General features: G+C 29.6%; 8 protein-coding genes and 1 long non-coding RNA gene across 35 annotated transcripts; 5 read left to right on the forward strand and 4 right to left on the reverse strand.

Moving 5' to 3' along the window:
- Window positions 1-360: 360 nt before the first annotated feature.
- Window positions 361-38,310, reverse strand: chb (CLIP-associating protein). Of its 13 annotated transcripts, none has more exons than XM_015316927.2 (28): window positions 38,001-38,310; window positions 27,651-27,756; window positions 25,732-25,903; window positions 25,205-25,381; window positions 24,471-24,547; window positions 14,660-14,691; window positions 14,277-14,361; window positions 13,597-13,668; window positions 12,997-13,154; window positions 12,683-12,919; window positions 12,172-12,425; window positions 11,925-12,109; window positions 11,650-11,775; window positions 11,300-11,410; window positions 11,136-11,165; window positions 10,925-11,020; window positions 10,598-10,778; window positions 9,669-9,906; window positions 8,747-8,812; window positions 7,981-8,312; window positions 7,570-7,873; window positions 7,205-7,362; window positions 6,972-7,125; window positions 6,162-6,294; window positions 5,916-6,075; window positions 5,603-5,819; window positions 5,311-5,523; window positions 361-4,997 (listed from the first exon to the last, which is right to left on the reverse strand). In XM_015316927.2, exons 1-28 carry the CDS (start codon window positions 38,187-38,189, stop codon window positions 4,794-4,796), a joined length of 4,467 nt encoding a protein of 1,488 aa, XP_015172413.1. In that variant the 5' UTR covers window positions 38,190-38,310; the 3' UTR covers window positions 361-4,793. The 13 variants fall into 13 exon arrangements, with proteins under 13 accessions (XP_015172413.1, XP_015172410.1, XP_015172412.1 ...); XM_015316924.2 differs by having other exon boundaries at window positions 5,588-5,819; XM_015316926.2 differs by having other exon boundaries at window positions 5,588-5,819; window positions 6,972-7,110; window positions 38,001-38,309.
- A 354-nt stretch (window positions 38,311-38,664) lies between these two features.
- LOC107064365 (uncharacterized) lies at window positions 38,665-45,416 on the reverse strand. Of its 4 annotated transcripts, XM_015317008.2 has the most exons (12): window positions 45,256-45,273; window positions 44,690-44,752; window positions 44,412-44,602; window positions 44,129-44,257; window positions 43,912-44,046; window positions 43,650-43,807; window positions 43,254-43,319; window positions 42,771-42,921; window positions 42,493-42,693; window positions 41,649-42,282; window positions 41,294-41,561; window positions 38,665-41,199 (listed from the first exon to the last, which is right to left on the reverse strand). In XM_015317008.2, exons 3-12 carry the CDS (start codon window positions 44,436-44,438, stop codon window positions 41,064-41,066), a joined length of 1,905 nt encoding a protein of 634 aa, XP_015172494.1. In that variant the 5' UTR covers window positions 44,439-44,602; window positions 44,690-44,752; window positions 45,256-45,273; the 3' UTR covers window positions 38,665-41,063. The 4 variants fall into 4 exon arrangements, with proteins under 4 accessions (XP_015172494.1, XP_015172492.1, XP_015172495.1 ...); XM_015317006.2 differs by lacking the exon at window positions 44,412-44,602 and having other exon boundaries at window positions 45,256-45,416; XM_015317009.2 differs by lacking the exon at window positions 45,256-45,273 and having other exon boundaries at window positions 44,412-44,564.
- An 805-nt stretch (window positions 45,417-46,221) lies between these two features.
- Window positions 46,222-70,816, forward strand: LOC107064272 (PTB domain-containing engulfment adapter protein 1). Of its 2 annotated transcripts, none has more exons than XM_015316722.2 (9): window positions 46,222-46,378; window positions 65,161-65,277; window positions 65,403-65,470; window positions 66,853-67,035; window positions 67,126-67,452; window positions 68,334-68,551; window positions 68,644-68,858; window positions 69,169-69,395; window positions 69,668-70,816. In XM_015316722.2, the coding sequence occupies exons 2-9, from the start codon at window positions 65,205-65,207 to the stop codon at window positions 69,740-69,742; spliced, it is 1,386 nt and encodes a 461-aa protein (XP_015172208.1). In that variant the 5' UTR covers window positions 46,222-46,378; window positions 65,161-65,204; the 3' UTR covers window positions 69,743-70,816. The 2 variants fall into 2 exon arrangements, with proteins under 2 accessions (XP_015172208.1, XP_015172207.1); XM_015316721.2 differs by lacking the exon at window positions 46,222-46,378 and adding an exon at window positions 56,776-57,000.
- A 1,530-nt stretch (window positions 70,817-72,346) lies between these two features.
- Window positions 72,347-92,425, forward strand: Clic (chloride intracellular channel protein 5). 2 transcript variants are annotated; one of them, XM_015316719.2, is made up of 4 exons: window positions 72,347-72,587; window positions 89,051-89,356; window positions 89,985-90,311; window positions 90,775-92,425. In XM_015316719.2, the coding sequence occupies exons 1-4, from the start codon at window positions 72,519-72,521 to the stop codon at window positions 90,853-90,855; spliced, it is 783 nt and encodes a 260-aa protein (XP_015172205.1). In that variant the 5' UTR covers window positions 72,347-72,518; the 3' UTR covers window positions 90,856-92,425. The 2 variants fall into 2 exon arrangements, with proteins under 2 accessions (XP_015172205.1, XP_089034316.1); XM_089178190.1 differs by lacking the exon at window positions 72,347-72,587 and adding an exon at window positions 72,810-73,457.
- Window positions 92,426-92,756: 331 nt separating this feature from the next.
- On the forward strand, window positions 92,757-103,010 carry Tab2 (TAK1-associated binding protein 2). Of its 7 annotated transcripts, XM_015316718.2 has the most exons (10): window positions 92,764-93,722; window positions 97,820-97,958; window positions 98,598-99,111; window positions 99,853-100,236; window positions 100,317-100,529; window positions 101,035-101,186; window positions 101,261-101,354; window positions 101,667-101,933; window positions 102,706-102,762; window positions 102,857-103,010. In XM_015316718.2, the coding sequence occupies exons 2-10, from the start codon at window positions 97,851-97,853 to the stop codon at window positions 102,880-102,882; spliced, it is 1,815 nt and encodes a 604-aa protein (XP_015172204.1). In that variant the 5' UTR covers window positions 92,764-93,722; window positions 97,820-97,850; the 3' UTR covers window positions 102,883-103,010. The 7 variants fall into 7 exon arrangements, with proteins under 7 accessions (XP_015172203.1, XP_015172204.1, XP_089034311.1 ...); XM_015316717.2 differs by lacking the exons at window positions 102,706-102,762; window positions 102,857-103,010 and having other exon boundaries at window positions 92,757-93,722; window positions 101,667-102,483; XM_089178185.1 differs by lacking the exons at window positions 92,764-93,722; window positions 102,706-102,762; window positions 102,857-103,010 and adding an exon at window positions 93,834-94,141 and having other exon boundaries at window positions 101,667-102,483.
- Window positions 103,011-103,811: 801 nt separating this feature from the next.
- LOC107064267 (pre-mRNA-splicing factor Syf2) lies at window positions 103,812-105,323 on the reverse strand. The gene is given in 4 exon segments (XM_015316712.2): window positions 103,812-104,338; window positions 104,425-104,642; window positions 104,644-104,859; window positions 104,983-105,323. Coding segments are annotated over 4 exon segments (717 nt in total). The 5' UTR covers window positions 105,100-105,323; the 3' UTR covers window positions 103,812-104,172.
- Window positions 105,324-107,020: 1,697 nt separating this feature from the next.
- Window positions 107,021-111,397, forward strand: LOC107064266 (uncharacterized). Its single transcript, XM_015316710.2, is given in 3 exon segments — window positions 107,021-107,158; window positions 108,336-108,488; window positions 108,490-111,397. Coding segments are annotated over 3 exon segments (1,221 nt in total). The 5' UTR covers window positions 107,021-107,035; the 3' UTR covers window positions 109,435-111,397.
- On the reverse strand, window positions 109,495-113,336 carry LOC107064268 (uncharacterized). 4 transcript variants are annotated; one of them, XR_016178478.1, is made up of 4 exons: window positions 113,179-113,336; window positions 112,672-112,849; window positions 110,163-112,588; window positions 109,495-109,613 (listed from the first exon to the last, which is right to left on the reverse strand). It is a non-coding gene; the product is annotated as an uncharacterized LOC107064268 (long non-coding RNA). The 4 variants fall into 4 exon arrangements; XR_016178477.1 differs by lacking the exon at window positions 109,495-109,613 and having other exon boundaries at window positions 109,822-110,711; window positions 111,006-112,588; XR_016178476.1 differs by lacking the exon at window positions 109,495-109,613 and having other exon boundaries at window positions 109,822-110,366; window positions 110,519-112,588.
- Window positions 113,337-113,368: 32 nt separating this feature from the next.
- On the forward strand, window positions 113,369-119,714 carry LOC107064265 (uncharacterized). The gene is made up of 6 exons (XM_015316708.2): window positions 113,369-113,524; window positions 113,806-114,078; window positions 114,162-114,261; window positions 114,359-117,933; window positions 118,234-118,395; window positions 118,457-119,714. The coding sequence occupies exons 1-6, from the start codon at window positions 113,486-113,488 to the stop codon at window positions 118,679-118,681; spliced, it is 4,374 nt and encodes a 1,457-aa protein (XP_015172194.1). The 5' UTR covers window positions 113,369-113,485; the 3' UTR covers window positions 118,682-119,714.
- Window positions 119,715-121,277: the final 1,563 nt, after the last annotated feature.

A 121,277-nucleotide genomic window follows, 5' to 3' on the forward strand; every position in this document is an offset into this window, starting at 1 on the left:
CACTTGTAGATAAGATGCACTCGAGAGCCTGACATTTTCAAATCGCAATAAATACTTTGTATATACTTTGTTTATATCCGTATAGTCCCTTCTCCGTCGTAGTAGAGAAAAACCCGAAAAGCGAGGCCTAATAACGCCCAAACGCGTAAGAAATCCTCAGTTGCATAGATGTCCTTGAAGCATTGACCAAACTAAAACCGATATCGCATAATTTAAATGTTCAGTCTCACAAGTATGCAAAGACGGACACACGCGCCGCGATAGAAGAACGAAAAGTCTGCCGTCGGTCCCTAGGGACCGACGTGGCCTGAACGGAAAGTCTAGCGTCGGTCCCTAGGGACCGACGTGGCGCTTAACGTGTTAATCTGATTTTCTTCCCCAGTATGGCGTACAGATATTGTTTTAAAATAACTATTTGATAATTAATAAGAACAATTTTTATAACGATTACCACAACCTAAGCTTGAAATATTGGAATGAATTTTAGTATGTTTGAAAATGATACATTTATTATTTCGTATTTAACATTATAATTAATAAGATTTGATTTCAAGTGATATAAATTTGTTTATTTATAATCGTGAAATAAATTTGGACTATAGAGGGTTAATGTAGAATAGAATAAAGTATACAAAGAAATATTATGTCTTCGATAAATATTTTCAAGCAACAAACAGCATGTAGAGCTTTACGATACGATAATAATCTAGCACTTATACCGGTCACTGATTTGTATTATAGAAGCGTGTAAATATTTAACATTCATTTATTACAATACAAATAAGTTACTTTTTTTTGTCGGATAAGGTAAGAATAATGTAAGCATTAGAATCGTTAGAACAGAATCGTTAGCCACACCACCATCAGGAATTAACATAAATATCAGTTGTTAATTTAACGTTAATCCTTATTTAAAAACCTCCAGCAAAATCGCACTTAATAATTATTACATTATCATTACGGATTTATTGAACATTTTCAACGTCTCGTTTTGTGATTCGCGCTAGGTTTCACTCTTGTTTAATTATAATGCTTGATTAAATTAATCTAATAAACTATTCGAAACATAACATTTAAAGACGCATGTGTGATTTCTTTATTAATTTCGTAAAACTTATTAAGATTGTTCTATGTAAAAGAAACAAAAAAAAACTATGTATGTATATATATATATATATATATATATTTATGTGTATGTATATATATATATATATGTATGTATATATATATATGTATTTATATAATATATATACATACATATATCAAAGTAACAGGAGTAAATCAAATCAGTGCTTGTCTTTCCTTTCTTTTATATATATATAAATAATTCATAAACACAAATAATTTACTTATTGTTTTATAACTGATAGTAAAAAAAACATTTTATATCATATTTATAAAAAAAAAAAAAAGGAAAAAGATGAAAAATATGAAAAATTATTTCTTGAAACTCTCGATATTTGTTCTTTGTTTCTTGAATTTGTATCGTTTCTTTTGAAAAAAAAAAAAAAACATTAAAGCAAGTTAGAGAACTTATTAAGAAAAACGCAAAATCACGGTCGGCGCGACCAAACGCTGGAGGCAGTGACGATGTATACTCTCTTAATTGCTCTCACTTAAATACTAGATAATGTGTAGGTTGTACATTATGTTTAATACTATATGTATACATATATACATGACCGATACAGACCGTACCGTCGTCGCGTCTATTTAAATGTGATGCTTTTTATTTAATTCGAATGATGGATGAACGAATGAATGAATGAATGAATGATTCGACAAATGAATGAATGAGCGAGTAAGTGAATATGGACATCAACGATATGAGAATTAAAAAATTTTAAGAAACAAAAATCTTTTTGAGAGGATGAATTCGAAAAACTACAATTTCTATTATAATTGATCTCTTAACGAATTAATTTTCGAGATCTTTATTGCGATATTATTCATTGAAATAACGGTAATGCCTTTGCGTCTAATGTTTAAAAAGAAAAGAAAAAAAATAATCAAAATCAAGAAAAAAGAATGAAAACATAACATTAAACTTGGGCTAATTGGCTCGAATTGAAGAATAAGAAAATAATAATAAAAAAGAAAAAAACATTCTATGTCATTATATGATCTATCGTATGATTCTTGATGAATTTATTTTCAGCATCAATAAAACATACGCTCGTATGTATACGTATGTACTTATTTATATATATATGATTGAACGTTATCGTAATGAACCGCAAATCTCTCTAAATAAAAAAAAAACCTCAAGCGATATCGAAAGGCAACTATAACATATCAACCAAGCGTATCTTTTATGTTATGTTTCCAAAAGCAGAAACTAACTGATATTAGAAAATAAAATGCTATTATTCGTAGTACACATGAAACGTTTACGCGTATTTTTTTCTTCTCTTGATTAATTTTTATACCGTTTTTCATCTGGATATGTTTGGCACGATTTGGCTCTGTTAACTGCCTTGTGAAACGTGTTATTAATCATAATTATTAAAACGCCAGAAAGAAAGAACCTATTCTTTTATAGACGCTGATATTATCATTACTATTACAATAACGTTTCTGTACGCTCGAATTATTTCATTTATGTTTATTTATTTATTTATTTGTTTTTTTCTTTTTATTTCTTATTTACGCTCTTTTTTCTTTTATATTTTTTCTTACATACGAGAAGCAAAGGCGCAATGATGATTTTATTATAAATAAGAAGAAAATTAAAAAGAGAAAATAATAATAGAAACAGAAACACAGTGCTAGGTGAAAAGAAAAAGACAAAACATTATTTTTAACAATTACCATCTCGACGACTTTCGACGATACTCTTTGCTATCTCTTTGCTAATGATGATAAAATTAATAAGAAAAAAATAAAGATCGACCTACGTCGCAAGAGACGCACGCATTGTCAATGCATACGCATAATATCTATGCATGTGTATTTGTTTATATGTACATGCGCATTAAAACATATATCATTATTCACGCCGTGTATATTATCATTTTATTTTCATACAATAAAAAAAAAAAAAATAAACAACAATGGCACGAAACTTTACTAAACTTGTTAAATGTTAGCTTTGATTTAGCGTTCATTCAAATATTGGCAACGCGATGGATAATTAATAATAATAGTAATAATAATAAAAATAAAAATAAAAATAAAAATAATAATAATAATAATAATAATAAGTAACATTATACTAGAGCACATTGGATTATCGAAAAAACCTCTATAGTCTTATTCTCAGTATTTTTTTTTTGTTTTCTGTTATTGTTACACGTAATTCGTTCATTCACTCTTTCTCTCTCATTCTTTTCCTTCAACAACATATCTCTCACATGCAATTTTATACGTATCATCATTTTCTGTTACTCAGAAACTTCGTTTGTGTTCTTTTGCATCATTGTGCGTCCTTGGAAATCTGACTAGCACATTGATTTCAGACAAATAAACTATTTACTTTCCTTTCGACATTAACAATGTCGTAACTGTTGTGTTGTATATGGTGCAAACAGTATTGCTAACGATAGTTATTTACGATCCTCAAGCATATTAAAATTTCTACTTTATTCTCTCTCTCTCTCTCTCTCTCTCTCTCTCTCTCTCTCTCTCTCTCTCTCTCTCTCTCTCTTTCAAACATTTTTTCCTTGATACCTGCATTGCCTTTATGCGTTATCTAGAAAGGAAGTCGAGTAATTTATATATCTCCCCTCTTGACAGTCATGTCACACTCCAGACCCCTACTATCGCGATCTTTTGCATATAATTAATATTTGATTCTATGATCATCAAATTAAACAAACGTAGTACGATTTTTAATATCAGTCTGTCGTATAATCAATATGTATTTTATATACAACTAAATATGATCTGCATTTAGGTTTTATGGAAGATTCGGATAAAAGACAGATATATGCAATACCGCTGTTTAATGAAAAATAATAAGATATCTATATTAACATTTACGAAAACACAAAGATTACTTAAAACTAAATAATTTTACAAAGATGATAGAAACTAATCATTAGTATCTCTCGAAAATGAGGAGTATACAAACCGTGATTTTCAGAAATTCTTCGTAAATCATATAACAAAATGTACAGATCATACGATGTGTCTGTAATATATACTATTAAATTTAAGGAATAAAGCGTGTTATATAATAAAAGGTCTGCCCTAAATAAAAAATTACTGTATACACGCGTAAACGATATATACCATTGAAATCGGTTCTCTGTCAGATCTCATTCAAGTAAATATCGTGTTTGTAAATAAACACAAAAATAAACATAATAATAATAAAGAAAAAAGAAGAGGTCATACTGTCTGCCCACTTAATTTATGTTGCGTAGGTTCATTCCTACCTCAAAACCAACATACATAATATGCTTGTATATTCGCGATTGGATTCGCTACACTTATGTAATATTAATATTCGAAGTGAAATGTAAAGACGTGTTATATCATATTAGAAAAAGAAATAAGTTAATTATTAACGGTTTGCCTAATGTCTGATCGAATAAATTCATTTATATGGGTGTGACATATAATAAAATGTCATCTTTTTCACTTTTCAAAAAATTTGTTTTAAATTCGCCTTCGTGTAACATCACTGTCAGGAGGCACAACTGTACTCGTATTACCGACGACTGATTCTTTCTCAACAATCACGGACTCGATTTGCTAAGAAAGCTAACCAACATTCGTTCATGTCTTGCACTTAGGCGCGCGAATCTCCTTAATATTGCGATCCTTAATGTCGCAGAATTAGTTGTTAGTTAATTTTTGCTGTTGCTTCGTGGACTTGCCGGTTGACTGTTCGTTTGCTGTGCACGTTGTATGTAAATATACAAAAGCTTTAATTTACTTGCATAAAGAGAACTCAAATGGGGTTTTAAAACTTCTTCCCCAACCGCTGCATGTATTGCTACCATACAAAAAACTGCACTTTTACGAACCGTACTTTCAGCATCGTCGTATGCCTAAAAAATAATTAGTATAACATTTTATTGAAAACAAATATACAGAGTGTCTCAAATAATTTGTTTTTTATTGAGGCATATAATGTGAAGATTTACATTTGCAACTATAAATTTCAAGCAAATGTACTGCGGACTCGGTTCAATGTTATCAAAGTAAACGAATATTGAAAAATAAGTGAAGTTCAATCAATCATAATAAATCTTGTGTCCTGGCTACATACATGATATTTTACATATCATAAAAAAAAGATTATTTAAGATACTCTCTATATATTACTAGAATGTTACACGATATTTTCAATAAAAAATTTACCTTAATAAGTCCTGGCATAATTTTTGAAAGATGAGGCTCTATAGCTTCACGTCCCCAGTGTTCAACTATCTTGTGAAGCATTTTAATCGCTCCCATATTTAAGGGATATGGTTCTGTTGTTATTATAGTTGATACAACAAGAATAATTTGTTCTGGTCTTAGAACAGTAGCAATTGTCGCTGCACACTTCTCCGCTGTCCGAAGAACCTGTGCCTTTTTTTCTTATTATAAATTATATAACATGCATATTTAATAATTATTACAAACGAACAAATACCTCTGACATTCTTACCGGAGCTCTAACACTCTCTCCGCTAGAAGTACCATCAGCTTTCTGATCATCAAACTTATGGGCAGTGATTACTTTCAATACCAACAATTCAGGAAAAACAGAGAAACATTCCAAAAGTTCTGGACATTTGAGCATTTCGATTAACGTTTGAAGTACTTCTATTTGTAACTGTTGACTATCGCTATTTACCCTATCTAATAATGTTTTGAGAAGTTTTCTAATAAAACGAGAAAAGAAAAAAGAAATTGTTAATCCAAAGATAATTCAAGAATATCAAAAAAATATAATATAAATATAATAAAAATAAGTATACTTGAAATTTTGTTTGACATATGTAGAGTCTCCTTCTCGAACATATGCCTGAAAATTCTGCAAAGCTGTTATTTTTTCGGAAGTTTGCGTACATTTAGATTGTATAGTTTTAATCATATTATCTAATATTTCTGGTCTTTTGGCGGAATCTGGGGATGATCCTAAAACAAAATGATTTAAAATATATTTCAAATTATTTAATCTTTATACATATTCATTTATTCAATTATATATCCTCTGTTTTTACCATGATTTTTATAACCATTGTTTTCTTGAGGTAATATAAGATCTCCAGCAATTGTATCACTCGAACCATTTACTGTTATATTTGTAACAGATCGTCCTCTTTGTGTTGGTGATGATACTGATGAAGACCTTCCCTAATAATAATAACAATAATAATGATAACTATAATAATAATAATAATAATAAAATATTAATAAATAATAAATAATAAAAAGTAAATCAGGACAAACTAAAAATAATACTTAGTATACTATCAACCACAGGAAAATACTACAGAACATTCATTAACACATCCACCCATTACCACTACATCCAGACACATACATATAGTTAGAAACATTTGTAATTATTGACATATATTCAATACATTATAAAATTACAATTATAAAAGCTTAACCATGATCTACGTGATTTCCTATTTAGCATAAATCAAAAGATCGTCTGAGAGGAAAAAAAGAAAAAATATAATAATATTTATAAAAAAGTTGTACTAAACAATAAATAAAAATTTTAATTAATACATTGCATGTTAAGAGATTCGTAAATATTTCTCTTGAGGCAAAAAAAAAATATTTGTTAAAAATAGCTTATTTTCATACAAAAATTAAAACAGTATGGCAAATATATTATAAAACTATTATTTTTTAATACATTAATAATAAATGTAATTATTAGGAGTATTATTAATTAATGCAAAATATAAGAATGAAAAGTATATGAATAACATATCACAACAGGAAAAATTAATGTCACGCAATGTATTAAATAAAGAAATAACTTATATCTTTATGAAAGAGATAATAGTTTTTACCGAATTAGATAACGTTAGACCTTCTATTCTTTCTTCTAAATCAGCCATATTACTAATACCACTATCTTTGCTTGTTGTAGCTCTTTCTAAACGCTCGAATCCATAATTTTGAATTTCCGCTGTTGTACGTCGCAACGATCTGTAGGAAGAGATTCTAGATTAAAATGTTTGAAATATATGAATGGAATATGCTATTTTTAAATGTAATTATTTAACATTTATTACTATCTTACTTATAAACTTCTTCCAAATTTTCATCCGCCGTATCAACATCATTCTTCTTATTACGAGCAGGAGAATGTTGAGCTCTTGGAGGTGGTGTGCCAGGAGAAGCTGGATTACTCGATCCTGATGACTTCAAATAATTTTGAACCAAGGGCAATGCAGCTTCCTATATAAAAAAAGACATGAATAAAGTATATAATTTTAACCAAATGAACACATTCTATGTCAGATAGTTTTTCAACGACTTTTCGCGTTTAACCCTTATGGGTCTTATGCTGCTCATATGTAAATGCCGAAAACTTCAAAATTTTTGAATGATGCGAATGGAACAATTGAAAAAATTAACTTGCTAAAAGAACTTTTAATAACTTACTTGATAGTATTTCGGTAATTCCGCTAAAATCATTGTAACTTGTGGAGGATTTAAATTGTAGAGTGCTATAAACGCTTCCTGTGCGTGCCTTCTAACATCTTGACTTTTTACATCGCTCGTCCAGTCAAGTAATCTAGCTAGAGCAGTTCCTGCAGAATTGTTTAGTGCAGAAGGTTCTGCCGTTTCCGCTATTTGTGTAACAAATGTAAGGGAAGCAACTTTTACACGAGAATTTGGCGTTTGTGTCGGATCGGTTAAATATCTCATTACAGCTGGTAATAATTGTTCACCAGGGAAAGATTCTCTATTCAGACAAAAATTTGATACAATTATAATAATAATAATAATAACAATATTAATAAAGTTATCATGTAAATCTTATACAAATTGTCCATTTGAAATAAATTTTACCTTACAACATCCAATGTTCGATGAATTTTAGCTTGAATAGATCCTAATAAATCTGTACCCAATTTGTTTAAAAGTCTCGCACATAAAACGTACAGCCAATCACTAAGATCTTCATTATGTGTCGTAATTAGTTCATTTAAAGTATCCAGAAATAAGCTGAACACTTTGGTATGCGAATCCATAAACATTTTAGTAAAAATATCCGTAACTTTACGCAATTCACTTGCACTCAATGTACGTCCATTGGCAAGGAAATGTTGTAACCCCAGCAAACCCTCCTTTCTGTCACCCCAATGTTTATGAGCACAATTTTCTATTATTTCTTTAATATCCTAAAAAAGAAGAACTTTTACAGTAATACGGAATTTAATTTTATTATGTCACATGTAGAGTTTTATGAAATATTCTTTCTTATGTTCATATTGAATATTTAAATTAATTAATTCAGAAATAACTTTATATATTTGATTGCTATAATTTATCGACTGATTGAAGAAAATGATCTAAAACCTAAATGAATGATACGAAATAAAACGTAAAATTGAATAAAATCAAAGAAAAATAAATTAATCGATAATTAACTAATGATCTTATATTTGATTTAACTATATGTAGGATTAAAAAAATCTGTGTCAAATAGATCGTGTAGATATGTATAATGCAAGAAATATGTCTAATGTCAGCAATGATTATAATACAAATGTTATAAATATCCAAGAAAAAGGCAAGTTGTGAGAAAATTCAAGAAAAACTAAATTTCACAAACCTTTGGGATAGACTGATCCCAGTTATCACGGTACAGTCTTTGTTGGGAGCCACTCCATGAGAACGACTAATGGGTAGATGGACGATGGACAGATACGAAGTATACAATGGCACATTGCGTTAGTCCAAACCAAACAAACACGCCGCAACAAAAAGGAAAATGAAAAATCAGACATGCGTTAGCTACATTGTGGAGAATGCCCAACTCTGCATTAAAAATTTCCCTTTTTTCATTTATCAAATTATTATTCCTCTTGATTTAAAACGTTTTATCAAAATTATTTATAAAATGTTAATAAAAATTAATTTCACTTCTATACAAAATAACGTTTCAGAAACGTATCTATATACCAATAGAATCAGAATATGCCACTATTAATACTAGAATAATAAACTTTTTGTACCCACAACTATTAATACGTATAATGTTAGTATGACAAATACCTCAGATGATAATGATTAAAAAATGATATATACAATATAGATAAGAACTGCATCATAAGCATTTTACAGCAATATATATATATATATGTATAAAATGAAAATATGAAATATTATTCAAATAACAATCAATAAATTACTTAAATTCGTACTATTACATTTTTACATATACTAATACAATTATAAATTACAGCATATTCATTATCTGTATTACTTTTATATTTACAGCTCAAAAATTTACCCGCAATATTGTATTTAATAAATAAATAAAAAATGCGAACTTAAAGGAAATAGTAAGCATACTTAAAACATGTAACATGCAGTAAGCATTAAGTGCTTCACTACTAGAAGTTTTGATAAGGAAAAGCTAGGTCTAACAATGAATATGCTTTGTCGAATGTTATCATTGATTTTTGTTTAACTTCAAATTATTTTGAAATGAGAAACATAATAGGACTGATTTTCAAACTTCAAAAACTCACATCACTAGGTCGTCTGAAACTGTCCATACTGCGTTCTGAGCATATACTGCTAGTTTCGCTGTCATCGCTATGTTCGCTTTTGACTCTTGTAGCTCTATTATAACAACTGTCAATGCTATCAAAGGTAAATGCATCTGCTAAAGCAGACTCCGCTTCACGAGATTGCTGTAACATCTTTTGTGCCAAAACTGGTCTAGACTGAGGCCTATCTGTTGGTGACATATGTAAACTCCTTCCTCTAATTAATTATAATTATATAATATTATTATCACATGGTTTCAATTTATTACAATATATGTATTTATTACAATAAATATATAGAGCCATTCTACACCAACCGGATCGCTTTTTAAGATGATCCTTTTCGATTCGGCAATAAATTTTATATCTATATGTTATTGATCCAGACAAAAGATATATATTCATAATTTTTTTTTAAATTTAAGTTGTCACCTTCAATATTTTTTAGGTGATAAACAATATAAAATATAATATTTGCAAATGAATTGAAAAGGGTTCATCTAAAAAATGGCCGACTTGGTCGAAGTACCCCATACGTATGTATATATGTATACATCTAAGACTCTTGTTACACGGTTTTGTTAACATATGTTATTAACTTTTACACAATTTACAAGATACATTTCTAGTTATTATTATGCTATTTTGTAATTTAATTTATTCAAATTTTTAGTTTCTTTTTTGAAAAAAAAAATATTTGCAAAATTTTTTTAAAACTTCACCTTTTCTTTAATTTATTACGAATTTTATATTTTATTGCAAATTAATTGTTTCACATCTTTTATAACATGATACTACTTTACCGTGTGAAAAGAGTCCCGAGTAAATGTGTTTTTTTTTTTAAAGAATTACAGATACTTAAATACTTAAATATTACTCTAAATAAAATATTATTATATTAGACATACCGCATTTTAGAACCAAAACTTCGATCCATTCCAAATCTTTGTGGGCTAGGTTCACGACTATTGCCTGTACTCCGAATACCATGTCCAGATAATTTCCTTGGTCTTGCTATTAATGATTCTCCTTCACGATTATAAGTTGTATAACTCAACCTCGACGATGGTGAGCCTGACCTACTGCTGGCTATCATTAAAAATAGAAAAAAAAACGTATAAAATTCTTATAAAATTATATGCAGATTTGTGTAAGTAAGTACATATGTGTATACGATTAAATAATTAAAAATAATTGAAAAATGATGAAAATCTTGATCATTTGAAAACACTTACGTTGCGATTGTGAAACTCCTGCTACCCTCGTTCTTGTCCTAGGTGTCCGCTCAGGACTAGCAACAGCAGCGGTATCAGGAGATTTACTGTGTCTTGCTATACAACAAACATAATAGAGTTAACAAAAATAAATGAACAATCTATATATCAATATAAATGTCTACAAAAAGAATATGCAAATGTTACACTAGAAGGTAACAAATAATAATACCTTGTTTACCCTGATGACTATGATCATTATCTTCACACACAGGCAGCATAATAATAATAATTCAATAAAAAGAAAATACAAAACTAACTAATTAGCTAAATAACTAATTTTAACTATCTATCGCATCTTCTAAAATAACATAAAATAAATATTAAAATACTTACGAAGAGTAGCTTTGTATCTACTCATATTTCCATATGTCAATCTTGCTTTAGCTCTTTGGGCAGCTTGTAAATCTATCGCACTAGTAGATCTAACACCCGGCGTGACTCGATCTGTAAAAAGATGAATAACGTAATTTTTGCATCTAAAAGAATGTTAACAATCAATAACATTACAATGAACATTATAATAAACATATATAAATATTTCACGTGGGTCCAAGTACAAAGTGTCTATAAATTAACAATAATACTAATGATCGTAAAAGTAATTGCAATTCTATATTTTAAGCAGAAACATGTAACGTAGAAAAATTGCATAAAACATAAAATAATTACAATGATGCAATTACAATGATTATCTGTGGGTCTTTGTAGAATTGGGATACCAGACTGGCGATATGAACGAGGTAATGACGGAGTACGTCTGAGAGGGCCATGAGGTTGGCCTGGTGTCTGATGTAAATTTTCCGTACTACCTTTGTATATTTAATGCAAAGAAGAGACATAAAGCAGCATGAAAAAAAGAATAATATAGATTTTATTTGAATCATTGAACCTCCGATAATTAATTTTACTTTTTTTTAATTTTTTTCAACATGTTTGTATTATTAATTAAAATATCTACCTGTGGCACTTAACGCAGGTCTTGACGCTCTTGGACTAACGCTCGTTGATCGTGTTACTACATTTAAACTGTTGATGCTTCCGCTGTTACTAAGAGACATTAGTGAACGTTTGTATGTTGCATCAAGACTGTTGAGAAGTATCTCTGCTTGTTCAGGAAAATGTTCTTTAAAAGCCCAATAGGATCTAAACAGATACGACTAAGAATTATAATCTGTTTGAGAGAAATATAAATCATCGATACTTACTTTCGGGCGAATACTCTTGCCTCAGAATCAGAATCAGCGATTCCTTTCTTAATAGCCTCTTGCAACACCATTACATGTTTTTGCAACATTTGAGTAGGCCACGTTTGTAAAATTGAATTTAAATATTCACATGAAGCCCGACGAATGTCTTTACTCTTGCTATTTAACGAAGATGTAATGATTGGGATGAATCGACTGCAATGGGTATTTTGAAGGATAAATCTAACTGCTACAGCCCCTGCTGTTGCCACGACCTGATGATGTAACAAATATAATAATGATATATATTAATTTAGTTCTTTCATGTTATTAATTGTCAACTAAATAACTTAACAGGATTGAATTTTCTATTTGGAAAGCAAAATTTACAAACGCGTTAATGGATTTGTTTATTTTTTTATCTATTTTTAAATTATAAAATATAAATATTATTTTTAAATTATATATATATTATCTATACATATATTTACTAATTATATATTATTCACAAATACAGTATCAACATCATTACCTTGGCACTATTCTGTATGAGGTTCATTAGAGTCAAAAGAACTGCTTCTCCGAAACTGGCAAACTTGGTCTTTAAATGCTGACTCAGAAATGCCAAAGTAATACAAGCTTCTCTAACAACCTGTGACCTAAGATCTGTACATGCAGTTTCAAATGGTCGCTGTATACTTTTAAGACAATCCAAAAAATTCTCATAGTTCATACCACCAGCAAGTACAATTGCTCGAAGTTTTTTCATCTGTAAGGATACAATTTATATATAACTTGTATAATGGCATAAAATTGCGCAATAGCATAAATTTAAAAGATGCATACACTCTCTGTTCTTTGTTTCCAGTCTTTCTTATCATCTCCAACAATATCTTTAATATTTTTCATTTGTTCTTCCAAATCCTTTGCAGAGAATAAATTAACCGTTGGTACATCCTCAAACGATGTTAAAAATGTTTCTTCATCTACAGCACCAGCTTGACCTAAGTATTTTATAAAGTTAAAATAAAAATTAATAGGTATGTATTTTAAAACAGATCATTAAAATTATCAATAACAAAATCGTCATTTAGATTTAAAGTAGAGCTATTAGACAAAATTACTCTCTATTAAAATTTAAAAATAAAACAATAGAATTAAAATATAATTATAAAAAAAGCATCTTACTATACATTTATGTGCTTATATGCAATAGTGGAGACAATCACACAACATATAAATAAAAGCCATAAAGACAAAATGCACATAGTTAAAAGACTAACATAACTTATTCAATTCAAATAAGTTTTTGCATATAATGATTATTAAGTTATTACTTTAATAATTTATCAATATTTACTACTCTAGCAGTTATGTGTATATATTTTAATTTAAAGATAACAATATAATACTAGAGTAGTAATTGCCAATAAAAATTGTAGATACCTGATGTTGATCTATGTGACATAGACCTACTGACGGTTGTTGCTCGTAGAACCGTTGCATGTATGGACGTAGCTGTCATGCAAGCAAATTATTAGCAATCTTGTTAGCAAAACATCAATACTTTATTGATGTTTGAATAACAAAACTTTAAAAAATAATATATCATGATTAATAGCAATGCAATAATAAATAAGCATAAGGATCATATTATATTCCAGCGCACAAATGTGCAGCAAATGCATGAAATTGTGCTACTTTTATAATGTTAACAGACAAATTACGACACATATGAAATAATCGAAATTTATCAATATAAATGTGTGTATGAAAATATGTTTAGTAAAAATATCAATTAAAGCCAGTGAAAAAAAAAAAGATACATGATAGATGTTCTAGAAGTAATTATCAATAAATGTCAAGATGTATTGTTAATAACATTACAATAAGTGTAAAATTTACATGGAAATAATATATTAAATATGCTAAAAAAAATTATATTATATAGAATATGCAAATGCATTGTAAATAAAGAATGATACAAGCTTAAATACAAACTATAAAAAAAAGTATTACTTTTTTTGAATGCATTGATTTTGTTATACCAACACATTATCTATTTATGATAATAATTATATGCAATTATTGCAGGTCAATAAACATATTAAAAACCTTGTATATACCTAGTGCAGAACTTGGTGTCTTCGCTGGGCCAAATTGGCCTCTTTTGAGAGGTGCAGCCGTTCTTTTCAAAGGTGCTGACTTAATCTGCAATATAGAAAAATCCTTAGATTCGTAGAAAAGATCTTTCTATTTCTATTATAAGTGTACCCTTTCGATACGACTATGAAATATTAGAATGGAATTCATTTTAAGATGTTCAAATTTTAATAATTTTAAATCAAAGCAAAATATTAGAGGGTTACTATAATCACCAGTAGAATACTGCAAAGTTTACAACATTAGGTGACTATAGTCACTGGTAGTATACAATAAGCATCAAATATCAAGTAATTGTATTTATGGTAGTATAAAAAGGGTTTAAATATATATAATTATTATTTACCGCTCTGTCAGGCTCATCTGTGTCTTTACCAACTGCAACAAAAAAAGAAATATATATATGTATTTTATAATTTGATAGAATTAAAACAGCTAGAAAGAATATAGTTAGTGATAGTTATCGAGAAACATTATGGATAATAATGAATGTACCTAATTCAGGATATAACCATGGCGGTTTATGTATATCGCAATGACATCCTCTAGCTCTTGCACCAGGATGTTTAACAATATTATCCCATTGAAGAATCCATTTACTACTAGCATCCCATATCTTTTTATCGATACTAGGATACTTCTTCAATCCACGATGTGGACAACGATGTCCACTCGGAACCAATATTTCATTACCATTCATTTCGAATACACTTAAAAGGATATATATATGTATATATATATTTTAAATCAATCAACTTTTTCTTTTATACTTTTTAATTTATGTCTATAAAAGTAACATAACTCACGCAATATTTTCATGATAACACTTTTTATACATTGTGTGTGTATAGATTTTATATAATATACAGTTATTTGTATATTTCACAAATATTGTTCCAAATAAAAATCTTAAAAGTTCCTGAAAGTTTCCTTTTATTTATATACTCGCAATACACAAAAAATAATCAAGTTTTCTCTCTTTTTTAGATTACACCGACGCGATTAGGATCATCACGATACTTTACATCACATTGGATAAAAAAAAATGGAAGAAAGTGTAACGTATTTCTCACTTCTAAAGAGAAATTCTTAATTCATTGCGTGTACATGTGCAGTGAAAGTACCCCTTCATTTTATTTCGAAGATTATTTTCTATCCACGCTCTCTTAACGACAACTCTAATTTAATTGTCAATATTAACTGTGGATTATTTAAGACTAACTAAATTCTAGAAACAATATTATATTTATGAGATATGTGAAATAAACACGAGGCGACGCCGCAACCTTCAAAAAGCATGTAACTGAAGTTTACATTATCACGAAACGTTCTATTCAACATTTATTTTCTTCTCTATATCAAAAAGAAAATATTTATTCGTAAAATATTGAAATAAGCACACAGATTTATTAATGAATTAATCAAATTTAAATCAAGAAATCGAGATTTTGTTGACAATCATCATACATGAAAGGCGAGATAATTAAACGAACGATATAATTTAGGATAAACACAGAAGATAATTGGCATTGAATCGAAATTCAGTTTACATTAGACTGTTATCAATTTGCGATTCAATGAAATGTTATTGCAACAAAATAAGGATTAGTAATTTTACTTAAAAAAAGTATAATTTGTTTACTTCAAAATTGAAATTAAGAAATTCAAATAACATTGGGTCCTATTTTCAATTTGCGAAATAGATGAAATATAAATAAAATATTTAAAGAAAGATTAAGTATTTTTACTAGATAATATAATAACAATAAAGATTATTATTATTTTTCTTATAACATTCAAAGGAAGAAAGTATAATGGATGGTCAGGGAGATATTTAATTGTAATACAGCCCTGGGACCCTCGATTGATGCGACACAACAAAGAGAAAGGACTAAAGACGCAACGTGACTGCGAGGGGAATTGAAGCACGTGTTTATACCAGTCTTGAATAATAAAAAATAAACACAAAAGATATATTTTTAATGTACACTTGCGGTTTTACTCCGATCGATATTTATTCTTATAAGGTATATATATGTTAAAACCACGAGTCAATATTTTTACCATCGCTTTATCACTTTTAACGTCCATATCTACGTTACCGATATTCTATTGTTTCTATTTTTTTTTCCATTATTTGAGCATATACGTGGTGCTTTAGCATTTTACTCACGGCCACATATATTTATTACGTTCAATCATTACACGATTCTAATTTTTTATTACAAGAGCTTCGAATAATCTATGTATATCAGAACGGACAAGAAGAATGGAAAACAAAAACATAAAAATATGTATCATGTAACTAATAGTAAATGAATTTTTTTTTACGGCCATCATCGATCAGCTAAAATCATTGAATGTGTATGAATACGAAGATGAAGTTAAATATTTCCTAGAACCGTATATACATAAGTAGAAATAGTTATTGCTAATGTGACGTAAAACATTTTAGAGAAGAGAAGAGAAGAGAAAAGAAAATAAAAACGCGAAAGAGTAAATAATTACGTCAAATGTAATAAACGCGCAATTGAGTCCCCATCCCTGCCTCTCTACCAAAAAAAAATCACTTAAAGTACAACAAACGAAGATTTGTTTAGTAAGTGTAAATCAACGCGTGTTTTCCACCAGTACACATATATTTGCATATAATTATGTGTAGCAAATAATTCGGTACCTTGATATTACATTCATTTTACTCAAATCGCCATTTTATTTTTGCCAAGGAATTCGACAATGGCTTAAACAATCGACAAAAGTCGTCGAAAATAATGGATACTATTTCAAAGAATAAAAGATGAATGAATACTTCATAAATAAATACTAGATTTGTTTAGAAAGGCACCAAATATAATCGCTACACTTAATAAATAAAGATTTACATATAATCATTATACAAATACACCAAGGTTTCGTGAATTTCTAGATATATGATAATAAATTACACGTAGTTCGACACTTCTACGAACGATTCGCAAGTTGTTCGCGACTCGACTCGCAAAGCAAACTAAACTGCGGCGTCTCTCGTCGAAAGACTCCCCAGGTTCGGCCAAGAGAAAAAGAGGTGGGGGAAGGGGCAACACACAAAGCTCTCTTCCTCCATCGTTGCCCCAAATGCTTCGATCACGAGGGTCCAGATAACACATAGGGAGGGAACATGCGATGCGAATCTCTATCGGAAATTCCTTTTCATCTTTCCGTTTCCCACTTCCTATTACTATAAGTTTCATTTCTTAATTGCATGGCATGATATCGAGGTTACCTAATTAAAGATCGTGGAATAAAATAAAAGGGAAAATTTACACACGGATAGTATCAAACAAAAATATTGATATATACTATTATCGATTTTTGTAAAATATTATCCTTGATAAATCTTTAAATACGATTTTATATTAAATTTGATTGTAAAATATATCTTTTTCAGATATATTTTCAAAGAATTATATAAATATTTTTAATTAGTATATAATAAAATAGAATGAATATAAATAACGAACAACGTATAAAACAAATAAATAAATAATAACAACGTATAACGCTTTTAGTTACAAGACTATTTTTAATTAATGTACGATAAAAGCAAATAAATAAAAAATAATGAAAAATGTATAAAGGCTCGTTTTTAATTAAAAATAATTATTAATTGTTAAAAGCTAGTTTGTTTATACAGATAATATTACAGGAAAATTTAATTTTTATGAAAGTACTTTTGTTCAACACTGCAGAAGAAATTTATAAACTACAAGGATATTTTTTTATATATATAAATAATAATTATTTAAATTTGATTAATTTACAGATTTTATTAACTCCATTTTCATCATTTTTCAAGTTTTTGGTATAAGAGCATTTGATTAAAGCTAAATTTTTTATATTTAAAATAAATTTTTACGATTAAATGTTTAACGCTAAAAAGTAACAAAACTTTTTATGGTCTTTGAATAATAAATGATATAACATTATAAATATAACTTTATTTTCTTTTGTAGAGTTAATCGATTTGGCAAATGACCGGCTCATTTGTGTGTCTAGACTTGGGAGTAATATTTTTGGCTGAGGCGCCAGCCAGGATTTAAAAAGGACGAACAGAACAATTTCTGAGATATAAAGAATTTTTTTTTGTAATCTATGTAATAAATTCAGTAAAAATAAAAAATTACAATTTCATATGTTGTAATCAGAAATTTAACCAGTAACAAAGATTGTTTTTTAACAGTGAAAAAGTTAAAAAAAAGCATAGACTATTTTTCGTATAGATCGAATATAAAAAAGATTTGATGATTTATATGTGTCGTTTCTATTTTACAAAATGGCGTGACTCGATTTTAATTTCAAGCCTGTGATCTTCTTGGAATTAACGATGCGAAAGGTAAACGGAAAAGAATTAGAAAATGTTTTCTACTCGGAATATATTTTTACATTGATGTCAACGGAGTTCTCAGGAGAAAGCAAAAGAGGCGACGTGAACGTTATTAACGGGCATTCAATCGACAATGCCGATAGCCAGGAATTTCCTCCACACGACGATCTTCGGCGAATTGTAAGTTGTTAATGTCGCGACTTATGTATATTGTACATACTCTCGCTAGATTCTATGATTTTTTTGCGTAACACGAAATACGAATAAAGAAAAAGATGTGTTAAGATACAAATAAATTCCATAGCGTGTGTTTACGATGGATCTCTCTCAAAACTTGTTGTGACCTTCGTCAAAATAACAAAATGACGAAAATAGATAAGGTGAAAGAGAAAAAAAAGAAGAAACCTCACAGAAAAAGAATTCGGTGCAAAATGAATAAAATTTATACAAATCGTAGATCGATCATTCAAGATAATTTCGATATTTGTTGAAATTTTGTATGGTATAATGGCTTCATACCATACATATATAGTAATAGTATATATAATATGCTATTATACTATTATATATACTATTACTATATATGTACTATATATGTATGTGTGTAATAATATGTACTGATAGGATACAATAATAAAAACTGTTATAATATTGTATATATATATATATATAATAGATATATATATATATATATCTAGTAATTACAATATTTTGTTTTTTATTTCAAGCTATGAATCTTCAGCTATAGTATTGCAATATGGGTCTACTATGCCGTAACTCCAAATACTTGCCAAACAAAATATATAATTTTTCAGTTTGGTAAAGCGACTTTTGGGACACTCTTATGTATGTACTATATATATATATAGTATTTTTATTATTTATAGTATAGGATATATTTTATCATATATTTATTTCTTAATATTTATATAAAAAAAAAACTAATACATATTATATCATGGTACTATCGCTACAATACAAATTTACCAATTTCGTGGAGATTATATGTTTAGCATAGATGGGAAGAGAGGATTAGAATAAAATAAACGATTCAACGTATTTCTCACGCATGACAATGACACCGACTATTGAATTACATATTAGTTCAAGAAGAGGAACATCGAACCCACAAATCGTTCATTTATACATGAAACGTTGCTAAGGAAAATCGACTACACCTACGCTAACGTACGTGTTCGTATTTGCTAAAATACATAAGGAAGGTGATAATGGCACAGCCGACAACATTACATAATATCGCATATACGTTGCATATTATCGTACGTAAACATACGTTTATACCGTATATCGTCAGCCATCACAAACTTAAAACTAATTTTCAAAGATAATTCTGATCTTTAATAATTTGCATTCCCATCTTCGTTCATAATTCTTTTTTATTTTTCTTTATAATCGGAAGTTTCTGATCGGTGAATAACAACGATCGTCTATTCTTTTATTTTTTCTCTTAATTTATTTATTTTTATAATCTAACGTTTTTGAGCAGGAAAAGTTTAAGGATAGAAACTTCAATGATACGTACCGTTGTTTTTAACTTGAGATAATATGCTACATTGATTATGTTAATTATAAAATCTCATATCTAAACTGTTTAGCGTCGTTTAGTTTTATTTAAATTGAAACAACGTTTGTCTCGTTGCGTCTTATTGATCGTAAAAGTAGATATTGAGTGAGAGAGAGATACAATTTTCTTTGATAATTCTTTGACCGCGATTATGGTCGCGATTACATTCGTTGTTTATAACGTTATAAACGTGAGTTCTCAAGTTACACCACGTACCAAAGTAAAGTCAATCGAGTGACCTGAAAGTTAACAGGGCACCAGTTAAAGAACGTCCGGTCAATGATAAAAAGGGCACCAGCAATATTCTGTATTTCATATCTGATTGAACGTATCGTGCTACGTAAAACTGTGCATACTACAGATAAATCTACGTTATATACCACCTTAGCCGGCACTACCTTTCACTTTTTGTGCACGTGTTCACGTGTCTACAATTTATACCGTAGAGACAACAAAGTCGCGTGATTAAGATGGATTTACTATCTAACTTTCAATTAATTTCGATTGTCAATTAAATCTTTTCAACGTCTCTAAAGTCATGGATCAATACAAAGGAAGTAATAAGGGAGGTTATTTCCAACAAAGAAAGCGCCATGTATATCGATTTCTCATTGTTTTTAAGTTACACGTGTTTATTTCTTTGTAATAATCGCTCCAATGCGAATCAAACATAATTTTCTTTGTCAGTGTATATTATGTATTAAAAATGGAATTTCTTTAGATGAAAAAAATGCCACTTTTCTTACTGTAAATAAATTTAATCGAAACTTTTACTTTATATTATTGTTCTTAAGTCTGAAATCTAAGGTAACTTTTGTTAAATATGATTTTCACATTAGAATATTTTTGGCTATATTACTTAAAAAAAAAAAAAAAAAAAAAAATAGTTTATCTCTAATAAAATGGAATAAATTCTTTTTTTATTTTTTAATACAAATACAGTCATTTTAATTTTTTTAAACTTAAAAATGGCGAGGAATTAAATGACTATACATAAAACTTTTTTTATTGAAAATGATTTTTTCTATCACCTCTTTTCATTTGATTTCAACTTTTAGGACACATTGGATTAAAATGAGGTGGGATGAGAAGACGAAAGAAAAATTTTAAAATCAAATAAGGCCATGAAAATTCGGTTCATGAAGAATCTTGAAAGAAAATAGAGCTTAAGTTAGAAGTTATTTAAGATTACAAACGGAAATGACAATTGTTTGAACGATCGAAAAAGATGTTAGACAATTATCTTTTCACGGTTATTTTGAGTTCTATTAATAACTTTGAGATCAGTCGAACCATCGTGACTTCTGCCGAGCCCATGTATGACCTAATCGTGATCGATGCGTATTCACGAGGTGTAACAGCATGAAGGAAAGAACAGACATGCTGGTTAGCTGACAGAGAGAATAACGAAGAAAGCTGACTAGGTTCTCCTAGTCACGCTCCTTCAGCTTGTCCGTTCGAATGTAAACGACGAACGACGAATTACGAAGCGAGTTAAAAAGCAGAGGAATCAAGAACCATCGTGACAAATTTGACGAATATTGATAGGTAAATATGTATGAAGGATTTTAACTATTCATGTCTCGTATCAAAATACGACACTCCTACATAATTACCGAGAGTTATCGATCAATACCAATAAAATGTATATTAACTCTTTGAATTTTTACTACCAGTATTGCTGCTAAATATTGCTTTTCTTTAGTTATGCTAAATATTTTCTTATAAATATTTTAACAAAAATAAAAGATAAAATATATTTTTCTATTATAAAAATGCTAAATGTTCTCTATTAAGTCTAATGATTCGGTATACAGCAAAAAATAAACGAAATATAAATAGGTTAATGCATCGTCAGTTATTATATACAAAGATATAATGCATATCATACTATATTAATAATTACAGAAAAATATTAAAAATTCTGGAAAACTGACAATATCAAAATTTAAAGTAAACACTATTACATACAACAAATAATATAATAACTTACACTCTATTATACTCGTGATTGATCAATAATACCGACCCTTTATAATGTCTTGTATGCAACTTTATTTACAAACTTGCATATATACTTTTTATATGTTTTGTTTTATTTTATCGTTCACGAAATAAATTATTACTTTATATATGAAATGGGTAATGTTTTTAAAATGTAAGTAACAATTATTATGATATAATTAATTGAATTAGTATAGATAATGTTATTATACCGTATAAACTTACTAAATTAAATTAAACTAGTAATAATACTAAACATCTACACATTGACCGTAACATATATAATATAATACTTAAAAATATATGTTGAATATACATTTATAATCCAGCACTAATTTTTCGGGCAATTCAATTTTTTTGTAGATAATAAAAAGAAAAATTAATTTATAGAGGATTAAATTAATCATCAATATGAATTTGATGTGAAACTTGAGAAATTAAAAGACCTCGATTAAACAAAATCCTTTGATCGTCGTATTGTATTTTCCACGAAGCTATAACATTACGTAGGAGGAAGTTATAACATGAGGATTCCTTTCCATTTTTTTTTCTCTCTCTCTTCTTCATTTCATTCTCATTGTCATTAGAAGAAACAGAAGATCGATTACGTGATCATTAGCAGAATCCACGCGTGACGTGAATCATTGGGTCGCGTCTTCTCTTTCTTATTTCCTTTTTTTTTCATACATCAGAATGATCAAAAGCCTCATATTTACACTAGAAGACTTTACTGTTTTAAAATGCGTCAAGTATTCGATTGCCGGTGCGACACGTAATATTTGCGACCGAAATTTGAATACTCCAGATGGGAAGGGGACAGTAGTCGTACAACGTTACAAGGCCGGCGATTTCGAGCGAGACATGTTCTATAACTTGGTATAGATTACAGGCGACGTTTGAAAGAATATACCGCCAATATTGCGTGCTACCGTATATCTATCGATACATATGCATTTGTATATATGTGTATATATAGTATGTATTTACGATACTAAAATACTTTACGAACGTAATATTATGTAAGCGATACAGATAAGAAGAATTAGGAAATCCATTATATTTTCAAACAAAAAATGACGTTTGTAAATGTTATCATTTTTGTAATGTTTTGAAGTGTGTCTCGTATGAACTTTGAACGCACGATCACATCAAGAATCATCTACGAATGTTGATGACAAAAGAATTTCAGGTCACTTGGTTCACTTAAAAAAAAAAAAAAAAAGAATGAATGAGTGAAAAAGAAAGATAGATCATAGGTTTTTAAAGAGCGCATAAGTACTCTCTCGTAAGCCATCGCGTTTCCTTGCTCATCGTCGATGCAACACGCTCGGTCTCGCTTGTCGGGAAAGAAGAAAGAGTCTGATGAAGAAGAGGTTGCATTACAGTGCAATTAAATTAAAATTAGCTAATGTCAGGTAGTACTGTGTACGCGAAGAAGTATTCTTATCGTATTGACGAAGAAGCGGTATTCGCTGAATATTCATGAAGTAATGTGTATGCAAGAAGTTAGAAAAGGTGAGAGAGAGCTAGAGAGATAGCTAGATAGATAAATAGATAGATAGATAGATAGAGAAAAAAAGAGAAAGAGAGTTTGAACGGAAGATGAATTTGCGAATGCAAAGGTGTATGGTACGTGCTAACCTTCGTCTCTCCTGGATGGCAGCACGATGCAAACTCATACGTTGAATACTGTTTAATAACGCGACTACCGGATTTGTTTTTTAATAAATTTTCATAGTGTCTTATTTCTAAATTAGGATATGAAATTTTAAAGAGAGAGAGAGAGAATATTATAATCTGTATTCTTAAATTATTAAAAAATAATTCGTAAATTATTTAAAAAGTAGTGGAATAATCAATTATCAAGTTTTTAAAGAAATCAATTGGGCCAAGTCGTGCGGAAAATTACTAATCTTTAATGATCTGATATTCTGTAAAATTAAATTGAAGATTTTAAGCTTAGTACAAAAATTAATATTACTTTACATTTTCATTATTTTATGAGCATAAAATTAAACTATAGCTTGATAGTTTTAATGATTGAATAATGTAAAGTGTTCTATAGTTTAATAATTTTTTGCTAAATAAAAATTACGAATTAATTTTTTGTCATTTTAAAGATTGAGATAGTTTTACATAATTTGGATCAATTATTTCGTATTTGTGCAAAAAGAAAAGAAAAAGTGTATAAAATAACTAACTCACCATCGGATGACATTGCGAGAGGTAACAAATCGCCGGATGCTTTCAATTGATCGAACTTTTTGATCAACAAGAGAAGTCTGTAACACGAATACAAATATAAATATAAATATTACTAATTCATGAAGGAATATACTATACACAAATAGATTTGCAACACGTTTTTACCTAACTTTACCTAACTTCTACTTATAATACGGAAAAAAAGATCAAATAATTTATGTTTCTACATCAGTTATAACTTTCCACCAAGTTTTTTCTTCTACGCGTTTTATAAAAAATTTATCATTACTTGTTTCTCTTGAATATATCACCTACATACAAATCGATCTTGTTAAAAATAAAGAAGTATTTTAGAGTTTTCATCCTTTACTCTTATTTCATTTTTAACAACTTAACTATACTTTTACGAAGAAACTAAATGACTTTGCGTATATAAACAACAATAATAATAATAATAATAACAACAACAATAACAATAATTATAATAACGAACCTAATTACTACGGATACAAATGCGGTGTCACATTTATGTGAAAATATTAATATTATACATATATAACACATGAATATTTTTTACAGACCAATTGATCGTGTAAAATGAACGGATATCGGTACTTCCACATTAGAAATTAGATATGACACCGCAAGTTCTCATGTTGAAAGGAACGAACGTAGCCGTTCATCGAATTAATGCAGGCAAAGGGCCAAAGATCGATTTCTCTCATTTCGCTCACTTGGCTTGCGGCACATTGTGTTTCCTCTGCAAGTCGACGCGCAACCTCTCGCCAATGTGTCTGTACATGTCCGTTAACGTGTTTAATGCAGTTTCTCGAACTTTTTCGGACGGGTCCGAGAGTAATTTGACGATACTGGGAATCACACCAGAGAGAGCCATCTCGTCTGCGCCATGCCTGAAAAGAAATGGATATGAAAAATATCTGAACAACACATAAATAATAAATCTTAATAATATAAAATATAAAAACAAGTTTTGCGTGAGCCACTCAAGAGCCAAATCAATTAACTCCAAAAAAACAAATAATAGAGAAGATTAATAAAGTAATGTGCATTATCATATCATTTATTATTAAAAGACTATAAAAATTATTCTTATTTAATGTTGTTAAGCTTTACTATTAAGGACATTTAAATATTGGACAAGTTAAATATTGGTCAAGCGCATTGGTAATAAAATTTTAAAAAATTCAGAAAGTGGAGTTAATCATTTTGACCTGTGAACAGTATAATATTCTTTACTTACTCGTTCAAGGTTGTCGTTAATAAAACCAATGCTTCTTCTCTTAATTTGGCATTTTTATGAGTGAAGGCAGGACGAAATCTATCCAACAATTGTTGAGGTGTTAAGCAACCCTTCTCCAGAATTTTAAGAAGAACTAAATGAGCCTTCTCCCTAGTCGCATCTTTGCTGTCACCTGTTAAACAACAAGAATTTAATTAAAAAACAATATATTCATCACGATATATAACGTAGTTTTAGATCATTTGAAAATCTTTAGGTGAATACCGAATAGCCGGTAGGATACTCCTCTAAGTCATTTGAACGCTATTAAGTAGGTGAAATTGTAAACAATAACAATATAATAAAGCAATATTTATTATATTTACAGGCATTTAATCAGTTAGCTGGTAGACAGCCTTTTTGAAAATTGTATACCTAAATTAAATCGATGGCTTATTTCGCTTTTCTTATCAAATCGTATAAACTTCGTAATTTTAATAAATGAATTATGTGAAATTCCATAAATATGAGATATCTACATTTTTTATTTCATTTAACGTTAAAATTAAACGAGAAGTAAATACTGAAAAATACACTGTATACATATTTTTTAAAAAAGTAAAATTTAATAGCAATGTGATAGCATTTAAATATGTAAAAGTTGTACAAAAGTTTAAAAATAGTTTATTTGACTGGTAGTGGTAGAAATAACATAGAAGGCGTTTTAGAGAAGTATTCAGAGATTTATAGATACATATGTATGTGTGTTTCTACGACAACAACGTGTTTGATGTGAATGACTTCCACGCGTGTTTTTTCTCCGTCTAAATTCGAGAAGGAAGAATTTTCTCACAGTCCTTCTCTCTTCCGTACTAATTAACATGAAAATTCTTCTTGAATCACGACGTCCTTTTTTTTATTCTCTTAAAAGTTAAAACGAACGAGAACATAATGAAGATAATAGCCGTGTGTTTAATTCATTAAGAAAACGGTGATTCAATAGACTAAGTATCTTTTAAAAAAATTTGCAGGATTTTCTTGTTATTTGTCCTACGATATATATAGATGTACATAAATGTGTTTTAAAGCCGAGCAAATACAAAAACGTTATATAAAATAAAACAACAAATGAGAAAAATGTATCCCACTCTTCTTTGTGGTCGTATTATAGAAAACTAAAGGTTAATCCTTTCGAAAATGAGCGATTAACAGAGAAAGAAATATGTAAAAGGAATAGAAAATTCTTATCTAATTACGTAGAAACTAGAAATCCTTATTTACAAATTATGCCGGTTAACCTCAACCAAGTTACGTTCAATCCACTTTAAACCTTGACTCACTAACATACATCTACATGAGACTTAGGCGAGCCTTTTAAAAATTTCATCAACCATCTAATATATTAAACGTTTCACCCTTGATATAATCAAAGGAAATATTATAAAATATAGAGACTTGTATGCGAAATTAAAATTAAAAATAAAGAAGAACAACAAAATAAAAAATAAAAACAGAAATAATATAGAAATGTAATGTCGAGTAAAACTGAAATTTTGTTCGCACCAAATTCCTTAAACATCGTTAACACCGGCAAGTTAGAAAGACAAAGAAATAGTAAAGGAGAGGCCGAGAGTATGTGAACAAATAAGGTTGACATCTGTCATAGTCTTCAACCTCGTTAAAGGCCTTTAAAACATTGATCGAGTTTGTTCTATCTGGAACTCATCTCGTCATTAACTATGATTCAACGTATAGTTTGTTGGTGGGGCTAATTAGAAAATCCTTGACTGTTCTTGCACCAAGTTTTCCCCGTAAACGACCACCTTGACGCCAAAATCCCGATTTGACGTATTTTGTCGATTTTTCATTAGACTACCTGACACGTTTCTATTGGAAAAGTGTAATAAAATTGAATTAAAAGATGGCTTATCATTACTCACCTAGCCTATCTATCATTGGCTGTATTACTGTAGAAATATAAGGCTTAAAATCATGACCCATCCGATCGGCAAGATACGTTAGGATCTCCAACCCATTTTGAACGACCTGCAAGAAGAGTAAGAATACAGCAACTTACAATACACGTATAAGCACTCGACAATTGATTAAATCTGACGTGAAGTTAATGTGATCAATTAAACCCGATTGTCAGGATATTTCAAGACTTCTATTTTATCTGGTATGATTCATAAAAACTGACTACAAGTCAAGCATATATTAGGTTGCTTGGAAAGTTCGTACCGATCTATAAATATATATTTTAAGTAAAATATGACGGAACTTTTCAAGCGACCTAATATATAATACTCGTATGCATTTTGTGTAGTTTAATTTGGAAATGGTAATATTTTATATAATATTTTATATAATCGCATTATAAATATTATTTTCCAATTCCTAAAAAGAGAGATGTTATCAAAAATACTTCTTTTTTTAAATGTCTTCATTCTAATTAAATTTTAGGATTCAAATGTTATTTACCGCATTTTGTTTCATACACCTAATACCATTTATAATAAAAATAACAATAATAATAAATAATGAATCATTTTATTTCTTATTCGAAGCCAACGTATGAAAATTTGTTAATCTTTTTAAAAGGGGGTGGAATCAATTTCAAAGCGGATAGGGATGGTTCGAAAGGGTAGCAATGTCACGGTGAAACATTAAGGAGAGGGGGTTGTCTATCGGTACAACGTAATTGAATTGGTATCGATAAATGTTAGATTTCAGTCGTGGTAATGGTAGTAGTGACTGCGACGGCGATAGAGGGCGAGACCGTATTGATCCGGACAAGGAAGCAACCCTCGTATAAAGTTCCCTTAAAGTTGAAAAATCGCGGCAACCCTCTTGCTGCACTTTCCCTCTTTCTCGTAATTATGTTGTGTCTGGGAGCTTCACTCGCCGAAAAGCCGATACTCGTCGCGTTTCCTCATCTAGGAAGCGAATGCAACGTGTTCTCACTCCCCTTTCACCCTAACCACCCCCTACCTCCCCGTCTACCCTTCCCAGTCGCCCCTTTATAAACTCTTTCCAGGAGTTTCGTTTAATCCGGAAATCGTATCATTAAAACGAAAACAGTATAGCGGGTGTCATTATTATTGTGCAGAAATATCAGGAAAACACCCCTAGGATGATGATAGACGGACAAGAGAAGATCTTCATTTGCACACCACCTATTCTTATCTCTAACGATTTCGAAATTCAACGAGTAAGATCTTTGTTTACATAAACACATAGAATTTCTAGATTTACAGTTTGCACACTTTCATTTCTAAGTTGATTATAAATGAAAATCAGTTTTGAAGTCTCCATTCTGTTTCTCTGTTAAATGCTTCAGGGATTAGTTAACGTGACTCTTTCTGCTGATAAGGAAAATACGGGTAATATGAAGTCACTTCAAAAGTGGATAGTTTCAGTCAAATTAGACCCGCATTTCTTCTAAGGATGTTTCCATAATTTTTACTCAACATATAGATAAGACTTACTATTTCGTCTTTAAGATGTAAAATTTTCATAAACTTTAATAATAAATGCGCTTCCGTTTCCGGGTTTCGACTCACTTAATTTCAATTCGTGTTCCAAGCAAATCATTTTTGTATTGATAACATAAATGGTGATATTTGAATACTTGATCCCTTTATCCAATCAACCCATTATCATCAATTGATAATTTTCCAATAAACCAGCTAACAAAAACAAAACAATCTATTCGTTATTCACTTTGAAATAAGTGAGAGATAATTCTCGTCTTGTTTCTATTATTTATGTGACATAGTTAATCATGAATATAGAATTTTTCAAGCGTATTGAGATCAAATAGCAGGGAAGATAAGCATATTCACGAGAATTTCGAATCAAACAATTATTTCAACGTAATCTACTATTCTTTAATAGTCTTTGTTCGTTTGATATAAATATATAATAAAGTATCAATAATTAGAATCAATTTCTTGGAATTTCTGGGAGTAATTAAAAAAGATTCAGACAAATTCGGTAATATTCAAACTAACATAAAGATTAAAAAAGAATTCATAGATTATGAACGAATCCTTATCGAATTCAAAAAATAGTATTAAAACTGCATTAAATATATAAATTTAATACAATGTTTATACACGCTTTAATAGCAATCAACAATAGATTACGCTAATTCTATCGGTTAATACTGTGAATCAAGCGATACTTCCTCAATCCAACATTTAAACCATTCAACGGAAATTATATGGACTGACATAGTTTTTAATGACACGTTCCGGACAACGAAGCAAAACGAATACCAACGACAATCGTAGGTAGGGACTAATCAGGCGATAATGTGGTCCTATCAACAGTAATAATCACTTCGTAAAAAATGTGAACAATTCTTAGAAAATGAGTCCTCAGGAATGAGTAACTCAGATAAGTATCAGATAAAACATACGAGAGTATGTTATAATTATTTATATGCCAATCATTCGATCACACAATATTAATCATATGGTTGTTGGACGTGTGACAGAAGGTATAATAACATGCCTTCTAACAACTCCTACGCATTATTGTGAGGCCAATAAGAATCAAAAGACTCCTGTATTAGGGCAAGAATTGCAGTCAACAGTATCACTTCAATCAGCAGTTTCATTTATATCGAATCGATACTGCACAGAGTATGCCCTAATTACGCAACCCGTTAATTATGATATAAATATAGTTATTAGTAGATTCCAATGCTCGGACAGCAAATCTGAACAAGATAGTATAAAGATTTATTTTAGAGAGCTAAGGATTAGAACCAAGTGGCGTGCCATGGGCCAACAAGGGATTTTAAGGTGAATAACCTGATCCTCATCAAGGAGGATAAAGCGTCGATACGTTGGATGCTTGGTGAGTGACGGAAATACAACTGAACGTGGACAAACAGTGGGAAGTGTTATTAGTCAAAACAACCAACGGGATGTACAAAGAGATCCGTAAACGGAATATACAAAGAGACCTCCCCCCATAAATAGGCTGCACTCTCTTCAAATAAACGAAAATTAAAAACAATGAAGATGAAGCTATTAATGTTTTTAGTTTAAGACAATGATGGAGACTATATTATTTTATATATACGATTTTTGAACTATTATTATTAAATTTCAACGTTAATTACTTTATAATTAATTCGTAATTGACGATTTATGGTAGCTTAATATGTGAGACTAATTTTCTCTTTGATGCATATAGGATTCATTTTTAGTAGATTTTAATTTCTAACGATTAATTCTGATAGATCATAAATACTACTTCGTTCATAACTTCGGTATTACATATAAAATTTTCTCTCGACTTAAAAGATCAGAATCAAAAAGATCAGACAACTTAAAGAAAAAGAAAAAAAATGAAAAAGAAAATCGTAATTTACATAAAAAGTAGAAAAAAAAGATAAGCATGCTTGATTGAATATAATCCGGTTTACTAGTATCGAGTATATTAAAATATTTTCCTAATTTGCGACTAAAAAAAACATAATAAAACAATCGTTTATCAAACACCATTGTAATTTGCATCTAACTTTATTTCCACGATACATATATACTTAAAAACATCCATTGTGAACGTTAAACGTGTTTGTTGCGTTTAATCTTCTATACCTAAACACTTCTAATAAAATTAGGTAACTAAATCGTTTTAAAGGCAAACCACTTAAAGACTGTTTTACTTTGCAGATTACTTGTTTTACAAAATTATTTAAGCAAGCAAATAGCGATAAATGCTTACCGTCTTAAGGGCAGTACATTTATGGTTATTATTAATTTAAGGCACGAAATTTACTCTATTACTTACAGAAATTTTATAACTTAAAAGGCAAGTCTTTTTTTTTGTCAAACTGTCGAAACTATATACCGATGTTTCTAAAACTTTCAATATTTGTGTACTCCTTTTAATACTTAACTTTACTACTTAAGTAAAGTCTTCCTTAAGTAAAAGTTAGTTAGTTAGCTGAAGTTGCTTATAAAAGTTATCAATATTTAAATATTTCTACATACGTTACAAATGTGTAAGTTAATTTTGTTTATTTTTTTCTTAATTATAATTTCAATTTACACAAATTAATTGCATTCTATATATTTTGTTATTTACTTCACAAAATCTTATCCAATATCTCTAGTTAAAAAAAAATATTAATGTAAATTGTAAATAATCACTCACAGAAAAGAGCTTATTGATTAAAACAAAACGAGAACACGTTGAACGATATGTACCAGTAATTACGACAATAGACGAAGTCAAATAATGGAAAAAATTAATTAAATGATTTTTTAAAATGATCAATAATTTAAAATTAATCGTAAAATAAATTAAGCACATACATATATATGATTAAATTTTAAACATACGCAACAAAGATACACGTATGCTAGTAAAATCAAGAGAAAAACAATGAAAGAAAAATGACCACAGACAAGGAAGATAATAAATCGAAGATAAAAGTTACATGGAAACTTCAATCGATGTTTACATATACCTAAGAAAGTCTAATCCGTATGTAGTTGAACCTTTGAATGCGTTTTAACGAAGCGCTATACATAGGCATATAAACCTATTTTAAAGTCACGGGGTAAACGTTCTCTGAGAGCTTTCTCTCTCTCTCATCTGGCTGTGACATCACTACCCAGTACTGAAGCTTTTTATTACTCTTCCCTTCCCCACATCCCTCTCGCTACCAAACATAAATTCCGTATTATTAGACTTGCCATCACACCTTACTTTTCAGCACTAATGTCATTTCTAAAAATTTTGATCATACCTCGAAGATTTGCGATTATACGAAATACAAGAAACATTAGATTTTTCTACAACTAATTCAAACATTTGAATGTCACTGTTTTACGCGCCCATTTATTCTAACATTTGCTTTACTTAAATTGTCAAACTCGAGACAGTCATCACGGCAGTGTCACGCGTGTGAGGTATTTACATTCGTATAATTTTCTTAGATCGCCAAATTCTTATAAATATAATACATCTATATATGATGTTAAAAACGACAAAAGCAAAGTTTTACATCTATAACAGGTACAAGTATTGTCTGTATGAATATGTTACCGTTAAAGTTTGGAATCCGTTAAGTCATGAAATAGCCAGTAAAACCATGAAATAACCATAATCATCTGTTAAACTATGAAAGAAAGCAGAATTTCATACTTTAATAAATAAGATTTTACGAGAGACGAATAGTTATATATACATAAAGTATGAAATTGAAATTTAATCGTAGATTAGATTCGATAAAACAGCACACTAACAGAACATTGATTTCATAGAACCAATTTTTAAATTTTTTTACTTACTTTACTATTATAATTACTGGCACAATTGTTTATAATGGTATCGCAGTATAAATTTCTAAATATAACATAAAATTGTTAAGAATTTACTAAACTGAACTCATAAGAACACATTCTAAAAAAACTTCTGGAAATCTCTTATACGTGAATTATTTTCCTGATTTCGGCATAATAGAGGAGTTATTATTTTACAGCTTTAATTAAAAATTAAACATATTTCGTAAGTTGAGGAATATTGTTTTACAAAATAAACTTTTATAAAAGTATCGGTTGTTACTTTCTTTCGATAGAGAAAAAAGTCAACAATTGTACAGTTAGATAGTACTGTCACGTAAACGGAGAAACAGTGACATTATTAGGAAACATAGACTAAAGCTTTATAAATTTCTAAAAAGGAAGAATGAGGAAGCCATACGTGCGATCGAAAAGATATCAGATTTTTATTTCCCTTGAGAAGACACGAACGAACTTCCAGACAATGTTCGTTCAGCTGTCGTAAAGATCGTACAAGGCGGTAGGCTGTTTGCCAAAAAATGTCAGTAACAATGGCCTGTTCGCCGAAAGATTAAGGGCGAGTCGCAATCTTCGTTAGGTAGGTAGTATACGTTAGTTAAGAAGTACTGCTATCCAAAAGTGTGCCTCTTTTAAAAATACAACTTATACATATTTATTTTCTTGGTACATAGATTTTGTGTACATGTATGTGCGAAAAGAACTATCTGCAAAACGATAAGAAGAAAGCCAAGTCCGATACAGCATTGCTATTTCAATGTTCCATTTATCGAGCGAAAAATAAGAGGAAAGTAAAAAGGAAGATATTCAAAAGGAAAGCTCCCGTATGTTGTATGTACAAGGCGATATTTGTAGGTTAATGACAAACCGAAAAAGCAACAAGTAGATAGCTTTCCGCGCTAGTAATTAGAACGTATATACTTTTTTCTTTCCGATTAGTCGTACGAATGTAAATGGAATGTTACATATGTACTTTATATACTAAGTTTTCTAGACCCTGATTTTTTGTATTCGTATGTTTTTACATTTATTCAAGAGAAAATAATTTGAGGATAAAAAAGAAATCATCATCATTATTTGTATAGTATATTATTCTCTGAAGGAAAAAAATAGCATCATCATTTTTTTTTCTTTCTCAAGGAGAGACATCGAAGAAAAAAAAACTAGGAATGACCACTCGTCTTATTATGTTGAAGGTAATATATAATAAGTAAGACAGAGTGAGGAGAGGGGCGAGAGAATTTGAAACTAATGGCGCCACAGTCGCGACTGCGACTACAAGAAAAAATTCAAGGCGGGAAAATAAATCCAGCCGATGGAAATATGTAATGTTGGAATTGGAGAAGGTGTCAAGCGTGAAACAATAAAAAAACTATGCTAAATATAGCAGTGAACGGTCCAGATTACGTGTCACCGAGTTGATCATTAGTGTGCGTGTATATATGCGTAGATAGAATTGTAGATAAGGTGGCGCATGCGATGGAGCTATAATCCAATACATATACAAATCAAACTCATCCGCGTGTGTATTAGTCTCATACATAATACATTTGCCATAAATACATAATAAGAATGTACGATCGAAGGAGAACTGAATTTTTATTGATGCCCGACGCACAGACAGGCAGACGTATCTTTAAGAAACAATAACAATTTGTTTTTTCTTTCTCTTTTCAGCAACTCTTTCCTACCCTTTCTTCGTATTTATCGTTACCATCAATAGAATGACGTAGATCGCATCATCACGATGCAAACTGACGCGTTTGACGCGTGATTTTTCGAACAACGTCAATTTCTTATCCTTTTTTGCAAGTAATTTCTACTGCAGTATTAGACGAATCAAAGTATGAAATAAAATTTTTAACATAATGACAATCTAGACGATAACATTTAAAAAATTATTTCTTATCTTTCTTCTTATTTTATTTTAATTATACTTATTCGAAAGAAATTTATTTAATACAAACTTACGCAAGTTTTAATTATTCAACATTAATTAATTATTTTCTTTACTTCTTTCTTTCTATTTTATTAAATCGTCACAAGTTTCTCGTTCTTATTTTTCTTACAATTAATAAGTTTTATAAGCATAATATTTCTTATTTTATTATTTTAATAACATATAGCATCCATTCTGTTCTATTATTTTTTTCTATAGAAAACAAAATAACAAGAAAATAGCATAAAATAAAACATATTATTCATGTAAGGAACTTACTAAAAAAAGGAAGAAACTTTTAACATATCTTAATATTTCAAAGTTGATTTCTATAAATGTGTTGCATAAATAAGTTATTCTCTCTCTCTTATCTTTTTTTTATTTCAAATCGTTCTTTATAAATGCGTTGTGTCCAATACTCGGATGCCAAAGGAAATCTTAGCACGAGCGACAACAGCAAGCAAAGGACACCTCTCCTCCACATATATACATACATGGCGTGAAAGTTTTTTTCCTTATGCGACATGCATCTCGAACGAGTCGAGGTTCTCTATAACGTCGTCATCGTTGTAGTTGCCGTTGTTGTTGTCGTCGTCGAGATAAACTCAACTCTGTGACAGATTTAACTAAGAAAGAAACCAATTTCAAAACAGCGGGAGTCTAAATCGCTGAGAAAAAACGACTGAGATCGTGTGTACAACAGATCCGTCATGTTTAAGCCGTAATCCAGTAAAATATCTTGCGATCATCTTAAAAAGTAATCTGGTAAATTCAAGGAGTATCGCCATTTTTGGACATCCCGTGCAGCTTGAGAAAACAGTATATATATTCGCGCCGCAATATACACTCGGCTTTGCTTTATCGATTCTACGGAATATGACTCATCTGAACACATCTTAGATCGTTGACATAAGATTTTTCTCTTTTTCGTTTTCTTTTCCTTTTGATCAAAAAGTTTATAACGCGTAGGAACTCGTCATAAAGTTATTTTTTTAATACATACACATCATATCATTGTAGAGAATTCAATTTTTTTTTCAAACATTCAATTAACATACTTTATTCACATTTACCTGAGATAATAATTACAATAATTTTCCTCGGTATCATGATTTTATTATGCAAGGTACAAGAATAAGAGGAAAACTCGTATGATTTTACAAAACAAAATATGATATATGGTCCAATTATCTTTAATGCGACAAGTACATTTTCTTCTTATATTCGTTTATTTATTTATTTTTAACGAATTACATAATACGACACAATAGACAATTACAATTGCCGCTTGACTGCAAATGAATGACAATGAGCGAGGATAATATAATAACGAGATTTCTTTTGACGAGTATATTAAAACGTGACTCAATTAAAGAAAGTTATTATTAGAAAAGACTTATTAATATTTTGTTTGCAAACGTTAAGCTACTTTAATTCTTGCATTATATAAAAGTTAATTGCATCTTACTTAGCAAGTTTTACATGTGTACAATATTTTATATGGATCATATATAACTCGCAATCAGTAAAATAACACAAAATAAAAAATATTAAAATAAATGCAATCAATTTGAAGAATACAAATCGAATTTGAAATAGCAGAAAATAGATATTTTATACTAATTTTAAAAGTGATGAATCGTCTTTATGCACTTGAATGAACTTGTTCCGAAGAATTAATCTATCATCGAGGGGTCTCGAATTTGCTCTAACGTTTACTAAATCCTATAACACCCCTTCACAAGAACACGATACACTACTCTTGTAAATTCCGTCAACTATATCGGTTTGCACCTTCCGACGAGCATTTAAAGCTTGAATTGCTTCTTGGTGATCCTCGAACTTTTGAACTTTTGAACTTCAAAAGAGTTAATGCATGAATGCATGTATATATGCGTATATAATACATGATATACAAAATGTAACATTTTACCCACGTCATAATAAACTAACTAATTTTTATTATGTATATATATATGTATCTCCTACCAATAATTTTGTTCCTTAAATTTTTAATACAAATGAGAGAGAAAAAAAAGGAGAGACAGAGGAAGGAAGGAAGGGAGAGAGGAAGGGAAGGAAAGAAGGGGAATACTAAGAACTAGTATTTAATGAAGGAAATTTAGGGAAAGGGAAAGAATAGCATGATATTTGGTTCCTATAATTTCGGTGAATGAGCACCTCTGTACGCACGCAACGAAAGAGTTTATATAGAGGAAAGTGAAGAGGGAAAAAGAAGAGGAAAAGAGAAAGAGAAACAGAGAGAGAGAGAGAGAGTTATTGTGCAGGAGAGGGGTTGTCACTCGGCACACCCCACTCCCACTACATGGTCATCTAACGAAAGCGTACTCGAAGAAAGGATATTCGTCAACTTTGTTTCTTTCTAGTTGTTTTTTCTTTTCCTTCACGACTACAATTCGAGCGACGATCTCTCGTGTCTAGACTGCTTAGCGACTAGACTACACTCCAAAGAAAGAGAGAGACAGAGAGTGAGAGAGAAAGAGAGAGAGATAGGAGCGCGCATTCGCACGTGCTTTATCCGCGCGTAACCGCAGCATCAAAGATATAACACATATAATACACATATATGTGTATTATTGTTGTTAATTTGTGACAACACAAATTAACAACAATAATGAAAATTCTTGCATTCTTTTTTTGAGTTGTTTAAATTGTTTATTATCCTTGAAAATTTATGTTTTCTCTTGATTCCATAATAATAGGTTTTTAATAGGAAGTACCAAACAAATCGAAATTGGTCACGTAAGACATCTGAACATTATGATCGATGACGGCTCTCTTTTGCCATTTACGGAGCGTTTACAGGGTGTTCGCCTTTCCTCCGTACTATCCGCACGATTCCTACGGAGTCGTAAAGGAAAGGCAGACCGACAGAGGGAGGAGACAAGAAGAGATGGGGAGGGGGGAAGAGATGAAGATCGTCATTAACGTCCGACACGGCCCAGACGCACCCACACCCATTTAACTTTTAAAGAGTACGGTTTACGAAAAGCTCGTTTTCTTACCTTTGGATTGCCGTTGCTTAACCATGGTATCACATTGTCGATAAAAAGTCCGATGTCTTGGCATTCGATGCTCTTATCCGGGTCACCCAGGTAGTTTAGTACTAAATCACCGATTGAAAGTTTTTTCTTTATATCCGTCGTGGACAGCAACGGCATAAAACCGTCCATGTCCCGCGGATTTCCCGACATGGCGCCCGATAATACGTCTAACTTTGGTGTAATCTCTATTAACGTACGAGCACTGCGATCATCCGCACCATACACGCGACGCCATCTTGATTTCACTGTCCTACCGTTCTCTATCTTTCTTTCTCTTTCTCTCGCTCGGGCGACACTAGCGCCACACTTAACTCTTAAGGCGACTAACGGAACTATTATTTCATAGTTGTTCGAGGATATTCGGAATTGGCGCCTTTTATGATGCGCGATGTTCTTAATAAGTGAAAGGCTATCGTGTTTTTAAACTAAAACGATAACTCTTCGGTTGATAGTGGAAACACACGTGGATATGATTTAATCGATCGCTACTACAAATATTTCTTTTACACAATTTGGTTCATTCAGATTATTATATTAACATAAGATATTTTATCACGATGAAAAAGATAAGTAACTTTTTTTTTAAATAATATTTTGGTAATACTATATAATATAATATAAAATATTACTCGGTTTACATTTGTGATGATTTAATGAATATGTTTTTATATACATAGTTACATTTACATATACATTAGTATATATTTACAATTATTATTATTAATAATTATGCTCTTGCGATATTTTTAATGCTATAGCGTATTAGTGAAGAAAATATTTTTAGAAATCTATGATTCATAATTTACATTGAGAACAACAATATGATTATTTCTAATCTTTCTATCTAAAGTCGAAAAGTTTTTACATTAAATTTTTCAGTGGAAGAATCGTGCAAAAAAACTTCCCTCATAGATAATGAATTTCGCGAAAAAACTATTATAGTTTATACAATATCGCTAAGCATAATTTTCAGAAAAAGGAATAATTTATTTTATTATATATCTTTTCTATAATACTCTCACTTTTTAAAAGTAAAAATTACATTTGTGTAAAAAGCTAGCTTTTACAAGACTTCTGCATTTATGTAACATTTCTTGTTTAAGAAATTTCCAAATATTTAGAGTACAATATCACAAAAAATATATTATTTCATAATTTTACATCAATTTAACTAGTTCGTTTTATAAATGAAAATATGATAAGAAAATGTATAGTTAATTATCATGATAGTTCTTATAAAAATGTAACTGCTTCTCTTATAAAAACTGCTTTTTGTCTGCATGTTAAAATTTCAACTAATTATGTTTTCTCAATAATTATATATCAATAATAAATAATATTTATTAGTATGCTATACGTATGTTTGTGTGTATCTGCACTCACGCGTACATATATACATACATACATACATACATGTCGGTATGTATACATTACATATATATTACTCTTTATAAATAGTATATTGCATGCACATTTTGCAGTATTTATTACAATACATATATGTTCCATCTTGATATTTAAAAATGCTAATAACTATATCACATATTGCTGCGATAAAACTGGTAAAATCTGTGTAGTTAAGTATATATTATTTTTTAGGTAATGTCTTTGCTATATTTTCTTTTTGAACTGATCATTTGGAATTTCTTATAATAAATTTTAAGATTACATAAGCCATAATACGTAAAATTAAAACATTTTTTTTTAAATCTTAACGCTCTGTATTGTAGCTCTATATGTAAATAAATGTGCTTGTTAAAATCTCGACTATTTTTATCACTTAATTCACTACCTGAGTATACAGGCTATTTCCATAATGGTGTTACAAACTTTGTAGGTATATACCATACCTCAAAACTAAAAATCTTAATAAATATAAGTCTTTCTTACATATAATTTTAAATAATTATATGTATATTGCATATATTATACATATACTATATATATATAATGCTCATATATATACATATATGAGCAGCTCCTCACATACACACGTATGTAAAGAATTCTTTTAGGGAGACTATATAACATCATTGACTAATACTAATTACTTTTATAATTAATAGAGATAATGTTATAATTAATAGAGATCTGTTCTATATATGTATATATATTTAAATGATAAAATATATATAAATATTTTTTCCAAGCACTATATGATGATGAAGAAGAGAGATTTCATTGATTAAATTATAATTTAATATCTATGATAATTTTCTTCTTCGTCTCTGTGCTATAGAAAAGGAGGCATCAAAATTTTATAATCTTGATGTAATTAATTTTAAGTTAAATTATAATTGCAAAGTTTCCTACTTTGATTATTAAAGTTTAATATATTTGCTAATAGCTCTAAATTTGCGATCGTACAGCATTTATTACTAATGTAACTAAAAATAGAAGAGCATTTTGAATATCAGAACTGTGTACGATTAGCAAGAGCAATTTATTTCATTAATTAGGTATTTAATTATTATTAATATTTACTATATATTGCTTGCTTTAACGAACCTTTTCCCTATGGCCTATTATACTTTAAATGAATACAAGATTGATGGAATGATTCTTAATGATTCACCGTTCAATGTACTTTAATTGATTTATATATATGTACTTGCATAAAATCTCTTAGGCTTTTTAGAATTATAATAATGTACTAAAGTACATTGAGATTTAAAAATAGTAATTACTAGCACTAGCAAGAAAAAAGCAAGTTCATAAGTGCATATATAAATATTTTAAAAGACAATGCAATATCACATTCTACCTTACAGACATGTATTATATATGAAATAGTATTTACAAAATAATGTTCTAATAGTTCTATATGCGCTTAATTTTAATTAGTTCCTAGTAATAAATTAAAAAAAAGAACATAAACAAGTGGATTCACGTGTACAAATGAATTTCTAACAAAGGATGCTGCTTCGATATTTCATCACGTCATTTAAATTTTGAACACTTTCCTTTCTTTTTGCTATGCCTAATTTACTAAAATGAGGTCAATATTAATAAAAAAAAAGAACATTACTGTTGTTGCTGAAGCTGTTGCAATAAAGGACAGACTTCTACCAATGGTGTACCTAGAATCTCTTGGCAAACTTGATTCATATCAGGTTCCATCATTAGAGATGATATTTGATCTTCTGTTAACATCTCCACACTAGATAAAAAAGATATGTAGGATTATTTATTAACAAACTATCACAAAAACATATAAATATATCTTTCTTAAGTTGCATAATTAACAAATTTACCTGGCTAAACTTTCACTATCTGAAGTTTCTTCATCTGGGTTGAGATAGGTCATAGTTTTTTCTAAAGGACTTGGAACCTTCTTCCCTTTCGATTCTAATTTTTCAGATTTTTCTTTATCTCTTTCACTTGTTTTTGGTTCGCTAGAACGACGTTCTGTTAGACCGGATATGTTTAGCATCATCATTCCATGATTTAATAATTCTTTGACTCGTTCCCCTGTTCCTCCACTCCATAACATATCCAGAGACTGTCTTCTACTTGAATTAGCTAAAAGATAAATTATCATACAGGTTTTAATCAAATTTTATCACTGAATAAATAATATGAATTATTAAAAAGATTTTTATAACATACCAGAACTACCATCACTCATTTCACTAGCAGCAGAACTTCGAGTAATCCAATTGGCTAAACTAGTGTCAAGTTTACCCTTACTTCTTACTGATGGACTTCTTGTGACCTCTGCTCTCTTTTCTTCGCTTAAACTAACTTCATTTGTTCGTGTCATTGAAGGTAAAGATTTCTGTGAAACTAACCGTTTCCGATTATTTTGATCATTATTCAATGCTTGAATATTTATTGGAAGAATTGGAAGATTGACATTTTCTGGACTCAAATCCATTGGCAAAGGTTTATAAGGAATTTGATCTTCTTCATCAGAATAGATGTCATTGTTGTAGTATATTTCATCAGGAGAATTATTCAAACTTATTTCTGTCCATTCTTCGCCATTCTGCGTTGCAGAATTATTTTTCTCATCACGCACTGGTGATTGAATCTTAACCTTCTTTTCGATAGGGGATATAATGTTAGAAAGATCAGATAAACGAGATGTAGAAGAACTTGTATGATTTAATTGTACGATATGTTTCGTGTCAGTTGTGGCGATGCTTCGCGGACGGTCTCTCTTTATATATTTCCGAGGTTCTGAAGTTGAAAGATTCATATTATTTAGGCCCAAATATTCAGAGGATGGGTTCCTCTCAATCTGTAATAAGTAATATTTAGGTATAATTTAAATATGATTAATAAATTTATAAAGGTAGAATTATATACTATATGTAGTACCAATTACTTGCGTAACTGGAGGGATTAGTGTATATATAAATATTATAATCATTCTTAGCACATAACATAGATAACTTAAATGTACATATTAATATAGATTATATTATTATTTAAAATATGTATTATTTACTTTGGTAGGCACAAGGCAAGGAGTACTTGGACTCATTCTATCAGAGAGGCGCAAATATTCATCACTAGTATAATCTGTACTATCTGGTGAACCAGTTATACTTGAATCAGTTGGAGTTGCTGTATTTGTCTGCATGGAGGAAGGATCTGTACCATCTCGTATATGCTTTCCATAATCATCTGAAGTGTCGCATTGTCTTGTCTAAAAGAATGATTATAAATTTCCGGAATTACTTCCTATTATAAAGATTTTTAAACATAGTTTATTATAATACATACCTTATGTATCTCATCACTAATACGTTCTAAGTTTCTCAAAGCTTCTGCATATGTCATTTTAGCTTCGCCAACTGATCTCTCCAATACACTAACTTTCATCTTTTGTTCTTCTAACATTTGGTTGAAATGTGCTTTCATTTCATAATAAGGCCTGCATATGATTTATAATTTGATGATAAATAATCATTTATATAATTTTAATTATTTTCAATGTTTAATTTAAAATTTATAAAGTTTAACAAAGAATTGTAATTTATATCAATTAACAATATAAAGAATAATGAAACACTTGCATTTTTTGCAGATACATATCTTCATAAAAAAGTGATTTTGATAATATAAATATTATATATTATATTCATAAAAAGATTATTCATGCACAAACAGGATGACAATTCAAAAATAAAATCTCAAATGATGCTGGTTTAATTGCTCACACAGAATAAAATATAATACAAAAAAAAGATTATCTATCCTACTTACAACATGAGCAAGTTGTGCCTGTAGGCGATACTGTTTATCAGAAGCAAGCTGCGACGTGCACCCATACTGCCAACATGAATATAACCAAAAGACATAAATATCCTAACATCTATATAAAAAATCATATCTACATTCAAGAATATTATATTGAATAAAATTGGTGGAGAAAAAATAAATGCAAATACTACCAAATACAAAAAGAGAAAAAGGAAATATATTTGTAAAAATATATAAAACTTAACGATAATGTATAATCAAGACACTTTCGTTAAAGAAAGGGTTCTAGCTTATTAAATTAGCTGGATTGTTTGTTTAAATGCAATAACTTTCCATGCAATAATATCAAGAAAATTTAAAAAACAATACTTTAATACAAAAATTAATAATTGTTAATACCTTGACTTGGCAATTGCACGTTTTAATTCTCTTTGTAATCTTTGAACTTCATGTTCCGCTTTATGGTACAATGCAGTCGTATGCCTATGCTCTGCCTCAGATAGAGCTCGTTCGTGCTCTGATTCATTAACTCTAGCTGTTGCATGATTTAACATTTCCTATATTTATGTTCAATGAAAGATTATCAAGATATAGCTTGTTTTAGTTTATTTCATTATTTACCAATATTTTGCATTTAAACTATATGTATATCAATTTATACCTGCCACGCATGATCAAAACATCTCCCTTCCGTTCTTAATCCCTCTTCTGCTAAATATACCATCTCTTTAGCAGCTGCATGTTGACTGTTAGCTCTTTCAAATCTAATCGCAGCCTTTTGTGTCTCTTGTAGAGCCTATGATAAATTATTATTTATATATTATATTTATAAAATAATACCATATATATATATATATATTCATCATTCTTTTAATTACTTCTTTTGCTTTAAATCTAGAATCATAATAGGGTCTAGATTTTTCAATACAGGCTCCAAGTTTTTTAGCCAGAGAATCAATTTGAATGGTAGATTCGCACAATAATTCCCTGAACGTGGCCCTTGCTTCCTAAAATTAAAATTAAAAATATATACATTTTTTCAAAAATAATGCTTAGGGAAAATAAATTATTTATAAATAGAATCTAATGTATAATATAAAGCAATGTAAAATGCATGTATCGTAATTTATCCTGATAAGGCAAATCAGTACAAAGTCTCACGTCATGAATAGTTTCTTTAGCTGTCATTGTGATAAATGACTACGTAGGTGATCATCTTCACGAGCCATTATCCATTTTGCCTGTATGCTATACATCAATCACTTCAATGAAATCTAGTCAGAACTCGTTTCAAAACTAGCAATTAATTTGAACCTTTGAAGAATATATGTTTTCTAATTCAAAAACTCTAGCTTTATAAACACAAAATAAAAAATAAATAAAAGGAAACAATAAAAATAAAAACAGGGCAATTTATAATATATTTTTATTGTACTTACATCCAAATCAACTTCGAGTTTATTGATATCATCTGTAGCTGTGTTCAATCTTTCAAGTTCAATCTGCAATAATTGTTACAATTACATAAAAATAATACCATTATAAATGTAAGGTAATATGTAACATATTGTTACGTGCATAATAAAGTAAAAAAATATATTAATGTTCTTTGAAAATAAATAAAGATACTTATTACAATATTTTTATTCTTTTTTAATTTTATTTTAATATAATTTATTTATAATATAACGATAAATAAAAGAAATTTACTGTCATAATTTCATGCTAATTGTGATAAGACAGTTTTTATAGGACGATGGAGGGGAGGTACTAAATACATTGACCATATTTTCTAATCTAACAAGTGACGTACAATCGAATAAAATTAGATAATACGTATCAGACTTGTATAATAATTTAAACACGATACGAATGCTTTGTGACGCACAGAAAGACATTTTATTAAAGCTCCAGATCGTATAATAAATAGGAAAATGTCAATGTCGTAAATGCCTTATCGCGAAAGCCATGACACTTTGTTTATTTAAGAAACAAATTGTCTTACCTGTACTCTAGGATCCACCGCATCGTCAACACGATCAGAATCATCGTCACATTCCTTTTGTACACGTCCACTCATAATTAAAGCTAAAAATGAATTTTATTTACAATTTTTCATGGCACCTATATCGTCTGCTACATATCAGGTAGCCATGTTGGATTTAAGAACTTATCCGCAGGGCCGTGCATAGATCGTTGTGCTAATCAACGATAATACTTACAACTTTTATATAAAAAGATAAATCATCATCAAATTCAATACAACTTATAATATCAATATTTATATCGTGAAAATATAAAAAGATTCTAAATTTAACATATAATTAATAAATTAATCAATTTCGAATACATAAGTCATTTAAAATTTCAGGCACGAGGTCAGGGTCAACTTATGTATGTTTCTAATCGAAGATTCATAGATTTGTTATAATCTAGCGCGCTTAGGAAGGATCTAACATAGAACATAAAATAATTGCACGAATAAATATTAACATGTTGTATCATATGATATTTACATAAGCGTATTAGATGTTATAAAATCAGAAAGAACAATTATTTTTTTGTGTGGAAACGCTGAATTTTACACGTAATATGTTATTCATGTCAAGTTATATGATATATTTATACATGGTTATTAACTTTGTGATTTGAAATTCAGAAATAAATGTCTTCAAGTAGTAAAGATATTTTATTACTTAATAAGATAATAAAATATGAAAACAAGCATGAAAACGAACCCCATAAAATGTATATTTTATTCATAAAACAATTAGAGTTATCAAAACGTAATAAAGAATATTCATGATTTAAAAATTAACATAGAAAGTATATTGAATATATATTTGACGAAAGGTAAATTCAAATTTTCGCGCGGTTTTGTAATCGCTCAGGTATCAAAATGGCGACCTAAATAAACTCGAGTATGGGGATAGAGGGCATTTCAGTGGCGCGGTATAGCTGGCAATTTAACTTCTTAAACCAAACTATTTCTCATTCGTCCGATGAGTTCTTCGCTATCGGAGCAGGTGAACATACACGAATAAGAAAAGTGAGCATCGGTAACTCGCTCTGGAAACGTCAAACAGTAAAAAGTGGAATTGTACGAAGCTCCTCGAACGTTATCAACGGTGAGTAGTGTACAAAATTTGTCTATTTAATTTTACTTCATTTTTGATTATAAATTGCTTTGTTTCCATTCTCGTATGGAATTTATTCTACTCCTCCTTTCTCTCTATCTCTCTCTCTCTCTCTCTCTCTTTCAATTTTCGTTTCCTTTCCTTTTATTTTCTTTCATTCTCTTTGCCGGCTTAACAAAGAAACAGTTTCCTCTGTGAGCTAAGAAAAGGAGTCGGAGCGAGAAGAAAGGGAAAAGAGCTTTCGAAGCGTGTCAACGAACTGGTGACTTTCTATTTTGACATTTTTACGCATATTCATGGTGTTGGCGAGGGGATAATGAAAGAAGGAAAGGACTAAAGGAGGGAGGAGGGAAGTTGAAGATAAATCGTGAGAGCTAGGACGCAAAGGTTCATCATCAGGTTTTACTGTCGAGATATGAGCCCGTATCACAATAGTTTGATAGTTAGACACAGTAGATTACAATTTTTCATTTAATGTAATTCTCGTATATACTTTTATTTATTCGAACTTTTTGATATAATATTTTTTCATTATAATAACTTTTATTTATTCTATATATATATTTTCTTTTACCTTATTCGACCTCGAAAGTTGAAAGGCATAAATATTTACAATGCGGGATAGGTTTTGGAAAAGCGCGCGATTAGCTTTCGAATATAATCTCGTTCGGTTAATCTCGATAGTTTTCGATTCACGAACGACCTCACGAACGTGAGAAACAAAAGACTCTCTCGTGTGCATCGCGTCGTCGTTGAACTTTCATTTTCATTTTCATGGAAAGATAAAGAAAATAAATTTTATTTAGACTCAAAAAAAAATTTGATTTTAAAAAATAAAAAAAGGGAAAAGAATAACTGTTTCAAGGAATCCAAAGAGAGTTCAAGGAGAGAAATCAACGAACCTTTTTTGTTGTTCAACTATTTAAGTTGGCTTTGAGAACGGTTTACGTTTGCTGATAACTTTCGCGAGCCACTTCCACATTTTATTTAATATGGTTGGCAACGATCGATCTTATAGTGAAATGGAAATGCTGTAGGTAATACTTGGGAGAGAAACTTCATAAATATTTTTCAATTTAACTATTTACTTACTTACTTTCTCAGTAAGTTAAGAAGACACGGGAGAATGAATGATGCGAAGGTCGTGGGGAAAAGTAATTTAACGCTATAATCGACAGAGAGGAGTGGTGGTAATCAGGATCAGGAGATGAAAAGAGGGTTGCGGAAGATGAGGATTTTTTTCGTAACAAAAATAGAAAGCGGGTTAATGTCCGTTCAAGAATGATTTTCAATGTCATGGTTACGCAAAACTGAAGGTTATACATGTTCCGAGATGTAGAACTTCGTTGTTGTCATTATCCAATCTCTAAAGAATAATCTATTCTTCCGTTCAATGGTCAAATATCTATTATCTAATTAATATAATGCATAGAAATTTGTAGAAAAATTATAATCAAATTAAAGTTTAATCTTTGATACGATATACATGAATGAAATAAATTTTTACAAAATTTTGTATCAAAGCAATATTCGATTGGTGGGTGATTAATTTTTTTATCAATAAGTATTTTATTGTTTATATCAATACTTACATACGTAATACGTAACATACTTAAATACGTACATACTTATATGATAAATCGGAAATACGAATTAATTTGAAATCATCGTTTCTAAGCGTAGCACAAATTTTATCGTTAGGTTGTTAGACGAATCAAGGACATACCGTGCAAAACACATTCGCTCCTTTGACGTCGTCATCGTCGTCGTTGTCAGTGGTAACTTCAAATGTCAGAAGCTATCTTACCTAGCAAGTATATTGCCGCCACCCCATAAAGATAGCAAAGAGCTATTTTCTAATAAAATTAGTCGGTAAGCGTTAGTATCACTCGATTTTTTATGATTTTCGAGTACTCTGATATATTTCTACATGACATCCATTTTCGTTCAAACATTAAAAGACGAACTCTCCTGATCGGTATCTATGTTTGTACGTGTGTGTATAGCATGTATGCATGTTCACGTACATATTATGTACCAACGTATCCGTGTTGCTCGCGAAAGTATTTGTAAACTCTTTCCACTCGACTAGATTCCGCCTGTGTGCGAGTTTGGTGATTTGCAATTTTCTGCTTTTTACTAAAATTCTTTTTGCTCATTCACACGGTGATTCTTCCAAAAACTGTCATCGCTTAAATCTCTCTTCCAAGCGAAAATATAGTTAGGTATTGCATAGTTTTTTATGGTTCAATCTTTTATGACTGTATAATTTTTTGTTTCTTTCTATTATTTCCCATGCATCGACGTCACTCAGAATGGAATTGCACTTTCTTTTTAGACCGCAACTATTTTTTCATACTAATCAATTTCCGAGAATATCAGGAAAAATGTTCATAAAAATTTATCATCTATGAATGGAAAAATAATAAAAAAAATGAACATTCTATTAGGATCTATTCCTTTCGATTATCTTATTCAACAAATGATGAGATGCAATTTAAGAAGAAACGATTATACGATTACAAAACTTCATTTGTTTTCTTTCAATGTAATGATCACTGAGACGTATATGTTCATTATATCGATTGTGTAACAATAGGAAACGTTCGTTGAGCTTAAACTAAGGTCCTTTTAATTTTGTATGATGGAAAAGTCGTTCTTTGCGATTGGTATTCTCGCATAGAGAAGAACGGAAGATCGAGCTGGCTGAGAAAGTGCAGGTTGACTTGATCGTAGGGTGTGCACATCCGCGAGCAAATCTTTTACGTAAGTTTCCTTCTCGCTTTGAGATTAAAATCACAGTGTTAAAGCTGTTAGCATGAAAAATGTTTCTCGTCACCTATAACGATCATCTTTATCATTATTTTCATTTTAAATGAAGAAATTAATCAAAAACGCTTCACAAAAATACGTACACACAATAAAGACCAATTAACATTTGATTTAAAGTGTGTTTTATCATTTTCTGGGTCATAAAGTAACAAAACATTTTTTATAAAAAAATAAAGAAGATTATGAAATTGCAATTCGACGATTATATTTATTGATCTTTGAAGACAATAAATGTTCATTTTTTTTTTGGAAAATAAGAAAATTTCTTTAATGTACGATATTATTTTGGAATGTTTTTCAAGTTACAATTTTTATTTTTTATTTATCATTGCTTTTTTTTTTTAATTTTATTATTGTATCCGTTGTTTCTTACTGAATCGTATCATTTTGAACAACTACGACAAAATTTGAATTGCATTTACATATTCTTTTAATGAACATATTTAACAGTATTCAAATCTAAATACAATCAAATGAATATTTATTTCTTTGTCTAGACCGGAAAATGATATTTTGCTGTATGAGATGTGAATATTTTTGTTTGAGATAAAAGTCGAGTTTAAAAAAAGAATTGCGATTATAGGAATATTTATTTTTCGGTTGAGGTGCATATACTATTTTTTCAGCGATCTATATTATAATTACCGTAAAAGTAGCAAATTAATGTTCTATTATATAATTAATTAGCTGGAACCACTATTGCCAAGGATAATGAAGAAATAATTTTTTAATAGAATTGTATTCTAATCTTTCTTTTTATTTTAAACATTTATTTGGCAACGTATGATAAAGAGTATTACTTTTCAAAATAAAAATTAGAAATCCTTTTTCCAAAAGATTACTTTCTAAGAGTCAAAGTAATAAAAAAAAAAAGAGAACGAAGAATTAAATTAAATTATAGTAAAAGAAGAAAAAATTACGAGAACATTTATTTACATACTAATATTTATCGACGTTTCGTAATTTTAGAAAGATCTTTTATTTATGTAAAATGAAGCGATTCTAACGCGTATTCTATTTAGGTTTTATTTACATATCCTATTTTCGTGTTACTTTCGATCCCATTTCTAGTTATTCGCGATTACGTTTGTTTTCATTCGCTGAGTCCTAAACCGAGCGAGACACTCACGTTTATCTTGCGGCAAGCAACGAAGTGTTTCGTTGGCTGGTTGGGTAGTTGGTTGGTTGGTTGGTAGCGCATCTTGGGAACAGGTTAGCAGCTGCGAACACCATACGGCAAGTATATACTACATAGCTTGTTTCATTCTTCTACTTACTGCTTCCGATGTATTTAACCTTCCTTTTCTCTCGTCACGATGCAAGCTACTTATTTACATTCCAAAGAGAAAGACAATTTTCAAGGTTAAAATTCCGATCTTTGAGACATTCGACCGAAGTCGACAAATTTTCTGTGGTGAAACTTACCACCACTTTCTCATCGCGTATTAGTCACGTTGGTGTTATTATTTTATGATTTTAACTTTAGGTTTACCTAATCTGTTAATTTGATGGGCTCAGACTTCATATGCGAAATAATGAAAATCATTACTATTATTGTTGCTTACTTTTATTGACTGAATGATACGAATGTACTGGGCACGGGAATAACTCTGTCCTCCTTAAATATCTTCTTTGTTTACAATAGTATTAAGAAACTTTATAAGAAAAAGTGTACTACTGTAAAATCACTTTTACGAGAATTCAAGGCTATCGATGTTTTTTTAAATGGAACTATATATTTTTTTTTGTGATATTCTTCCAGAGCATGAAAATACGAATAAAAATAATCTACATGACTGTATCATTATGATCATTTATTTTTGAAATATTTATATCTAACGATAATTATTTTGTACACTTTGAATATCTCTGTTATTTGTAATAATATGAAAAAATGTTTAATATAGAACTTGCATGGCATAAATGGGAGATTTTAGACTCATCTTCATTTTTTTAAATAGGAAAATCTATTTCGTTAACCGTTTTGCGATAGCCGGCGTTAAGACAGTTGCAGTAAGCTATTAATAAGAGTCATTCAAAATTAAATATGGTAGCATTATAAATTTTCTTACATAGTGTAAGTGTTCTTCTATAGTAGAAGATACTCGAAATTGCAACTATATTTGTGTTAATGCTACTGTAACGTTAGGGACATCAACGGACAATAAGACGTATACGTTTTTTATTTACATTAATAATTGTAAATAAAGGAGATATTCAAGATGGACAGAGTTATTGTCCCATCCTATATACCTAAAACCATTTCCCTCTTAGCTCTCTAATTTTTAAATTTTGTGTTATGTACACCACAAAATACATATTTAACTTTACTCGTCAACATGACGGGTGTCTGTAGAAATAAGTATACAAAAATATTCGTAAATCTAATGTTATACAATGACGAATTTTGTAACTTTATAATATTATTATGTAGAGCTAGTGAATGTAGAGTGGACGAGGAGAACAATAACAGAGACAATGGGGGCGTTCCGGTGCCATGGAAAGAGAAAGAGAAAGATAGTGTGATTCATATGTATGTATGTGTTTATCTATTTATCGGAACACACCGTTGTCTATAGAACCATTCGTGATATTATTTTTTTCTTCAAGCGAACCCTTTAATTCAGATCAATTTCATTCGTCTTGCTTTCACGACGATGATATATGTAGATATCGTAAAAGTTACTGGATTGTCCTGATTATGATAAAGGTTTGAAATTACTGAGAATTTATATTAATAAACCGATCTTATAAACATTTAAGCTTATAATAATAATATATATAATAATTAATATATATTTAAATACAGTAATTATGAAATGTTGCTTATATAATTATGAATTTTTTCATACTAACTTTAAAAACATCTTTTTCATAAAGGATATCGTACTGATATAAATATTTATCGTATTATGAAGTTCGTACTGATTTATATTTACATGTTTAATATATATTTTTATTTTTATATATTTTATTTAAATATTTTAAAATTAAAAAATTTATTTATTATCTTTGAATAATTTTATTAAATTATTATTAGGTTTTTAGGCAATTCAATAAATATAATATACCTCATATTAACTTTTCGGTTCACAATTAACCCTTTGCACTCGAAATTTTCTTTTTCATTTCATATATTATCAACAACTCACAAAGCAATTTTAATAGAAAAATCATATTCACATATTATATAAATAAATGATATATGAGTATTAAAAGTAAAGTCATAGTTGATATGTTATAGACTAAATTAAATTTGCTTCAGTTTCTCTTTTTTTTAAATATATTTATTGTCTCCATAGCGGAGCCCTCGAGTGCAAAGGGTTAATCCTGACGTTTTGTAGAATTTTTCTCCTTGTAATAGTAAAAGTGGGTGCCTATAAAAGTAAATTACCGCCGCTACTGTCGAAAGTAATGACGTACTTAGTTTGTTTTTCTTTTATACATTCCTAACACATCCGTCGAATAAAAAAGGAAAAAGAGGCACAATAGAAATATGCGAGTATGTACAAATTACGGAGAGATACAACGATACATCACGTAGTCGCGATGCACCGCCCGTACAGATACGCGTAATCTCGTTAACCATTTCCTGCGTATTGAAATTTTCGAAATTACTGTGAAGGATTTATCTCGTCGATACGCGATTTATTTATCGAATGGGCGGATATAACATTTTTCAAGGGAGCTTTAATCCCATATAACCCAATTTTGTCTTGTTTCTATTAAATAATTATATAATATGAAAGTTATATCATAACTAATATTAGTATGTATAGTTTTATTAAATTAAATATAATTCATACAATTATAATATTCAACACTAATTGTTAATATAACTTTAATAATATTATCATAAATTATACAATAATTATATTATATCATTATCGTATAATAATTCTAATTATGTACGTTACGGTAATTATAGTGGACTAATTGTAAATCAAAAAATGTGTGTGTGTGTGTGGGCAAAATTTATTATATATGATTTATATTCTAATATAAATAATTTTTGTGCAAAATAAATCATATAATTAATATTTTTTTTTTTACTTACACTACTGTCATAATTATCTGTACATATATTAAATACAATATATAATATTATACTATTGTAGTATAGTATAGATATAGATACTCTGATATAGTCTAACTTATACTTTAAAATTCTAGTAAACTTCGGATATGAAGAAAGAATAGGTTGTTTGAAATAAAATTTACAAATGACGTATATACAGGGTGATCGGTAACTGGTTGCACAAGCAAAAAGGGGGTGATTCTACATGAAAAAATAAATCGAAAATATAGAATAAAAATTTTTCGTTTGAAGTTTTGTTTTCGAGAAAATCAACTTTGAATTTCGCAAAGTACGCGTGCACTTGATTATGTCTCGTTATAACGAATCTCTTTGTAGATCGTTTTCTCTATGGGACACGTAATTTACGAAGTAATCACAAAGTTTATTATTACAAAAATTGCTGAAAATGTTGCCCATTTTTGCCGAACACATACTTCTACTCTTCTAATTAAATTTCTATGAACACTTTCACAAGTATGAAAGATATACAATAATCTTTTCTTTCAATTGCTACGAACTTTTCAGAAATACCCTACGAACTTTTCGGAAATATCCTATGAACTTATCAGATCAAGTAGACGCGTACTGTGCGAAAATTCAAAGTCGATTTTCTCGAAAACAAAGCCTCAAAAAAAAAAATTTTCATTCTATATTTTCAATTTATTTTTTCATATAGAATCACCCCCTTTCCGCTTGAACCACCAGTTGCCGATCACCCTGTATATATATATATATATATATGTGACTTGAATTTATAAGAGAAATAGAATTAAAAAAATATCACAACTCGTAAAATGGAGATTTAACGTAGTGCGTCATCAAAGTACTTTGTTCTCATCGATACGGTCGATTGAATTTTGCTTACGCACGTTAATAATCCAGTTTTGACGACAGTTACATTATAAAACGTAATGTATATATCGCACGTGTATCCATAGATAGGATGGCGAAGGCGAATCGAAAGGTAGTTATATACATTACTTTCCCCACTTTCGCGCGCGCGTGCAAGTACCAACTATTCGTTCAAGGAGAGTAACGAGTACACCGAATGGCGAACAACTATGACTCTTACTAGCAATTCGGTAGTGTCATGATGGAGAGCGAAACCGGAACTCGAGAAAGTTCAAAAAGGAACAACCAGTAGAAATGAAACTAGAAACTTTACATCTTTTATGTTTCTATTTATAGATGTTACACGTTTATGTAAATATAAATATAATTCTTGATGATTCATAATAATATTTTTATTTATCATTATTATTATTATTATTATTATTATTATCATCTCAAATATTTTTGTCGTTATTTTTGACCACGAGTAGTATGTAGAAATTATTTGTAAAAAGTGCACTTCCAAGAAATCTTAAAAGGAAAGATGAAAACAACGATGGCGTGCGATCAATTCTGAAGTATTTGATTGTATAATGTATGAGGAGAAATATACGCGAGAAAAAAAAACAGGTTTTTTTTTAATTTTTTTTTTATTAATGATATTTAAACACACTTCCAAACCTGTCCATAACTGATGGCTTATTCGCTCATTCTCTCGTGTATTTTTATCGTCACCTTTGTAACTTCCTTGTAGTTAAATAAGAATTTTTTAATTCGTTCCTCAAACTTCAAATTGATTGAATTATTTTTAAAATAACGATGCTTCTTATACTTATTATTAGATTGTTTGCTTATTTCTACAATGTAAGTACTGAAAATCAGTGGGAATTTTTGATGGGTATAAAAAACCCGTTACGTATTGTGAATCGAATACCTAATAAGTTTGACTGCATTATTGTCTGTTGATTCCCAACGTAGGTCATAATCCGTTTACCTTTTCTTCCAATGAAATTCATTGCAATTGATGTTTTTAGTTCGTGAAATTTTGTGAACAAGACTTTATAGCGTTACATATGTACATGCAAATATTTCGAGAAATATCGTATAGGTAATAACCCAGTTACATTTTACCATCGAGAATATGCTTCTTTTTCTTTTTTATTTTTTATCATTGTCCTTTTTCCCATGGAAGAGAATTTATGAATATTTTTTATGGGTTTGAAGGTTAGAGGAGCTGCTCTGCATTTGAGTCTTATTACGAAATTACTCTTCAAAGAACCATACTCTGTGCCGACGAGATTTAGCTCGTATTTAGCACAACGACCGTTCAAAGAGTTTAAACGATAAGCTCTTCGACATTATGACTCTTTATGCATGTTATAGTTTATAAGTTATGAATGCGAATAATAAGAAGAACGATTATGCAAACTTATTCAGGCTTTTTTTTCTTTATGTTAAAAATAGTAAGAACTACTGAAGACGATCATTTACACGGACAATTATATATACGTATATACGAATACGAATAATTATAAACTGTATATTCTGTTTTTAAATTGAAAGAAAAGAAAAAATCAGTTCCGGATAAAACTTAATCGTTTATGTACATTGTCTATGCAAAACATTAACCCTTTTTTATTTCTTTTACTGTCAGAAAGAGATCTCTTGTAAAAGGATTTTTTGCTAAAAACAATGTAAGATAAAAAAATTCGTAAAAAATTAGTGAAATATAAAATAGCATTAATTTTACATTTTTACGGTATATAATAGATCACAAAAAATAAATAAGTGTATATAACTGGAACGGAAACCGATATAATTATTAGTGTATCTGCTATTCTTTTTAAATTTCTGTTGGTGGCTCATTGCAAGCCAAAATATCATTTTCCGGTTTACCATACGAATAACTATTGTTTCGTGATATACATAGGTGTAAAAATAAAATGGTATATTCTACAGATGTATATGTACATATATATGTTGCTTCAAATACGAACAAACGTTGATATTAAAATCGTTGAGGAGCTATGAATGTGACACGTTCGTGTCTCATGAAGAGTACATCTTTCTTTGAGCTGGTTCTTTCCTTGATAAGGAATGAACCATCCAGCGAGAGAAGAGAACGAACGACGTTGCTCTCGGCCGTGGCTGGTACCACCATCCTCTATCCCTTCTCGTTCTACCGGATCGTCTACCATCACCGATCTCTGCTGCGTATCCGTGTATGTTCGCATATCATCGTGGTTAACACATCTCACTTCTCCATCTCCTCTCTTTACTTTATTTTATTTTATAATATCTCAATATCATATAGTCCATCTTATATTGAGTTTCATAGTACTGTATTGAATAAAATTATTAGGATATGAATACTATTTTAATCGACTGAAAAATTGACTAATTATATATAAATACTAGATTCATCTTATAAAATAATATATAAATATTAATCTTTTATAAGATTCGATATATAAAAATAGGTAATCAAGTACAAATAAGAGATAATTGTCTTGTATATACATTATATTAATAATTATTGGTAGTTGTGTTATTAAACTACAATAAAAAATCGTTTTCCGCATGGTGGCGCTGGTGTTGCGTTAAGAACCGCGCCGACGCCATCACCGCCTCCTGCTTAACTTTAGTCTCTTATGAGCCGTCAGTTAGTGTAGAAGTGATTCGTGTAATTTTCTCTGGATTATGTAGTCTTGTTATATTTGTTTTTTTCTCTTTATATTTATCTCTCTCTTTTTCTTTTGTTTTGTATATTTTCACTCGTTCTACAAGTATTGTCATTCTAATGATTAGTGCGTTTTATGCAAATTAAATTAGAAGAATTTGATGAATTATTTCATATCGTTAAAACTTTTAGGTGAGTTAAAAAAATGTTTTAAATATTTCTTTTCTATGATAGATATAATTATTATATATCAAACAGGAAGTTTTAAAGAGGCACATGGTATCAGTAAAGTACCCACATTGTAGTAGATAAGAATATCCTGTTCCTCTTTATCGGTTACCTTTTGAAAGTTTATTGCATGAATGATCCGAATTATTCGGTGATTGGCCAATTAATTCTTTCCAATTAAATTAAATTTTCGTTGTTGTATTACTTACTTTTTTAATAATAATTAATTTATTATATATTTTTTATGAATTTCATAAAACATTAACGATACAAAATATCAAATCTTTGCGATAACGAGAAATAGAGTAGACCGATTAGAATAACGATGATTCGAGTATTTTCGTTTAATTACTAAAATTAATTGTAATTAAGCAAATTATTAATTATACAAATTTGAAATAAGTAGAAATAATATCGTTAGTTATTTTTTTTTTTTAAATAGGAGATATTCAGGGTTTATCTACTTACATACAATTAACAAATTAAATACAATTCTAGTTTTACATGAAGCGTATTTAAACGTTAAGTAATATTGCTAGCATATATTAAGGTGTAATATACATCAATTTATAAAGATATTATGCATATATCATGATAAAAGGAATAGTAGGAAAATAAAATAAAATAATAAAAATATAAAATACGGGTTTGTTAGTGTTTTAGTACAATAAATTTCAAATTAACACTAGATATACCACCATTTTTAGTATACTTATTTCTACCACACTAGTCAAAATGACTGGTGTATAAAAAAAATGCTTTTTGAGACTTCCAGTCTTTATTGACTCTTAAAAAATAACAAAAAATGTTTAACAATAATAATTTTAATAGATAAATAGATTTATAGATATTTTTAAATAAAAAAACGCTTAATTATTTACAGAACTCAAATGTTACATGAAGTAGAAATTTTGAATTAAAATGGCTCGACCAATCAAAATGACTGGTCTGGTATATCTAGTGTTAACTCAAATTGAATAAATCTCTCTCTCTCTCTCTCTCAATGTTTAATTATAAGATTTTGGGAAAGGTATCATATGAAAAATAAAAATTATGATAAAGGAATTGTCGTATTTTGTATAATACTTTATAAATTAATTTATAAAAATTGAATAAATGTTGATTCATTCATTTAGTCTCAGGACTTTGAAAAAGATACTGAAAAGGAAAGTTAAGAATAAAGAAAAATTTAATTTAAGATAGGAAATTGTTAGTGTTTTAATACAATAATTTCTAAGCTAACTAAAGTTGAATAAATCTAGGTCCGCTTCACCCTAGCGACTAGTTACTTGTCCGCGACGACTCTTATGCGACCCAGAAACATTCTCTTTTCTTTCTCATCGCTTCCTCGAGGGCAATAGAACGCGATTGCGCGTACTTGCATCGAAGTTCAAAGTGTCTAGCGGATAACAGTTATATTACTACTTTTTCTTTCCTTTTTTTTACTCTGTCTGCTCGTCTCTTTCTGTCTCTCTTTTTCTTGGCGAACAACATCGAGGTCACCGCCATATTACAACCTCCCCTTATTACACGCGAATTTGTCATCGATACATTAAACTAAATGATTTCGTATATGTTTATATCGAAACCTGGAAATGCGAGTATCTAATATTGCTAAAATAAAATAAAATATTTCGTAGAATAAATATTGGACTTTCTGGATAATTTTTTATTAATTTATAAATATTTATAAATTATTATAAATCACGATTAATTTGGTGACTTATATTAAATAATTTGCATCAAAATCGCAATATTTTTTTCGTTAAGAAATTTGATAATTATCTGAAAGGTGGATCAAAATTATCGAAAATAATGGAGACTATTTTGAAGAATAACAAATGTATGATTGTTTTATAAATAAATGCTAAATTTATTAAAAAAGCATCGAATTGATTGCTACCCCTTTATTGGATTTATATTTTTAATATATATATATATATATTAAATGTATTTTAAATATATATTTAATGTACATATTCGTGCATTTTTTTCGAAATTACCACGAACTTTTTGGGAAGCTCAATAATTTGTTTTTTATTTTTTTTCAATCGAATTATTCTTTTTTATTAATAAATATATTTATTCGAATTTTCAACGAATAATTTAGCGAATAACATTTAAATTTTACATTTTGTATATGTGTTTGATTCTATATATTCGAAGTATATATTATATATATTATATTTATATTATTTATTTATTAATATTTTTCTCTTTTTTGTTTTTTGCTTTTTACAGTAAAGATTATCATAATATATGATAACAGCATTCCAATGCAAATTTACGGAAAAAACTAACAAATGATTGATCAGCATAATTACCAATTCAAATTGTTAGAATAATGAAAAAATAATTATTTACTACTATATGTAAGAAATATTATAAATTATTCGTTTACTCATTTCATTTGTATCAGTTATCAGTTATTCGAAAAAAATAATATTTTATTTTTCGAGAAATCTCAGTCAATGTTGTTGATAATAATGTAAAAGGCAAGGTTTAACTTAACTAATATTAATGATACTTATCATCTCTTTGTATTTTTTTGCTTTAATGGATGGAACCTCATTTGTGGTTAATTTATTTTCACCGTCTAACGGAAAAGGAGCACACCCGGAAACGCTACTTTCGCTTTTGAATGCAAAACTTTCGTTTGTATTCGCAACGAATGCAATATTAAATAAATACAGATGATCAAATCTTATTTTTTATTTCATGCAAAAGAAATAAATATTTCGATAATTCGGATTGATTTTTTGCTTATCTCAATAAAAATAATTAATGAGTGATTTCGACAAAGAAAACATATCAAATAAATACGTTACATGTATTGGTCAGGTTGAAAAGTTATCAATACTTAATAATATATCATTTTTTTCAGCAATATTTTTGATTTAACGATGAAAGAAGTCGAAAACACGTCAATTAATATTTTCTCGAGTGAAATTAATTTATCGAGAGTGATAGAGCCCATAAAAAGATTTAATAATTTTTATTTCCTAATTAATGTTCGAAAACTTAAACACACATGTTAAATATATTAACAATAGTTATGATAATGTGCATGTATATTCACACAAATGCATTTTTGGAAGTTTATATGTAAGAACGTTAGAAAAAACACTTAACAACTTTTTCCTTCGTCCCCCTTGTAGATGAATGTAAGAAAAATGTTAACGTAATATACCCACACATCTGCACAAACGCCTACATTTAACTAACGTCATAATTCATAATAAGAAAGTAGACTAAAGTTTGTACCTTCGTTTAAAGGCTCATCTAGAGCGAGAATGGAAAACGAAGGAAAGGGGTGAAAAGGGGGGATAGGAGTATATACTTACTCAGCAGAGCTTGGATTACAAGAACAAATTAACATCAACGATTGAGAAGAGTGCTAGTAGTATGTATCAAGAAACAGTGATGAGATGTTAACAAAAATTTACACTTCCGTTTTATACATAAGCACGCGTATTATTATCCGATGAAATAAAAACATAAAATAATAATATTTATTATTATTATATATAATTTATTGTATTATATATCATTTTTGTCTTGTAAATAATTTTTCTTTCATTTTTTAAAATTATATTTGTACATTTGCGCATTTTTGTAATTATATTTTATTTATATAATTTAATAATTATTTTTTTCTTTTTTCTTTATGAAAACAAAGAAAAGGATATAAATGATTTACAGAATCACGCTGTAGTATACTAATAATTCATAAAACAAAGAAAAGATGTCTATCGTTACTACTAAAGATCTATGAAAATATTTGTATTCTACACAAAACGCATATATATGTATACACATAATTGTATATAAGGATTATGAGTTTTCCATAGACGACGATCTCGGAGATGTAGGTCAGACAGACCGCAAGACTTTTCTAAATGGCTCGCAATAGTATCGTATCGACGTTATAAAGAGTTGAGAGAAAGTGCGAGCAGACATTTTCTAACTGACCGCATCCGTTGGAAAAATTAAAGGCTATCTATCCCTGATTTTACCTGTCTTAACGTTAATTATTTTCTAATTATTATGAGCAATAACGAGGAGACTTGTTCTCACATTAGATCACTGTGTAATTCATAAATCGTATCAAACTTGTAAGATTCAATTTTGCTTGTTTTTCCTTCAACGAATATGGCTTTTAAATAACAATCAAATTGTAAACATATACAAAAATGACTTATAAGATTAATGACTTTATATGTACGTTAATGATCCATAGAATACCGTAAAAAGCAAATAGACGTACACTACTCTCTCTCTCTCTCTCTCTCTCTCTCTCTCTCTCTCTCTGTATCCCTTTTTCTATTTCTATTTCTTTATCTCTCTATCTATCCATCTTTTATTCTCTAGCTTGGCTCCATAATAGTTCCATTAACGGTATGTGGTTGAGATCGAATTAACGGAGATAATAATTGCTTCGCAGAGAGGCGATGATGGGCGTCAGTAAAAGCTCGCTATGCACGTGACGCCGCGTACCGCTTTGGAGGAGTTTCACCTTGAACGTTATGCAAGCTAGTATTAACATACGCATACCTACGTTATAGGATTAACGCATAGCGCATAGAGAAACTCTACGAGTCTATTCTATAAACGGCTTTCTGCAAGTCTTCGGATGCAGCGAATGTCACTGCTGCGTGTCTTTAGTTTTCTTTCTATCTTTTTATCTTTCTTTCTATCTCTCTATCTCTCTTTCGCATCGAAAGCAAGATCTTTTTCTAAGAAATCTCTTAGGAACGGGTTATGCTCGAGATGCGATAAATTCCATGGCGCAACGATGCAGTCGATGATCTTGTCTTTTCGAATAACCTTACGAGTTATTGTATAAGTACTCTATAAAATTAGTTTTTATTGCAAATATTATTTTGATAATATATTTATTATATTAAATATAACAATTAATTCGATATCTTGATATTAAATTAATTGGATTAAAATCGCCATGTTTTTTTCGTCAAGAAATTTGGCAGTTGCTTGAAGAATGAATGGGCTATCGATGAATAACAGATTTATGATTATTTTATAAATAAATATTAAATTTGTTTAAAAAGAATCCGAATTCATTGCTGTACCTTATTTAATATATGTTATTTAACAAATGACTTTTAAAAAAATTCGTAATAATGTGACTTGAATTTTAAAATACGTTGGATAATCAATATTACGGTTAAACAATTTGAACTACCGATCAAGTATGCTATAATTCATCATGAAAAACAAGATGAGGACTTTTAAGATGTCGTTGAGGATTACGTTCGGTTAAATTCGGCTCTTTTGAAGGTACCTGAACGGTTTACATGATGATGAAGTTTGTCTGTTACGGTTCAGGTCGTTTTGCTGAAGCAAGTACTCAACTGCGATACGTGGGAGGAATAGGAAGTCGTGCATTAAATCCGAGCGTCCATCTTTCAACGCACTTAAACGCTTCTCAAATGGAACAGGCGCTATGTCGGCGTCCTCCCCTTGGGGGAGAGAAGAGAAGAGAATAGTAGTAGTAAAGAAGAGAGGAGATGATGAGGGGAAAGGAAGTAAGGTTAGGTTCACGCGAGTGCATTGATGGAAGAGATAAAACGTGATAATTCCGACTGTTTCCAATTTGAGCTGGTCTTGATGATGACGTTCGTACTTTTTTTTCGTGATATCGAATTTTTAACATTTCGATAAACGAAAAAAAAAAAATTTGAAACTTTGCTTTGATAAAAAATATGCTCGAATAATTTGTTTAAATACGAGCATGTTATAATTCTAAGATTTCATTTGCTTTATTTATTTTTATTTTTCAGAATATTATCTACTGGAATTTTTTAGAGTTTCTGTGCCACCAAGCAAAAAAATTCCATGTTTTTAGCTAATTATAAAACAAGGAATTTGATATTTTTGTGCTATCTTTTTTCAAATGTTAATTCGGATTTTTTTAATTTCCCGCGCCATCGCAAAGTCGTTCTTAAAAGTGGGAAATTTGAAATTATCATGTTTTAATTACTTCTAGGACAAAAGTATTTAATAATATACGTCGTTCTTCTTTTTTCATCGTCACAACGTCAAAGTGATAGAAATAAGTATCGATTAAATTGGTATACTCTCTGTATCTCTATGTTTCAAAGTATAAATAATACTGTCGCGCATTCAAGATGATGAAACACGCGAAAGGATCTAGCCTTCGTGTCCAAGGCTGACCGCTCGAACGTTGGAACAATCGACTGCATTTTAACTTGCTTTTATGCGCTTTGTATCGAGTCTTCTTGCTAATTACGTACATCAACCATATCTAGTATCCTTGGATTTTTTTAAAATTTGTATTTTCTTCTTTTTCTCTCTCTCTTTTTCTGTATAAATAAACTGTTAGTAAAGAAAATAAATGAATCATCATTTTTTGATATTTCGCGGCATATACGTCGTATATTATTTGTTACATTCAATGAAGTTGTATTAGATGAAAGAGCTGTTGACAGTTTGTATGTCAACAATATAATTCTTATCTTATTTCGAAACGACGTATAGAAATATATAGAGTCAGTGAATTCTTTATATTCGCGCACGTTGACTTAAAAAAAAACAGATCTGCTGGCATATCGAGACTCTTGCTGACTTTCGAAGAATATACGATCAAACAATAGTGTTCAACTTGCGTGTTCCTTTGTATTTAGTATGTATATATATACCCCGTTATATGTATGCATTACTGCGTGCTATAAGTGCAACATGGTATATATATATGTATATTTATATGAATGTGTAGATATATTCAATGTGTCGCATCGTGTCGTAGTTGCAGATTGCGTCCTACCGTGAGAACTGCATCGAGAAATGTAGAAAGCAACTTTTGAACGTGGAAGAAAACTGTTAACGTAATAAAATAGTAAAAGATATGAATAAAAGGAGAGACGACGTTTTTATTATTTTTTTTTATTTTATCTACGAAGTGCGATGATAAAAAGAGAAAGGAAAATAAAAAGAGAAATTAGGCTAAATTTATCGACGGAGAAGAATTTCTTCAAACTCTCTTCTCTTACCTTAATGAGATCACTATTTGTACGTTTAACAGACCGTATATTTAATAAGGTCGAGAACAACGGTTTCATCAAAAATATGGTTTCACCCTAAAATAACTATATAAATATTATTATTATAGTCATACATTACAGTGACTATAAGTACTGTTTTTACTAGTACAGTATTGGTTTCCGGCCATAAGTTCTGATTAGTTGCGAAATGTAACCACAATACAGTTTAGGAAATTACACAAAATAAAAAAACTAAGAGAAAATAAAAATATGAAGAAATGTATATTTGTATAGAAAAAAAATACAATCTAATCTTCAAATACCGGAACTGGTTCTATGTCCGAACACGACAGAAACATGTTAAAATCTTAAGTATATACTCATATCAAATATTTTTTGTTGGTTTTTGCGAAATTACTTTCATAATCCATACTATATTATAAAAAGGTAATATGTGTTAACACAGTTGTTCTATCTGAATAAAAGTTATGAAATAATAATTCGCTTTAAATAATTTCTGGACAGTATGAAAGCTCATTTATTTATGAGCAATTTAAAAAAAACATGTCATATAGAAAGCTCATATGACCTTAGCTGTTGAACACTTGTTAAAAAAAAATATTTCCTGGTTTTAAAGTTGAATAAATGGTCACCTTACATATATGAACCATTCAAAGTCCACAAAGATAAACTTCACTTTGAAAAAATTTATAAATGTTTGTATCAAAGCACTTGATTGATGTTTACCTTTTTATAATTGAAATAAATTTCTTTAATAGTCCGGTTTAGCATTGCTAAATAGAAAACATTTATATAACCATTAAATCATATATAATACGACATTATATATTACTTTATCAATTTTCTCTACGTTTGATTGTGTGCAATTAATTGATATGGCAAATGAATGGTTCATAAAATTGTATCGGTAATTATGATAGTGGATTAATTGTAATTGAAAAAATTGAAAAAATTAATTATATTATAAAATAAATAATAAAATGAATGTTCAGATTTAGTCATAATTGACGGTATATATGTATATTTAATTTGATAATAAATTTAATAATTGTTTCTTTCTTTTTGTTTTGATTTTTTCCAGCTGGTCGTTAAGTCGGCGGGGAAAAACTTAAAAAAACCGACAAAATGAGGAACTCGACGTTGCTGAAGTGGGCACAAAATTCGACAAATAATAAAAATCAAACGAGTAAAAATGGAGGTGTGTGTGTATGTGTTTGTGTTAAATAATACGGAAGTTGACTCGTCTCGCTGTTAGAGAACGCGTTTTGTACGGTGAGTCTCGTTTCGACTGAAAATAAAGTCCTTCGTGAATTGTGTTCGCAGGAACGAGTAGAAACTGGATACACCCACCGGACGCGCTTCAAAAAGGCCACATCGCCTACCTAGTCAAGGTATGGTATACATATAGTATATATATACGTGTACATGTACATATATAATCTCCACCTTTAATGCTGTTTCCAAGTAACTCGAATGTTTCTTTTAACTTTGAGGCAAAACAAAGACCAATCTCTTCAATTTGATCTGCGTATTGTAAAAACTTTTTAATAATAATATTAATATTATATATATATATATATATATTATTTTCATAATTAAAAAATACATTTTCTTAATAATTAAGTTTAGCATCCTTGTATTGTTTAAGTATGTATACATATATGTACAATTTATTTACATATTAAATCTATTACCAGTTGAGTCTGAAAATAAGGCAAAAATATCACAATACAGATGATACGATTTTCTATATTATGGAGATAACTATAATATACAGACATGTGCGAAAATTCTTCAAATAAAAAAAAAGAGAAAATGCAAACTCGTATGAAATTAAAATTTAATTTAATTGAAATTATAAAATAAGAAATCGTAATTTTATAAACGGAAGTAAAAAAAAAACTTGACATTTACGACGTAAATTACAAAATTTATTCATACGAATGTTCGTATTCGGACTTTCAACCTTATTGATTATATAACTCATTGAGAATTCGTATCACGTTCTTGCACGTGCCTCATCATGGTGGTATCGGTTGAAAAAAAAAAGTAAAAAGGGAAGAAATGCAGACTTAATCTTAAGAACCTCCGTGAGACGGTACGTTCGTTTACCTTCTGTTACCCGGAACAGTTACACAATGCTTTTATACGACTTCTTTGCTTTACCTTTCGTTGCTACGTGCGAATTGTTACTCACAAAATTTCTTAATACCACTGACTACAAAAGGTACTATCTTTCTCTTTCTTTATAATTCTTACGAGACTTAATAAAAGTATAAGAGATCGTGGAAACGAGCATTACATGTGATGGTGGGAACGAAAATAGTATAAGCTAATTTGCTTCTATTTTTTTTAACTATGATGCGTCTATATATTTTATTTTTATCTAATTTTTATATGTGCTAGCAATTAAAACAATCAAATAAGTCAAATAATAGAAAAATTTGATTTTATGACTCATTTTACAATATAAATAATTATAATATAAAATTAATTTTTTCTATTTTTGGACTCAGCCTTCCGTCATATATATCGACTTTACATTTTCAATGAAAATTTTGCTTTTCTTTTTTTAACTTTACGACAAATTGTAATTATAAATAGTGTTTTATTTATTATTCAAGCTTTTGCCAAATTATCTGTAGATTTAATGTCATTAATTTGGATTTATTGTAGAAAGTTATTGTACATGATTTTACGATAACGTACATAAAGTAAGAAATAAATAATGAAAATATTTATTCGTTAAATACACCTTTATTACATTTTGTAGTACTTGGGCAGTACAGAAGTGGATCAACCTAAAGGAATAGAACTAGTGAAGGAAGCATTTTGCAAGTTGAAATTTAGCCAGCAGTTAAGAAAAAGCGAAGGAACGAAGACTCCGAAAGTTGAACTCACCATAAGCATCGATGGCGTGGCTATTCAAGAGCCCAAAACTAAAACCACACCGAAGGTTGGTATTTGTAAGAGATTAACCTAATGTGAATTTGTAATCCTTTCTATTTATAGAATAAATATATCCCGTTATTTATTATCTTTTCAGCGAATTATGCATCAATATCCCCTGCATAGAATCTCTTATTGTGCCGACGACAAAGGAGAGAAAAAATTCTTTAGTTTCATTGCAAAGGAAGAGGACGCAGAGAAACATACTTGCTTCGTATTCGTTAGCGATAGGTTGGCCGAAGAGATTACGTTGACGATTGGTCAAGCTTTCGATTTAGCTTACAGACGGTTCTTAGAAACCTCTGGCAAGGATCTTGAAACTCAAAGACGTTGCATGGTGTTGCAACAAAAGATTAAAAGATTAGAGCACGAGAACAATGTCTATCGACAACGGTTACAAGATATTGCTGCTATCAAAGGCTCGGTTAGTGTGCCAGTTTAATTACTTTATTATTAGTTTTAACTCTTTCTCGGAGGTGTGGGTTTGAATTATTTCCCGTAGCTATGTGGGTGAATGATTTACTACACGTAAAATCTATAAATCTAACTTCATTGTATTTTTTTTTTGCAAAATGATTTATTGCATATATTTCGAAATAGTCTCCTATGTGTTATTGAGGTTCTTTTAGTGTAAATTACAATAACATCCACGTTTGTATTTATCTTTTAAGTTTCTTTTTTTTTTAAATATATTTTATTGAACAAATCCAATTACAACATCGGGTCAAGACCTTACAGTTCATTTTTTATTTATACATATTTCATGTGCTCAAAACACAGAAATTTATGTACAATACCAGAAAATTAATCAAAATAAAAGATTTACTATCTTTATAACAGTTGAATATATATTTGTCGGGAATATACCTACAAACGATAAAGGTATCTTGACAGCAAAGAATTAAAACATTAAATGCGAAATCGATCTTATTAGACTTTCAATAAGTTGTAGTGTTTAACATATACTATATATTACCGGAAACCAGCACTTATCGACATGTAGCCTACTAATTAAGTTATACTAAAACAAATAAAATCAGAAAACATAATGAATATTCTCTAACGTTTTAATTTTAAACTTATAGAACATAAAAACAACAAATAGAAACATAAATATTCTACCGCACAATGACCGGTACTAGTGACTAATCCGCACCTAGTTGAGTCAGTCGTTAATAAATGACAATTTTAATGATGATTAATATATAGTGTTCAACTTCCTCATCTTCTTAAAGTTCTGTTAATTCTTTTAGAATCTATAATTTCTGACTTATCAGGCTCACCATTCGTTTTTGACTTTTCTAGGCGGATGTGTCGACTTACCTTTTGCAGCACGATCTTCCGGATATCCTGCATGTACCCGGAGCACCGAGCGAATCTCCGCAAGTTAACGGCACAACCAACAAGTCTCCTCTCATAGGAATAAACAACGATAGTAACGGAAACACATCTAATGGACCGCAACAACCACCACCTGTTCCTCCTAGGAGCTTTGAAAAATCCTTTGATGACGATTTCATGGGGTCGGTTATAGTGATGACAAGTGATATGATTAATGGATATAAGATGATATATTTAGATGCAGAATTTATAACTACTCCTTTTATTAAAATAGAAGTGAGGCAACATCAACACCGGTTGTTGGAACGAAATTAGAAGGTCTTCTCATGGACGAGTTTGAAGAGGACTTTAATCCTCGAGCATATGAGACGGCAGCTAATGGTCTTGCCAATTTTCAAACGAACAACAATTCTCTCCTTAATGGTCAACTGTCGTCGAATTCTAATATATTTTCACAATCTAATGGTACTGCTAGTCCGCCACCACTTTGTAAGTTCCTTTAATTCTATAATTTCGTATAATTTTCAAGTTATCTACCGATATATCAATATTTTTTTTGTTTAATTTAATTTTTTTTTCCTCAATATGACATACACACATTGATCTTTAATCCTTCTTTGTTTACCGATAAATCTAAAATCTTTGAAAATGTTGAATTTATTGTTACATTGTATTTAAAGATTGATATTCGTTAGTTTCTCTATATATACATTATTTTATATATCACGGCAAAAAATCGGGTTACAGAGAGTTTATAGAATAATAAAACAAATTGTAATATTAATCTTTATTCCTTAAGTGGCGCCGCCTCCAAAGGCAAAGGATTCGCGACGACAAAATGGAGTAAAAGAGGATCTTTTTGGTAGCGTGCCCTTTAATCCTACACCGTCTATAAATACAAAAAATGACTTCAATGATCCTTTTGAAATGGGTGAATTTGGTGCTACAACCGTAAACTCAAGTCCGAGTCAACAGGAGTTGGAAAATGCCATAGGACTTTTGGATAAAAGATTACTTGAAATGAAAGTAAGTTTTATAATTTTATGATAAAAATTACACGTTAAATACCACGAGGGCTATCGATAATCGGTATTAAGTTGCACATGATTAAACACTTCAATTTATCTATTTTAACGTAGTGCATAATATAAATAATAAACGCATAATAATAAATTTGTGTTGGAGTCATGGGCAAGCCATTTAAAATTAAAGTGGCATTCAACATGTTAAGATTCTTTTATATGTCATTCGATGTTTTTATTAATATACTTGTATTAATAATGCACATTATTTTTTAGGATGGTTTTAGCAGAGGTTTATCCATGGGCACTGATGATTTTTCACTGGAAAGCTTAGATCCATTAAGGAATTAATTAAATCGAACGATCATTGATTATTCAAATTTAGGTGGAATCAAAGATGAAAACGAAGAAAGAAAAATTCTCTATCGTGGTCTCTGTGGAGAGTCAAAATCTGTGTGAAACCAAAATTAGTCAATTACTGTTACTATACGATACTCGTATATTTATGGTGATGTTTGATATTTATATTATATTATTATAATTATCTATTGAATAACTTCTATTACAAACGTGCGCAGTTTCTCACGCTTGATTGTTGCACGATATACTTGTTTTATTCGTTGCTTTTGATGATATGTCAGGATCCAATCGCGTTTAATTGTCTATAATATATTACTATGCGTTTAAAAACGGACAAATCAATGAAAGATAGGATCTTAAAGTAATTAAATTTTAAATAAGATTTATATAAAAAAAAATTAATCATGTTCTAAGTAAATTTATATTATTTTAAACAGATTCTTGTATAAAAGAGGTAGGTCGTACAAATATTTTTCGAAAAGTCTTACAGAGTTTTTTCACGTTTTTAGCTAGAATATTAGGTAGTAGAAAATCGTCAATTCTACATTATTGAAAAATCTTTAGAGTGTATCATTATTCCTAGTTGTTATAATAATAACGGCTACGACTAAGAGAAAAGAGAAACTTAAAATATATATTTTTATAAATATAGGATTCAGCTTATATAGTTTCTCTTTTATTCAAGTCGCGTACCGAGATAACAAGAAATTTATATATAGTAACCGAAGTAGAGTTAGATATTACTAATAATGCTATAAACGCATAAATAGTATTGATAATCCTTCGGTTAGATCAAATACTATCTTCTTACTATCTTATTTTTTCCGTGTTAAAAATGTTCCCAATTTTATATCTTTTATCTGTCTTATCCATAACAAAAAAGAAAAAATGATAATAATTATTATTTTTAAAAGAATATAAATTAATATCAATAACATGATTCAAAAAATTATTTGTACAAATATAGATCTGATTTGTTATTTGAAAAACTATTACTATTTACTACGAAAATACTATATACTAGATATACCAGAAGTATAAAATTAATATCATGTAAATATGAAATTTCGTCTTATTGTTATTATATTATATAAGAATAATAGTTAAGAATATATATTACATATATATATAATATATATATATATATATATATATATATATATATATACATCGTCTGATTATTACGATAGAAAAGTTCTTTATTTACCAATTATTATCCATATTTATTCTTTGATTACCGACGTTAGATAAATTTTATTTAATCAAGTTCACGCAAGATGGCGATACTTTGCAACAAAACTTACTTACCGGTTCATTAAAGAAATTAGCAATATATCCTTTTCGTTTAGCATACTTCATATACACATTCAAAAATATATTATCCATTAGAGAGTAGTTTTATTTAAATTTGAATAATAAGAACCGTGACTCATAACGATAACGCGGTTTTGTGCCACATGATCCATGACTCGACCAATCGACTGCGCAATCGCATTTGATATATCATTGCACGTCACGATAAGTGCACCGCGAGGTTGCCGAATTTACTTACATTAGAATTATTTAAGTTGGTATCTTAAATTTTTCATCAAAGATTCGTATTTTATTTCTAATAATAAAATAATTGAAAAAATTTTCAATTAAGTACATTTTAGATATAATTTAAGTAACATCACCTTTTAAAGAACATCTTTAATTTTTGAAAATTTACGCGAATCACCGTTTTGATTTGTCGCACGAAAATATATTTAATTATATTACTCGAAATATCAAATATATCGTAGAATACAAATCAAAGTAAAATATTATTGCTACTTTGTCATAACACTTCTTAATCCTATTAAGTTCGACATTATCTCGTTGACATTCAAAATTACATTTAAAAAATCACTAATGCTTTCACCTTGACATTTAACGCCATCTGTCGTGGATACATTTAAATGCTATATAATCATATAATTGAAATGAAATAAAATTATCAGAAAGATAATAAATTAAATAAAGAATTAAGAAACGAAAATGACTCCAAAATTTTCCAAATAAATCATCAAAGAAAAAGATAAAAAGAATTTGAAAAATATTTTGATAAAAAAATTCAAGAAACTCAAGCCTTAACCAACGACGTTTACGTTCGAATAAACGTTGACCGGTAGGTAGTAGGGATAAAAATGTAAGTATAGGTACATAGATACTAACTTGCGTGCAGTCTGACAACGTCGCATTCGCATCGCTGTTAGTCTACGTTCGGTGCAGTGCTGTCAGATCGTGGGTAAATCTTACCCTCTCCCTGTGCCACTGGGATTGCCCACAATGAAAGTTTTCCATGTCCGTGTGTTTGGGATGTCGAGGAAAGCCGAGTGTAACCGAAGTTGGCGGTTGGCCACGAAGTGGCACATTATGAAAGCGACTCGTGTCCATGTGTTCGGACGACACGAGTCGCTTTCATAGTGTGCCACTCCGGCGTGCCCGCTAACTTCGGTTACACTCGGCTTTCCTCGACATCCCAAACACACGGACATGGAAAACTTTCATTGTGTGCAATCCCAGTGGCACAGGGAGAGGGTAAGATTTACCCACGATCTGACAGCACTGGTTCGGTGGCGTCAGTATTCCGCGAGCTTCCATCGTGTGTACTTTGGAAGTAAGTTAGTTAGCAAGCAAGCAAGCGTACGGGATCTAAAAGATTTAGAGGTTGAAGAATACATCGCAAAGAAAAGAGCGAGATTATCGAGATTGTTAATATTCATAAAGAAGAGGAATCGAAAAAATGGCGGACGATGGGCACGAGAATGGCACCAGCAACGGGGACGTGCCTGAGATCGAGCTGATCATCAAGGTGAGTGTGTGTGTGTGTTCTGCGTACGTACACAACGCGCGTCTACTTTAGCGAAAGAAGGATAGAGGAGACAACTGCTTGGAACTCGAAGGAGCTTTTATAGAGGAAGAGAGATAGATAGTGTTATAGAGGGAGGGTGGTAACGGCAACGGCGACCGAAAGGGGTAGAGGGGTGAACAGGAGGGAAAAGGAGTTACTCCGCAGGCGATATGGGCGTGGAACGAAACGAACTCTTAGCTAGCTCAATCTCTAACAAACTTCCTGCCTATCATCTTCCTTATATCTTGTCTTCGTTTTTTTTTAAATTTAATTTTTTCTTCTTATTCCTTCTTCTTGACTTATATGCGTTACAAAGGAAATTGAAAAAACAAGTAATGTCAGAGGATAAGAAAACGATCTTCGGAGAATATGAGAAAGAGAGAGAGAGAGAGAGTGTGTGTGTGTGTGTATGTGTATGTGTAAAAAAGAAAGAGAGAGAGAGAGAAGAGAACGCGTCACTAGTCGAAAAGCATCCGGCAGTGGCGACTACTGCTATTGCCACTTCTATATTTTGTTATCGATGTGTCTTGTATATACATATGTATTTATGTAGTGTCCTCGTTCGAAGGAATGGTGGTGTGTTGTGTGGTTATGTGTTGATGCTCCAGTAATGATGATGGTGCTTTTATGGTGCCCTAGTGTTGTGTGTGTGTGTGTGTGTGTTGACCATTCGTTCTGACGCCAATGTCGACCACCCTGTCTCAGCTGTCTTTTGTTTTTACTTCGCCTCGCCGGACAGCAGCCAATTTTGGAGACTCTCGGGGTCGGCAAGGTTGCGTTGAGTGTCTAACGAAAATGGATCTAACATAAATTGTTCCAGCTATCGGAATGGTGGGAAAGATAATACAACATCTCTGTCTTCTTTTTCTTTTTATTTTTATCATTATGCACGAGAGTTTTCTCGTATGATATGTATTTGCATACACTTCGTAGAAAATTATTGTTGAAATAAATATAAATTTCAAACCAATAAACATATTTACAATATTTTGTAAAATTTTACGAGCTACGCTATTATCACGACGATCATGATTGTAATACATTTTTGTTTTTTTTTCTTTTAATTTTTATTTCTTTTTTACATCCTTTTTAATGTAATTCTCAAGATCCCAAGTAGCACAAAATATTGAAAAATATTGAATACATGTGTATTTAATATTAAAAAGACATTAAAAGAATAAAATGTCCGTGGTGAGAAAAACAATTTCAACTTGATTGTTGGATTTTACAGAAATAACTAATTATATGATTATATTATTATAATTCACATCTTAAGATTAATAATCGACTTATAAGTTTACAATGCATATCATACATTCATATACATAGTGTTCTTGATCATTTTCAAAGGTATCTCAATTCGTTATGACTGTTCTGTATGCGAAGTTTGTTTAAATTATCTTTGATTAGAGTTTCCCTCATTTTCTTTGGTAAACCATATCTTTTATCTAGTCTCATAGATAATAAATAATTTAAAAGATTTGTGATCTGTTAATCTGGGCACAACTAGTTTATCGGATTATCATAACCCACGTGAGGCTCACAAAACTATGTTCAATTAATACATTATTAATTAATCACGAGTATGTTACTTGAATGAAACAAACTTATAATAACATTGTATTCAATAGTGTTTATTTCAACTTTGATGTTATCTATTTTTATATTACAATTTTTAATAATTTCGTCCAATTATTATAGTCATTATGAAACATATTAGGTTGTTGTAGATAATAGCTGGTTAACAAATGTGTTAATTGTACCAATTAAATGAACCTAGCGCTGGAACGTAAATTATTCATTTAAGAATGAATATATGTTCATATAAACTTTTTTATTTAATATTATTTCAGACCATTTATTCCAAATTTATGCATGTACTTTCATTGTAAATCACCCTGTATGTTATCGAAATCTTTCGAATATTTGTACTTTTGTAAAAGTAATGATAAATGTAATTAGGAAATATTCCTAAAGTTGTTCTTCTTTCTATCGCAATTTCATCAGGAAAACACACATTTGATATTATTGATATTATAATTGCTAAGTTCGCGTTTCGTGTGAATTTTTATCACTTTGTTTTACTTCTTCAATAATCCTTGAAAGCTTATAACACTTAAGTAAAGACTTTTCAGACATAAATTATTATATGAACTTTCTTGACCTACTCGACCTCATTAACGCGAGGTAAAAGTTTGTTCCTGACCTTTCCAGACACCTTGTATTTGTATATGTATATATAAATGCATGCACCTATGAACGTATAATATAAGAACTGACGATAACGACAAAGCTGAACTGATGCGTCATTGGACTTCTCGTGTTGATTTTAAATGTGCGATCTTTGTTCTTCTCCCCTTTTATTCGCATATATTAACTCATGGTATAACGTTATCTCTTGTAATTTTATAATACGAATTTCCATTTTCACGTTTCAATTATTTTTTCTTACTTCCTAGTTCCGTGAGACGTTCTTCGTGTTACGATCAATGAACTTTTCCAAGTCATCTTTGTTTGTATTCATATTGCAAGTAACGGTGGAGAAAGGAAGATATGCATAAACAGATTTCTATATATTGTAACATATATATATATATATATATATATATATGTACAATCCTTTCATAACACGGTACTTTTAAAAGACTGTATAATACGATGTAAAAATTGGGGCATTCTTCTTATAACACAATTTAAGAATTGGGTTATCCTTCTTATAAAACAGTGTACAAATTGAGACATTTGTCCCATAAAATGGTTCAGAAATAGGACATTCTTCTTATAACACGATTCACAAGTGCAGACACAAACATTGTGACATCCTTTTTCTAAAACAATGCAAAAATTATACTAATTCTTTTATAATACAATCTTCGTATAAAATATCTTTATAAATTTAGGCAAATCACATATAATACAAATGTTTCTATAATACTATATATTTTTTTTTCATTTTTAATAAAATATGGAAAGAAATAACTGTGTTATAAGAGGATTATACTTATTATATTTATTATATTAATAATATGTTATATACTAACCATTGGAACCCATAGAATAATAATTTTGATTAATATCTAATCGATATCTCGTTTTGACTTTGACAAATTAATCATTTAATCGCATTATCAAGGCTAGTCTCTTATGTCATTTTTATGCATGTATTATGTATAATACGACCAATAATAGAGTATCAGACAATTTTATACCAATGCGAGAAGGTGAACCTTCTATCTACCTAACGTTATTATCCAATTTGCATAGAACACTTGTATAGATCGTTGTTATAAGTCGTTATATGTATCGAAGATATTACAAACGATCGTGCAAGCTATTCGGAGAAGCATACTTCTCAATATTCTTTTCTAAAAATAAATAAAGAAAATGAAATATTTACATTAATAGGAAGAATAATAAATTCATTAATTTGTCATTTTAATAATTATTAAGTTCTAGAATTTTTATCATAGAAAAAATTAGATTACATTTGTTTTATATCTTTTATTAATCTGTAAGCAAGTAAATAATGTAAGGAATTTCAACTTACGTTTTGAAAAACATTGTCTTATAATTTATTTACAAATTTTAGACTTATTAAGAGATATATAGAAAAATAAAATAAAGTATTTTATTGTATGAAAATAATTTATTTTTTATATGAAGACAATTTAAATTAATTGATTTTTTCCTTAATTATAGGAAAATACCAATAGTTTTGATTGGCATTATTTCGATAAATATTACGTTATCTATTGATTATTAGATTTCCAATGAATATTTCTTCTGTTATAATCATTTTTTTTATATGGTAGGATAAGATATGCGACATCAAAATCAACGATTAGGATAGCCTTTGATTGACTAAATAATATTCATCGTTATCGTAACTTTTTAACGAACTTAATCTATATTTTGGGTAATATAGATCGTTGTATTATAAAAATCATCGTTTGGCGATAAGAGATAATTGGAAGATCGGCGAATAAATTGTTTACCAAGTTGATAAAATCTTAAAGATAAAGTATAAATTCTTTTATTCCAAAAAATTTTTTAAACTACCAAAAAAAGTTATCAATGTAATCGATATTTGAATTAAGTTATGCAGTAAAGCTACCAATTTATCTGAAATTAAATAAATTCAATTTAACAATATTAATTAAAAACAAAAGAAGTTTCATTTATTTCTATATTTCTATTATTAGTTGGTTATATATTATTTTCTTTTATTATTTTGTAATTTGTTCACGTTGCTTATTTAACAATTAGTAATACAATTAATATTATTTAAGTTGTGGCGAACTCTTTGAAAAACAATGATGAGTATACTAGTAAAACATAAAGTATTTGTAGCTGTTATAATATTAGATTTAGATTTATTTAATATTAGATTTTCTAATTATAAATATTTATTTATCTACTTAAGTTTAATCTACTGTTGTTGAATGAAATATTCTTGAATTGAGTCTTATATATGTTCCACGTATAATATATTGTTTACTAAATTTTCGTGGAAGGTTTTTGTAAAGAGGGGGTAGAAAAAAAATTAAGAAAGACGTAGTATCTTTCGTAAATATCTGTGTGTATGTATAGAATATATTCTGCGCACGAACGGTTATCGAGTTATTTATGTTTATGTAACACACAAGCGGCATTTCACTTGCCTTCTCTGAGCTCGTGGGTTTTCCACTTAATACCACGATCGGAATTTCGTATTAAATAAACGTACGTAAGTAAGTAATTCGATAACTCGATTTCGTGAGTACCGAGTGTCACCCTGCTTTCTACGATATATGAATCTATGAATACACATATGTGTATATGTATATAACTATATAGAAGTAGGTAAACATTTCTTTCGTTCATTTCTAGCTTCTGCGTAAGTTGGTAATTTTCCACAGGAATAAAAACGACTGGGCCAAATTTGGAATGTTAATCATTAGATCTATCTCTCTAAATGATTTGTTTTGTCAATTATTATAATTATTACTTATTTTTAATACAACTTATCACTTACAATTCTTTTTATCACTTTTATTAAAATAATGATAATATTAATGATTGTTTCTGTAGTCTTTTTTTTCTTTATTTTATTTGTAAATAATAAATTTGTTTTTTGTCAAGAATAATTCTGATCACTATGATAAAGAAAAAAAATATATACATCGATCGTCGTCAAAGAAAAAGTTTAGTAAAAACATGTTAAGAAAAAAGATAAAAATATTAACACGTTGATTTCTGTGTAAGTAACCAATGACTTCAACACGACCAATAGTAAAAATACATAATTAGAGTAAATATCGATACTGATAAATTTTTAAATAATATCATTGTTTTTATAAGGGTTTGAAGAAAATAATGACATACAGAACATGCAAAAATAATTTTATAATTACAAGGAAAATAGATTTTTCAAGTTACTTGTTTGTATAACACTATTTAATTTACAATACAAGTAATCAATAAAAGCGCTACTGCTAATTTCCTGTAATATTTTATAATTTTTCACAGCGGTGAACTATAAGCAGACATTTGATCAAACAAATCAATTATAGATTTCCATAAATTATAATCTACTATCATTTTTGGACAGTTTGAAACAACTGATAATCACAAAAATGGTCTACAGTGCCTCGGGGGTTACCGGTGACCTTACTAAAAATAATATTGGGTTGTCCGGAAAGTTCGTGCCGATTTTGACGGAAGATTGAAACGCAACGCATTTAAGTTTTTTTTATTTTGTATATATTTATTAAATTATATATGTGCCATTCTGTTCCGCAATCTTTCTCCATCTTTAAGGATAACTCCAAAATTTCGGCCTTCCAGAACTTCTCAGGTTTTTTTAGTAAAACAACTTTATGCCACTTACCGAAAATTGACACGAACTTTCTGAACAACCCAATACATTAAACATAATTATACAATTCTTTTTATCTTTCGTAAACAAAATTTCAACAAAATATGCATCTTATAAAAAAAAATTTCATGAAGGCGCCATAGGTAAGTTACGCGAAATACACGTGGCAGTAAACGTGTTAATGAAATATTATTAGAATTAGAACAAAGTTCAATTTAATTACGTAAATGATCTAAAAAGATAAATAATTATCTATATACTATATCGTAATCCATTTTGATTAAAAGAATATATTTTTTTTTCTAATCGTTCAATTTTTTTTTCTTAATTAAAAAAGATATAAAATATATGTACGATGTAAATGTAACCTTTAGATTGAAATTTAACGAACATTATAAGAATCCATAGTTGATAATATCGAATATACAAAGAAAAAAGAAAAATAACGGGAGAACTAACTTTTGATAACGAAAGCCGATTTATCGTACCGAATGTCGGAGATAACGTTCTTCGTATAAGACGATATCGATTATATTGTATTCTCTCTCCTTTTTTTTTCTTCTTCTTATCTTATTTTATCCGTCTTGTATTTTCTTTTTTATTGTATGGTTAGTATTTACACGAGAATACATGTATGAAATACGTTTAGTCAGTTTATTTAACTGAAGTACATGTACCTCAGGTCATTGTCCTTCCTCTGGGATGAGAGGAATTATTAAAAAAGAAAAAAAAATACAGATACTTCCAGGTTCATATACCCAACTTTTGTATTCCTCGATTTAATTTTACATAAGAATCAAAACATTCACCTAGTTTCATACAAGAAAAAGCAGATATATGATATTCTTACGTTATTAAGTTTAACAATTATATTCGATTACTTTTTAACAAATTTAATATTTATTTATAAATTGATTATACATATCTGTTAATCTTGGAAATATTTGGTCTATCTTTCAGACAACTGTCGAATTCCTTGACGAAAAAAAAATAACAATTTTAATGTAATTAATTTAATATCTATCATACACGTATGACGATACACGAATTCTTATGTGAAATTAGTTTAAGTTAATTAATGTTACACTTGGGCACTTTTTGTTTTCCTCTAAAGATTCGTTAATGTGATACGATGAAAGCCGATCGAGACTCTCTCCTATCTAGATTGCTTTCTTTCGCCGTCTTTCCGAGGAAATGTCGCTTAAAATGGAATAGTTATTCTATCCAGAGCAAGATCAAACAGATACCAGATATATTAACGAACTTGCGATCGAAACTTTCGCCGATAAAATTGCCGTGGACCCAGATCCCGTGTCGACCAAACTAGTAATATCTCATTTATCTTTTCTTTTCTTTTCTTATTTTTATTAGTTTTCTTTTCAGTTTTTTTTTGTTTCTAAGGTTTTATTCCACCGAGAGGCCATATAACGAACCCGATTCGTATCACGTTTCATACGTGGAAATATTTATAATTACAATCTCCAGTTAGTTTCCTCATAGATTTCTGAAGAACAAAAAATGAGTATAAACAATGTAAACAATTTTTACCACGTTGCTTTAATATTTGTAAATTATAGATAATAATTATTATTTAATTTTCAAGTATTTTTGTCTATCGAATATATCAATCAAAATGTTTAAGAGTCACTGGAATATACTATAATATTTAACGGTATTTATATTATATAAGTGCATCAATTATTCATTCGATTTCTTGATATTAAATTAATTGAATCAAAATTGCCATATTTTCTTCAAGGAATTCAGTAGTTGCCTAAAAGATGGACCAAAGTAATCAAAAATATTTCGAAAAATAACAGATGCATAATAACTTTATAAATAAATATTACATTTTTTAAAAGACCGCCGTATTATTTCCTACACTTAATATATTTATATATATATATATATATATATGAAATATATAAACATAATAGAGATAAAAGAAAGGTACAGAATTATGAGACATTTATTCTAATAAAAAAAAAATGGTTAGAATAACGTACTTAGAATCGATAAAAGTATACGGTTTGTTTGGTACTTGTGCTTGGAATGATATTGACAAATACTATTTTTACAAATGATATCTAATTCGTTTACTACTTATCACAAAGTAGTTTTGACAACAAACCAGTAGATATCTACTTACAAACAACTATTTGTATATAATGTTCGTGATGATTCAATATTGCAAACAATACCGATATATACTTATATTTATTTATGATTATATTGTATGTATAATACATGTACAATAGTCGAACAACATTTTTACACAATCTAAACTTTCTTATAAAATCTTCTGTAAATCTGTAAATAGAATAATTAAATATTTAATCTTTTTGAAATATATTATAATCCATAGAGATTAAATCGGTGTACAATAAAACAACAAATATATAATTGAACATTTTTTTAAAGGCCTATTTCTTACTTCAAAAGGTTTTTTTTGTAATTAATTAATTAATTATTGTGTACCTTTTTAATTTTGTTGTTGTATAATATACTTACAAATTTACAGAGAATATTATAAGAAAAATTGAATATCTGTTAATGTGTTTGTGTTCACGTTATAGTTCAGTGGTTTACAGACGTATTCTTATCCCTGCACTGTCAATTTAAAACAATCAATATTTTGTTATAATACAATATTTCAAAATTCTTCTACACGGAGACATATTTTAAGATTATTAAATTTTTAAATTGATATAAATTTGATTGCAATAAAAGTATTTTATTACAAGAGAAGTAAACAGAAAAAAAAAATTAGTCTCACAAAATATGCACAATCATCTGAAAAGCATTATAAGACGCAAAGGAGCAACCAACCAAGTATTACTTACAAAAATAATCACTGTACTTGCATTATATCTTACGTAGATGCAAATACATGTGCCAGATCTCAATTTCTTATCATTCAAATAAAATTATGTTTCTCTAATTATAAAACGTTCTTTTGTACAAAATTTTATATCAAATTTAAACGTTAAATAAACTTAAAATATGTTTCTCTCACGTACAATATTAACCTATTAACTGCCAAATTATGTTTTGTTTCAGAAATATTTATATTTTTTTAAAAGTCTAAAATAAAGATTTTGGCTGGTTGCAAAAAAAAAATAAGAGACTATTTCTTTTATTATATGCGTTATCTTAAACATATAAAATAGCTATTATTATGCCATTTTTCTCATACAGTCCACATGAAACCGAATGGTGTACGTAAAATTCCAAAATCGCCAAATGGCGATCGTGGCAGCTAATGGGATAAGAATTAGGAAATATTATATTTACAAAAAAGGAATATTATTTTAAGTTAACAGTAGAAGCGGGAGTATACGAATAATTGTGAAACTAACTGTATGTATATTGTATAATATATACGTAGGATAAAACGGTGCGCGAAGCTCACTTCTCGATAATGATTAAACGTTAACCGGCTGACCTTGCGATCCGGAGGCGATCGTACAAAGTGTGTCAAATTGTACGATGGAACGGTGAAGACCGTAACGTGCACAAACGAGCGAAGAAGTCCTCGAGAGATTCTACCGTTAAACGATGAACTCCTTTGCCTTCCGCTTTCTTCGCCCGTCTTTCTCCAGTCTGCCGTGTAAACGCCAACCTGCCTGTTTTTCCTTTCTCTCTTTCGATATTCTCTCTATATAATTGCTGTTTCATACTATATTTGAATCGCGTACTTATTTTACAATTTTTTTTTTTTTAATGAAAATTTTACTACAAATAATCAATACTCTACTTTAATGAATAAGAAAAAATAATTCATTTTAATCGAATAAAATTTCGACTTTTTTCATTTATTTTTAGATAAAATCCATTCAAAGAAATTATTATAATAAAGTCATAAACTTTCTTAAAATACTAAAATTTGTTTAACTTAAATTTTTTGAAATTCGCTCACGCGAAACTCAGTTATCCGGAAAGTTTGTGTCGATTTTCGATAGATGGCATTATAGTTCTTTTGCTAAAAAAACCTGAAAAGTTCTAAAAGCACGAAATTTTTAAGTTATTATATTATTATATTTATTATTGTATTATTTTTGTAATTATATATATAGTTATATTTATTATGTAATAAATATATAACAAAAAATAAAACTTAAATAGGTTGCATTTCAATCTTCCGTCAAAATCGGCACGAACTTTCAGGACAACTCAATATTTTCTATCTTTAAATGTGGCCTAAGGTCCATGTGTGCCAAAAGATTTGACACCTCGAATATAGATTTTTAACGTTCAACTTAATTATCATTTAATTTATAAGAGAAAAAAGAAGAAAACGGAAGAAGACTTTGAAAGTTTAATAATATATTTTTTGAACAATAATTTTATTAAAAATAAAAAAGAAATATTTGATGTACGAGTGTGTACGTATTTTATCTCTGTTTCTAATTCGATTATATCTATGTTTTCCACGTGACAATTCACCTCCGGTACTCGATTATTATTATCCTCGTCAAATCAATAAACGAATTAATAAGAATTTGAAATTATATATTCCCCTTTTTTACTAGTTGACACGAAGGCGATTATTAAACTGCACTTATGAGCTTTTATGAACTTTTATTCGACCTTTGCATAGGGGAACGTTATCAATTGGTGAATTCGTTCAACTCATTGTGGAAATATGCGTGAACACACACGCATATACACATATATAATAGATGATTTATTATTACGATGTAATTGAACAAAATATAGTTACTCATAACAATATAAATAAGGGAATGACGTAAAAGAGACACGATATAGTACTTCGGGTTGATACTAAAACTTTTTATCATTTTATTCAGCAGTTTTACTTTGCGATTACACGACCAACGTGATAAGGTTTTACAGAATCAAAAAAGGTAAAGAATAATAAATCGATCGGAGAAAATAAAAGAGAAAACAATGTGTGTGTATGTGTGTGTGAGATTTTTAAATTTATCTTAACGTCATAAAAAACGTGCCCAGTCAAAAGTCATGAATGCTTATGGTTGGTGAATCATCTTCGTGAGATCATAATAAAAAGGAAAGAAGTAGATCAAGAGATCCTTACGTTGAATAAGGAAGTTGTCCTTCGCTCAGGAACAACGAGATTCTTTTTTCAACCTCGTCAAAGAAATTTTACTTAATCCTCTTTATATTGCTATACCACTTTGAAGTCGAACACTTGAGAATGCACTTTCATATGTACTATATATCTGTTATTTTTTAAATCTTATTTATTTTATTATTTGACAATTATTTATTAATTCATACATATATATACGAATTTTTCAATGTATTTTAAGCCTAAATTATATATTCAGTTTAATAATACTATATTATACCTATACTTGGTGTTCAAACTATAACATTACAAATCTTTTTACATAACACGGTAATTTTCGGATAGATTGTTCGAACAAAAATAAGATCATTTCAAAATAAAAGTACTATGATATTTATTGTTTTTAATTGAAGAAAAAATTTCAACATAATTTTAAAATTAACCCTAGTAGCCCAAAATATTGAAAAATACACATGTATTCAATATTTTTCAATATTTTGTGCTACTAGGGTAACTTTGTGATATTTTTTTTTTTTTTTTTTTTTTTTTTTTTAATAGAAACAAAATCTTTTTACAATGACAACATATTTTAACATAAAAATAAAACAAATAACTTTAACCTAAAAGATTGATTTATGAAGGATTAATTCTATTTTATATTTTTTATATCACGTTTCTCTCGGAACTTGTTTCATTCCAAACTTAGCATTTTAAATTTTCTTAAAAGTATACGTATAGGTTTATACATACTTATGCTTATTCGCATTAAATTTTGGTGTTTATTCAATTTCAGTGTAGGTCTTTGAAATAACGATTCAGGAATAAAATACACGTACTCGTTGTAACCTATACATATGTAATATAAAGGGTGTCCAAAAATCATTCTAAAAATCATAATATACGTATGATAATACTTAAGGATTTAGTTGGACTTCTAAGTCACCTAACTGGACTTCTATTTATGAGATCATGCAAAAGAATTAGTTTATAAGAATACGATAGAAACAGAAGATGAACTTTTTGAATGATTTAAATTGTATTTTCTATTATTCCCAATACAATAGGAAATTTTTATTTTATTAGTTTCTTATAACTATCAGAATAAGTCATAAATATCTTTGAAAGCCTATATCTTTTTTTATACAGCATTTTCGGACATAAATTTATATGAACTTTTTTAATTCATTTGACCTCAGTAATACGTAATATAATTTTGGTCCTAATCTTTTTGGACACCCTTTATATTATGTATATATCTATAAAACGTACGTAAGGTACGTTCGAAAAGTGCTCGAGTTGCGTTCTAAACGTTTTATTTCGAGACGTTGGAAGAAAATACTTACGTTCTACTCGAATATCATGCGAACGGAAACAGTTTCGTGTTTCTTTAACTATTATGTTTATGTGAACGGAAAAAATTAAATTTTCACGGACTCTCAGCATATATTTTTTTCCTCCCTAAGTAATTTGAAGGAAATATTTCTTTTTTCCTTTTATCCCTTTCTTGATTCATATTGATTTTAATTTAATTTTTAATAATTTTATTTTATTTTAATTTAATTTATTTTAAATTTGAGTTTCTTTTCTTTTTTAATTAATCTTTCTTTTTTTTTTTTTTTGGTTGGTCAATTGAGCTAGTATGAAAGTAAGATTTAAATACGTCTTTGCAATAATTATTTTTTTATTTTTATTTGATTTTTATTTGATTTTTGAATTATATATTATTTTTAATTTATTTTAATTTTCTGTTTCTTTATTTTTTTTTTTTTTAAATCTTTTTTTGTTTTTAGTTACTCAATTGAGTTAGGATGAATCATTTTGATTAAAAAAAATGGCACCTTACTACGTAATCAAAACTTAAAGGGTCAAATAATTATTGAAAATAATTTGTTATACTTTATTATCGTGTTCATTATTTTTTATAATATATTGGATTGTGTAAACAGTTTCTTCAGATTTTAATACAAATAATGAAACAACCTTCTTTTTATATTGGTATACAACCTTCTCCAAATATAATAAAACCATTTTGTGGTCCATGTTCAGTTTTTTATCGATATCATGACTGCTAATGTGCTAGTCTTGTATTGTGTGGTGCAATTTATTACATTAACATATAAAAATTATACACTTTTAGATACAAAATATAATAACACGCGCGCGCGTATATTTATTTACTTGATATAAAATATTAAACATTTACACAATAAAATATATTCGTATCATTTGTTATCATTTACTATTATTGAACTATAAAAAATTTCGGTAAAATTTATTGACCAACCCAATCTATATAAACGCACATGCATACAATCGTTTTACCATATCGCTGATCGCAGAAATTTCCGGCATTTGAATTGCCGAGCTTTCATAAGAGAGAAAGGAGATGGCGAGAAACGAACGAGGCGATAGATCACCGCCTCCTTGAAGATAGAAGATGTCGAAGACGTCTTCGTGACATTTTATCTACGATCGACGTTCTCTTAGCACGTGGTGTTTATGTTACAAAGAAATTTCAACGAACTATACAGGATTTCGAATTTCACCTTTTACCTGTTTTTCTCTCAATGTATTTCTTTTTATGTTTAAATACTAATACATTTTACCTAGTCAAATATGACGTCATAATAAAAATAAACCTGAATCATAGTCATAGTAGAATCACAAATACACAGAGAGATTTTAAATTATATACAGTAAGTCCCAGGATTTATTCGTACCTGCTCTTACTGTAAATGTGAAATAATTCATATTCGCTTGTAATGCAAAGCTTTAAAATTAGCTGTAAACATAAACCTGTTTTTTAGAATTATTCAAATTTAATTATTTTTTTAATTTTTTAAAATTCTACTATTTGTAGTCTAATTTTATTTTTCCTACATATACAAATCATCTATTTACTAAACGAATAATTGTTTTATAAATATTCAATATGAAACTGCTTTTTCATTCTCTTTTTGAACGGATTTGTATAGAATATAGAAATTAATTACACATACTTCAAGGCCCCAGAAAAAAATGATTCCCGTATTACCCGTTAATTGTAAATATGATAACAATAACAGTGATAAAAATAATAAATTAGTTTCTGCCCTTCATATACACGTGCATTGGTCCATTAAGAGTTAAAATAAATAATTTTCAAGATCCATCATTTTAAAGACTTTGGGGAAGTTCTTGTTTATTTTTTAATAATAAAATTATTGTATATTATTTAATTCCAGCTTTGCTTTTACTAAACATTTCATTTCCTTATATAGGAATTTATTTTGTGTACTAAGACTCATATAACCACATATCGTAACACCAAACTCGATTCACGGATTTTCCTTATCGTTATATGCACTTATAAGATAAAAGTATATATGTACAAGTAGTTGTGTATATATATACACATTTCTCTGTACAATAGATTAGGTCATTGCTCAAGATATGTATACATATATGTATATAGTATGTAGAGATAGCAATCGTTGCTCTTACCATATCGGGATGACATTATCTCCTTCACGACTGTTTCTTTCAACATCCATGAAGGTTTTTACCATCCTCGTGAATCAACCATGAAAATTTCGAAGAAATTTCCAAGGACTCATCTAACAAGTTTACATATTATAAACGTAATTGAAAAATTCAATATTATCGAATAAATCTTAAACATATTACTATAGCAACAATATATTCTGAATATCAAAATATTTAAATATTTTACAAATATTTTCAAAGAATTTATTTTTTTTTCTATTTTTTTTTTCTATATTTCTTAAAATTGATATTATTTGTGTTGAATTCTACGCTGTATTCTTTATTCTGCGTTTATATTACCATATCTACAAAATGCAATCGATACTTTTATGTATATAAATAATATCCGATATCTAGTGTGGGACACAGAGTGTTTTGTTCTATCGATGGGCGTTCCTTCTTAATCTTTGTTTTCTTTATCCCTAACAAAGGGCAGCTGCATCTAAGTGCTTAGCGACGAAATATTTTTCTTTTGTTCGATTATTCCTTTTCTACTGCTGATTGAGTAAAGACGTGCTTCTACCTTATCATATAAAATAAAAAGAAAATTGTGTTATAAGAAAGAGTATTTTTTAATATCCCCTATAACCCAATAATTTGATTAGTATTTTACTTACACAAATTGTTATAAATATTAAAATATTCAAATATTTGATATTTGATAAATACAATACAAACATGATTGTTGGGATTATGAAATGAAAAACTCAATGGTTTTAACAATGGATATTTTTTATTGCATATCTCATATGCATGTGGAAAATACACCAAACTATCTCTATTCTAATTTTCTTTTTTATAGACTGAAAAGATATAGAAAAGCTTCATCATATATGGATTTCTTTTTCTTCCTTGTCCACAATGCAAATAACAACGTTTATCTTAAAAATAAACAAACCATAAAGAAATTTTATCCAACACTCTAAACTTCAAAAAAAAAAAAAAAAAAGAAAGGGAATCACATAAAGAACTAAAGAAAGGAATAATTTTTTCTTCTTTTTTATATAATTATTTCAACTATGATTTTCTAAAGTTTCTTCTTTTATTTAATTAAAATTTCTATTATTTTTGATAAACGTTTTACTTTGAAATTGTTTAAAGGTCAAATATTATAATTCAACAAGTTTTTCATTCTTAAGCCTTCTTATTCGTAGAATTGAAAAAGAACCTTGACACTTCTCTTTCTTCGTGCAATTCGAAATCTTGACGAACAAGAATGGTGATGCGTCATCGAGCAAAAAGAAGCGAGCACATCGAGGAACGCATATACATATGAGAACGTAGTATCATCGTGTAACGGTGACATAAATCCCTCGAGTAAGAAACCTGGGACTGTATTATTGTAAAAGGAATACACAGTAGAATGAAGAGGTCAATTTTTTTTCGTTTTCTTTTTTTTCTTTTCGTTCTCACATTGATCTTCTAATTCTTTTTCAAAATGTTATTACAACACAACTATTTGAGCCGCTCATTTGCCAAATCTATTTAACTTCCAAAATTTTTAACCAAAAATACACAAAGTTATTTTCATCGTTTTATCATTTATTCTTCAACAAAGATAAAAATGGTTGCTATTTATTAGCCTAATGATTGAATAAATTGATTTTAAATATAAAATGTTAAAGTATTGCTATTGAGTGGTTTCATGGTAAAATTTAAAATTACTCTAATATAGTAAAGCTAATCGTTTTGTTCCGCGAACGGTTCAATTTTGCGAGTCAGAGATGCTACGGTATTTAAAGACGATCGTTGAGCTGTAAAATAGAATTGATATTGCAAGAGAAGATGAAACTGGCAAATTGTCAATTTTATTACATTTCTCCAGCTGATCATCATTTCTTTAGAATTTATGTTCCATATTTTATTCGTGAGAAAATAGTTGGTATTCTGCCAAAAGTTCTTTAATAAATCGATTAGATAATGAAAAAAGCATAGAATATTTCAAACAATTATAATATCAACAATTACATTGTATTTTTCTGTTCGTAGGCGTCAACGATCGATGGCCGTAGGAAAGGTGCATGTCTCTTCTGTCAAGAATACTTTATGGATTTGTACCTTCTCGCCGAGTTGAAGACAATCTCTTTGAAAGTGACGACTGTCGACATGCAGAAACCACCACCGGACTTTCGTACTAATTTCCAAGCAACTCCACCTCCGATCTTGATCGACAATGGTGACGCCATTTTGGAGAACGAGAAAATCGAACGACACATCATGAAGAATATACCCGGTGGACATAACCTTTTCGTTCAAGATAAAGAAGTTGCCACCCTAGTAGAGAATTTGTTTAGCGTAAGTTTTACTTATTTTATATTTCATTTCGAAATAATTGTTTATATTTAAACACGTTAAACACCGATCCTACATTGTTTACCCCTCTTCCGTTCACGCTGCAATATTCCCTCATCTGGAAAGATACGCAAATATTTAATATACAGTGAGTTACAAGAATATTCGTACTCCCCTTTGCTATCAACTCTAAATGATTTATATGCAAATTGTTATGTAAAGCTTCAAAATTCTTGTATTATATATAGAAATTTATTTTAATATTATTCAAATTTCAAATTGATCTAAATTTGATTGCAAAAGTACATTTTATTTTTATATATAATTGTTAAAAAATATAATTTTATTTAAATCATAAGTTATTAGTCTTGTATTACAAGAAAATATTCATTGTTTTAAATTGACAGTGGGAGTATGACTATTCTTGCTATTCACTATATATTCACTATATATATATATTAAATAAAAAATATTTTTTTTTATAAGCTTCAAAAACAATTTAATTTTTAATATAAGAATATAATACTATAAATCTTATATAATCAGTTACTGGTAACTTACGTGGTGTTTAACGTGTTTTAATGATATGCTTATAGATCTCTAATAAAGTGACATGATAATATTTGAATAGAAATTGAAATTGCTACTGCTCAATGCAAAAGACAAGGATAAAGATCCGAAGTCATCCTCTTTGATGGCACACTTACGAAAGATCGACGAACACTTGGGTCGCAAGGGTACGCGCTTTCTCACGGGCGACACGATGTGCTGTTTCGATTGTGAACTCATGCCACGACTTCAACACATCAGGGTCGCTGGAAAGTACTTTGCCAATTTTGAAATCCCTGAAAGCCTGGTGCATCTTTGGAGATACATGCATCATATGTACAGGCTCGATGCTTTCTTACAAAGCTGTCCGGCAGATCAAGACATCATTAATCATTATAAACTTCAACAGGTAAAATATATACTTATCTGCGATATATTGGATTAACTGATAAATAGTATCACAAATTATCAAACTTTGTAGCAATGAAAAAACATTTTTATATGATTCAATTAAATAACTAAGGTGAAATTAAAGCTTTTAACTGGAGATAATGAGATAACTCGTCATAGTACTTTAAACTTGGTTAAAGTAAATTGAAACTTTCTTTTTATTGATGAAGAATATATATTTAGTATCTCTATTCTTTCACAATCGCGTGAAGTACAAATTGTTACTGTAAATATTTACTTTTTTATCACATAAAACATTTGTGCTTTAAATAAATTAGTTCCTCGTTTAAAAAATGAAGAATTTTAATTGTAAAAAGTCTTATTCAAATATATATTAATAGTATACACCTAATAATAAACTATAAAGCTCTTATATTTATTATCATTACGCTTCTCGCTATACTTTTATTATACTATTATAGAGTATGAAGATGAAGAAGCATGAAGAATTGGAAACACCAACGTTCACCACCAGCATCCCTATCGAGGTCAATGACGACTAGGCTGGACCTTCGTCGTCGAGTCTAGGATCTCTTTTTTCTTTTCCTTGGATTCGACACAATATAGTCGACATCAACAACTTCAACAACAACAAAATCAACAACACAATCCTAATACGATCGACCTATTGCAACAACGAATATCGATGTAAACGAAGATTCGATGGAATCATATTTCGATCCTAAAGAGAAATCATTCGTTAATCTCATTTAGGGAGAACATTCTATCGAAACTTCCAATCGTCTAAACTAAATCATTCGTGTTGACACAACTAAATCGATCGACGTAAGAAATATTTTGGAAAGCCTTTGCTACGTTTATATGGCTGAGCCAAATTCAGAGTAATTTAGCTTTTTTATTATCGCGATACTATAAAAAAGAAAAATAGAAAAAAAAAACTAAGAAAGTCCAAGATTGATTTTTTATTTAAATTTACATGCACGTATGTACATACATACAAATTATAAATCGATGTATCGTTTATTTCCCTTCCTCTTCGCTTATTTTTGTTTGATTTTAATATTACATACCAATCATGTATGTAAATGTTTTCAACAAAGCGCAACTTTTGTTACGTTTTGAATAAATCGGATTTATCATTAATCCAACATTTGTCGCGATTACTTCTACGTAATAATAAAAGGAAAAAGAGATATTGCGAATGAGGAAAACGAGTTTTTTCTTTGCCGAAGCACGATGAAAAAAGAAAAAGTAAACAAAAATATACGAAGAACACAGAAGAAACGTGTGCATTACAAGAAGGAACGATTTTCATTGAAGTATTTAAATTATGTACTTATAAATTGAAAGTCTTACATCGGACTTTTAAGTAACATTTTTATGGAGAACACTTCTTCATCGTGTCTACATATTTTTTTTTTTACCAGTTCGAATAATAACGTCTAGTCTTAATTCATCCGAAGCTCGAATTTTGTAAAACTAATCTTCACATAATTTGAAAATATTAGACAATTGTATTGCGTTACTCAAAATGCTTTATTAGCTTTTTTTAGGATTTTCCAATTATGTTAGAGTAATTCAAGATTCTGATCAACATAGAAACATAATAATAAAAGGGTATAAGATATTTGTCGTGTAGTACAAAGAAGAATGTACATACATTCATATAAATATAAAATATCTTGACTAGCTCTCGACATTGCACGGTGCATACGTTTCTTCCGAGTTCTTCGGCACGCGAAATACCTTGTTACGTTTGCATTTTCTTTATCCACTGAGACGAGCGTACGTAAGCGAGAAGATCATAAGGGTCCGATAAAAGCAAAGTACAACGATTTCTCCGTTCAGAAAAATAATAGCGGTATTCATCATACCTAAACGCGATTTCTGCTGATCTTTCACGTGCTCACAATGTTCGCGAATTAATCGTCAACATGTATTATTAATAATAATATTATTATTGGAAGATGGCAAAATAATCGCTTTATTGAATAAAAACTAAACGAAGTGAATACGCGAATAAACGTCTAGTTGGATATTTTGTAATAGCGATTTTTATTTTTATTATTATTAATATTAATATTTCATTAAAATAACAGTATATTATGATTATATTAATTATTTTATTATTACTATATTATTATTGCGATAATTATTATTATAGTTATCATTATTCTTTTGACTTTATATTTGTAAAAGTGAATATATATATATATTAGTGTTTCCAGAAAGTTAAGCCATTTCTCCGGTAAAAAACATTATCCCGCCATCTTCCTTCAAAAAAATAAAGTATATATTCACGTTCCTACCGATGAGTTTGTAATCGACAAAAGTTTGAAAATAACTACGAGAGATGGCACTAAGAATGCAAGAGCAAAGAACTTGCTTCGTCTCTTTTAGACCTTAGCGATGCAGATGCAAACGAATAGAAAAAGGGCATAGCGAATTAGTCCGAAAGTTTGAAAGGTATTACAAGGCATCTTCCAATTTATTTTAAAATAGATATACGATTTCCCCTTCCTCGTGGTTCCTTTCGAGGGAGGAGCCGCACTGACGAGACGTTCGTCTCTTCCCATTCATAAATAGTGAGAGAGGCAATTGTCGATCCGGCACGACGACTACGCAAGTCACCCGAGCGCACTGCATAGAGAAGGAAAGAAATAGAAAAAAAAGAGAAAGAAGAGTTAGTATGCGCGATCGGGTTACTGGCGGGTGGGAGCGCGCGCGCACATTTTCTGGTTTGCCGGTTACTCGCTAGAATCGCGCGGTAGACGGTCGCTAGGTGGGGGGCAGTAGACAGCTGATCGCTGCTTTCGACGGACGGTCGTTTTTGCGTCGCTTCGCTCCGCTTTTGCGACAACGAGAGGGAGAAAGAGATAACGCACGCGCGCGCGCTTCCGGTGTTGTGTTTCTCTCTCTCTCTCTCTCTCTCTCTCTCTCTCTCTCTCTCTCTTTCTCTTCCTCTCTTTTTTTCTGTTTCTATCTTATAATCAAAAAAAAGTTTTAAAAATTCTTAAAAGAGAGAAAATTAAAAGCTGAGAGAGGACGATATCATAAATAAAAAAAAAGTGCAAATATCATACGAGAAAAACAAGTGAACAACGCTAGGGCGCATTCTCTTTTCCCCAAGGAAGGTAAAGAGAGAGAGAGAGAGAGAAAGAGAGAAAGAAAAAGATAGAAACAGAATAAAGAAAGAAAGAAACGAGTGCCCTGACGAGTAGGCGCGCGCGCGCGCGCCTTCGGATAAGTGACACCGCGCTGCGCGTTATTATATACTACTGTGAACATTGCAATCGCGTTCGACGTTTCACAAAGATTCTTCTGCTTGTAAACGATTGATATTCCTACTTTTTTGATCGCCTTTATTTAACTTCAACGACGTCTTTACTTCTCCAATGGCCGCCGTCCGGTAAGTTTCTTTTATAATTGAATTTATTCCGTTAAGTTCGTTCGTTCGTTCGTTCATTAATTAATTCGATAATTCGTTAATTAGATAAATTCTTCTCCTACTTCTGTAAACTCAAAAAATGAGCAATGTGGCGTATAACTGAGTACACGCGCACGCATCTGATCTGCGTTAGTGAGAGTGAGAGGGGGCGAGAGAGTTATTTCTAAAAGCGGCCTCGCCACTCCGTTCGGTCTCGCTTCTTTGCTTCTTCGCTTCTTCAACTCTCCAAGGAACCAACGCGTAGTATACTTTACTTGATACTTCGTTTCTCTTTCGACTCGTCGCGCTATCTCGCGTGACTCTTCGTCGGTGACGTGCCACTGCCGAGTGAGTAGAATAAGCTGAGTGAGTGAGAAGAGAAGAAGGGAGCGAGCGAGTGGGTGAGTGATTGAATAAATTAGAAAGAAAGAAAGAGAGGGAGAGAGAGAGAGAGAGATAGATAGATAGAAAAAAGGTGGGGATAAGGAAGCACTCTTTGACTTTTATTTGTCGTCGTTTTGCGCCCTCTCAGCGCGCGCGCGCGCCCACAAAAATATACTCGCGCGCCTCTGTGTGGAATGCGTTTGAACGTTCCCTACAACGATGCAACACGTCGCGTATCTTCCAATTTTTCTCAACCTTCTACTTCTAACATAAAATATCCGCTTTTGTTTTTCTTTCGGATAAATCTATTACTTTATTTGTCGAGATGTCTATGCTTCAAGAAAATTTTCGTAAGAATAACATCGAAATGAATTTTCTTAATGAATGAAGCCATTACAAACGTCAAATATTTTTAAATTCAAAACAATTTTGAATAAACATTTTTTCAAAGAATTTCGTAGAGTCAATTATTACGAGGACATCACTGCCATTTTTATTGTATTATGATTCATTAATAAGTACAAATAGACGTTAATAATTATAGTATATGTATAACGTATTATTATATTACATCTAATGATGGTTTGACAGTTTGATATTGATCATTTACAAAGTGTCCACGTGGATCGAGTAGCACGCTACTTTCAGTGGATAACTGCTTGTTTTCATAGCGAAATAGCTCGTTGTGGTGGTGGGGAGTGAGTGCACGCGGAGGGAGAAATCATCTTGATTACGTAATACTCTCGACACAAACGACATCCGTGATAAACGTCCACATGAAAGTTCAAAACGTATCATTTCAATTTGTCGGCACGTTGTTAAATATTACACGTGAATAAATACATGCATTTCTATTTTATCGAAGTAGTTGCTGTCGATGTAAACGTTGTTCTACGTGCAATAAGAGGAGAATAAACATTTACGTTTCTGTTACTAAAAAAGAAAATAATACAAATAAATTTATACATTCGTAAGTTTGTTTTTAGTGCAAACTCGGACATACGTATATCGTAGTTCTGCTTAACGTTATGAACCTTAATCAATTATCACTCTTAGTTATCTTATTTTCTTTCGATGCTTTGCAAAATGTACCACCCTCAGCCCCCTCTAATTATACGTAAATTCGTTGAAAGAAAAAGTCTAAAAATTGAACTTTGATTTGTATGAAAGAAAAACTTTCTATGTAATAAAAATAGACACATTTTTTGTAGTTCTTATTCCTTGCGAAATTTTGAATGCAATGAAATTCCAACAACAAACGTATTTATTATTAGACTAACCCCTCGCGTCCCGATTTTTATTCGTCGAAATTTATTTAAAAAAAAATAATAGATTTAATAGTTTTCTTCGTTTTTTTGTGCCTCTGACGAAGAGGGTATGAGAAAAATGTATGAAAATACTCGTGGAAGTCCCTTTTCTTCGTGTTTCTGGTCATAGACGAAAACAGCCGCTGTGTGTCTCCTCATGACACAAATATCTTCTCGCCAAGCTGGAATTCCGCTTTTCCTTTTTCGCCGGCTCGGTGAAATGCGTTTTCGTTTTTCCCCCCTTTCTTTCCTCCTCCATCCCATACCGCCCTGCCCAACCCAGTCCCTCAGCTCACTCAACTTCTCTTAAAGCTTTGCCTCCAACCGAGAAAAGACGCGTTGATTTCTTTAGAATGTTGCATCGAATCTTTGCTTTTTTTTTCTGTTGAAGGATATAAGGGCAAAAAAATAATGTCAAAAGGAACATAAAGTGTTACAAAATAAACTATTTCATTTTTGTAAGTTTATATTATTTCTTTATCAGCAATATAGAACCAACATATAATATTGAACTAATTACATTTGAGATTATGATTATTTTCTGTGATTTTTGTTAAATATATGTAAAAATAAATAATAAATAGCAAGAGCGTAATACCAATACGAAGGTAATTGTTAGATCTTAAATGATAATTCCTTTCTTTGCTCTTTTTCCTTTGAGATAAATCAAGAGGAAAATCGTTGCATATTTCATAATAAAAATTTAATAAACGTTTTTCCTCGTATTAACTTAGAAATCATTTCTATGTAAGAATAAGTCGTATATTTTGGTCGATAAATATATTATATCGCGTTTGTGGCGATATTTGGCATATCCCCCGTTCATTTTGTCCACGACATCGCTATAGGTAGTTTCTACGCCAGTGAAAAACTAGCTTTGGCACGCACACCGTCGTTCGGTTGGCTTCGCGTGAGCGAAGCGATAGCTGCTTCAAAAACGAATTCGAACTTACCACCTTCGCTTCGAATGTCTGCCCACACAAATTTATTTGTATTTCGGTCATTTACGTATAGACACTCTTCGAAAGTCGCGAGAAAGCTCCTACAAGTATCTCTTGTCTATCTTACCGAGTTATCTCTTAACGCCCTGCAAGAGCTTATTGTATTAATAATTAGCAACCAAAAACTTTCAATTAATTGCTATAAAACTTTAACGAGAATTTCCTGCGACTCATTGTATTTTCAAATTTGAACAGAAAATTATATTGAAAAAGGGCATCTGTGTGTATTTCCGAGAGTCACCGTGAATACTATCTCAGGATTAATTATTCTTGTTTATTCGTTGTGAAAAAAAGAAAAGAGAAGAAGAGAAAGAGAGAACGAAAAAAATCATCAATAAAAAGTTCATCTTCATTCTCTTGTGTGACGGTGCGAAGTATGAGGTAAAAAATAACAAATATTTTTCTCTTATCTACATATACGTACGAGCAGAAGCAGATATTAATTATGGAAGCTCAGATATGTAAGTATTCAAAAAATTGATCCGGTGTCTCTCGGAGGGACAAAGTTTCTGATCGTTTTGTTTATATCAATGATTCTCGATCGTACGGTTGAAGTCGACAACGAAAATCTTTGTTTGAACAAATCATTTGCATATAATAATATAACATAATCTAGTCCTTACAAAATAGGACGATTTAAAGAAGGGCTGAAAGCAAGAGAGATTAGCGGGAACGCGCATGCGCGGAAGCGTGCGTGGGCGAGCAAACGCGCGTGCAACGCCACGACAGTGCCGGCTAATTATGTGGCACACCTACGTAGTGTAAGCACGCGCGCGCTTTGGAACACAGGTGTCCACCGATACCTTACGCGTTGCCAATTCCACGATCTACTTTATTTAGAAAATCTACAACAACGTACAATTTTTCTACGACCAAACGTCATTTTTATATTTCCAACAAAATAATCATTACGTTTTCAAGCTTGAACATTATTTCTCACGAAATCGTCGAATGAATTTTTGAAAAACTTTCATCCCATTAAAAAATATTATCTATTCGATAAAATATAAATACGTGCGAGAATTAAGATTCTCGGAATAATTTCTTTGCAACTTGGCCAAAAACAGGTACGACAGATATCAATATTTAACGGTAATTTGTATAGTCAACAGATGTATTTAAATATTTTCATTGCGAAATAATCTACCGGCTAATATTAACTTTACAAAATATGGACGTTTAAAGACGCTTTAAATGTCTTGTTAACTAATATTTTGTTAATAGAGAACTGAACGCAAAATCTTTTTTCCGAAATCTTGGACCGTTCGATTTGTGACATAAATGTATTTATGAGTTCAATTTAATAGTAACTCTGATCATTAAAGTTTTGATCTGAACAAGAGAGTAGAATTGAGATTTGGATAACAAGAGATCCTGGCACCTATAGGTAATTCCTACCAGGAGGATGGGGGCCCACGATGGGGGAGTGCCACTGCTCTAACATCGCTATCATGCAGCTGTTCCACGAGCTGAAGCAGCAGTTCCCCGCGCTCCCTGATTACGTCGTTTCCCAGTGCATCGCACAGGTACAGCTACCCTTTATCCAAACCTTTTCAAAAATCTTAAGCATGAGTCAATTTCTAACAGTTCTCTTTTTGTTTCAATTCTAATAACGTTAACCGTCCTGATAATTCTAATTTTGATCAATCAAAACCGAATGAAATCATTCAAAATCATGTTTTTTCTTTTTAATTTTTTCTTTAATATCAGATATATTATTTAACCTAATGTTACTATAATATTTGTGCATTTTTGTAAATTTTTATTTGGAACAAATGATTATCTATCTAACCAAATAATTTATTGTCACAATATACGTATTATATATATATATATATATATATATATATATTTTTTTTTTTTTTTTTGATTGATATAAACAAATCATAACAAATTCCAAATGCATTCAATATCAAATATATAAACGTCCCTCCCATCATCATTTCATTTCTCAAACATTATCATACTCACTTGCACGAGCGTGGAAAATTTGTGTGGGCTCTAGATGTTGCTTCCTATAATCTTACGATTTAATAATGAAAAATATATTAGCGGTTGATAATAAGATAAATAAGATAGGGCACTCGTTCTCGATTTTGACGAAGAAAGAATCGTACGAGAACAGAGGAAAAAAGCCGGCTGATCCAGATGCGTGTGCGTTGCAGAACAGCCACGACAGGGAGATATGCGCAAGAAGTCTACGAGCAACCCAAGAATCGCGTCCGTCACCGGGCGCTTTTCCGCCGCCCCCACCTGCTGCTGCTGTTGCTGCTCAACATCACCACCAATCGCACCACCAATCGCATCATCAACAGCAGCAACAGCACCAGCAACATTATCATCAACAACAGCAACAACGTTGCTGCGTTATGAATCATCAATCAACACAACGCATTACATCGAACAGCAATGGTTCACGACCTTCTAGGCCAGCCTCATTGGATATCGGCGTAGCACGACGTTTTCCTATTGGCTGTTCACGTGCCGCCGCGGCATCGTCATCCGTAACTTCAATCGAACCACCTGCACCCTCTTCCGCACCAGCGGCTTGCAAAGCACGCGGTTTTTTTGACGACGTCCCGTCCGCAAACACCAATGGCAACAACTGCGTAAGCAACAATGTTGCTCCTGGATTCGAACTCAACGTTAATGTCGCCTGCAGTCCTGCGGGCAACCGCGGTACGATGTGACTACTATTAGATATTTGCTATATCTATTTGTATACTTAGATATACACGTATTTTTCGTTCTTTTTTCTAATTTGATCAATATCCTTCCGTTTTTCTCAGGCCTTAACAGCAACAGTATAACAATCAAGATCGTTGAATCTTATTTTTGAACGCACGCGCGTGTGCGATATGCCAAAACTGTTTTATCAACGATGACAACTAACACGATCGTAACAATCGATTACATGAGATGTAGAATTCTAATTGTCGACTTCTTCTGAATATCGATCGAGAATGATACCTATTATACTACTTAACATGTCATCCCATTCCTAAAAGAAAGAAAGCAGGCAAAGAGATACACATAATTAATAACAATTGTGAATAATAAATAAGGAATTAAAGTTTGCACTTGGTTCAAAAGTTGATTATCGGTTTTCCGTTTGCCCACACTTTCCACGCAAACATTTCTCTTTTCATCTTGTATTCATCCTTTCTTGCTCTTTTTTAATATTTTGTGATTAAATTTATCTTTTTTTTTATTTCTTTTTTATTATCTTTTTCCATTAAAAATTATCTCAGCTATTTTTCTTTATCTCGCTTTCTGTATTCTTTACCACTGTGTCATGGTAACTATGAAGTATTGGTTTCGTTTCCTTAGTCCCTTTTTTGATAAACCTTAGCCATGTTGTTTATTGACGTTAAATAAAAACATAATGTATTTAATTTTTGTAATCTATACAATCCGCAGACTTCCGAACGGTGCCGACAATCGGTACGTGTAAACGAAGCGACCTCGTTGTCGAACCTCGACCTCATTACGCGGAACCTCAGTTGGCTATAGGAAAAAACACTGGACAATTTGACCATGCACGTAGTTACACATCAGTTAGCTTGACACTGAGGCCACCGTCGTCGGATCCACAACCACCGATCGACATCAGATCGCAAGGTTCGAGTTTGACATATTCGACCTCGTCTTTAGACCCACGAGGATTTCAAAGCCGCTTGCAGATTAGCATCGGGCCAGGAAGCGTTGGCAGCGTAGCGGCTGCAAGAATTAGACCACCGATGGGTCCTGCCAGACCCAATAGCCTGCTTCCCCCCGCTCAAATTAGTCCACAGAGACCTCCAGGTTCATTCAAATTTTTTTTTTAGTTATGTTGATTAAGCAACAATCGTTCAAACAATAATAAATGCATATCTTGTTTGTAGGACTTCCTGCTGGGCCTCCAAGTCAATTACCAAGACCGACGACAACAATGAGTGCCCCAACCACACCTTCGGTTCCAACAATAACGAATATTATTTCATCTAATAGTCTCCCCGCGACTCCGTCTGAACCAACGGCAATCTCTCCTCCCTCTAGTCCCGTTAAAGAAAAACCGTTAATCGACCAGGATCAAAATCGTTCGCCTTTAAACCAAGGTAATGAATTTACGTATTTATGAATCTATTTATGCACATGTTACCTCTATTTACATATTTACATACTTCAAGTAACATCAATCTATAACGATTATCGTTCCTTATCGGTTCTCTTTTCGAAGTCTCTTCTTATGTTAGATCAACGTCTACGTATATTTACCTGTGAGTTAGTCGGTCGCACGTACTACGCCCACATGAAACAGTGAGAACGATATTTACGCATTCCTAACCCCACGCTCCGGCTATACATAGCCACGCCACGGCTATTCTACGTGGACCACCTGATCTGCTTTTCCTTCTTACGATCGTCGCAATGTACTTTCGCATGTTTCCTGAACGTTGCACTCCACTTCTACGCTCCTTTTTTAGCCTTTCCTGCAATCCAAATGTTGTATCTTTCTGACGAAAAAATTCAATTTTTAGAGACAATTTCCATTTGAGTGAAGTTTAACTTTCAAAAATTTTGCATTCAAATAATTAAGTTGATGATTGTTTATATCTTTAGTGGCAGAACATCAAAGAAAACTGGTCGCCGAGCAGTTAGCGAGGAAGGAAAGGCTCGCCAAGGAATTAAGAGCCGAAAAGGGACGACTTGAAGCAATGAAGAAAGAACTGCAGTCTCTAGCGAGACCCCCAGATTCTTCGATATCGCCACAGGTAAGTTAAAAGAATAAAGAATGAATTTGAAATATTATCGTTACGAAATCCATTATTTTTATTATTTCATGCAGGAACTGAAAATAAAATTAAGAAGCGAAATTTACCAATTGCAAATCGAATGCGACAGACTTGCAGATGAAGTGGATCAATGGTCAGACCCACGTGGTAATTTGTTTAATTATTTTGTCGAATTTATGCAGATTATTATAAAAATATTTGCTACTAATTGTATACATATACAAGATGTCTCGAAATGTTCTCACACAAAACTGCTAGTATATTTTACGAGTTAAAATAAGGGGAAAACATCATATTAAATTAGTATAAAAAATGATTTATAAAAAAGTTATAGTAGAAATAAAATATGCTAGTATCGTTATTACAGAAAAATATTAAAACACCATACATGTATTATATTTACATATATATAATGATGCATTAGTTCGCAACTAATTCTTTCCCCCATTATGTTTAAAGTACCTTTAGGTGAAACAAATGAAGAATTTTATCAGGGCATTTATACTGGTCAACCTTTTCTACCATTCTCTCATCTGGCACCACCGCCATTGCCGAGTCAGCCACCAGCCTGGCAACCCTCTGCGAGAGCTGCTGATGTCAATGATAGAGAAGAAGATAGGGATGGACCTTCGTGGGTCTGCAGGATGTGTACCTTCGATAATCATCCACTTATGAATAAGTGCGAGCAGTGTGATATGCCAAGACTTTTGGATCACGGCAATGCAGGTAGGATACATGGATCGCTGCTTGAACAAGCCAGTACATCATCATCAAATCGTTTTCCTAATCTACTATCTCAGTTGCCTGATTGAATAAACCAACAATCCTAACGGCATGTTGTTTTTGTTACAATGAGTTTTGAGTGATTTATCGATTAACTGATATCAGAAATTTATCAAACCATTTTCACTAAGCTTCTAGAATATATTTGTCAACTAATTGTTTCTCTAAGAAAAATAGATTTCTTCTATCAAATAAAATATACTACAGACAAGAATGAAGCTTTGAACATGAAATGAAAGAAATAATATTTTCATTATTTTATCGTAAAAAAATTAAAATCTTTTTGATAAGTTAACTCAGGTTGTCTGGTTAAGAGATTGAAATAATGTAATTATATTTGTTGAAGTACTCTTTATCTTTGTTAAACTCGAATAGTTCATAATTTATCTATTATTGTACATAATTTCAGTGAATTTGTTGTTGTATTTATAGTTATTAAAATAATAAGTACGTATGTCTAATCAATGAATACAGTACAATGAATGAAATATAGTATCTTTGTTTTTATTTTAATTCTGTTGTCCTGTTGTCTGTGTGTTTATATTTTTTGCTTGCATGTCAATGTATTAATCAATTTTGATTGAATATACTGGTAAGTAGAAACAAATATAAATTAATCCTTTTTATTTCAAATTTATAAAATAATATATGATCAGTTTTCTATTTTAAATTAAAAAGTTAAAAGATATAGCTTACATTTATTTTAAATTTATAGGTGAGACACAAGATATTCATATACGCGTTACACATCACCACAATTTTTCACCAAGACGTAAGTATTCCTTAAAATTTAATGATAATATTTTAACTAACATATATTGAATATTATTTCTCTTTTATTCAGCATGTTTTTTTCTTACTTATAGGTACAGTGCACAGTTGGGTTGTATGACGTGATGTTAACTAGAGACTTAAAGAAGTGTAAATATAATTTCGAATTATTTAATTTAAATAAAAGAAATGTAGGGATATATAAGCTGTAAACACATAGAGATGCATAAATGTAATAATTTAATTTAATTTAGTTTAATTTATCTTAATTTTCTATTCTTAATTAGTGCAAACAATGAAATTAAAATTTATCATTTCATTGTAACTATTTTCTCCTATATGGATCCTTTTCTCAATCATTTTTATTTTTTACCAAATATATTCTCAAATTTTTAATACAAATATGTAGAGAAATAAATAAAAAGGTAAGCAGTAATACATATATTATTATATTTATAATACATGCAATATTTTTGTATTCAAACAACATATAAAGTAATCTATTTAAGGCCATCTAAATATCTTAAGCTTATTGTGATGTAAAAAATATTTTTTATTTATATAAGAATTATTATCTTTAACAATTCTAATCATTCAACGCTCGTCTCACGTATTTAGCTTTTTATCCAATTTGGTTTTTACTTTGTTCGACACGTAATTCATTTTTCTATATCGCTTATTTATATATTGCACTCTACTTTTATTTTTATTAATTATATCAGCTATTTCGCCATACTTTTTTACATTTTTAAAATGATTAATAACTAACTTGCGTTCTATTATAGTTGTTTGCTTCATTTTTGTACTATTCTTATTTTAATGGGTATTAAACTAATTCTAATACAAAAAGAAAGATTGAAATAACAGTAAAAAAAAAAGGATGAACTACTTTTAGACATAAAAAATCCCTGGTATTGGCCCTCGTATTTTTACAGTTATGCCAACATGCACTATGTTAAGGTACGACCGTTTACTGTGCATTATTTTTCATATTTGTTTAAATTACTTGTTAGAAATACAGCTTTTAAGTAAAATTTACTAAATATGTAATTAAGGTATACTAATATATTTATTTTTAAATTTTTTTCACACTAAATACACTATATCAAATTTTCAATTAATTGAAATATTTCTATGATAAATAACTTCAACTTTACATAATTGTTTGTGAATGATACAATGTATTTATAGAACTCTACAAAATAATACACTCATAAAGAAAATCACATAATTGTTAAAATTTCTATACAAATTTATACTAAAACATTATAAAAGTAAATTAATTTTGTCTGCTGATCATTAACAACCGGTTCGCACGAACCATAAGATTTACGTCAAACAATTCAATCAATAGAATTAATAGAAAAGCATATATTTTTATATCGATAATATCATTAACAGAAAAAAGAAATTAAATAGCTGTTCCACGTTCCAAATTAAATTTGGTTTCTCGTGTGTATTCGCCATAATATCTTTCTAATTTTTCATTAAATTTAGCATTACGTTCATTAATATAGTCAATATCTGCGTCATCGTTGTGCATTCTTCTTCGACTATATTTCTCACGTTTTGCAATCCTATAAAAATAACAATAAACATAATTTATTAATGTACATTAAATAACAACAATTAGATTTTATTAAAAAAATGAAAATGCTCTTACTGTTTTTCCAAATTATCGACCATCCTATCAATTGCTTCTTTCTTATCTTCGTGAAGTCCATGTAAAATTGTATTTTTATCACCATAGAATGCTGGCCCTAATTTTTCTTTGAGTTCTTCATACGTCTCCATATTAGGTTTTATATTTTTAACCAACCTATTATACTGACGTACAACTGCTTGTTCATAATCAGAAAATCCTGGATCTGGATTTTTCTTATTTTGCTTTTTTCGCTATTCGCTCAGCTTCTCTTGCATCTATGTTGAGTAATTTAATTCTTTCGTAATCTTCTCCTTTCTCTTCTGCAGCTTTCCTGGCAGCTTCATCTTGTAATATCCATTCCGCTTGTCTTTTTCTAGATTCCCAATTAGCTGGAAGCTTATTTCTTTTATCTTCTTCAATAACTTCTTTGTGATTTTCTTGTCTAGCTTTATTCTAAAAGATTAACAGTTAATGTAATAAAACAATAAGAAAAATAAAAATTTTCTGATGCCCTGATATTTGATTTTTTCACTAAGCATTAAAAGTTTATAGTAGTTTGAGGTTATGTATATTTACCCTTTTTAGACGAAGGTCCGCCAGACGTTTCCTCCATCTCATTTGCGCGTCACTCGAATTATGTGTGTTTGATTTTTTATTTGTTGTTTGTTCTTTAGATCCTCCGCTTGTATCCATTGTACAAAAGAATTTTGTAATCAATAAATAAGCAGATATTAATTGAAATCAACTTGCAAATAATTATTCACGGGCTACTTATTGGTACTATACAAAAACGATAACGTCATCACGTTACTTCGATATATATCGATTGTATTAGATATCGAGAATCGATATGTTCAAGGTATCTTCACAATAACATTTCGCATCTAGTTAGATTTTTTATTTTATAAGTAGTCATTTTCATTGCTACTTCCTTAACAGAAAAATAAATAATGTTAATCTTTTATTTATAAAATACACTGACGTCTGGAAAATGGACATTTATTTCATTGTAGATTTTGAGGTCTCCAAAACGTTAAGAACTGATTCTGAAGGATGTCGTGCAATATATTATTAGATTATTTAATTATATCACTCGTTTAATTATTATCCATTAACATAATATATCAACCTGATTAAACGTTATATGGTAATGCAAATTTCAAAATAAAATATTCTTTTTCAAGCTTTCGCACACATAAGTGTTCAATTGAACTAAATTAAATAATATTTGTCGGACGCATCTAATTTCTTTTTATTTGTATATCAAGGGTTAAAAATTATACTGATTGTTTTTCATATTTTAAATGAAAAAATCGGCTGTTAAAACTATTAACATGATATATGCAACATTAAGAAGGGACGCTCTAATTAATGGAACCTGCAAAATATTAGTTTACAGACCACGGAACCAAACATATCATTTTACAACATGACATTCCGCCACGTGTTGCTCTAGGCACGCAGTACACTGTTTAAGTTTTGAAATGAGAAGTTCTCCCTTATGCGACTTATTTCCCGGACTTATGGTCCTTTAAACTATCATCTTTTTAAGACCTTACAACATTATTTGTCGAGGGACTACTGTAGGTTTGTTAAACAGGTTCGAAAATACATAGAAGATTTTATAGCTAACAAATTGCCACCATCATTCTATGGGGATGGCATTTATCAACTACCCAGTAGGTGGTAAAAAATTATAAAAAGTAAAGGTTAATATTTCAAAATATAATTTTGTACCTAGTCTTTGTAATAAAATTTCCAAATTAAAAAAAGGCACTAAATTAATTGTTTCAAATTTACAAAATGGTTATATTTTATAAAACTGATAGAGTAGAGAGAGAAAGAAAGATAAATAGAGCCAATCATCATTTTATTTAACCTCCTGTTCAGATTCATTTTTTTTCCATTTCATACTTCAGTTTTTCTATTTTCAATCAACTCCTTAGTCTCCTATTCTTTTTCTTCTAGCTCCCTCATTCGCCACTGCTCTTTTCTTCCCCCCCCCCCCCACTAAATTTATATGTAAATATATATATTTAATAAAAAAAGTTTAATGTATATTTTACATTCTAATTTATATTATTTTGATTTAAAAAATAAATACATAAAAATAAATAAATGTTTAATCATCGTTTGAATTTGTGCGATTTGATTATTAATAAAAAAAAGAGAAAGTGAATAAATACATCTACGAGAAAGAACCTATTATTTTAGGTGTATCCCTTCTTTTTGGTTAACTTGTGCGCATGCGCGATCTTCTATAAAATATAATAAAGTGGTCATTTTATTAGAATATTTCTACGGTTGAAGACATAGGATAACATTAAGAACATTGTCTCTGGAGACGTAGTAGGGTAGTAGTAAATACCGTAAAGCTTAACGTGCTGTTGATAGTAGCTATTATTGGGTAGCAGGGTAGAGCGCGCATTCAGAAAATAAAGTCGAGGAAGACCGAAGGAAAACGTAGATAGACGAATACAACCGAGCGAAACCGAATTGTGCACGAAATCTTAGCGCGAGGGAGCGACCAACAACTAACTACGGGTTTGCAACGTCCGTGAGTGAGAGAGTTGACGAAGATCGTTCCTACTCGTGTTCTTTCGTCGCGGCATACAATTGATCGGGTTTTATGGATACTCTCGAGGAGAGCCACGCGTGTCGCATATGCGGAAACGACTCTGATGACACCACAAATATCTTCGACGAGAAGAGAGATTATGCTAAAAAAATTGATGCTCTTTTACCGATCATGGTATGCACTGATTTTTGTTCGCAATCGATATTGTTATTCTTATTCGTATACATAATTTGTACAAACTTTCTATTCTTTGGCGAGCAGAATACATGTCTTTTATTATTGTCATTCTTTGATGATAGAACCCTATCTTCCGTATTCTTCTCTTCTTATTTTTTCTTCCCTTTGTCGTCTTTGTTTTTTCTTTTCATTATTTTTGTTCTTTCTCTTTCTATTCTTCTCCTTGCTTCTCGTCTTACTTTCATATTTCAACTAGGCTGCTTGATTTACTATGCAACTTTATAATTAGTGTATCTTTATGCGATCGTAGTACGATGGAAATCCGATCGAGGGTGAAATAACTGCTCAATATATTCAATCGATTCTTACAATTTTCAAACTATTTGTAAATTCTGCATATATTCAAGTCAGAAAATAAATGAGTTGGAGGCTTAAAGGGTAGACTGTCGTAAAGTTAGGTTAACATAATACGAAATTGTAAAAATGTGTTTGGTAACACTAAGAAGCGATTTTGATCTATGAAACATTGCATAATTTTTATACAATCATTTTGACTTTTATATTAATTTTCTTTTCATTTTTTGTTTAATTTCTTTCCCAAAGAGATTCAAAATGATTAGACCATCGTGTTTTTTCACTTGTTTATTTTCTTTTCTAGAAGTTATAATAGATTAGTTTTAGGGATATATGTATGCAAGAATGAATATGAATAAATATATTTTTTTTCTTATTTTTACATTTTTCATTGAATATACATGGGTGGGTTGAAAAGTTTTGAGTCTAACATAAAACCAATTTTTTTTCGATTAAACTCATTTTTGTTTATAAAAAAAAATTAAATTTTTTTAGGGGTGAAGTTTAAAGCTTTTCAATTCACTTTCGCATTATCGAAGAATATTTAACACGTTGAGTACTACGTCAGTCCCTAAGGACTAACAGTGAACTTTCCGTTTAGGCGGCCTCAGTCCTTGAAGACTGATAGTAAATTTTTCGTTTAGTCGCCTGAACGGAAAGTATACTAAAATCGGCACCGCACTCAACGTGTTAAACGAAATTTGGGAGAAATCAGTGGACAAGTTTTCGTAATATTATGCAAATAGAGTGTACATGCTTTTAAAAATAAATGATTAAATTTAAAAATCAATCGTTTAAAGTCGTATTTTATAATTTTCAGGTACACAAGTTAGATTTTTTGTCAAAAGTGATCTGTAACACATGTAGTTGTAAACTCGATGAATTTTACGACTTTTATTTGAAAAGTTTGAGAACCGACAAACTTTCGAAAAGCCAATTGTCTTGGATGAATAAAAGGGAAAAAAAAAGAAGTGAGGAATGATAGACCTATGGTTAGAATACATAATGTAAATATCAAGATTGAACCAGTGGAATATGAAGGGTACGGTCTAAATCCGGTAATTAGGAATTTCGAATATGTGAACTCCATGAAATCCGACACGTTTTCCATGGGTGATAGATCGAGGACATGCAGGATTCCCGATAGGATAGCATATCAAACGCGTAGTCAACACTCTTGTAATAAACAAAATCATAAAAAACGATTTATATCTAATGAATATAATCAATATTCTTCATGCGAGGAATATGCAAATAGCAGTATTACAGATGTTAACAACTTGAGCGATAACTTATCTGAAAATTCAAGAGTCAATTTTTGTTCTAATGATAAAAATAACTTTTTTCAAGAAAATAATAAAATAATGGATCAAGATCAACATAAGAAAAGTATAATACTAAGAAAGCGACGTTTAGGAGAACTATCAGGGAATCCTTTAAACTACGCTTTACGACCTAGAAAGGTTTTTGTTAATTATGTAGAAACAAGACAGAAATTACCAAGTTTTTTAAAAATAAATAATTGTGCGAAATCAAATGATAATGTTCATAGGACAGTGTCCTTGGCTGATCAAAAAATAAATATTATTTCTGCCACTGTTAAAATCGAGAAAGAGGAAAAGCAGGAACAGGTAGTGACGGAACATTTCGAGAGACGTGCATTAAGACCACGCAAAGTACCGATTAATTATAGCGATAATAAAAGAAAAACATATGATGTTTTGAAATTTCCATTATCGAACGATATTAATATTATTACTGCTAAAAAACCAAAGTTAGTAAGCCTCACGGATAAGTGGACAAGATTATCGAATAACAAGAGCACAGAAAGAATTAAATCGCCGAGCAAAAAGATGAAATTCGATGTAAAGAAAGAAATGCATGATGATCTTGAAAATCATTATGTTATGAAATCGTAGCTCTTTGTTTACAAAGCATCTATTACATTGGAAACAATATTATTTCAGGTATCACATCAATTAATTCAATAAATTCAGGAACATTTGTACGTAAATGTGTTCTTCGACAAAATTATTTGTAATGTTTAGATTAATTGGAGAGTTGTTTTAATACATTGTGCTATGCCTCACCGAGATACCTGGATATTTGTAAGATTCAAATTGTTACTTTGAAAATATCTTATTAGTAATTTTTTCTTAGATTCCTTAACTATTTTATTAGATTATTAGTTTATATTTAACAAAAAAAAATAATGCTTTAGATAAATTGAATTATTATTTTTAGATGGAATATTATTTTTTTGAAGTATTATGTTTATAGGTAATCTTTAGAAAAACATCATGAAAGACATTAATTCTTTGGTTTTATGATAAATTATGATACAAATTTGAACATTTTCAGCATTGTTATTTGCATAATATTGATTGTATATATATTATATATCAATTGTTATCTCTGATAAATTTATCATAGATCTTTTTGGAATGGAATACTAATGCCTTCAGTACATTAGCTCCCGTGTTAGAAGTTACCGTATTTTTCATTACTCATATGTCATATACATACTTTCTGAATTTGACGATGTACGCTTGCGTTTACATTAATTTTTTTATTATTAACTATCCAAAAGTTTGTATAGACTGTGATTAATATTAACATATTGTAATAAGAAAAGAGATATATTTACCAATAAGTTAAGATAAATGCATAAAGCCAAAGCAATGGTAAAGTTGATTTTAAAGATAGTACCTTTATATTATTTTTTCTGATATAAAAATCGTATCTTAAATCGTGAAAAATAATATATACCGTATGTACATGTACAGTGGATCATATAAGTTTTCGTATCATTCATTTTTAATAATTTATTAGACTCTGACTCGAAATAAGGCTGAAATAAATAAAAAGTTGTTCGAGTATAACTTCAAAAGTAATACCTTAAACATTCATGTCACAAAATTATATATCTTCAAAAATTAATCAACACAAAAATGATCTTTAAACACAAATAGAACAAAAGTTATGTCAACAAAGGTTACTTACAGATAATTATATTTCTTTTTAATTGCATTAATTTCCTATTTTGTTAAGGATTTGTAGACCTTTGCCTTTTAACTCTTTTAGCTGTGTACTTAAGATCATTGCCTTGTTAGGATATAAATCCTGACTCCAAGTTTAATTTTTGAGCACTATTTTGCATATTTTCTTTTAAAATTCTTGTCTAAATAAAAATTGTCTAAAAAAAATTGGATTATAATATAATTAATAAATTACAAGAGTTGTCTACTCCAGATGCATACATTTTCAAACAAAAACACTTATGTACAACTTTATGCGTCCACTACTATGCTTAAAAGTTGGATACAAATGTTTAATTTGCATTTAAGTATTAGGTTTCAATCATTATAACCTACTTTTCTAATGGTTATTTGAACAGTTTTAAGCATAATCTCGATACCATAATCTATTTCATTCATATAAGCCAATTTTTGAACACTCATCTTTAGTTCAGTTCTTAAAATTTACTTACGTAAAATTTCCAATTTTGATAGATGACCACTACCTCGTCAGTAATCAAAAGTCCTTGTTTTCCAGTATTTTTTAATAATATATTTTACAGTAGAGTGTGATTTTTTTATTGTACTAGAAATTTATCACAGTGACTGTGAAGATAAGAATAGGTACTTTCATTTTTAAAGTTAAATTAACATTTAATAGGTTCCAGTTATGCTTCTTTTGCTTGTGAACTTGATATTGACACAGTATTGCCTATGTTTACAGTATTCAATATAATAATTACTGTAGCATTTATACATTATTTCCTGTATTTATGTTTTTTTACAGAAACTTATTTATGACCTCAATTTTTCAATCTCAGTATTTAACGTACATTTAAGAGATAGCTGTTAATTAGCTTAACAGTTTTCCATATATATCTTTAATAAATAGAGATGAAAACGGATATTAAAATTCATAGCATTTATTAATTATTATTTTGAAATATTGGAATATAAATCTTTTAGATTGTATAGAAGCTTATTTATCCCACTGTATATTTACATATTTTTATAAGTCAAAGGTACAAATTATTTACTACTTGTTTATTTGTGCAATATGCAGATGCGATACAAATGCAATCAAATACGCTTAAGATTTTTAAATAGAAATTCACAGATAGCCTTTTTAATAGAAGAATATATTCTATATTATATATATATATATAAGGATGAATTGAGAAGTTTGGAGCTAAAGAAAAGAAAAAATCTTTATTTTTTTAAATAAAAAAGTTTCCTATATTAGATTAAAAATGTAGATTACAAGCAATATATATGTAGGTGGTAAATAAGAAGAGTTTGATATTTGAAAGGGTTATAATACTCGCTGAAACGAGTAAAAAATATCTAATTAAAATAGATTCTAAAATCAATTCTTTCAAATAAATTGTTATTATTTATGAGCGTCTATAATATTGTAAATTAGCCTCTTGGCAACATCAAATATCTTTGATTCTTATATATTAGGTAGTTAAGTATGAAACGTCCAATTACTTTCAGTTCGAAATCGGGCATTTCATATTTAATGATATAAGTAGTAGTTTCTGTATATTTTGTTTATAATCATCTTATCTTGACAACCTTAAACTAATGTATTTCTAATCAAATTTCTCGGTGTACATTCAATAGGTTACCAAGAGAATCTTTACAATATTGAATGCTCATAAATAATAAAAGTTTATATACATCGAAAAGTTTGATTTATAAAACCCATGTTAATTAGACATTTTTTATTTGCTTAGTGAGTATTATAAATCTTTCAAATATCTAATCTTTTTTTTATTACCTTGTACATATATATATATATTATTTTATGATAAAAACAAAAATAATTCAATAAAGAATACAAAAAATAAAAATCTTTATAAAAAATGACTTAGTGTGTGTATTATTACACATATATTTGATTTTGTACTTTTATCTAATTGTTAATTATTTACAATACGAGATTATAGTATTTTAAAATGTTTGTAATGTAAATTATCTACAATAGAGATTAAAAAAATATAAAAATTCCTACAAATCTTCACAATTATTTCATTAAGTATTAAGTATAAGCCTGAAAATAATTATTTGTTAAATTTTTCTAATACATTGACAATTGACCAAAAAATGTGAAAAATTATTTTGTTTTTTCTTTACCTGTGAAAATATCAACGTGCTTTACAAAATTCCTCTTCTATATAATTATTCTTAAAATTCCATTTCTCGTTCTTTGATTTGTTATCTTTTAATCCTTTAGGATTACATTTGAAAATTAAATTAATTCCATATAATGTTGGAATAACAAGCACTATCTAACGGTTCATTTTTGACAATACTGTAAAAATTATATTTTAGTTTAAAATAATGTGATATGAAATAACTAATAAATTCATTTTTTTTTAAATTTTGACTTACATAGACCATTTCTATAATTATAGGTACATTTGATTAATGATTAATTATAAATTAAAAAAATATTTAGTCGTTTATTCTACTATTCAATAAATAATATTATGTCCTTATTATATACATAAGGGTTGGTTGAAAAGTTTTGAGCCTTAACAAAAAATCATTTTTTTTTTTAAATAAAAGTGAACTATTGTTCTATGTTAGACTCAAAACTTTTGAACTTAAAATTTTTATGTATAGTGTGTATATACATACGTATTTATGTAAATATAAAATTTTGCTTTTTTTTATAATCAGATAGAATCCAATTTTGGATTATTAAAGGAAAATCTCTTTGTTTTTTCTGTTGCACACACTTGTGATTAGAGTTAAATAAGTTTTTTTTTTGTAAAAGATAATAGAAAAGATAATAAAGATGAATTTGGAAAAGTTTGAGCAGATGTCGCTGTAATGTTGCGCACGATTATAAATATCAAACAAACAAAGTGACGCAGGTGTTAATTCATTGAAAAACATGATCATTTATTGTATTATTATTTAATTTATATTGTACAAATCTGTGATGTTTTCACAATCTAAAAAATCTCCGGCTGAGGAGGATGTAAGTTATATTTTTTCTCAAGTATTTTAAAACTAACCTTACAATTTTGTTAATGACTATATTTATTATTTAAAGTTTTATTTATTTTTTAAAGTTATATTTTTCTTATTATAATCTATTCATTAATTAGAATATTATAGAAGTTACTTTAACATTTTTGTTACGAACTTGGGGATTATTTATGTTTTAAGTAAATCATTGATATAGATTATTTCGATATTTTTAGGATGCTTGCTTTAAAATGATTATCTTTTTTGTTTTCTAAATTTATTTTTCTCTAGTTTAGCGAAGATGATTCTTTGGGATCTTCTATAAGTTTAAGCGTAGGTGAAAACTCTATACACATAAAAGAAAAATCTAAATTAGTAAAGGAACCTGAACCTCCACCTGATAATGAAGTAAATCCTGAAGAAAAATGGTGGTTAAAAAGACCAGAAACTCGTCTTGAGGTAACCAATACTAAAGCTATAGAAATAACGAAGAAAACACTTACACCTTCACCTGACATTAGCTCTTCTATGAAAGAATTTCTCGAGAAAGAAAAAATGTGCAAAGTGAGTAACATTATGTGTAATATTTGTTTTGAATTTTATTCAAATATATGTAAGATTTTTTAATACGTTGTTTGTATGTATAGATTATGCATAAAAGCGAAGGAGAAATTAAAGATAAAGATGATACATTATGTGATATACTTGCTTCTGCGGCTTTTGATAAATATCAATCAGATTTTGAAAGTACGTATTGTAATAACTTTTAGTTTGTACATAATTTTGTTACATGTTTCAAGATTTTATTTGAAACTTTTCTTATTTATTTATTTTTTGAATGCAGATGCAACCGATGAAGACATTGGTAGCATTTTAGAAGAAATGAGCAGGATTGCTGGGACTTTAAGTCCAAATTCTGCACCGGATAATCCAAAATCTGGAAGTTCAAGTAAACATCATACGGAGGAAGAAAAATCTGTAGAAGAATTGTTAGAAGAGGCTGAAAAACTTGTTCTTAAGAATACTAGTAATTTGTCCAAGAGCATATCGAGGTCTGAAACTTTAGTTCCTGACAATGATCAAGATAATCAGGATGATCTAAATAGGGTTAGACAATTAGAGGAAGATATTTTTCAGTTAATACAAGAAGAAGTACATAAGGAATCAGAGAAGATTAAGAAAAGTCCGAAATATGAAAAAAGAAGGGATACTAGTCCTGGAGTCGAAGTTATTTATGAGAATCTCAATGCTTTGCGACCTCCTAAAACATTAGAATTTCAAAAAAAGAAATTTGAGGAACAAAAAGTAGAAATATCTAGTAGTTCAGATTTAGATGATCCAATTGAAAGACATTCAAGATCAGAAGAATTAAAAAGTATTAAAAAAATGAGTGAAAGCAAAGATAGTTTACAGAAAGAAATAACAGATGTTGATAAAGATTTTTTTGAAAACCTTCTTAAAAAGTCGAAAGAAAAGCTGGAAGGAGGCATGTCGGGTAGTTCTAGCTTTGGTCAAGAAGATTTTTCACATTTTTTAAAGTTGTTGCAAGGTCAAAGTGATAAAAAAGAACAAGAATTAAAAGAAACTATGCCGATATATGATCTTTTTTTAAAATCAACTAAAGGAGATAGTATTTCTACTGTAGAGGGAAAGCCAGCTATTGATAAAAGCCCAGAATTTCCAGAAAAAGAAATTTCTGAAATACTGGAAAAGGAACTACCTCATACTCATACTACAGGGGCAGAGCATAAAACTGGTGAAGTAGAGTCTAATATAAGAGAATCCAAAGAAGTACAACATTTAAGTGATAAGAAAGTAATAGATACTTCTTATTCTACTAAACGAACACATAGTCAGTTTGTATTACATAAGACAGATCCGATTTCTCCCAAAGTTACTGACACAAACGATGACAATAAAAAAGTTGTCAATTCCAAAAATGAATTATATACTGTGGGACTTACTCCGAGATTAGAATTGTTCGCAGATGCTATTCCTAAACTTATCGCTGAAAAATCTAATGAAAATATACAAAAAGAGAATAGAGTAATGGTTGAAAGCGATAAGAAATTTATTATAAAGGAAATTACCACAAAGGCTAAAACTAGTATAGTCAATTCGGATAAGACTTCTCGAGTTAATAACAAAGATTCTTATCTACGTGATTGGCGAAAACGTGTATTGGATTTGCCTAAAAATGGTCGTATTGGTAGTGCGATAGATAATAAAAATCAAAAGAGAGATATTAGATTCTGTAAATCTAAAAGTTATGATCAAATCTGTAAACCGCAATTGAAAAACTCTCAAGAAAATCTAAAAATTCCAAAATCTGCTGATGCTACAAGGAAAGCAAATCCATTAGTATTAAAGAAATCTCCTATATTGAAGCCAAAAATACAATCTAAGCCTGTTCCTAAGATTTTACCTAGAAGTAAAACTCTTTCACATTCAAAGGCTGATATTGAGAAAGCTGGTTCCACATTAAGTTTACCATGTAAATCTTTTCAATTTAAGTCTTCTGAAAGTCCTATGGCTGGTGGTGATACAAAGCAAAATGTAATGAAACAAAATTGGGAAGTATTATGTCGTGAAGAAAAACATAAAAATCTGTTATTAAAGCAACAATTAGAATCTGAAGTAAGGTTATATAAAAGTCAAATAGATAATATGCGTTTGTCTTTCGAGGAAGAGTTATTTGCATTAAGGAAAGAGAATATAGTTTTGAAAGCAAAAGTAGATGAGTTATCTTTAAATGAAAAACATGTAAATGTTCATTCAAAATCAGATGCTAAGATTATCGTTTTGGAAAAAGAAATAGAAAAGTTAGAAAATGTAATTCGTACTTATGAATCTGAAAATAAAAAGTTGCTACAAGATACAAAACGTATGCAAGAAGAAATCAAAATGTTGCAGTTAAAGCAAAAATCTACAACATTAGAAACGAATGAAATGCAACGTTTAATAGATCGTGTTAAAGATTTAGAGGAAGAAGCATTAAAATTAAATTTAGAAATTTCTGAACTTAAAGAGAAAAATGCTGATTGTACATTGAAGAATGATGATTTAATACAACAAAATGGGTTACTTAATGATGAATTGGAAATGTTCAAAGAACAACTTAGAACAAAGAATGACTTCATTACAGATAGATTACAGGCAACGATTAAAGTAGAGGTTGACTTAAAAAAACAGGTGGAAGAACTGAATATTAAATTAAGTTCTAAAACTGATCAATTACGTACAACAAAATTAGAATTTGAAAAACTTCAACAAAGAGTTTTGCCCTTAGAGAAGGAACTTTTAGAATTTAGGGTTAAGGAAGGTAACTTACAAGAAAAATTACAGACTACTAAAAGTCATATTGAACGTGAGAAGCAACTTACACAAAAATTGAAAGATCAAGTAATACTTGATAATAAAAAAATTATGGATCTAACAAGGCAAGTACGTGAAATGGAACGTATTCTTAAAAGAAAAAATCCAGATTCTGTATCTGCTTTAATATTAACTGCTAACGCGGAACAAGACAAAATTGGTACTGAAAAAGTAAAACTTCTTGAAGAAAGAATAGCTGTTCTTGAGAAAGAAATAGAAACCAAAGAAGATATTTCACAGCAAAAATTACTTCATTTACAGCAACAGTTTTCCGATATGAAAGAAAAATATATTTCTCAGATAACAGAATTAGAAGGCAAATTATTAGAAGCAACTACTACAAATCAAAAGGTATATATTGATATGTTTACACAAACAACTGGTAAAAGCATTGAAAATAAAGGGGTGGAAACATGTAAGAAAGATGAAAAATCTTTATTAATTGATAAAGAGGATAAAAAAGATCAAAGAATTATAAAGGTTGGCCCAAAATCTCAAAATCCGAAAGAAGATGCTCATCTTATTGCTACAATACGTGGACTCAAATTGGAACTTTCAAATAAAGATAGGGCAGTTTCTAAACTTACAAAAGAATATCAGGAATTACAAAAGACTAATAGACGATTACAGAAAGAACGTGAGAAACTTTTAAATGATCGTAGAACTTTTAAAAGTGCAGATCTTGAAAAGACTAATGCAAAATTGCTTGGTTCACGATCTACGGAAGGTAATGATCAGAATTCAAACATATATCAAAATGGACACGTAACAGACCAGGGCTCACGATTAGCAGCATCTAATCATAAATTATATGATCCAATGAATTATACAGAAACTACTGATAATACCTCGATTAAAAAATTATTGAGCGATAATGAAATTCTAAAGGAAGAATTAAACAAAATGAATAAGGACTTCATGGCGCTGAAAAATAAAAGACTTCACGATCTGAATATTTTACAGGAAGAGCATGAACGAGAAATGGCTACTCTTGTGAAGGAATACAGTGTTAAATTTGGAGATTCTAAAGTGGTAAAATTACAGGTTTGTGGGTTTACATATAGCATTATTTTTTGTTTATAATCACCATTCCATAATGTTTATATTTTATATCTTTTATATACAATTTACACATCAGATTAATTTATTAAAATATATATATATATATATATATATATATATATATATATATATATATATATAGTATAGGCTTATATTAATATTTGTAGCTACTTTTGCACAATAGTTTTTTAATTATTTTTTTTAAATTATCAATTCTGTAAGCGTATTAATATTTTAAGATAAATTATTTCAATATTAACTATATTATTTTAATATTTTTAGGGTCAGGTTAATTCACAAGTTGCTGTAATTAGTCATTTGAAGGAACAGATTGATAAATTAAGGGATTATAAGGAGCAAGTGGTTGTGTTAAAGGCTGAACGAGAACATTTAGAGAATAAAGTGAAAACGCTAAATGAGAAAGTCAAATATCTTTCTACGCCGGTATGTAAATAGCCGATGTGGGTGATCTTTCTCATTTCGGTTGATACTCTGTTTGTTATAGGAAACTGAGCAGTTACAATTACTACAGGACAAAATAACAATTCTTCAACAAAGGCACGAAAGTCGCGAAATGACATTACAGTCTTTGGTACGTAATTTGCTTAGAAATCGTACACAGTGTAAGGATTGTAAAAATGAAAAAGGTAAAAATCGGCAGCTTTGTTACTTTCGTCAAGAACTTGATCACATTCTTGCAATGTTACAAGAAATTTCCAATTCTCATTAATGGTGACACGTATTTAAATGTGTCTTTTTGAAGTGCCCATAAGACTGTTGTTAATCATGTAATTGTATCATCACATAATTTCATATGTGGTGGTTGTTTCGTTTGTTGAACTATATGATTCGTTTCGTTTGAATCACGTCGAGTAAAAGCCATGGCCAAAGTTTAACGTCCATGATATAATTATTATTAGATTAGCTTTAGCTAGTGTATTTTTCTTCTCTTGCTATTGCATTGTTTGATGTTAAGACTATTACAGAAGTTTTATTGCTGCGAATATAAATATCGAAAAACTTCTTATAAAAATAGATGAGATCTTTCATCACTGCCAAAGATACGACTATTACTTAAATAGTAGCTATTACATAGCTAGCAACGAAATGGTATACGTTATTAAATCTCTTTGTCTTCTTTCTTATGCCTGCTTGCCATTATACGTATATTATATATATATATGCAACGAGTCAGCCAAAATATCTAAGTTAAAAGTTTTTAATTTTGATAAATGTATAATTTATTTTTAATAAGAAAATCAATGATATTAATTTATTATTTTTTAGCTCTATATAAATTAGCATTAAATGTTCCAACTTTTAGGACTTAAAATTTATAGGCATATGTGTATATAAAATATTCATTGCCGTTATTTTGTTAACTGTGACTCGACGAAGTGATTAATTATATTACTACATAGAGATTTACTCACACGTTTATCTTCCAGAGTTAGGTAGAATCTAGTTTTTTATAATGTCCTTTCTTGAAGATTTGTAAATAGTTGTGATCTTGTTCGGAATTATATTTATCCGAGTTTTATTAAAATACTCGGTTTTTCAGAATCAACGAATTTATATTTGCGAATATATCATTCATACATACCACGGTGTAACTTATTCATTGCTAAAGATTCTACTCATTTAGTCTAAATGATCTCGCCAAAGTAGTTGTATTTATATAGCACACATACATATACACAATCGCACAATTTAATGCATTCCGGCCTCGATAGTGTAATGAAGAATTCAACAGAGATGTATATTTTACTTATTCTAATTAGAAAATTAGAATTTTCATCTAAATGTATAACTTAAGCTAATTAAATGGAGCGATTACACGAGTCGAATTCTTTTTCTAGTATATATTATGCCAATAATATGCGAGGAGATAAAAAAATAAAATAAAACAAAAATTTCAATTTTCTCTCTTGTGTAATCGCTGCTTGTTTTTATTAAAGAACCTGTTGATATATTTCATAATTGAATGTGCTGCATTATAAGGTTTCGTTATTCAAACTATGTTATTATTCGTATAGATGAAACTTAAAATCTTAAGTAGAAATAAATGGTTTTTCGAATTTGTACATACATATCTACTTGAGCCAGTTTAATAGTCTACGGTTCTATATGAAGACTATTATTCTTAATGTATATTTACTATCGAAGTATTTTTCGCAATATGTACCTTCTTTTTTCTAATTTATGGTTAGTGTAGATTACTTTTTTAATACAAGTGATTGTATATTTAAATATTCGAGAGATGGAAAGAATGAAAATCATGTTACATTAGGTGTACAACGTTGCTTTTTGTAAAACTATACATATCTAATCTACTTCATGATTAGATAAAATAATCTGAAAATTTTCTTAGAAATAGAAATGTAACAATAATTTGAAAATGTATGAAAAAAAAATTCTAGTGTTTTTTGAAAAGAACTAAAAAAAGAAGACACGACTGCTAAGAAAATTATCTTCTTTCTCTTCAAATGTGATTATCAAATTAATAAACAAATATCAATAAACAAATAAAATAATGGAAAGATCTAGCACAAAATTATAGTTTCAAGCGTGATAGAAAATATTTATAGAATACCGTTTAAACAATTTTATATATACGTAATTAAATCAAAAATAATAATCCATTGCTCGTACAATTATTATTTTATGGCTGAACCTACATAATGTAAAATTTTAGAATAGATCAAAGATATTTTAATTATGTTTTATTTTGGATTAATTTTATCAAATTTATATTTATTTAAATTACATTATTTTTATTTATAATTCGTGTATAAATATACGGGGAGTTTCGTAATATGTGGGATCCACTTTAGGAGTGAACAGGAAACAAAAATACAATCCAAGTTAGCGTCGTATCATCGAATTTCGTATTCATTCAAAAATTCCAGGTATGAGTCAAATCTGTTGATAATTTTCTTGTATACTGCTCAAAGTTCTTTTGGCAATGGATGCCAACTATATAATTATTTTCAAATAACCCCAACGAATCAAAATCTAATGATTCACTTGTAACTTTTAACACATAACAAATAAAAAATAAGTGAGTCTAGTAAGAGAACTGAGTATTGGAATTAAGCTTAATAAACCAAAATTTAATTGAAATCCACTGTTTAGAAATCTAAACTGAGGATGATTATTTGGGCACCTTCTATGAAGCTAAACCATCGCGAATTATTAAAACACAGAAGTGGCTATAACTCTGAAGCAAGATCAAATAAGGCATATGCTTATAGGAATTTTTTTTATTGTTTGGTGTCCCCTGTTAAATCCTGAAATGGGTTCCACATATTACGAAACATCCTGTA

This window comes from Polistes dominula, unplaced genomic scaffold, assembly GCF_049000335.1.
Source record: "Polistes dominula isolate Pdom_NZ unplaced genomic scaffold, Pdom_raw_medaka contig_77, whole genome shotgun sequence".
Taxonomy (NCBI): Eukaryota; Metazoa; Arthropoda; class Insecta; order Hymenoptera; family Vespidae; genus Polistes; species Polistes dominula.

Coding starts and splice junctions, on each gene's coding strand:
- chb (XM_015316924.2), bottom strand. CDS start 38,189: ATGTCGGGAAATCCGCGGGACATGGACGGTTTTATGCCGTTGCTGTCC. Junction 13,155..13,596: donor GTCACATAGATCAACATCAG/GTATCTACAATT, acceptor TAAAATACTTAG/GTCAAGCTGGTGCTGTAGAT. Junction 5,524..5,587: donor CTCCGGTAAGAATGTCAGAG/GTATTTGTTCGT, acceptor TAAGAAAAAAAG/GCACAGGTTCTTCGGACAGC.
- LOC107064365 (XM_015317006.2), bottom strand. CDS start 45,330: ATGAGTGGACGTGTACAAAAGGAATGTGACGATGATTCTGATCGTGTT. Junction 42,283..42,492: donor CTTGCCTTGTGCCTACCAAA/GTAAATAATACA, acceptor TACTTATTACAG/ATTGAGAGGAACCCATCCTC. Junction 41,200..41,293: donor GATAGTGAAAGTTTAGCCAG/GTAAATTTGTTA, acceptor TTTTTTATCTAG/TGTGGAGATGTTAACAGAAG.
- LOC107064272 (XM_015316722.2), top strand. CDS start 65,205: ATGAGGAACTCGACGTTGCTGAAGTGGGCACAAAATTCGACAAATAAT. Junction 65,278..65,402: donor TCAAACGAGTAAAAATGGAG/GTGTGTGTGTAT, acceptor TTGTGTTCGCAG/GAACGAGTAGAAACTGGATA. Junction 69,396..69,667: donor AAAGATTACTTGAAATGAAA/GTAAGTTTTATA, acceptor ATTATTTTTTAG/GATGGTTTTAGCAGAGGTTT.
- Clic (XM_015316719.2), top strand. CDS start 72,519: ATGGCGGACGATGGGCACGAGAATGGCACCAGCAACGGGGACGTGCCT. Junction 89,357..89,984: donor TAGTAGAGAATTTGTTTAGC/GTAAGTTTTACT, acceptor ATATTTGAATAG/AAATTGAAATTGCTACTGCT. Junction 90,312..90,774: donor ATCATTATAAACTTCAACAG/GTAAAATATATA, acceptor ATACTATTATAG/AGTATGAAGATGAAGAAGCA.
- Tab2 (XM_015316717.2), top strand. CDS start 97,851: ATGGGGGAGTGCCACTGCTCTAACATCGCTATCATGCAGCTGTTCCAC. Junction 97,959..98,597: donor TTTCCCAGTGCATCGCACAG/GTACAGCTACCC, acceptor TGTGCGTTGCAG/AACAGCCACGACAGGGAGAT. Junction 101,187..101,260: donor ATTCTTCGATATCGCCACAG/GTAAGTTAAAAG, acceptor TATTTCATGCAG/GAACTGAAAATAAAATTAAG.
- LOC107064265 (XM_015316708.2), top strand. CDS start 113,486: ATGTTTTCACAATCTAAAAAATCTCCGGCTGAGGAGGAT. Junction 114,262..114,358: donor ATATCAATCAGATTTTGAAA/GTACGTATTGTA, acceptor TTTTGAATGCAG/ATGCAACCGATGAAGACATT. Junction 118,396..118,456: donor TCAAATATCTTTCTACGCCG/GTATGTAAATAG, acceptor TGTTTGTTATAG/GAAACTGAGCAGTTACAATT.